General features: G+C 39.0%; 1 non-coding gene across 1 annotated transcript; it reads left to right on the plus strand.

Moving 5' to 3' along the window:
• Positions 1-36,512: 36,512 nt before the first annotated feature.
• Positions 36,513-36,619, plus strand: LOC131399346 (U6 spliceosomal RNA). Its single transcript, XR_009217112.1, has one exon. It is a non-coding gene; the product is annotated as a U6 spliceosomal RNA (small nuclear RNA).
• Positions 36,620-144,179: the final 107,560 nt, after the last annotated feature.

A 144,179-nucleotide genomic window follows, 5' to 3' on the forward strand; every position in this document is an offset into this window, starting at 1 on the left:
CCCATCTCTGAAAGAAGAGGAGATTGGCATGTTTACACTATTTTTCTGCCTCCTCCTTTCTTTATCTCTCAATTTTTTTAGGTGCAGTATTTCCACATTGTCATGGTTTATAGCATTTATCTTCTCTGTTGACAGTTAGCCTTAATTCTATATTTAAACTTATTCAATGCTCAGAATCAGTCTTTTCACTGTACTTTCTTCATTGATGTCTTATTTGGCTGGGTTTCATCTTCAAGTCATTGTTTTCCCCAAGCAGGTACTATATTACCTGAATTTTGGAATATATGAAGATGTATATCTTTGGCCATTCTAGTTTCACAATACTTTGGCCAAGTATAAAGTTGTTGGATCACACTTCCTTTCTCTCAGAACTTTGTAGACACTATCTTCTACCATTGAGTATGGTTGTACGAAAACTTGAGGTTGAACTGATAATTTTTTACTTTCATAGTTGATTTGATGTTCTTGACATAATACCCACAAGAGTCTGGTAACCAGGGCAAGTCTGCATTGATCGCTCAATATCATTCCTCCGTCGAATGTCATGTGGTCTTTTAATCTATAGATTTTGGTCCTGTTTCATTTCAGGAATATTTTCTTCTCTCGGATCTTTGAAAAAAATTATTCCGTTTCAGACTTTCTAATCTCTTCAAACACCAATTGTGTGTATGTTGGATCTTTGCCTATTTTCCAAATTTGTCACTTTCTAATTCTATTTTTTTAAAGCATTCTTTTTTTTTTTCCCTTTTTCTCCCCAAAGCCCCAGTAGATAGTTGTATGTCATAGTTGCACATCCTTCTAGTTGCTGTATGTGGGACGCCACCTCAGCATGGCCGGACAAGCGGTGCATCAGTGCGCACCCAGGATCCGAACCCAGGCCGCCAGTGGTGGAGCGCGTGCACTTAACTGCTAAGCCACGGGACCGGCCCCCTGTCTAATTCTGTTTTAATAATCTCCATTTCTTTCCATTTCATTTTCTTTCATTTTTCTTATTTCCTCATTGAGTGTCCTCTATGTACTTACCCTTTATCAGGATTCTTCGAAAATTTGAAGGAATTTGCTTGAAAAACTTGTTGAGCTCTATTTTGTTCTTAGTAGTCACTGCATTTTGGTGTCTATTTTTGATTACCATGTAAATCTATGAAAGGGAAATACACTTGAAATGTTTGGCTCTGCTGTTTCCTCCATTCAGAGCTTATTCTTTTACAAATACCTCTGCTTGTCATGTAGATATGGCATCTGTTAAATTTCAGCAAAAAGTCTTAAATATCTGTTTCATGAAAACCAGTCAAGTGAGGCCAGTGATTCCTTTCTCTGTACCCTAGAACATAGAAAAGTTCTGTTCATCTGATATTAATGAAAGGAGCGGTGCATTCTCTGTATCCTAAGTGATTAAGCATTGATTTAAAATGACCAATTCAACAGTGCATGTTCTCGTTTACTCTTCAATAGATAACGTGAGGGGAGGTAAGTCTTCTCTTACCATTGATCTTGTATGTCTTTAATAGAACTCATAAAGGCTCAATCTCTTTGAAAGAAGCTATAGTAAGTGTTTCTTGTCCTTGTGTATACTGTCAACCAAAAGAAAAGCTGCAAATTTTTCTTAGAAATGATTGGTTGTTTCTTTCTTTTTGGATTCTTAAAAATGAACATTCTCAAAGAATGTTTAAGTTCATTTAAGAGTCAAATTTCATATGTAGCTTTTGATTTAAAAATGATAATCAGGGGGCCGGCCCGGTGGCGCAAGCGGTTAAGTGCGCGCGCTCCGCTGCGGCGGCCCGGGGTTCGCTGGTTCGGATCCCGGGCGCGCACCGACGCACTGCTTGGTAAGCCATGCTGTGGCGGCGTCCCATATAAAGTGGAGGAAGATGGGCACAGATGTTAGCCCAGGGCCGTCTTCCTCAGCAAAAAAAGAGGAGAATTGGCGGATGTTAGCTCAGGGCTGATCTCCTCACAAAAAAAAAAAAAAAAAAAAAAAAAAAAAATGATAATCGGACTATTTATGAGCCTATTTTTTTTATTATTAAAGTAACAAAACCAATCAACAAATTATTACCGAATGACCACTTGGCAGAATATTTTGTATCGTGCAGCATGACTAAAACTGTTATTTTCCAGAACATATTATCTAGAGCCCTGAAAGTGGTCATCAGCTTATTTTTAAATAATTGAGTGGCTGTGTGGTCACCTGATTTAGTCAATAAGACAAGAGAAAAGTCAAGCAATGACATCTGAATGAATCTGACATACAAAGGCACACAAAACCTCCCCCAGACTGTAGCTAGGTTGTGCTTTTACTTGGATGGGTTACTTTTTGTTTGTATAATTTTAGAACAAGGCTTTTGTCTTTACTTCTTCTACTTCCGCCTTCCTTTATTCCTCCCTTGCTTTCATCTGGTTTGCTGTATAATTCTAGGTTGTGTTGTTATGATGCCTTTGGGTCAGTAAAATACGTAAATAAATACTAGTTCAGTAAGACAGATGAGTTAATCTTGCTAGCTGAAAAATAGTAAGGTAGGTGTGTTTTTTATTTAATGAGGTCGTGATCTTTATCTGGCCTTTCTCTGCTGAACTTCATGCCTGTCAGGTGTATTTTATCAAGTTATTTGCAATGGGGAGCCAGCACTCAGGTGGCCATATAACTCACTGAACTGTTGAATATATTCTGGCTTGTATAGTTGTATTTATCATCAGGAATGTCTTGGAATATGTAAAAACCTCCAAGAGTGGCTGCTGCCAATGGAAACACTCTTCCTAGGATTCAGGATGAGATGTGTCTTAATAAAATTAAAATTTTGGACATGACCAAATCGTGTATATAGGCTGCATATAGCCTCTCCAAATTGAGTCTACATTTACATTCCTTCTGAACCATTTTGAAGAAGGTGGTTATATAGATACAAATGAAATCTGAACCATAAATAGATATAGGAGTGGGATTGAAACCAAGCAATAGTATAAGGTGATAGAAGCTGGTCTTTACTCATCTGTCTTTCTCTTACTCTATCTTTTATTTATCTTTTTGTTCTCCTTCTTTCTTCCATCAAGTACCCTTTTTTAATGTCTATTTTCAATAAATTGATAGACGAATAAAAGTTATTTACAACAGACTATGAATTCAGACTGGTGTATTATTACTCTCCTTTTATACTATAAAAGAAATTTTCACATCAGCAAGTAACATTTACTTGTGTCATAGGAAAAGGGTCTCCCTCATACCTCTGGAAATCACTCGACTTTGGCAGGTCTGCCTCTGAGCACATGTGTGGTAGATTCTGTAGAGAAAGTATCCTCTCCCGTCACTAGATGTATAATACACATTGTATCAGCAAACATTTGTTGCATGTTCACTATGTAGAAGGTACCATAAGCAAGTGTTTTGTGTATGTTATTTCACTTAATCTTAGCAGCTGTATGAGATATAGGTATTATCGTTATCCCTGCTTAACAGATGAAGAAACAGACACAGAGAGCTTAGGTAACTTGACTAAAATCACACAGCTAGTAAGTTGTAGAAGTGAGTTTGAACCTGGGCAGTTTAATAGGAGAGCCCATGCTTTTAACTACCACCATTCCTCTCTCAACACAAAACCCACCACGTATTAACAATGGCCCCTAACCGCTTCCTAGGAAGGACCATGGACATTTCAGAAGAATGATAGAGTCTGAAGGTCAGAGTAGAAAGAACTCCATGATTATCTAATCTAGCCCTTTTATGTTATACGTGAGGCTAAAGAGGGTCAGGGATGCTCGTTTATCTGTTCAAGTCCACCCGGCCTTCATGGGTGACTAGAATCCATTTCTGCAAGTCTCTCTCTACTATAAGAGTTATAGGGATGAAGGCGCATTAAAGATTCATGTTTTATAGATAAATTCCCCTGCAGTCCTTTATTTAATTTGGCCTAGTGCATCTAGGGAATTGACTAATGTCACTGTAAACATAGAAGGCTCAGGACTCCAATTACGGGAAAGAAGGAAATCGGTATTGATGAGAACTTGGAAGAACTGAGCCCCAAATTGCACAGTAACACCCAAAAGACTCCAACTTCTATACTTCAGCCGAATTTGGGATATTCTTTAAAAGCAAAGGCATCCTTGATGAAGAGATAGATTTCCTGGGTTGAGTCATAGAAGCAGTTAATATCCTAGATGCCAGAATACAGCCACCAACGTGAATACTGCAGTTCAATGGAACCCGGGAGACCCACCTTTTCCCTGAGATCTCTTGTATTGCAGAGATGTGGGCATCCTTTTTTTCTTTCCTCCCCAAAGTCTCTTATAATGGGCATTTTTAATTAGGACACTTCCGATGCACAAATGAGATCTGCTTCTGACAGCTTCCTTCTCAACATGTTTCCCCTCTCATTCATCCATCTTACGTGTCAGCTTCCTTTTTCCTCTGTGACTATGTTTGAAATGCTGTCCCACACATCCTTCCATTATGGAAAGGAAATTTGACACCTGGGGAGGCAATATTTCCTCTTACTCTCTAACTGTGCGGAGGGCATGCTGGCTATTTTTCAAAATAGCACAGTCAGCAGTCTTGAGAACATTAGTGCTTTGTAGAGGAAACCAAGGAGTTTTTTTTTCTGATGAGATGCAAATTGTACGTTCTCTATCTCCCATCAGTGAGAACATCATTTTGCCTTGAATAGTTACGCAAGCACCTTCAAATCAATTAAGGGGCCGTGATGACACTGTTTTGACATCCCATTAGCCCTTGCCTTTAGTTATGTGTCTATTAGAAGCAGAAATAAAAGTGATTTTGCCAGTCAGAGGTGAAATTTCAAATATCCTGGTGTTCCAATTCAGATAAAGGATCGTGAATTTAGGTGCTCAGTTTGCTCCATGGCTGTTTGTCTTAACAGCTAATATTAGGGTAAATTTTGAGTTCCGTGAGGTCAGGAACCATATCATGACTGTGACACCATGGTGCCTAGGGCCATGTCTAGCTCATAGTAGAATCAATTGTTTATTCATGTTTACACCTTATATTTAATGAGCGGTTGTGACATGCAGGCCCTGTGCTAGATGAGAAGGACTTTGGGGTTTATCTAACATAATTCTTCACCATGGAGCCATTTATTCAACAAAAAATTATGAAGTGCTTACTCTGTGCGAGACATTGGCGGACATAGTTTCTGGTTGCAAGGAGATTCTAGTCTAGCAGAAGAAATTGAATTCCAGAAATGTCCAGTGTCATGCTTAAAGTTAGGCACATCATTACTATAGAGAAAGGTCCCAGAGTTGAGTCTCCTTCCTCAAATACTTACTGCTTCTCTGAAGCTTAGCATTATAGAAACATGAGACTAGAGGGTCATTTCACTCATCTGGGATTCAAACTCTTCAACAACTGCTGGAATACATATTTGTCAAATTGAATATTCATGGGGTATTGGACAAGGGCTAGAGTGGTTCAATTTATGCTTATAAACATTCATCAGATGAATTGCTCTTAACTTTCTGCTCACCAAAAAGAATTGGACCTATTTTAGTGTGGCTTGTGTATAGGAGAGATTTTAAATAATGGCAGAATCAGGTGGTTTATGTGGTGTAATTTGAGAGCTATGGAAAGGTCCTCTGAGTCTAAAAAAAAAATCTCCTTACCGTTATATCAGTGTGCCTAAAATTCTACCACTAATGGATTGCTTTGGTTGTCAGCTTGAGGAGGACAGGGCTGAAGGTAAATCTTAATGTAGGGGGAGTAAGTAGGGAAAAGATGGTTGAGAAAGAGTAGACACTGTCTATGTGTAGAACGTAATAAGCACTCAATAATTGTTGCCCAAGTGATTGAGTTTTTTAAGTGTAAGTCGAGGTACAAGCAAAGTGCTACAGAAGCACAAAAGAGGAGGGAATTCTTACTAGAGATGGAGGAAGGTCATAAAAAACTAACACTTTGAACATTGATCAATAGGTTGAGTTTTAATAGGAAGAAATTAATGGGGAAGAGCATTCTAAAGAGAAGAAATATCACAAGCTTGGGGAGAACTGGTATAAAAGCAAGATGTAATTTACCTAAAGCAGTGGTTCTCAAAGTGTGGTCCAGAGAAGCCTAGGGGTTCCCACAATCTTTTAGAGGGTCCATGAGATCAAAACTCTCTTCTTGATAATACTAAAAGTGAAAAAGTGTCTTTTTCACTTTCATTCTCTCATGAGCAGAGAGTTGAGTTTTCTGGAGGCTCCATGATGTGTGATATTTCAAGAGATTGGGTACAAAAGCAGATGTGAGATTCTGTCCTCTATTAAACCAAAAATCAGAAAGATTTGTAAAAATGTGAAACAATACAACTCTTTTAAATCATTATTTTTTTTATTTCAGAAAGTATAGTTTTTTAAATAATGTATGTTAGGGGCTGGCCCGGTGGCACAAGTGGTTAAGTGTGTGCGCTCCACTGCGGTGGCCCGGGGTTTGCCGGTTCGGATCCCGGGCGTGCACCGACGCACCGCTTGTTAAGCCATGCTGTGGTGGCATCCCATATAAGGTAAGGCAAGGTGGGCACGGACGTTAGCCCAGAGCCAGTCTTCCTCAGCAAAAAAGAGGAGGATTGGCATTGGGTGTTAGCTCAGGGCTGGTCCTCCTCACACACACACAAAAAAAAAATCTAAAAAAAAAAAAAATAAGTAATGTATGCTATTTATATTAGCATACAATGGATTTATTATTATTTTCAAATTAATTAGTTAATGCTTTAATATTTTAAAAATTTCTGTTTAATTTCTAATATCATAAATACTGAGAGATATAATGCAGTCAACCACTAACTCTGAGGAGGGTGTGCTAGCTATTTCTCAAAATAGCACAATCAAGAGTATGGAGAACCTTGTGCTTTGCAAAGAAAAGCAAGAATTTGGAGGATCTCAATAGTTTTTACATGTATAAAGGGGTCCTGAGACCAAAACGCTTGAGAATTTCTAATCTAGCCCGAGTATGGGGTAAGATGTGTAGTGTAGGGGGCCATAAACCTAGAAAGGTAGGTTAGCATCTTGAATGCTATTAACAGAGTGTTGATTTTATTTTATAAGCGAAAAGGAGCTATTGAAGGTTTGTGTGGAAGAGATCGGCATGATCAGAGTTGTGCAGAACTGGAGGACAATTCCGGCAAGAGTATGAAGGATGGATTTGAGGAGGGTAGGAAGTAAAGACCAAAAATACAGAATGAGAAGCTCTGGCAGTGTCCAGATGAGAAAGGATGAAGACCTGACCTGTATTAGTAGCAATGGGAATGTAAGAAGGTAAAAGAACTATTCAAGGTATTAGTGAACTTGGTGATTGCTTGAATATAAGGCCAAAGGTGGCATCAAAGATGACTCTAAATTTTCTTGCTCTATCAGCAAAATTACCAAACACATTATTTGAGATCTTAAGTGCAAAGCCCTGGGCTAGGTGCTTTTCTTTTTAGCCCTTATATTTCAACAGATGGATGGATAAAGAAGATGTGTACACACACACACACACACACACACACACACACACACATACACGCAATGGAATACTACTCAGCTATAAAAAAGATGCTATTTATGACAACATGGATGGACCTTGAAGATATTATGCTAGGTGCTATTGTTAAAATACCAGGCTGCCTGATTTAAAATCCTGGCTCCAATTGTCCCTAGCTGTGTTGGGCAAGTCATCTCTTCATGCTTCACTCTGCTCACCTGTAACATGGTGATAACACTGGTACCTACTTTATAAGGTTGATGTGAAGTGAGTTATCATAATCCAGTTCTTGGAAAGGTGTCTGGCTCAGGGTAAGCCCTTTATAAATGTTTGTTAAGGAAAAGATGGGATGGAAGAGAGAGGAGGATGCAGACACTGAGCATGAGAAGAGTCTTGCCTGAGTGTGGAAGTACAGGGAGGTAAATGACATTTACTGAGTTGTGTCATTAAAAATGGGTGTGGTCCCATAAACCCAATCTCCAGTTCCTATATTTATGTGTATCGGACAGAGGGTGGGGTTGGAGAGATTGGCTGTTAGAAAATTTAGGTAAGTTTTTCAGAAGAAGTTTGCTTTTGTTGATTTAAATCTTTGCTGGAAATTTAGCTAGGTGCTTTAATTAACCCAAGACTTCAAAGAGCAGAGAGGAGAGTGATCATCTGTGGGTTGGGGTTGTGTGGAGAGGCTGTGGGGAGTAGAAGGGAATACAGAGGGTACTGACTGGTGGCTTAAATAAAGTGGCCTTATGTTCTATCTTAAAATTTACATGAATTTTGCATTCTAGTCTGTGATATATGTGAGTTTATTTTGGTATATAAAGATGTTTTAAATTACCAACCATTGAGGAAAAACAATGCTTCAGAAAGAGGCTCCCTGTGTATTGAGTACCCCCAGCACACTGCCGCATACCCCCAGTAGTACACTGATTTGAACAGTATGGATTTAACCCAATTATACAGCCCCAGTAGGGGAAAAAAAAAATTCAGCTCTATGTATGCGTTAGTTCTTTGCAGGAGAAACAATGAATCATAAAGATTAATCATGTCTTTTCTTGTGAGTTTAATAAATAATATGAGTTTACAGGAAGGATGAAAAGTTGATATATGTAATTAATGCTGAGTGAAAAATGCTACAGTCAGAGATTTGTACAAAATTCTGTCTTTTAAAATATATGGAGACAGTGCCTTTATTTTAAAATTCATGAAGACTTGAGTTCAAGCTAAGCAGTATTTTCTGCAAAGGTAGTTGAAGACCCTCCTATGCAGTTATCTCTCCACAAAAGTAAAGGGATAAAGAAGTTCTACAAGCAATAAACCAGCTTTTTGAATAGTGTTAAGTCCCAGGAAAAGAAATTTAACTTGAATTTCAATTATAAATATATTTTCAAAAATTTGCTTGAATAAGTTCCTGCTCATACAAAGGGGAAAATGTTCTAATATATAACAGACCGGGCGGTCACCATCTTGATCATTTGGTTCATCTTGGCACTCCAAATGGTCTGTCTCCTGGTAGAAGCATCATCTGTCAATTATTCTCAGAAAATGTGTTTAATATGAACCTAATCAAGCTTTTAGGCCTAATTCCTAGTTTTCAGCACATACAGGAGCTGGAAGAACAGGTTAAATGACACCATAAGGAAACAAGCAGACAAATCCAGAACATAGGACATTCTGCAGGATAATTGAATTGGTTCTTAAAGATCTCAATGAAAAAAACAAAAATTTAAAGAGGGGTGTGTGTTTGTGTGTGTGTGTGTGTGTGTGTGTCGAGAAGTGTTTCCAGAATCTTGATTAGATACTGGTTAATAAAAATAAAAGAGCTTTAAATGTCAGTTGGGGAAACTTGAATATGATCTGGATATTGGAGGAAAGTAGGAAATTATTGCTAATTTTTTTAGGCTGGCTAATGGTATTGAGGTTATATATGCCATATACCTTATTTTTAGGAGATGTGTGCCAAAATATTTAAGTGATAAAGTGTCATGACATCAACCACTTACTTTCCAATGATTTAACAATAAAACTAGAGAGATAAAGAAATGAGAGAGAGAGAAAGAGAATAAGAAAGAGATCTTACAAAAAATGGCAAAAATATTAGAAATTCAATTTAGATAGTGCCTATATGGTTGTTTACAGTGCAATTTTCAATTTTTCTATGTTTGGATTTTTTCATAACTAAAAGTTGGTAAAACGTTCCTGTGGAGAAAACTTAGTGATATGTATGTTCATTTGTCCAAACATTCGCAGACTATAATTCGCACACCCATCGCGTGTTAAGCACTGTGTTAAATGTTGGAGAGCTAATGGTGACAACAGCAAGTAGGACCTCCTTGCTCTCATGGAATTTCAATTTGGGTGAGAACACTATTAAACAGTGAGACATACAATGTCTAATTAAATGAATAATCATATACTGCAATATGTTACAAAGAAAATCAAGTCATGAGAGAGAGTGTTAGAAGGGATGTAATTTGGATGAGGATGGGATGAGTGACTGGAAAGGCCTTTCTGGGGAAGGGGTTTCTTTCAAAAAGTCTGCTTGGAACTCTTTGGCCCACAGCAGCCTCTCTGACTCCCAGGTTCCTCTGTTTTCACACTGTTCCTTCAGCACTTGGATGGGCAGCCTGGCAGCATTTAACTCCCTATGCACTATTCTTGGCATCTCAATTAGATGGTAGGCAATTTGAGGGCTTTACTCATCTCCACATTCCTCAAAGCCTCATGTGACACAGGGGTTCGATGTTTATTAAAAAACTAACGTTTGTGCAGCTCTTCGTATCTCTGAAATTCCTTTCTTGTGTATGACCTCATTTGATGTGAACTTTATAGCCCTGTGATAGATAATTTTATGTGTCAACTTGGCTAGGTTATGGTGCCCAGTTGTTTGGTCAAACACTAGTCTAGATGTCGCTGTGAAGGTATTTGTGGATATGATTAATCTACAGTGTTGACTTCAAGTAAAGCAGATTATTCTCCAAAATCCGAGTGGGCCTCATCTACTCAGTTGAAGGCCTCCAGAGCAAGGTGGACTGAGGTTTCCCAAAGAAGAAGCAATTCTGCCTTAAGACGGCAACATAGAAATCCCGCTTGAGTTTCCAGCCTGTTGTCCTGAGGAATTTGAGATTAAGACTGAAACATCAACTCTTACCTGAATTTTCAGACTGCAGGCCTGTTTTGCAGATTTTGGACTAGCCGGTCCCCAGAATCGTATAAGCCAATTCCTTAAAATAAATCTCTCTCTCTCTCTCTCTCTTTCTCTCTCTTTCTCCTTATCCTACTACTCCTGTTTTTCTGGGGAACCCTGACAAATACAAGCCCTGAGAGATAAGAAAGACAGTTACTGTTCCCACTTCACACTATTCCCACAGAGAAGTTAGGCCATTGACCCAAGCCCCAATGTTGAGTTTTTAAAGCTAGAAGGAAACAAAGTGCCTGACCTTCTAATTCAGAACTTTAAAAATGGAAGCAGTTGCTTGATAAAATGTCCATCCAGTAGCTAAGAGCTGAAATGTCTGGAAGTGACATTTTAACAACATTTCCTCTCTCTGGCACTGTATTATGTCTGGACGGTAAGCCAAGTGACACTGAAGGGCTTCAGAGATCCACACACATATTTAACAACCGCTGTTTCGACGTGCTTGCTTCAGAGGATATATAAGCCTTCACCCGAACAAAACAGTCACTTCACTGTAAATGTGTACGGGACACCAAGCCATCAGCAAGCTGAAAGATTTTTATCCTTTGCAGTCAATAATGAAATCCTGGAAAGGATTTCTCTTGAGATATTCCATTGTTGATGGATTTTCTTTGTTTACAATGAGCCCAGGACTTAAATATTGCAGCCTATCCTTGCTCAACTGAAGTAACTGAACCACAATACCTGGAAGAATAACTTGGTTATTTGAAGTACGCTGGGCTGAACCTTGACTCTGCTCACACTAGGTGGAAAATTAAACGAGAAACAATTACAGCCTGGTGACTCCCTTTACGGAGGGTTTTGGAATCTCACAGGCACAGGATGGGGTTTGCCTCACCAAGCCCTTTGGTGGGAAAGCCCACTGTGGGTGGTTTGGGAAAAGACTTGACCTTCTACTTATCAAGATTAAGTTTCTCTTTGATGCCTGGGCCGAGCTGTCCCTTCCTGCCAAGGGTAAAGTTATACCCCACAACCCAAGGATAGATTTAGGCATAACTATATCAATTCTCTGTTCATATATCAACAAATCATGGGAGTCTGAAGTTCTCTATAGAGATCTGCTACCTTCAAGGGAGATCGGGGGCCGTGAATAACAAAGCTTATGAGGTCTTGGACAAGCTCCTTTACAATCTCTGCCTCATTTTACTCATCTGTGAAATGGAATAATACTTGCTTCACAGATTAGTTCAGAGGATTAAAGCACACTTAACATTAATTGGTGACATTTACTGAATACCAAGCCTGGGCCAGCACTGGGCCAATCATTTGACATTCAGTATCTTGCTTAAATGTCACAGCAATTCTACACAGGGAGGTGTGTTTTTTGGTCCTGTTTTAAGATGAGGAAATGGTACTTGGCAGGTTAAGCACCTTTCCTGTGGTCACTTAGTGAGTTCTCAGCAGACGGTGCCATGCAATCAATGGAGGACTCAGGAGAAGCCTGCCAGCCCCCAGGTGCTCAAGTCAAGTTGGTTTTGTCCTCCTTGGTGTTGCTGTTTACCCTCTTCGTCTACTGTTCCTCTTAGGGTCTCTTAAGTGGAATTCCAACCAGAAGTAGCAGAAGGGGTGCAGTCTTTCAGCTCCAGCTAATGGGCCTTCCCTGAGGTTGGGCTGAAAGCAGTGGATCCTTCCGTGCCAGAAGTGGGGGGAGGGTATGTCTAATTCAAAGAGAAATAAAGTCATTTTGTTCTGTAAGTTCCCCTCTTGTAATACGTTCCTAAAAAATTATAATCTGCTGGAGGTAAGGGAGCAAGTCTGTTAGCTTGCGGTAGACTCCTGGGGTTTATGTAAAACGAATGACTTTTAGTGAGGAAGTTAGAGTTTCCTCCAACGATACTCTGCCCTGTTCATTGCTTGCCTCATTGTCAATCTCGGCTTGGAGGGCTTTGTAAGTTCTCCCGAAAAGCTCTCTTTCCAGGCAGAGGGAAACTTTAAGGTCAGAAGAAGGACACAGTGCCCAGAATGCAATGCTCACGGGATCTGATGAGCATTGGGACCCTTTCTAGCTCATAGAGAAAAAGAAAGCCCTTTCTTGCTGTCAAACTTAAAATTTTTCTAGACAAGTGGAAAAACAAACATAGGAAAAATTATCCTGAAAGCATTGCACTTTCAGGCTTCCCATTCCATTGAAAAAACATTCTCCATCAGCAAGGGTAGGAGAAGATGAATTCTGCAGCCAATGGGATAGGAAGAAAAGAGCCACTCAGCACCTATAGGAGAAGATTGGACCAGAATGTAAACTGAAGGCAGGAGGCATTGAGTCGTCCTTGTTAAACCCACTGTGTGGAAGAGGTCGTGCTGAAGCTTCCAGCCAATGAACAGTGAGTGTCTACATAGCGAGCAGTAAGCCTTACTCTGTATCTAGATATCGCATATGCGGAGTAACAGTCTCCCAAGGGCATGGCTGGCTAGTTGTCTGGAGGCTGGTTGAAGAGAGAGAGGATTATGTTACATGCTCTGGCATATTCCATTAAGCTGAGTCCTGATTCAGGACCAATATTTTTGTTCAGTGATGCTTATTGCCTTAGACCTCTCCCTGGCAGAGTTTATCTCCCTGAGGAGACATGGTGATAACTGTAAAAAGCAGCCCATAGACTATTAATCAAAACCCTGGAGCAATGTTCTGTCTCAGGATAGAGATATCTTCTAGAAAAAGGAGCACTGGACTGAGAGTCATTTATGCTATACTCTAGGAGGACCTAGCACTGCCATTGGGCAGGTGTTTGACTGAGGGCAAATCGGTTGTACTCACAAAAACACCATTTTCTAATTTATAAATTGAGAGAAAATGAAGATTTTCTTCAAATGAAAACCAACCAGAAAACCCAATATGTATAATAGGTAAATTCAGAGCAGCTCTTGGTTGATGGGACCAAGGACCCATCACTTACCTTAACTCTGCTCCTTGCCACCATCACTTCAAATGGCTTCACCAAATGTTTAGGCATCCAGAGTCCCCAATAGAGTCTCCTATGCCCATCCTTCTAGAGATCACATAACAGAAATGCAAAGCTTTTATGACTGTGGTTTTAGACTTGTGTGCATTCTTCTAAATTTTCAGTAGAATGACCCTGAAGGTGATTTTTACAAAGAGGATGGAAACATACAAGAGAATGTCTCTGTTCTGCAATGTCCAGACTTTTAAAAAATTCAGTCGCTCTCTATTGTGTGGAAATCTGCATTGATTTTGTTCAAATTAAACTACATTGATACCATGTCATTGTGTGGGTCATTGTTGTATATTGTTGTTGGTTAAAAAAATTCACCTTGTTGGTCAGTTTCAAGGGACAGTGTGTGATAACAAAGACTTGTCTGGTAGATGTTTTGTCCTAAGAGAAGACCGACTAGGAGCAGTGGGAAAATAATAAAAAAGCAGAGGTTTGTGGAAGGAGTGTCTGGTTCTGGAGTTAAGGCTTTCTCTACACCAAACTGTCAGTTGAAAAAACAGGAAGCAGAGAGATGGACACATTTGAACTATTGGATTTTTGTTTAAAGAATGTTCTAGTTATGAATAGATTTTATAGAATCATAAAGTATTGAAATTTTAAAGCTGGATGGGATCAAAATGATTTTCTCCCAAGAGTGGCTTTAGAGTTTGAGAGAGCAGCTTTTCCTTTTCCTTTTAATGAATGTTCATATATAAGCAAAAGATTTTGATCTTTTGATAGCCACTTAGGGAATGTTCTTTTTTGCAATGTACACGAGGTTGTGGAATGACTGGCAAAGTCTTTCTGGGAAAAAGAGTATTATAGTCCATTGGGGTATGTTGAAAAAATCAAAATAATGACCTTAAATTTATCAAGATAATTTCATTAATACTGGTCATTATCAAAAATTGTTTTTATTTTTTGTGTGTTTGAGGAAGATCAGTCCTGTGCTAACATCTGTCATTCCTCCCCTTTTCTTGCTGAGGAAGACTGGCCCTGGGCTAACACCTGTGCCCATCTTCCTCCACTTTATATGGGACGCCGCCACAGCATGGCTTGCCCAGCAGTGCGTCGGTGCGCGCCTGGGATCCGAACCGGCGAACCCCGGGCCGCCGCAGCGGACACGTGCACTTAACCGCTTGGGCCACCAGGCCGGCCTCCAAAAATTGTTTTTCAGATTACTAGAAAGGTCCTCAGCTAAACTGGGGTTACTTATGTACTTTAGTGATGGTATTTTTATTATCTTTTTATTTGAAAAACAGAATACAATCAATTAAGCCACATGTCTGGGGAAAAAAGTTCACATTTTAGCAATTATTTTAACGTAAAGGAGTGTTACATATAGAGGCACTGTCAATTACTAGAAACAATTACATATTTTCTTGGGTAATTTCTTGGTAATTAAATTGTCATTGAAGCATAAGATGCTTTGTTAATTAAAAAATTAAAAAACACCCCACGAGTTTATCATATTTTGTTGAAATGTGGTTCAATGTTTATAATCATAATTTCTGATTGTTATTGAGTAAACTTGAATGCTATTAATGGGCAAATCATGAGTGTAAGCCAAATAATAGCTCACTAAGGAAAAAATATATCATGTGAGGGTACAATAGCAATCAAAATTATGATAATAAACATTACACCATGTTTCAACAAAGAAAGAACAAAAACACCTTAAAATAATTTTCTCTTGATTTTGAAAGAATCCATGACACTAATTACAAAAGAATTACTGAAGAGGAAAAAGAACCCTCAAATATTGTACTATTTATTTCCAAACATTGTATACTGGACAGCATAAACATATAAAACTGTAAATAGAATTTTTAGGAATAAAAAGATTTCCCAAATGAGGCTTTTTGAGTCAATTTTTCACATCTGGTTTATTATATAAAAGACAACATACTGTTTTCTATTTTGAATCTAGTAATATTAACCTACCCTTAGCTAGGCAAGGGTGTTTACTTGTTACTTGAGAAGAAGGCGATGGATTTTAATTGACTCATTATTTCATTTCCCATCCTTCTTGTGACCAGCAAAGATGAGGAAGGAGAGAGTGAATGGGTTAACATGCTCTTCTTGTTTCCAGATTTGTAGATGTTTCCTGGGAGGAGAGGGAGAAACGCAGGAAATCTCATAGCAACACAGACAAGTTAATTGAGATACTCAAGGAGTCTGAACCTAAGAAGATGGGATATAAAATAGACACATTTCAAAGATGGAAAAATTAGAAGCTTGTTCCATGGTGTGCTAGAGCTGGCTCTTAGAGTAGATTTTGCAAGAGTAGATTTTGTGCATTTCTTTCCAAGTCTACTTTCAGTGACCTCCCTCATATTGGAAGCTTGAAATCAGCCATGGTAGGAGTATTTACACCATGGAAATTGGCAAACACTACCAATCAGAGCATTTTTTTCAGAGAGTCAATTTTCCAGCATGCTACTGATGGGAAGAAAAATGGATCATGGATTTGAAAGTCACATCAATCAAAATAGTGACCACTATAGAGGTCGATTAGATGATGTCAAGTAGAGGCAAGGATTTACATTCATTCACCTTGTTAAAAATGACCCCTGGTCTGATCTAAAAGCCTGAATAAATTTGGAGAATCTAGTCCAGTGCTTTTGATTTGACCCTTTACCATTTACACAAAGCTCCAAATAATCAAAGGGTTTCAGTTCCCCCCTCTCCCAAACACTCCCATTAATTTTTTTCTTCAAAAAGCCAACAGAAATGGATGTTCTACTAAGGCACTTTAGTGGGACAGGACCTGTGCTCATTGCAACATGACAGTCCTTTGATTTTCCAAGGAGTCACCACCATTTAGTGAAATCTCGTGCACTGTGTGATGTATAAGACACCCCACAGTCTGGAGCCCCAGGGTCTCTGCATTCCTACTCCCAATTCTCCATCACACTAGTGCTCTGCTCTGATCAGACTCCTCTCGCACGCTCTTGTGCATGTTGGTTGTGTGCATATGTAAGTGCCTTTGCTAAGAATGTTCTCCCTCTTTCTCACTACGTATCTATTCCTCCAATGCTCAACTAAAATCACACATCCTCAGAAAAACCTTTCCCCACAATAGCTCATCTTATCCACAATACTCGTTGATTCACATGTCATACTACCAAGTACAGGGGCCTTTTATTTAGTGGCAGTTCAGTAAATATTTTTGAATAATTTGGAAAGTACAGTTCCAAGTGCATCCCACATCCTATAGCCAACGGTTCCCATCAACCTTGGAACAAGTCTGGGGAGTCACTGCTTTCATAAGTGAAGGGATGAGGGGAAAGTGAAGGAGAAAGGACATCTATTGAGGATGAGGTTGTACTTGAACTTCTTAGAACTCATTAATTTGGGATTAATATTTGTGCCTCGATGAGTTGACGTTATAGCTTTCTGCTATAGAGAGGCTCGTCTAAGACCATTAACAAATTTTCTGGTTTGTTGCCAAGAATCGAGTCTTGGAGAGCCAGATTTACTTTTTGTATAATCGTCAAGGGATGGAAGTCTATCTGGACCAGCTGGGAGAAAGTATTAAGAGCATCTTAGTGTTTTTGCAATCCTAATTCTTTATTTTCAAGCCTTCCTGTTTTTCATCTTCAAATGACCACATTATGATTTATTAATAAACATTTACATGTTCAAAGTGGGGATATTTAAATAAGACTTTCATTGAGATGTCGTTTTTATAAAATTGGCTTTTTAAGTTTTTTTCCTGGAGAAGTTAACTGACTCTTTTTTGTCATTGTTAATTCAACTTTTAAAATAAAAGATTTAATTCCACTTTTAAAATAAAAGATTTAATTCCAGACATAAGGTTTTAGAGAGATTTACTTAGAGTTTTGAAGTTGCTAGGCTCACTTCTGAACATCCAATCACATCCGTCTCATCTCCTTGTGCTGTCAAACTTCTCTGAAAGCCGATTTGTGTCCCTGGCTAAAAGTCTTGTTTTCATTTTGCTGGGTGACAGCATTGTTTTAAACATTTCTATCTCCTCACTTTGCTCAAATGTGTTTCTCTTGGCAGGAATCCTAACTCGCCTGGATTCACTTTGGTGTGGGCGTGACCTCGGTTTTCCTTCAGCCAATATTTTGCGTGGCCATGCCAGTCTGCAGAGCCAAACCCTCTCTCTTGACTAAAGATCATAAAACGGCAGAGACAAGTGCTCAAGGCGCTTTCCTGAGATGATGATTTAAATTATCATGTTCTCCTGGGGTCCTTGAGAAATAGGCCACTCTCTGATCATTTTTGAGCACTTGCCAGCATGCCTGAAATATGAGGAGAGGGAGAAGATGTGTCTGCTTTTCTAATTAGTTTTTTTCTCCAGTAAGTCATATTCCATTCCTTTTAAGTGACAGAAAACATTAGAGTTCTTAAGAGATGTCTATTTTCCACTGGGGTTTACATCATCGTTTTATCTAATTATTTCCCAATTACGAATAATAATTAAGCCAAATGATGATGCAAACTGGAGCAGTAACAATATATCTTTTTAGAAGAGCTCCCCAAAGGAGTTAAGGAACACCAGCGTTGAAAATTCTTTGTTCAGTCTCAGTGGTCAGTCTTGAAGGATGCAAAAGTTACACGGCTTGATTTTTAAACCACATCTGATGCCTCTTGGGCCTGGCCGGAGATAGAAGCCTGATGAGCTCAGTCTTCAACTGTTTTTGACACCTCAATTCTGTTTTAGTGGTCGCAATAAACATAGGCATGCCACAGAAGTGGACCTTTGTTAACTGAGTCCCTATTTATGGAAAATATCCAAGGATGATCCTTAACCTGGAGTCGAGAGGCCTGAATCTTTATGATTATATGTCTGAGTTTCCCAGAAACAGTCCTGCTTTATGCATCTTGTCTTGGCATTAATATGGACGGTGCCCATTTTCACTGTCAAATCATCCTCCTTCAAATTCTTTTACAACCTGCTAGGTGGGCAAACAAAATGAGATTAGACTGAGACATTCCCTGTTGATATCCAACTACAAGAGTCTAGTCTTAAATCAAGTTGTTCAAGTGACGTTTCTCAACCTCAAACATCTTATTTAAGATCAAATAAGAAATTAACAAATGAAAATATCCACTTTTCCTGATAGCCCTAAACATGAAAGCTAAATTGGCAAAGCTTCTAGAAGAAGGAAGAGAATATCTTTAAGAACTTGTATAGGCAAAGATTTTTTAAATGAGACATCTTAAAAATTAAAAACTTTCTGCTCTTCAAAGACACGATTAAAAAGGTGAAAAGCCACAGACAGGGAGAAAATATCCAAAATACATCTAACAAAAGACTCCTATTCGGAATATATAAAGAACTCTTACAAACCAATGATAAAAAGACAAATCACCCAATTAAAAAAAAAATGGGCAAAAACTTGAACAAGCACACACACAAAAAGATATTAGAATGGCAAATATGCATATGAAAAAGTGTTTAACATCAAGGAATTGCAAATTAAAACCACAATGAGATATTTTGAATCCATTAAAATTGTTAAAATTTAAAATACTGACACCACCAAACGCTAGTGAATAACTGAAACTCTCCTACTTAGCTGATGGGGATATAAAATGGTAGAACCACTTGGGAAAATTGATTGACAGTTCATTGTCAAGTTAAACATGCATTTACATTATAACCTAACAATTCTGTTCATAAGTATTTATTCAAGAGAATAGCTTCAAACTGGAAACAGCTCCATAGATTGTCAACATGTGAATGGGTAAACAAATTGTGATATATTCATACAATGGAAACCTATGCAGTAATGAAGAAAACTAACTTCAATTATATATAACGACATGGGTGAGTCTCATAGATATTATGTTGAGAGCAAGAAGCCAGACGCAAAAGAGTACATACTGTGTGATTCCATTTATATGAAGCCCTAGAATAGGCAAAAGGAATCTGTGGTGAAAGAAATCAGATCAGTGGTTGTCTGGGGCAGGTCCATGTGCATGGAAGAGGGGCTGTTGAAGGGAGAATGGAATGAAGGAACTTTCTGGGTGAAGGAAACGTTTACTGTCTTGATCTGGGTGGTATATATACGTGTGTATACATATGTAAAAAAGTCATTGAGTGTGCGCTTGAGATGTGTGCATTGCCTTTATGCAAATTATACCTCAATACAACACTGTCAGCCAACCCTGGTGGTCTAGTGGTTAATAGAGTCAGCGCTCTCACCACTGCAGCTCTGGTTCGTTTCCCGGTCAGGGAACCACACCACCCATCTGTTGGTTGTCATACTGTGGTGGCTGCATATTGCTGTGATTCTGAAAGCTATGCCACCAGGATTTCAAACACCAGCAGTGTCGTCCGTGATGGACAGTTTTCAGTGGAGCTTCCAGACTAGACAGACTAGGAAGAAGGACCTGGCGACCCACTTCCAAAAAAAAATGGCCATGAAAACCCTGTGGATAGCGGAGGAGCATTGTCTGATACAATGCCAGAAGGTGAGAGGATGGCACAAAAAGACCCGGCAGGGTTCCAATCTGCTGTACGCAGGGTCGCTAGGAGTCAGAATCGACTTGATGGCACTAACAGTAAACAGTACTGTAAAAATGAGTTACACTACTTCTCAGTTTATCAAGCACATTCTCACACAATAATGTTTTTCAAATATTTCTAAGCATTACAATTCTTTCTTTAAACAAAATTTTGCATGGAATTCCAACATATAAAACAGATAAAAGCAGGGTTGCTGGAACTGAAATGAGAAGGGGTTCTGCAGTCCCATGTGGCTGCTGTCCACTGCCCACCCCTCTGCTCTGGCACTTCGTCCCATTCTTTTAACAAAAAGAATGTGACGGAAGCTCTGTGATGGAAGCACTAATTTTTTTTTTTTTTATTATATCAACTATACAGGTGAAGAAACTGAGGCTCAGAGCAGTTGTGACTTTCCTAAGGTTACATGGTTGATAAGTCATATAATAAGAACCTGGAAGTCATGACTTGTGACCCACGATCTGTGCCTTGTCCCCATTGAATGTCTGTGAAGTCTAAAGCAGTGTTCCAAACATTGTGAGGGATATAAAGTAATCTAAACAATGTTCCCAGTTATCAAAGAGTTTACAGTCCATTTAGAGAGGTGAGATATACATGCACACTTTGAGTGAACAGAGAGGCCTAGGGACAGGCTCTCAGCATTCTGCTCAAACCTCACCTGGCTGGAGGCATCGTGGTTGATTGATGAGAAGTGCTACAGGTGAGGAGTTACCACTCATCAGAACAGGTGGCCCTTCCAGTCATTTCAGTGACTCCAACAACCAGATTGATGCTGTCTTTTGCTCTCCTGATGGTTGATTTTGGGGAATTCTTAGTAGGAGATGGAAATGGAAGAGAGTTGGTCAAGGTTATCCTAAATTTCTTTTCACTGTCTAGTTTTGGTGAATCATCTACATAAAGCTTTAAGTTTTCATTTTGATGTGGCTGTCACTCCCTATTGTTGAAAACCCCTTACTTCCCCATTTACATTAGGACCACGTCAAAAACACTAAGTTGGATGTTTTCAGATCAGTGGATGCTGAAGTTTCCTTTCTCATAAAAGTCCTACTCACACGTCTCTGCATTTCCCATCCCATAGCAGCTGGTTTTATTCATTTATTTATTTTAAAGTTCAATTTGTGATGCAGTTAGAAGAGACTGTCAGCAAGGGAGAGTCAAACAGAAAGTTTATTTTTTTTTCCCCAGCGGGTAAAAGCTGGTCGAGAAAGGAGACTGCTGGCAGGGGGCTTATTGGATTTATTTGGTTTATTTTTTTCTAAAAGTCCTTCCCTCTGAGAGGACAAAGTTCTTTTCTCTTTAAGTGCAAAGCCCAAAGAGGGAAAATTTAAAATTTGATTTACATTTTTTTTATGTGAAACAAACTAAAGAAAACAGTGATACTGACTATGAATTTTCTTTAATTTAAATGGGAGAGAGATTGGAATTCCCATGAGGGGACTGATTGTTTAGATTCATATTTATTTTTTTTATCTATCATGGGGGATATGTTGATTTTGATTGATAAAACAAAGAATTAGGAGCTCAATAAACTCGTGTGGGATTGAGCCATGGAAAAAATGAGAAGCTGAAACCAGTGTTAGCCCCACAAACAGAGTGAGGGTGAGTCACGAGTCATGAGCAAATCTCCTGCCTCAACTATCGCCCTTACTGGCCTTCTGTTGGGCTTTAAATTTCTTCCATTAGAAATATTTTGTGATTTGTGTATGAATTATGCAAAAACAAAAAGAGACAATAAAACCAAAAACCAAAAAACAATTTTAAAAAACCCTTCCGTGGTCAAAGAAGTTTGGGAAAACTGGAATAAACAAAGAAAACTGAAGTCTTTGTAGCAGGATTTCCAAGAACCTTTAATATTCTCATGTATATCATGAACCTCCAAGAAGAAGAGCTGTAGAGCGTAGCCACATAAGGAGGCCTAAACTTAGCTGAAAGGGGGATTTTACCCATTTATCCCCCACCAGCATCTCATGAGGCTGATCTTGACTGAAACATACTTGAGGAAATGCTCAAAATGAAAAAGCATTGATGGAAAGATTGAAAGATGCTGGTTAAAATGCAAATCAGAAGAGAGGTGATAATATTTGAAGCCATGATTAACCAACCTAACTCCTCAGCTCAAATTAGTTTATCAAATTAACTTGAAGCGCCTTGCAAAACTCCTGTGGGAAGGAGATTGGACGGAAGTAAAATACGACAGGGGCCAGTGGGTATCCACGAGCTAATTGGGAAGCCTGCAAGAGATGGTGGATTGATAAGAGAGAACGGTTCTGAATTTGAAATATTTACTCCACCAGCTTCAACCCGTGTAGCAAATAACAGCCTAGAACCAAATAAGAGAAAAGAGGTGTTTGATAGATACTTAAATACAACAGGGATCATATAAATCAAATTCTAATCTTTCTATATTAATTTAAAGCATAAAATCAAATAAATGGTTGCCAGCAACAGATGGAGATGTTAAAAGTTTTCCCAGCATGCAAATGTGTTTTTTGGTGTATGGAGAACTGACATCGAAACTCAAGGTTTAGCTGCTTTACGGTGACACTACTAGTGGCACCAAACCTATTTCGTCTTTTGTTTCCTTGCACACAGTTAAGTTGTATTTCCCAGTCTATCCTCCAGCTAAGTGAATGTATGTGATTGAATTCTGACCAGTGCAACGTGGGCGGAAGTGATGAACTCCACTTTCAGTTCTGGCGTATGCAAAAAGTCCTGCACGATCCTCCGTTTTCTCTACCCTCTCATCCGCCGGGTGTAAGCCACCAGGGCAACAAGACAGCAGAGCCCCAGGATTGAAGCCACCTGGGTTCCTGAGTCGCTATTGGGAGGAGAGTCACACAAGCATTCAAACTGGACTTAGTAGGTTAGAAATAAATGTTTATTTTGTTAAGCCCCTGAGATTTTGTTCTTGTGTTTGTCTGCTCAGTTCATGTTCATTACCCTGGCCAACACAAATTCAGAGAATAAGAGCATGTCTAATTGTGAAAGCTAAATCTAGAGTAAGTTACTGGTCGGAACTCATTCTTTTCATATTGACTGTAACAGGGTGAGCCTTGTCTTACTCCTGCCTTGTCCCTTGGAAACTGCTTTAAAATCAGATTATCTAAGATTAGCTCTAAAGTGTTGCAGCTTTCTAATACCTCCCACTGGTATTCTGCTCTGCTCTGTTCTTGCATCTACTGCATCGAAAGTGACCACCCTAGACTCCAGCGCTCACATTCCGCTGTGGTGTGTTTTGGGTCAGATAGAGCAGATGTGGCTGTGGGAGTCAGTTTCCCCAGTGATGAAGTGTAGAACCGCCCCTCGGAGGACACAGCCAGAGCAGAGCCCAGCCCAGAATCTGCTGACCTAGTGGCCTTCCATGTATTTACATACATTGGCCCTTAGCCCAGCTCTGCACAGCTGGCTGTAACAGTCCTCCATACTTTAGGAACTTCTCCCAAGAGAATTTCATGAAAGTAGGAGCTGGTAGAAAAACAAAGATGAGATTAATGTAAACCTTGCTTAGGAATTAAATGAATTCTCAGGAACAGGAACTTCACCAGGCACACCATGATTCAGTCTTCTAACAGTCAGAATGAAAGTTGCGGATTATTTGCCTGTGTGTTTATATCTGGTGAAAGTCTCATTTGATAAGAATAAATGTATTTATTTGATTCTAAGTGTGAATGGCTCCTTTTGGAGAGTAAATGCTGTCATTCCTACCCAGAGGAACTCATAAATCCACGTCTTTTTTTTTTTAGCCAATGACAAGTTTCAATTGACAAGTCAGCTATTTTGAATTGTGTCAGATGCAGCTCTATAAGGAGAGATAGATCCAGGTTTTGTGAGTCTGGAAGCCTATACAATTTTGAGGGCCTTCTTTACAAAATGAATACAAAATTAGATATGAAAGTAAATATTTGTTTAGAATGAGAAACAAAATCACAGAGAATTACGAATTTTAAACGTTGACTGCCATAAATATCACAAAATCCAGAAACATTATAGACCTATTAGCAGACTGCCTAACACATTTCTATAATGCTTTTTCCTACATTTTTGATTGCACACTCTGGTCATCTTGTTGCATGATAATGAGTTTGTAACATTTTCTGTGTAGAAAATAAAAAGATAATTCAATCTGTTCCTTAGCATGTTTAGTATTAATGGTTTGAAACTTCTTTGGTCTTCCATCTTGTTGTTGGTAATTTTTTGTAAATTGTTAAGATTGTTGTTAAATTTGGGAAAACTTCTATCATATTCCTTTCATACATGAGCTGTTACAATTGAAAAAATTTTTCTACAGACTAACATATGGCTCCCTGCTTTCAAACATTGCTCGTTGCCGCTACCCACTACCCACATTCTTCTGGTGCAAGTGTCGTAAGGTGACACGGCCTCTGGCCCTGCACCTTTGTGTCATGGTGCTGGATGAGTTGGCACAGTGGGCAGTAGGAGTATTCCTGGACGCCATTTCTGCATTGGGCTGGCTAGCGATAATTTAATTATACATGGAAATAATGGCAAACCAAACAAATATATTTCACAAAACCCTAACTAAATGTATCCTCTAAGTCAACATCACCTTAACTATATGTTAAAAATGCCTGTGGCCAGTATTGCCCCTAGACCCCAGTGAGCAAGTCCCCCACCCTGGACACTGTGCCTCAGGGGGCCATGCACTTTGGAGTGCCTTCCTCATAATTGTCTAAGTTTCTCTCTGATTCCTGAGATTGGCTGTGATTGGCAGTGCCATTGGGATGGAGCACCCCGACACTGAATCTTGGCTGGCATGGACTCTGGTCCTCATTTCAACCTTTGGGATTCTCTCTGACCTTCTACTTCATGTATGAGGTTGACCAGATGTCCCAAAGATCTATGGGCCTCAGATTTAGAGTGGCCTGGTGAGGGATTTGTACTCACTAGCCCGTGTGGCATTTCTTTCATGGCCTCTTGTGATTTTGGGTCATCAGAATAGTGCTAACAGACTGATTTGGAGTGACTCTCACTCACATCTGACACAGGATGGGCCATTGTTAACCCTTAGGCTTCAGCAGTGGATGTGAGCCTATGTATTGGCTCCCACCAGTGCTTGTTCTAACTGTTCTCACATATGACCATGGATTTTATAATATATTTTTAATGAAATTGCTTATATAGACATGTCCCACAAAAATATTTGCCTGGGGCCCTGCATATCCTATAGGTAGCCCTGTCTGTGGCCGCTCTAGCACAACCAGAGAAAAGAAAAATGTGAAAGAGGAGACCTTTGATGGAAAGAGATGCCAGTCTAAACTGACTGGGGTAATTATTTTTTTTGCCAATTTTACAAAAATGTGTGGCCATGGAATACCTTGTTGATTCCTTCCCAGACACTTGGATGGGGCCCATGTAAGTGAGGGGCCCTGAAGCTTCACTGTAAATCCACCGCTGCTGATTAACTTGATTCTGCAAAATAGTGGTATTCTTGTAGACTATTAATGATGTTTCATCAAGACGATGGGTTTAGAGTTTATTTAAAACTAAAATCATTTTAAGAACTTTTGTTTTTGCATAATCCTCTCTGCTGCATCCTCCTCCAAATCCTGCCGAGAGTGGATTTTTTTCCCACACAATTGACCCTAATAGCAAATACAACGGAATTTGATTAATTCATCTTATATGTCCATAATTAATGTAAACGGGCCAACAATCTCTCAACTCTCTTCTCAGAAAAGCTCTAATAACGAAGTTCTAGTGCAGTTTAATATGACCTAATTTTAGGAAATAGAATAGCTGGAGAATTACTTTGAAAAGTTAGAAGTTCTATGCAAATATAAAGTATCTTCACTGTTATTGCCATTATTAGTGGAGTATCTATAAGCTAACATTCAGATATTTGCTGCACTACAAAAAATAAAAAGTAGAGTAGTCTTTTGACATCTATCTCTCTGGACTCCTTGAGATATCATATTAGTCTTGTTAACTATAGTGTCTCTTGCACCTAGCCCCATGCTGGTACTTAGTGGACACTTATAAGTGTTTGTTGAGTGAATGAATGAATACTTTTCAATTGTATGTTTAGGTTATTTCCTTTTTTCAAATTTTATGATATAAATGAACAGTTCTTTAAATACTAAATTTTACTCAACTCTAAGTATTTTATAAGAATAAATTCCCAGAGGTTAAATTTCTAGGCCATAGGCTTTACACATTCCTGAAGCTTTTGATACAGATTGCCAACTGCCTTCCAGAATGATTGTTCATTTAACAAGTATTTATTAAGTGCTGATTAAGGACCAGGGACTGTTCTAAGTGTTGGGGATACAGTGATAAATAATCATGGAGCTTATATTTTAATCAGGAAGATAGACGATAAAAGATAACAAAATAAATAAACATATGATGTAATTGCAGGTAGGGGCGAGTGCTATGAAGAAAAAATGAAGAAGGCAAGAGAGTTTGGTAGGTTTGTATTATCGTTTTCAAATACTCGCTTAACTCTTCCATTTACCAGGGGGACTATGGGAAAGGGGATGAGAACAGGGAATGCTGGAGAAAGTGAAATACTCAGAAAATGGGGGATGAACAGACACTCTATTTGAATTGATGCTAATTCCTGGGGTCCTAAAACAATTTTATAGTCTGCCAGTCAACTGGAGGATTGTGGTCTCAAGACATAAATGAAGTTTTGGCCCAAGTCTTTCTCACAATTGGGCCAAGTGGGTCAATGATTCCCTCCTGTGGTTATTTCTCCAGTTGACAAAAATATAATTGGAATAGAGATCCGCAGTCATGTGGGCCCAGTCACCTGTGGATGTGGTCCATTATGGTAGGAAGGGAGATAGAGGAGATTAGCTCCACCATCAAATACCTACCACATACTCCACCACTCAGAAGCAACTGGCCTGCTGAATGGTAGCACGACCAACTGAAGACTTAGCTAATTTTCCATTGAGGAGACAACCCACTGGGGTTCTATCTTAGAGGGTATAATCAGTGATCAGTGTATGGTGCTGTTTCTCCCACAGGCAAAATACATGGGTCCCAGAATCAAGGATAGAGCAGAAATGGTTCTTCTCACTGCTATTCTTAATAATCCTCTTGCAGAATTTTTACTTGCTGTCCCCAGAATGTTGAGATCTACAGTTTTGATGGCTTTTGTTCTCAAGGGCATTATGCTTCTACATGGGGAAACAGCATTGGTTTCACTGCATTGGCGGTTGAGACTGGGCATTTTGGCAAAGAATGGGATATCCTACTGGCTGGGGTAATTGACCCCAATTACCAAGGGAAATGGGCTGCTGCTGTATGATGGAGGTAGGGAGGTAGAGAGCTCTTAGTCCTCTGTTAAAAGTCAAAGGAAAACTATAGCAATAAAAAGATGGGACCACTGAGAATCAGGTCCTCCAGGAATGAGGTTTTAGGTCACCCCACCAAGTAAAGAACCCCAAGCAGCTGAGGTGCTAGCTGAAAGCAAAGGAACACTGAAGGGTAATAAAAGAAGGCAGTGATAAATGCTAACTACAGTCCTATGACCAAATAAACAAATGTGGACAGTGGTACATCTCCCAAATTCCTGGGGTAACTCACCAGCTGGGCACTGCCCCATCTCTTCTGAGGGGTCCTCTCTTCCTCCAAGCTTCTAATTTCTTCTAACCAACTTCTTGTGTTTGTTCCCCAGCCCAGGGGTGGTAGCTGCTTATTGCAGCTCTTACTTCTTACCTCAGTGTTCTCTTTCTGCACTTTTAGTTTTCAAGAATAATTGTAACATAATTCATTATACTAAATTCTCTCTTTTGAAAAACCTCATGTGGTTTCTGTTTTCCAAATAGGATCCTGACTGTTACATGAATTATACATCCTCATCCATAGCCAGGTGGTTGGCTGGGCCTCCTTGTGGGCAGGAATATTTTGCTGTCTGTCCATATGACCTGTGTTGGCCAACAGAACATGAGGAGATGTGATTCATGCCACATTTGATAAGGCAGATGCTTTTTAAAAAACTAGACTTTCTATTTTGAAATAGGTGTAGGTTCACATGCAGTTGTAAGAAATAGTACAGAGAGATCCTACGGACCTTTTACCCAGTTTCACCCAATAGTAACATCTTGCAAAACTATACTGTAATATCACAACCAGGACATTGACATTGATACAATCCAGCACACATTCAGATTTCCCTAGTTTGGGGCAGAAACTTTTACAACAATCATGTAGTTTGGTTTAGACTCTTGCTCTCCCCCTCTGTCATAAGAACAAGCCTGTGGACCAAAGCCACAGCCTTGAGCAAAGCCACAGCCAACCTGCAGCCAACCAAGAGCCTACATATCATACAAGCATGAGAAATCCTTGGTTGTTGTAAGAACTGAGAATTTGAGGCTGCGAGTTACCTCAGCAGAACTGATTAATAGAGAGAGAGAGAGATGAAGGAGAGGGATTAATCTAGGTAGAGGGGTCAGAAACAACCTCATGAAAGAAGAGAAATTTGAGCACGGATCTGCCTGGAGTGAGGATGCCAGTCAGGGAAATGGCTAAGGATGATCATTCACATTGAGCTGGCAGCAGGTGCAGAACCCTGGAATGAGCTTGGTTCATGTGTCAGAGAAAGAGCAGTAGCTAGTATGACGGAAGATGAATGCAGCCAACAAAGAGGAGGATAGTCAGAGATGCAGAAGCCTGACATCATGTGGACCATGGTCAAAAGGATGGGTTTTATTCTCAGTGCAGTTCAGATGATCATTTTCAGGGTTGCATATTTAATACTGTGGATAGTTCTAACTATCAAAGATTTCTTCCTTGAATGCAACTGAAATCTGCTTCCTGGTCACATCTTTCTTTTTACACACTATTTCTGTCCTTTATCTTCTCTGAAGAGGTAATCCCTTCTCATAAGCCCAGGCTTAGATTTCTGAGAATGGCAGTGCTGTCTTTTTGAGTCTTTTTACTTCAGGTGCAATAGCTCCATTTAGTTAAATTAGTTAGATTGCCTTGTGTTTCACATAGTTTTTTAAGAGAAAATTTTAGACTTTAATTCTGGTAATTGGTTATTCATACAATAATATCAGTGATTCCTAAGGTAAGAATATCTAGAACCTTAGAGGTAACACTTGTACTTATGGGGATATATCATTTGTGTATGTCTGTCTCATTTACTACATTATTCTCAAGATATGGCTCTAGGGACAGGTATTTAAAGTGGGTGTGTGAATGACCCAACATGATTTTCCTATTTAATGAAGGAATAAGAAGGAGTAAATTGTTGGAAGTCAAAGGCGGCAGTCCTTTAATGCAATGTATCTACCCAAAATTTAATGTGAGTGGGAGTTAACTTGGGGATCTTGTTAAAATTCAGATTCTGAAACAGTAGGTCTGGGGTAGGACCCCAGATACTGAATTTCAGTGGATGCTGCTGGTCTGTGAACTACTCTTTTGAGTAGTTCTAAAGAATTCAGCTCAGAAGGGAATTACTCTGAATGCCAAGGCAGAAGTATTCTCATCAACCCATTGGACACTTAATATAAAGCGATCCCTTCAATCATTTCAAGGTGTTCCCTGATGCCAGCAGAACCATATAGGACACCTCAGACAAATTGCCTTTCAGCCTTTCTAGGTTCAATACATAGAAACTTGAGAGAAAATGATTGACTCTCAAACTGCTCTCGTTCAATTTCCTGTGTAACTGCTAGAGTGTCTCCATGGGACAGTGATGTGATTGATGGTGAAAGGCCAATAGCCACAGTTATAGAATATGATGTCTCTTTAATGGCAAAGGATATGGAAACTGAAGATTGTTACAAAAGCAGGAGACAATAAGGTGTGCTCCCACATGAAGGCTTCCCAGGTCCCTAGGTCTCCATAGGAACATACAGCAACTGCTGATACCATCAGTATGGAGTTAGAGTTCTTGCATTGGGGAGAAGTGCCCCTTTTCCATTTTTGGGGTGCAGTTTTCTCATGTCCTTTACCGATGATAGGGAGACTCAGCCTGCCTGTGTGCCAACTCACGGTACAAAAACAACCTGGGAACTTTCCTGAGTGTTCTCTGTAAGACCGACTGAATCAAAGATTGGTTTCTCAGGTGTAGCATTTTTTAGCAGGCCTAACGTCCATTTCTGCACTTATCGTGTGGACAGAAATGGATATATCATAGCCTATGATGGAAAGTATCTGCTCCTAAGATAGCAAAAGAGGGCAAAGTCAGTGCCTTGTGTTTCTTCTCGTTTCATCTCGTTTTCCCTTCTAAGTCACCAATGTGGCAAATGACGCAAGCTTAATTGTGCTTCATTAGAAATTTATGGTATATAAAAATGTTTCTTCGGGAATATTTTTCCTCTGAGAAATGTTAATAAAAATGGAATGAATTCATAAGATCATAGAATGCTAGAACTGGAGGTTAACCTAGAGATGTTCTAATTCATAAAGTTTATGATGAAGTCATTATGACTTGTGATTATTCTGAAGATAATATAAAAATTGGTCTCCCTGTAGGCTTCACCTATAGCCATTTCTACACAAAAATACTATAGTGTGTGATCTGGTTGACTCTTGAATATCATTCCATTCCAGATGATTCATTTGACTCTCGGTTTGTGTCACTTTCCTGGTGGCTGTTAAAAATTGGCCCAGGGTTCGGTATGTGTCCTAAGTTACCCCACTTAGACCAGAATGGAGGTTTGTATTCTAATGAATGTCAAGGGCCAAGTTTTCCCTCTCTTCTTCCAAATGCAAACTAGGACAACCTGTATCCGCAAAGGGAAACTGTGTTAGGATGAACCCAACAATACGTATGGCAGAACAGATAGATCTAAAGAACTTGGGTCCTTTTGAAGTAAAAATATTGATCACTGATTACACCACCCTTGAAACTTATTCTACCTCTGGACTTCCAATGCTTTCCTTTACTGTTTAAGCCAATTGGAGTTAGGTTTCCAGAAAATATAGTGGTTAAAGAATGGACTCTGGAACCAGACTGCCTGGGTCCCAATCCTGTCTCTACTACTTACTAGTTATATAGTCTCGGGCGAGTTACTTAAAATCTCTATGTCTCTGTTTTCTTATTTATAAAATGGAGATGAAAATAGCACCCAAGCTCCTACAGTTACTCTGAGATGAAATGAGTTAATCCAAGTAAAGTGCTTGGAACGATGCGTGGCTAATGCATGTACTAAAAATGGTTATTATTATTATTACTGCTACTACTGCTACTGATATTGCTGATAATAATCTGAAATTTTTCATCCATTTACTCATTCATTAGTTAAATATATACTGAGTGATCACTGTATACATGTTTGTTTGATTGAGTTGAAAGTTGAATACCTGTTTATGCCTACCGTTTATACTTAAACTCATACCTTTGCTTCCTCCTTCCCTCCCTCCCTCCCTCTCTCTCTCCTTCCCTCCCTCCCTCCCTCCCTTCCTTTCTTCCTTTCTTCCTTCCTTCCTTCTTCCCTCCCTCTCTCCTTCATTTTCTGTCTCTATTTTGGGATTATAATGTGGAAATGGAAGTTTTTTGGCAATCAAGATATGAAAACGTTGTAGGAATTTTAAGATTGAATTTTGCTGTTATTTATTAATTTTCCAGAAGCATAGTTTTTCTGGGCCAAATGGAAGGTTTTCTCTAGTTCAGATCAATAAAGACTTAGCTAATATGATTTGCTCCCAAACTGGTTATATGAAAATGCATTCTTCACCATCTAGAGCACTTTGGATATGAAATTATTAGGTAAAGTCTCAAGAATGAAAAAGCAGACAGCCTGGCTCTAGAGAATCTTAAAAGGAACAGCACAAGGAATTTTGGTTAATGAAATACCTTTTGTGCTGATGTAATGTCTTATAAACGAAGATAAGCTCACTGTCTTCGCTTCCTGGTCTGTTGGTAGGTGTTCTTACACCAAAATGTACTTCCCAGTAGAGAGTCCCACAAAACATGGGACTATGTTGATCTGTGGCATCATGAGTGTTTGCTCTTTAGTGATTGACCATCTTGGAAGAAGCGGGGAAACTCCACAAAGTCCAGCCCCTAGAATTATTAACATGAAACTCATTCTGCCAGGGAATTAAGGCATTTAACATATGTGGTGCTAGTTAGCTCACCTTCAACCCCTATCAGATGACACACCAAATTTCCCTGGATTTAGAGAAAATAATATGAGTTTTGTAAAGAAACTTCCTCTGGATTCCCATAGGAAATGCGGAAAACCATTCTTGGACTAGATCTCTTGACTATAGACGTGTTTCTTTCTCCAGGCTGTGATGAAGTCATCTGAGTCCAGCATACATGGTTTGCACATCCTCTGTCTTTGTGAATAAGCTATTTGGACTGGATTTTCTCATGCTGCAGCAGTAAGAGCATGTTATTTTGAGGCTGGCAAGGTCTTGAGTTGGAACCTGGAAATCATGATCTCCTAAGCCCTGAATCTGGCTTCAGTATTTCTCATTATTCCTAGATGCCTGCTCACAGGTACTAAAGTAATGAAGGTGAATGAGCAGTGTTGGAATTTCTCCTTTATTTCTGGTGGTGCTAAAGCAATGGGAACACTATCGAGAGCTAAATGAGATGCCATATGTCACAGTGGTCAGTACTGTGCAATTGAGACTCAATAATGAGAATCGAGAAATTCTCACTTTTTTTTTTTTTTTTTTTTTTTTTTTGTGAGGAGATCAGCCCTGAGCTAACATCCGCCAATCCTCCTCTTTTTTCGCTGAGGAAGACGGCCCTGGGCTAACATCGGTGCCCATCTTCCTCCACTTTATATGGGACGCCGCCACAGCATGGCTTACCAAGCAGTGCGTCGGTGCGCGCCCGGGACCCGAACCAGCGAACCCCGGGCCGCCGCGGCGGAGCGCGCGCACTTAACCGCTTGCGCCACCGGGCCGGCCCCGAGAAATTCTCACTTTTTAATTTCCACTTATCATGGAATTTTCTATCTTGGAGTATAAAAATCTTGCACGTGACATTCTCATATTGTAATAGAAATGCCAGAAAAATCATTTCTATGAAAATTCCTTTTTTTCTTTTTCCATGGGGGGAAAAACACAGACACAACTTTTCCATTTCCCACCTTCCATAAAAATGGTTGAAGCTTACCCCTAGGAAAACGTGCAACTATTGTGGTCCTTTCCCCCCTAATATTCCTTGGAAACACAGTGAATGTTTAATATTAATCATAATTTTCGTTGATGGTGTTTCTTTGCCTGTGAATAACTTGTTGGAAAGCTTTAAAAATAGCTTGGAGGAATCAAGGGACAATGCTGCAGCTGATTAAATAATTCAGTTGATAGGAGACCACGTTTAGTATCTTCTATTCACATTCTGGAGATAAAAAGCCTTAAACTAATATATTTGTGTGTGTGTGTGTATGTGTGTGAGGAAGATTAGCCCTGATCTAACATCTGTTCCCAATCCTCCTCTTTTTGCTGAGGAAGATTGGCCCTGGGCTAACACCCGTGCCTGCCTTCCTCTACTTTATATGTGGGACTCTGCCACAGCATGGCTTGATGAACGGTGTGTTGGTCCACACCCGGGATCCTAACCAGCGAACCCTGGGCCACCAAAGTGGAGCTCACGAACTTAACTGCTATGCCATCTGGCTGGCCCTGATAAAAAAACATTTCTGTGACTCTTTAGTGCTTACCATTTTTCCTTCATTGTGCTAAGCTTATATAATATTTCATTCATGCTTTGAATGATTATATGAGTTTTACCATTATTATAAACTATTATTATCAACGTTTTAGAGATGAGCAAACTGAGATCTTATAAGACCACGTGACTCTCCCAACTCCCATAGCTGATAAATGCTGGAGGCAGAATTTGCAAAGCCTATGATGTTCTTAACCAGTTTGATGCCTTGCTCCCCAGGACAGAAACAATTGGTAATTTCTCTACTCAATATAAAACACTAAAGAAATGAACATACAGCACTTTTCCTTTAGGTGGTTTCTTCTTCATTCTACTTGAGCCTTATTTCTTGATTTGAGTGCCTTGAACAAGGAAAGGAAATCATTAGCACATGTCTCCATATACAGATGCAACAAATTAATAACTTTGATATTACTGGGGCTATCTGCTTTGAAACTTTCAATCTGCCCAATGAATGTTTTGGAGATAAGCTTGGTCTCATTCTGTTAAAGTTAGCTCTAAGTCAGTCTGGTTGGGTATCAATCATACAATCAGCACATTTTATCCGCAGATAAAACACATGTTTCAAGCATAGCAGAGAACAGTTGAAATGGAGGTGAGGACAGCGGCTGACGTTTTGAATTTATTACAGGAGTGTGCGGGGGTATAAGAAAGCATTAAGCGATAATGGAAGAGCAAAGAACTGAAATCAGAACTAGGTTCCAATCACGACTACTACTGATTAGCTATGCATCTGGGCATGTCTCTCAGCCTCCTAAGTCTTAATGCCTTTATCTATAAAGGCAATGGTAGGAAGTACTTGATAGGATTATTGTCAGTGCTAAATGAGGTGCCATATGGTATGGTGGCTAGAACCGAGCAATTGGGGCTGAATAAATAATACTGGAATCTGTACTTTGGCACTTTTATAAACTTGTGGGGAAATAATTGATAACTTTTCTTCTTGAAAGGTCATTTCTATCCGTTGCATTAGATTTGCTTGTTTTCGTACTGAGATATAGATGAGACATGAAATGAGAGATAAAAGATGGTATTGGTAGTTAGTTCTATTAAACTCACATTCCAGAAAATAGTTCTTGGACAGGCACAATGCTTAACAACAACAACAATAATAATAATAAAGCCCAGAATGACAAGTTTTGGCAACCTGACAGTCTGTTCTTATGATTTGTGATCGAACACATTTTTCTCAGAGTAACGAACTGCTTGTACCAGTCACTAGCAGAATCCTCTGCAAATCTGTAGTCAAAGGGAGATAATTTTGCATAATTTGAGAAGGTGAGGAGGACAGGAAAATGTGTCTGTTGAATTCTCTTTGCATAACTCTCCATTCCATTAGATGCCTAATGGATGCTTGTTGATGACGGTAAACAAGTTTCCCTTTGCATGTGAGAAATCAAGTGGGGAGAGATCAGCCCCACCTGCCATTGCGAAGTGCACCATGTGTCATGGTTCATCGGGGCCAGTAAGTTTCCTTTTCAAAAAGGGAGAGCTACTGCTTTTTTTTGTTTTTGTTTTTGTTGAAGGAGATTGGCCATGAGCTAACATCTGTGCCAATATTCCTCTATTTTGTATGTGGGATGCCTGCCACAGCATGGCTTGATGAGCAGTGTGTAGTTCCGTGCCTAGGATCCGAACCCATGAACCCTGGGGTCACCAAAGCAGAGCATGTGAGCTTAACCACTACGCCATTGGGCTGGCCACAGAGCTACTGTTTTCTTAACTTGTTTCCTTGAAAATTAAACTATAAGGTTACACCTCAGGAAATTGAGTTTGACTCCTTGCAGAATAAAAAATTAAAAAACAAATCCTACTGGGCTGAAATATTTCATTAATTCAACAAGAGCTGAATTCCCTTAACTCAAGGCTTAAGTCTATATTTCAACACTGTCAGCCCAGTTTGTCGTCAGCACACTCTTAAGATCTTTCACTTACAACCCAGTGGATTACTTTCGAGTCCACAAATTGAAACTTCAAATTCCTTTAATTAAATGAGATGCATGTGAAAGCACTCAGCATGGTGTTGGGATCGAGCAGAGCAAATGAAGTGTTAGTCTCCTTCCTTATTTTCATCTTTCCTTCCTTCTTTCTTTGTCTCTAACCAGGAAGTGAAACCTTTATGATAATATGCAACTGGTTTCTAAGATGATTTTTTGAAACAGTACTTTGAACAAACATGAAAGCAACAACAACAGACAGTTTCTTTCACTCTATGAGCTATTTTTGTAAACCCACAAGATGCATTGGGTCATTTATGGCTTCCTGGTGAGTTCTTCTTAATTGGATCTCAATGAGATTCCATTTTGTTCAATCAACACCTTAGAGAGAAAATTATTTGTATCAATTTGTGGCCTATGTTTGCTGTTTGTTTTGATCATCATAAGCTATTTACAATTTGAAAATGTATCATTGATTGATGGAGAAGATTCATAAAAAGCTAAAATCAAATTATACAACATGACAAAACATATTTATTTTTATTTCTCTTCTCCTGGGAAGAATTTTATGAAACATTTTTTTTTTCTTTCATATCCAGATTGGCAGAATATTTTAGAGTGATACAATAAAAAATACTGCCTGAAAAGTGATAAATTTATTCAAATTTCCTTCTTTCTCTCATTCCTTCCTTCCTTCCTTCCTTCCTTCCTTCCTTCCTTCCTTCCTTCCTTCCTTCCTACCTTCCTTCCATCTTTCCTTCCTTCTTTCCCTCCACCTGGGTTACTGTGTGCTTAGAACCTGGTATAAAAAAGTAAAAAACAAACAACTGCATTGATTACCCACAATATACTGGCAAAGCTAGGGCAAATCCCACATAGCAATGACTAAAGAATGAATATGTTGTGCTCACTTTGGCAGCACATATACTAAAATTGGAACAATACAGACAAGATTAGTATGGTCCCTGCACAAGGATGACACGTAAATTCCCAAAGCATTCCATATTTAAAAAAAGAAAAAAAAACGAATGAATATTTTAAAGGCCATAGTGAAGGAAGAGAGGGATCTAATTGTTAAAGATTTAGGTGAGTGTCTATTAGGTACCAGAGACACTATCTTGGGCGTTAAATATATAAAAAAATGTAATTTAACCCTTTCAATAACCTCATGATGTTAAGTATCTTTCCCCACATTTTACAGATAACAAAACCGAGGTACAAAGAAGTTAAAAAAATCAAAAATGTGTCCAGCATCTCATTGTTAGCCAGTGGCAGATCTGGGATACAAATCCAGGTGTATTTATCCCAAAATTATACTCTTTCCACCACACTATCTTGCCTCCTGTATTAATTTCTTATTGCTGCTGTGACAAATGACCACACACTTAATGGCTTAAAACAACATAAATTTATTATTTTGCATTTCTGGAGGTCAGAAGTCCAAAATGGGTCTCACTGGGCTAAAATCAAGGTGTCAGCAAAGCTATATTTCTTTCTGGAGGCTTGAGGGGAGAATCTGTTTTCCTGTCTTTTCCAGCTTCCAGAAGCTGCCTGCAGTCCTTGGCTGGTGGACCCCTTCTAGCTTCAAAGCCAGCAATGGTCGATCAAGGTTTTCTCACATTGCATTGCTCTGACACTGACTTTTCTTCCTCTCTCTTCCACATTTAAGGACTTTTGTGATTACATTGGGCCCACCAGATAATCCAAGATAATCTCCTTATCTTAAAGTTAGCTGATTAGCAACCATAACTTTATCTGCAACCTTAATTCCCCCTTGCCATATAATATAACATACTCACAGTTTTTGTGGATTAGAATGTGGATGTCTTTGTAGGGAGATCATTATTCTGCCTACCACATCTCCCCAAACAAATGAGGGAATATGAGAATTTTGAGAAATGAGAGATGTTTTTGGCAAAGTGCCAGGGAAGAGTTCATGGAGAAAATGAGATTGAGCTGAATCTTGAAAAACAGAGAGAGAAAAGAGGATTCCAATGGGAGCCGTCTAAGCAAATATAGGCAGGTGGATACTGCCGAGCCTGGTAGGGGCAAGGTTTTCCTGAAGGGAGAGAGGGACCAGAGACCTAGAAAGGCAGCATGTGGACAGACTAAATGATGCTGAATGCCAGACTAAGAAGTCTGAGCTTTATTCCACAGAGAGTGTGGACCCTCTGGGGGATTTTTAGTGGAGAACAGCATGATCAGACTAATATGGTGCCAAGGTGGAGGAAGCTGAAAAAAGAAGAGATGGGATATGGAGAGATCTATTGGTCATTATTGCAATGGTATTAGCCAGAGAGAAGGGAGGCCATCCATTAGGTTGATGATAGTAGATATGGAAAGAAAAGCAGGACCAAAAGATATTTTGGAGGAAAAGTCACAGGATTTTGCAATATGTTCCATACAGAAAGTAGGAGAGTGGAAAGAGTAAATGACTAGGTGAATTTTAAGCGTATACTGCTGACGAGGTTGTTGGCACCAAGAGACAGGAAGTCAGAAGATGTTAAACTCAGTTTTGTGAAGCTTGGGTTTGAAATATCAGCCAAGTGGATGTTAATAACCAAAGAAATAACAGAATTTTTCATTATCATCTTGGAGTTTAAGTGAAGTCAGACAGGGCTTTGGGGAGAGAAAGGCCACACCTACAAACCAACATGTGAATTCTATACACTGCCAGTGGGACTATAAGACGATCCAGACTTTCTGGAGGGCGGTTCAGCAACACGTGTTAAGAGCTTTGAACTTTTGTAAGCTCCATAATCCTCTAATTCCACATCACTATTTATAACAATTGAAAAGTTATAGACAACCTAAATATCCTACACAGGGAATTGTTAAAGAACTTGTAATAAGTGCAAATAATGGATTATTATGCAGATATTTCAAAGTTATATTTTGGAATAACATTTATTAATGTGGACAGATGAGCATTATAAGTTAACCTTCCAAAAAAGGAAGGTACACACATCTATACACACAGAGCAGTGGCTCTCACTCAGAGTATTGTAATAATAGTAATAAATAATATAAAAAACAAGTGCCAACACACTTACTGAGCCCCTTCTGTGTGGCTGGCATTGTACTGGGCATGTTTTATGATATTTATTTAATGCTTACAACAAGCTGACTAGGTAGGAGATGTTATTGGCTATTCTAACGATGAGGAAACAGACTTAGAGATGAACGCTCTTGCTCCAGATCATAACAACGAGACAGGGTGGATTTGAACACAGGACGTCCAACCCTGGACTCATAACCACCGTGCCATATTTCCACCCACTGCTTTACATTATTGCCCTTCCACAAGCTTGAGAAGAAACACTTACTTCTGCAGTTACTGTGGGAATTGTGAATAAACCAAAGGTTCTTTTGTGAATGCTGCAGCCCAGTTGACTGAATCTGGGTAAGCCCATGGGATTGTTCTACATATGAAAATGTGTGTCACAACGGGAAGGCATAAATGCTGAAATCACAGACCAGATGAAATAAAAATGTGAACAGTGGTTATCTTTGAGCAATAAGGTTTGGGCAATTTTTATTTTCTTCTTTTGCTTACCTGAGTTTTCTAAATTTTCTAAATAAATTTTCTAAGCTCTTAGTAAATACATATTACCTTTCAAATTAGAAAACACTTACTAGATATAAAGGCTAGCAAAGGTTAGAAGAACATCTACAGAATAGAGTTGTGCCTATATAATGAGAAATATCTACAAAGTCTAAAATGTAATAGTTTTAATACTTCAATTTAGGGGCCACCTTCCCATATATCAATTAGAATTTTAGGATTGCATAGACGGTGGCTGAGATAAACTGTAATTCAATAAGGAGATAAATGCCTAAGAGTTGAACAAGTCCAAAAAATGTTTATTCTTGTCCAGGTGATGGGCTAGTTTCCAATTTGAGAATCTGAAAATCATCATTAAGTAGAGCTCTTATAGATAGAAACAACTAGAAGGGATATGGGACGCCATGAACTACATCCTTCGTTTAACAGAAGTCTTATCCAAAAGGGATTATTGCATTTCAAAGTTTTGCAAAGGAGATTCCCATATTGTCCACCTAAATTCTATTTTAACTTTGACTATCCCCAGCATTGTCTTTATTTATACTGTTGTGCAGTGTTTGGACCCATTTAAAAGAAGTTCCACTCTAAGTAAATGGAAATAGCGGGGTATCTTCATTAGACTACTATTGGATCCCTCTTAAGGCTGAAAAACACCAGGTACTTTGTCTTTCCAATTGAGGTCTCACATTTTAACTCTGTTCTGTGCCTCTTCCTCAACAGTCTTCCAGAATCTTCACCCTTCCTCCAAAGCTGAGAAGAAACTTCCTGGATTTTAGCTCCTAGTAAAATATATTCCATTATCAAAAATGATCTGCTGGAAAGACCGGATCATGGTGTCTATATTTAACTATCTCAGCATCACAGGGGCTGGCCCAGACCAGGTGCCTGATAAATATTATTGAATTAGTAAATGAATGGTTTCTTTTAAAAATTGGTCCAAGGTCATCATATCTTCAAATCTGATTCTTTATGCCTTTGGTGGCTGTGTTTTTCAAGACAGGTGGGTCCTCTTCCTTTGTGGTTTTTCCATTGGTTGCTCAAGTTGTTTCTGTCCAGTGTTTCTGTCCTTCACTTATCCTTTTCATGTTCAGTTCTCTTTATTTCTGAACACTCTTCAAATACACAAAGGCATTTAATCTTCCAATGCAAATGCCAGCCACTCTAGATTTGTGTCACCTGCAAAGCTTAACGTTGTACTAACTATTCCATCATGCGGATCACTGGCAGAAACATGGAATACCAATATTCTCACATCAAAGACAAGAAGAAATCCACTAGTGATGCTCCTCCTCTGCTCCTCAGCTTGACACCGATCTATTGATTATCCTTCTGAGTACAGCCTCTGTAATAACACAGTGGATCACTCCTGCTATCTATCAAGCATTGTGGTCTCCCAAGGAGCCACAGATGATGCATTAAAATAGTTTATTGGCATAGAACATCTTTAGTCTCAGGAGAACAAGACATTTTACACAATAAGTGAGTGGTAAATCACATTTTTGAAAACAGAATTATTTTTAAATGTCCTAGGTACTGTTTAGAGGAGACCTATAATAAAACCTATTGTCAAATGAAAAATCTGTAAGAAAAGTTAATAATTATCCCCTAATGTATTTCTTTGAGATTGGCTATTTTACAGCAGATTTTTTTTCAGAGGAGATTGCCTGTACTCATTTTCCCCTCATAAGCTTGATAAAGTCCGTAGGGCCTAATAGCTCTTGGAGCTGTATGTGGCTTATCTGAGGATTAATGACTCAACCTCAGCGCTTCTTTGCCGGTGTCCTGAGCTCCCCTTTTAGACCTCACAGCCTGGAATGCCTTGAAGAAATGGCTCGTCTACGCAAATCATCCATTACCAGAGCTGGAGCTTTCCAGTTTGCTTACTTTTCTCATGTTGAGATTTTGTTTAAATATAGCACAGCTTGAGAAGTTGTTGGTGGAATTAGTTCTAATTCTGCGCACCGCTACTAGAAAACTGAAGCTGACTGGACATGTTCCAATGAAGAAGGATGGAAGCAGGATGAATTTGTGATTACTCATTTAACACTAATCTAAGGCAGACACCTCTGTGGACATCATTTATCCCATAGGTATACTACAGAAGATGTATGAAATTGTATGCCACATTTTGTGTGTGTGTGTGCATCACTCAACAGTTTTCATCAGACCAAGACCCAAATAATGTTAAGAACTACTACATTACAAATATCTTTAGTTTTCAATCCCTTACTCCTAGACTTTCTGAAGGCTAAAGATATCTTTCTAAAGATAAAATATCTTTTAAAAGTTTAAACTTTATTAGTAATCAAAGAGATGTAAATATATGTATGAGATACTACATTTTAGTTATCATATTGGTGAAAATTGCAAGAAAGAAACTTCTTGATGTTGACAAAGATGTAGGACAACAGACATTCTCGTACTCTGCTGGGGGTGGTTTATATTCTGGGTGGCAATTTGATGAAAGTCTTGGAGTATACATATGATTGGATCAGCGATTGTGTTATGAGGAATTTATCCTAAGGGAAAGAATTGGACAAGTGTACAAAGATATTTATCTCAAGATGTTTATTATAGTCTTGTTTATAATAACAAGAAGTTCTTAATTGTACAGTAACAGAGGTTCATGTAAGTCAGTTATGGTGCACTCATAAAATAGATTTCCACAAAATATCAAAGTTGTACATTTATCAACATGGAAAGATACTTAAGTAAAAATGCCAGTTACAAAATAATATGTATAGTATTGAACAGAAGCTAAATTTGTTAGACAAAAGGAGAAAGGAGTCTGAATATACACTGAAAAGATAGTTGCTAAAATGATATTTGTGTTTTTAGGATTTTTTGCCTATTTTTAAAATATATATTTTGTCAACAGATAAATTATAAGCATATATGTGATAAAAATAATAAAAGTTTATAAAATCCTCAATGATGAAAGGATATGTTTTGAGAATAGGCAAGAATTTTTCTACAATGATCTAATGGGTAAAATTTCATTTTCTCTTTATAGACACTAATCATCCACTTATTTTAGCTATTGATTTATAGAAAGAAGAACATTTCTTTCTGAAGAGATCAGTTCATGGGTATACTTTGTGTTTGGGTGTAGAAATATCACCTGCTATGTGCTCTGTCTAGGATCCCAAATGTTTCACTCAAGGTGAGAAGGCTGGTGTGAGCTACTTATGGTTTATTGCCTTTTCTTCCTCACAACCCCCAGAACACGGGGGTTCACTGAATCAGTGTTTGATTGACCTGTGCAAATAATAAGAGCTGAAAATTTATTTATTTCTTCATCAAGACTTTTGTTACTTACTAGATTCCAGGCACTATTCTAAGAACTTTGTAAATGTAAACTTAATCCTTTAAGCCACCTAGGAGTGAAGGGTAATTATTATCTCTATTTTATAGATGAAGGAACAGACGACTTACAGATAGTTCAAGTAACTTGTCTGAAATCAAGCAGCTGATAAGTGTGTGCAAACATTTATCTTCAAGTTGGTGATTACAGTGATACATATGATATAAGAAACTAAAATAACCTGAGTGTCTTACAATAGGGAAAAGTTAAACAAATGGTGATGAATCTTCATATTGGAATATCATGCAGCCACCAAAATGATGTTGATAATTTTTAATAGAGTAGGAAATGTTTCCACTAAAATATACATCAAAGACATCAGATACATAATTGAAACATAGCAATATGACAAGTTTGTGCAAAAATAGCCAAAAATATAAAATAGGAAAAAAAGACCAGTAAGTTAACATAACCAGATGTTAATGGAAACTACATTAAGGAGGAGAGAGATTGTGGATGATTTTAATTTATTTTTAATCACTTTCTCATTTTCTAAAATGAGTAGAGTGAACAATATTACTTTAAGATGACTTGTGATTTTTTTCTTCAAGTTATTATCTAGCAAGAAAAGTGACACGTCTAAGTAGAAATGGCACTAAAATCTAAAATCTGGAAACATGATGTCTGATTCAATGGTGGTACCAATATGTGTGACTCTGAGGAGATATCTTAGTGTCAATGAATTTATGGATGGTTAATGGGTCCTGCCAAAACTCCAACCTCTGGGCAACATGGGTCATTTCTTTCCTCCAGTGCTGAACTTCTCTGTTAGGCTTCTCACTTAGCAGAAGTGCAAAAATTGAAAAGTGCAAAGCAATAATGAAAAGACCTGGAGTAAACAGCAGATAAGCAGCTAAATAGAAGCTTTGAGGTTTTCTGGGAAAATATCTATGAAAAAATAGAGTGTGCAATTGATTCTACCATTAAATATTAATTTGTTTGGTTGCTTTTTCTTACCTATCCAAAATTCTGATGCACAACAACTAAACCACAATAATGTTTTAGTGGAAAGGGTAACATGTTCAACATATTCCCAGTAAGGAATTAGATCTACTTTTCTCTAGCCAGAAGCACAGGCATCTGGAAACAGCAAGACTGAGAATGGGTCTTTTGCCTGAAAGAAAATCACTCATTCAGATGGGAATGGATGTTGATCTGGGCACTGAGATACAGAGGACTTGCTCTGCTCTAGGGCTGGGAAGAGGAGGTTGGGAGGGTTCTTTTAGGCATATAGCATAGCTGAAAGACCCAGCCAAGAGTGTGGGTGTATATGTGTGCACACATGATTAAAACATGTTAACACTGGGAATACTGGGCCTAAGGCAGGACTAGAAGCTTGACAGTGGAGTGTAACTCTGTAGGGAAGGGAGATGGTTTTTCTGCCCTGTGTGAAGAGCACGCCACTGCAGGACTGTGGAGGTGATCCTTGGACTATAAGCGCATCTCTTTTCTAGAGAGGGATGGACCAGCTTACTGGTTTAGCAGATTTCACTGACAATGCGTGAACACAGCCATAATTCATCAGCCTGTGGAGGCCAGTCTACCATGTTCAATGGCAACACTCTAAGATAACTATCTCCCTTGTCTGGTACTTGTCTCTTTTTAATCCCACTTACACCAATTTATTTTCTTCACTATCAGGCAAACTGAATTAATCTTCATACATGAACCCTTTAATTCTGTCCCTTCGAAGTTCAAAAGCAATTGGACTTCTTGGATGCCTAAGCAGCTTTTGTTATTCTTTTGGACTTTTCTTAAAGATTTTTTTTTTTAACATTCTCTTCTCAAAACACTAATACCCACACCTGGATTGAATAGGCATTTCTCAAAGTCTTGGAGTTGTCATGGAAGGGAGATGCTAGAGAAGAAGGAACAAGGACATTTCTAGACTTACTTGGCATTAGAACTTGAAAAGGCAGTGGCTTCATTTCATATTTCAGTTTCTTGAAGGGGTGCCAGCTGCCGTGACGGAGAAGTTGTAGCCCACCCCTCTTCTGCATTCCTCTGGACCCCTAATTTATACTTGATGCAGTGTAATGATTCTGCTGTTGTTTAAAAAAATCTGTTCTCTCTTTTCTCCTCCCTTTTCCTTGGAGAACTTACCTAAATTTATAGCCTCCGCTGGACTCGCCAACATTGACTTTGGTCTCAAGATTCAACACTAAATCCCAAAGCCCTGATAAATATTTACTCTTGGATATTCTGCCAACTTCAAATTACTTACACTCATTACGTAGTCTGACAATCTCATCCTACCTCCGTCAAATTTTCTCAACCTCATTCTGGAGTTCATTCTCCCAGGTACCTAGATATGAAAACTCAGAGCTGCCTTTGTCTCCTTTCTTCTCTTCTTCCTATAACTAGCCAGTTCCTAAGCCTCTTATGTTCTGCCTTTGATCTACTTCTTTCCTGAATTAATGTAACATTTTCTATCTAAACCAATAGTTATGGTACTTATATGAACCCTTGCTTTATTAATTTTCATTTAGAAACAGCAGAATTGGGATATTATGTGCCACTTAGATATGCCACATAATAGCATATCTAATAGCATAATAGCATATCATCAGTAGATATAGCAGAAGTTACATTAATAACCCCTATTTACTCAATTTCCTCGTCTGACATTTCTATTCCTTCTTGCAGACATATTCAGTGACACCTGTGGCCAGCTGAATGCTCCAAGTTTACTTCTACGTTTTCCAAGAGCCAGTTGTGTTTCTTCGAAAAACCTGTTTATGTCCCTTAAAACCTACTATTATAATTATGTGGAGTAACCAAGTATAAGCCTCCATCAAAAAAATGACTTGGATTTTGGAAAAATGAATTGAATGGTTTTGAAATACTTGAAAACAAGGAGTTGCTAAAAAAAATGCTGTCTTAACTTAAAATAAATGCATAGAATAAATGTAGCTATGTATTTCTCTTTTTGATGACTTCCTGCTTTAGCTAACTTTTTCAATTAATTAAACAACTACTGAACCTGACCATGTAGATCTGAGGGCTTTCAGTGTGTGCCTTTAGGGAGTATTTATAGCACAGTGATTCCAGCACGGGCTCTGACACCTGTCTCGGTTTGAATCCTGTCTCTATTTCTAACTAGTTGTGCTTGATTTTCCTCATCTGTAAAATGAGGATAATACTAATTTCTATCTCATATGAGGATCAAATGAGTTAATTCATGTAATACACTTTAAATAGTACCTGGCGTATACTGAGCTCTCAATAAATATCATTTATAGGTAAGAGTGGGAAATGAGGAATGTTAAGATGGAGAACGTTCTAGAAGGAAATCTATGCAATGCCCTCGTTACCATGTGATTCACAAAGTAAGGAGCCATTTCAGCCACTTTTCGGAGAAAAGACAATAGAGAAGATAATTCTAGCTGCTATAATTAATAAACTAATGGTGATAATATAAATAATAATAAGAGCAACATTTTCATGGTACATTAGTAACTCTTGAGTGCATAACTCTTCTCTTTGATCCCTTGGAATAAACAGAGGAATTGGAATCAAGTCCTTGGTTCTAATCCTAGTTTTGCCACAAACTACTTAAGTGACCTCTGGCCAGCCACATTCCCTTTCTGGACTGTAGGTTCCTCTTTGGGCAGTTGGAGGTAATAGTATCTGCCTGTTTACCTCACAAAGTATAGGGTAACAAGGGTACAGAGAGGTACATAGGACAGAGTGGATTAGGGAGAGGCTGGGGTCCCAGAGTAAGAATTAAGTCACTACATGACAGCTGTAAGAGAGTGTTGCACCTGGGGGCTTTTTGGGTGGCTGAAATTTAAGACGTATTCATTGTTTTTTGTAGGCGATATACCTGTTCATGACTTTTGTTCTGTGATTCACATTTATTGTATGAAAGGGAACAATTTGGGGCTTAAGTGACAGGATATGGAGCAGAAAAAAATATGGGAAGCAGTCAGCATGAGATCTGGACTCATTCTGCATCTCTCTTGGAAAAGTCTATGCAGAGAATAGCTCTTCTGCCATCTTGGGCAGGAATTGCTTCGGATTTAAAGGTGTTGAGAAGCTTGGCTGCCCGTTGGTCAAATAAGGTATATGTCAGTGATGTCAACACAATGTGTTGAGGAAATGTCACATCTGTCTGCAATTGGCTACCTCTCAATAGGAGAAACACCGCTGGAAGCCTGGAGACCAGATGTTGCTTTCAATCAAATAGAGGTCAAGCAGCTTTAGAGGAAGAATGTCTGTGCCTCCCTATCACTGGCCCTAAGAGAAACATGCAAGGCGATTTTAGTGGAATCATAGTTGTTTTAGCTCATGTTCACATTTTTCCTTATGTATGACAATGCAGCCACTAGAACAGAGAAAACAAAATGGCGGACCTTGGTCCAAGGACTATGACGAAGACATCAAGCAGTGAGATTCCTGTTCACAGGGTCACAGTGGCCTGGATTCCATCCTGAGTTTTGCCATTGCAGGTGTTGAGGGAGCCTGAAAATATCACTTGTTCTCTGTAGACTTCAGTTTTTGAAACTGAGCAATGACTGCATAATCCTAGACAGTTTGTGTTATCCATTCCAGTTTAACGTTCTGCAATTATGCAGATATGAAGGAAGCCTAGCCTTGGCTCAGCCTTGGGACAGCCACCTGGAAAATCAGTACGGTGATGTTTCCAGGGTGAAAGCCTCTTTTGGTATTTCCTACTAGTCCACGTGGGGAAAACGGGTTAAAACAGCTGGTCGGAAACAGGTCCTGAGCCAGAGTGAGAAATGAGTGATTGGGAATTTAATTTTAAAGGACTCTCTAATTAAACCTCTTAAAGTCAATAAAATATCTCATCCCTTTGCTAAGCCTGTGTGCTGGGGGGATCTAGGAATTAATGTACATTTCAGATGGGTTTGCTTCTTTCACATTTCTAAAGGTTTCCTGTTAGGGTGACAGTAAAACAGAAAAAAGAAAAATCCAGGATTCTTTCCAGTTCAGTTTCATGCCAATAACTACATATATATTGAGCATCCATTAGATGAGATATTCTTTGCTAGGTGCTGCTAGGGATGAAGAGGACATTGTGAAGGAAGAAATAGTTTGCCCTTATTCGTGGCCTTTTCTTCCATGTCCAAGTGTGTCTCCTGGCTTCTCTCTACCTTGTGATTCACTCCCCATCAATGAATGTAGGACACTTATTGATCAGTAAACTTGGGAAGGATAACTGGCTGGATTCTGCCCTTCTTCCTAGGAGCCTGCCTCCCTGCATAGAGCATTTGCACTGGGTTACATTGTCCTGCACGAGCCTTCTGCTGCTAAGTGGCAGACAGGAGGAGTGAGGCCGCAGATTTTAGGTAATAAATTTAAAATCCTCCAATATTTTTTGCATTGGCCAGTAGCACAAAGAAATTAAAAAAGAATGAAATTAGGGGAGCAAACTACACTGAGCAGCAAAGTCTTTGGTAGGTCAAGATGCATGACTTTTGGCCATAGTCTTAGTGTGGGGTACGGTCTTTTGATTTTGGTGATTTGAGGTTTATGTTAGCCCAGATGAGTTTTTATAGTTGTGTAGTTGGCATTTAACTATTGTGATGTGGATGAGAGTCTTTAAGACAGACACACGGTATTTTGACCTTGGTGAATGACAGTTTTTGGAGGTTTCATCCACAAGCAAGAGACTATTTTTGTCTCAAGCAAGAGAACCACGTATGGGGAACTTCTGCTGGTTCATGTGGGTGCCATAGAGTTCACACTTTGGGCTTTTGCATGGTCTGGCTGATGAGGACGAAGCTGAGACAAATATCCAAGTATAGAGAAAAGAGCCTCTCTACTGGCCTCTTAGGCATCAATGAGCAGAACATTACTAGCTGTATTTAAAGAACAAGGTAGCTGAGTTCCATGAATGCTCAAAGCTCTAGTGAGTTTCTAGCTTCAAATGGTTAATGCCAGGCCTGAGAAGCAATGCTAAATTGGCTATTCTGAATCCTCTTCTGCATTCAAGGGCAAGGAGGAAACTGTGGAGAGACTCACTCTGAATTCTTGTGAGTAGCCCACAGGTTCAAGAGTGGAAAATATTCAAAGAACTCCTGGATGAGTTGCAAGGTGATTCAGTTTCTATAGGTGGACATGCATCCTGAAAGGTCATGCCAGAGCATGTATAGATTTCAAGTTAGAGGAACCCAGTGTCTTGAGGAACACATGGGGCAAAGGGTCTGGGCTTCACTAGACCCCTGGGTACACACACATGAAAGTAGCAATAGAGCTTTAGGATTAAAGATAAAGATAGACATAATGTGTTGGGGGAGGGGTGGTGGTGAAAGAAAGGAATGATGAGAATGATCAGAGCCATTTAAAGTTGAATCATCAAGACACACTTCATGGAGCAATTGGTGTTTGAGATGGATCTTGACAAAATAGCAGAGATTTTTAGGTTTCCTGTTCCAGAAGGGCCTTGGCTAAGTCTAGTGCAGAAGGAAGTGACTTAGAGCCGTTAGCACCATCTCTTAACTCCTCCTGAACCTGTCTAGATTCAGATAAATGATGCATTTGTGGTGGGCTTTTAAAACAATCCCATTAAGGGTAAACAGCAGCCATAAAAGGTAACATGGTAGAACTCTTCCTTATACCTCTTCTTTCTGTATCCTCCCACAATACCCTTAGGAATTTGGAAATTTTCAGGTGTAAATGCCACTAAAAAAGAGACAGGATGCAATGGAATTGAGCTATTCTTGGCCAATTTGAGATTCTTGGCTTATTCTCCATCATTATTTGTCAAAAGAAGGGTTAGGTCTCAGCATACATTTTTGGGATCAACTGAGAACCCCCCCTTTTCAGTGGTCCAACCATTTGGTGTGGCACAAAATTTTTATATCCTCTATGTTCTGATTTTTGATGCCAGAGGTGGAACAGGTGTCAATCCTCTGATGTTTTTATCCCTGGATGTCTTTGTTCTTGTCTGGTTTATCTGAGAAATCCTCCTACTTCTATTCACCACTAATACAGACCCTTGGATTTTTGTTATGTCTGCTTATGACGGGACTTTGAACACCTCGCTTGATATGAAACACCTAGGGTATTTTGACATGTAATGTTCAATTTTCACACATGCCACCTAGGTTCTGCTTAAATATGAAATATCTTTGGTCTCATGAATAAAAAGATATGACTAGATACCTAACAATAGTAAGAGATAAAAGAGAAGGTCATTTTGCTCAATGACATAGAGATTTTTTTTTTAAATAAGGAAAGGAAAATGGGGCTCCACAAGCGAAGGAAAGGACATTTGGGAAAAAATGTGAAGTCACCTTTGGCTGAAGAGTTGGTTCTGCATGATGAAAAGTAGAGATAAAACTGCAAAGCTGGCAGGAATAGACTTTTTGAGCTGGAAGAATCTTTTGTGGTCATCTGGTCAGTTCTTCAAGTGGAATCAGGACACCTGTGTTCAAACGAAATCTATGCAATTAGTAGTTATGTAACTTTATTCAAGCCAACATCATTTGCCTTCAGTTTGCTCATTATTAAAGTGAAGTTTTAAATAAAATATATATTGTAATATGAGGAAATGCCTCGTGGAATTCAGATTCATATTAGGTGTTCAAAGAATAATTCTTAAATACGTTGAATCCAAATCTATTCCCTCTCCCAATTTAATACATGAGGTAACCGGGGCTCAGAGAAATTAACTTATTTGTTGAAGTTTCCAGAGTTAATAGTGGCAGAGATGAGATTCAAATCTACTTTTCTCTTTTCTCCTTGTCCAGGGGGCTTTCTACTGCATCACGTTTCAAGTGGCATGATTATTACAGTAATAGCCTTAGAGATAGCTGGTTAGATTGGGATCACACCAGGGCCCTTGAAAGATAAGGAGAAGAATTGTGCTGTCTTTGTCAAATCACTGATGATTTTGGAGCTGAGGGGCAGCATGAGTCTGGTGATCTGCAGGATGGATTAAGGAAAGGAAGCTTTCTGGAAGACATTGACTTCTGTTCCATTGTAGGCTCCAGGAATACAGGGGGCTAGGCTGCCCCATTGTCCATTATATGATCAGCTTCAAGAAGTGTCTGGTTCTTAGATGTACAATAAACATATGTTGAATGAATGAAAAATAGAAAAGAATTAATGAAACAAATCAAATGAATGAATAAAGAAATAAGTGAAATACATGCATCAGTGAGTGAAATGCTGTTTTGGTTACAAACTGGCCTCACTTCTTTTTTGTGGCAACAGTAGAACATTCAAGAAAAGGCTTAAAAACTCATAAAGACATAGTCAATATCTTCTGGATCATTACTGTTAGAAATACACTAATTTGACCAAGATCCATTCTTTCATGGAAGTAGATAATGAGAATCCAGTCTGGTTAAGAGTATCAGATTCAGAGTCAGACAAAATTGGATTTGAGTCTTGGCTTGGCTCTACCACTTACTAGCTGTGTGATTTTGAGCAAGAACTCAAAGGGAGGAAGCAGAGCAGGAGAGGGAAAAATGGCCAGCATTAGATGATTGACAGAGATTTTTTAAAAACATCCATTTGCTAACCCATGAGGATTCCCAGAAATGCTTATTGTCAGAATTCTTTGCTCTGGGCTAGGCTCTATTTTAGCTGATGAGACAAGAACAAGTAAAATCCAAATTGTTCATAGATACAGAGCTATTGTGATGTGAATGTGACAATACGCTTATTGGTTCACATACACTGGGAAGCAGGAATATAGTCAGTTCCACACTTTTCAAGTTGTGGGTTATTCACTTACTTTGCTTCACCTTTACACCTTCCATTTGTGGAGAGGAAGCAGAAGTGATATCCAAATAGCACTCACTTTTCTATTTATTACTAAGTTTTGAAAAAAAAATGTTCAAAAGGAGAGGTGCATTCTCTTTTGTCTGAATTCTCAGAGCATGTTGCAATGCCCTTGTCACACTGCACCTTCTACCTGGCAGTGCTTGTGTTTGCTTGTGTTTTATTCACCTTATTTTATCCACAGCCTCCTCTCCTTCATACTACCCAGGTCACAGTAGGCATTCACGTCAATTCCATCACTGACTTGAAGGAGATCCTTCAGAAGGTTCAATTTACTTAACTGAACATTGTTTCTATTTTCGTCCTTTTTATTCATTATTATAGCAATTAAGAGTCCATGGTATTTGCCTGGCATACTTAAATTTCTCCCTGTGCAGGAGGATTTGAGCATCTAAATACGTGACTTGGGGCAAAAGCCAATTGAAAGCCTTTTGTAAGTCAAAGTCAAGGCACACCAGGAAGATGAGGAGCCCCTTCTGCTCAGCAATTGGCTGCTGCATTGGAGAGTCCACCATGAATGGGGGGAAGGGCTGAGCTAGGCTTCTGGATATTGGATGGCTTATCTTCTTTTGGAAATGTCCCAAATGACCTTAGGTGAGGGAGTTCTCTAGAACCAGAACCACAACATAATCTCCATTCAACAGAACTTCTTTCTGAACAGGGTGTAGGGAGTGGGGAACTTCTCCTGTGGCTGAAGGCATCCTTGTGACCTTAATCCCTCCTCATTGTCAGAATTTTGTGCTATTTCAGCCATGGAAAACCTTGAGTTACCCAAGTAATAGCTATTGTAGCTGAAGTCAAGCACATCTACCTCAGAGAGAGAGGGCCTCTATGCTTCAGCCCTCACATCCTACAATGGTAGTTAATTAGCTGAGCAAAGAGGAAGCAGGAGATGATCTTGGAGGTGGGGGCATCTATCTCTTCTCTATGCCATAAACATTATGGGGAAAGAAAGGGAAAATTCTTCAAGCGTTCCATGCTGCCTAATGATTTATTTCGAACTTTAGATAAGGCTTTTTCAGCTATAGTCTTTGTCTCATTTTCTTGCCCTTTACCCACAGGATTTCTCCCTTATTGCATCCTAAGCACATTAAATTACTGATCATTTCTCAAATTCTTCCTGCTTTTCACACACAGTGCCTTGCATACATCTTTCCTCTGTATGACATCCCCTTTGGGCAAGTTATTAACCTTTCTGAGCCTGTTTTGTCATCTGTTAAATGAAAATAATAAAAATATCTACCTCATTGGGGCTATTGTGAGGATTAAATAAGATGATCCATGGAAAGGGCTCAGCACAATTTCTGGTACATACAAGCTTGATAATTGTTACTTGCCATTATTTTTATTTATCCTCTGCCATCCTGATGAGTTTCTATTCTTCCCCCAGTAACCATCTCAAATATACTTTTTGCTTTGAAACCTCCTCTGTCTTGTTCAGGTAAATCATTGCTTTTTGTTTTATGCTTCTATATGATTCTGTACATATTTACGTGCCACTCAGCTGGAATTTATTTAGATGTCTGTCTTCCTCAAAGGACTGTGACCTTTTGAAGATGGGCACTGTATCTTGGTCAATTTTTTTCAACATCTAACACAGTTCCTCTGCAAATAAAAACTTAATTAATATTTTTCAAATGAGTTATTGAGAGAGCATGTGAATGAGTGAATGAATCAAGGCAAGAAAGGTCCTTACAAAGATGTACAATGGCAGAATAAACCGAAGTTCCTAGAAGTATCATTTGGAGACAGGTGGTTTTGGCTAGCTAGTTGGTATTTCATTTTGCTGAGGAAACTTCAAGGTTACACAAGAATTTGTTTTATGAGAATGTAAACGGAGTAAGTTAGGAGAGTTAACTGAGCTAAGCTCAATTTTCTAGATAAGGAATGGAGGAGGTGCACTGGAGAATCTAAGCTTCTTTGACTGTGGGGAAGAGAAGAAGAGTAAAACTGGATAGACAAAGGGAGACAAAAGAGGGGAGCTGGAGGAGTTTTGGGAGAGAGATAATTGGGACATTTTTGGGAAATTTTAAGGCAGCTCTCTTTTACATCTATTCCAAGGAGCCGTCCGTAAAGCACACCCCAACTTCCCTGGCTCCCCAGATTAACCAACTCTCCCATCCATTCTGGACAACATAAATATTGCTGCTGGTGATTGAATATGTTTCTGTCATTTCCTCTACAAACTCCAGATCATAGGCTGGGAAGCCCAATCTTCTCTCATTTCTTTCCTGTCTGCCCTGGATTTGGTTTCTAGAAATCTGCAGCCCTTTGCATGGACTTTCCTGGCTAATGACCAGGTTTTCATCTGACCAAGCTAGATGCCTTTACCCACAACTACTGAGAATGTGTCCTTCTCAGATACCTTCAGAGAAGACCCCTTGCTCACTGATGAAGTGTGTGTTGAACTTCAGTGTAACCACAAGACCTCAGAACTGGTCCTTCCCAGAGAAGAGAACCCACCTCTTCTGCTCTGCATTCTCTATACTCCATATGATTGATCTCTTATCCCAGATCAGCGCTCGCTGAGCATGCTGGATAGTGGGGGACATGGTACATGTCATTTAGTCTCTACTTTCCTCGAAACATATCAGACATTAACATCAGTCAGCCTCTCACATAAGACAATAAGGGAAACATCTCTTTAATTCTAGTCTATTTTTTGCTTTATGTTAGGAAGTAAAAGACAGAAAAAGTTATTCTTTCCTTAGGTACCATTCTATTATGTTGAAAGTAGGTGAGCTTTGGAGGAAATAACTAAAATGTGGTGTACTTGGTTAGAAACCAATTCTGTAAATTGATCATATGGCAGTAAGCACAATAAAAAGGGTGATTTTCCCATAAACAGAGGGAAAATCACTGTAGAAATATCAAAGGGCAGACAAAGTCACAGGATTAAAAGCCATAAACTCTTTTGAATTTATCAGAGCATGAATTTTTGCAGGGAGCTGGGGTAGGATCATTGATTTAGTATATCACTTTACAAAAAGCATGAAAACAGACTTGTTTCATGCTGGTGTGTATACAAGCTGATGTTTATGGGCTAAAAGTAGAATTATAGCAGTGAGAATATGAAAATGAATTCCTCACATTGTTTTTGTATCATATTGTAGGATTTCCCAAACACTGTCTCACTATAGGATGTGCACTTTCACTAGCACTGTTTGCTAGAGAGGAAGAATTTGGTGTGCTGGTGGAACGGCCCAGTTCCTGGTAGTACAGTAAATAGAAGCTCCCTGTCCTACCTGGTAAGATTTCAGGGACAGTAGGACGATACTTCTTCTTGTGATACCTGACCCTGAAATACTAATGATTCATCCCTTTGGAGTTAACCTCTTTATGTGACTAGTTTGAAAACATCCTTTAAAAGGCATTAATTCCTTAGCCCTTTACTTAGTTTATTAAGGGATTTTTTTCTAATACTAAGGCTTAAAGACTTTATGTGTGTGGTAGTAAAGACAAAAAGGATAGATAATTGAATAAATAAATTCCAATTTTATCTTAGGATGAACTTATTTTGGACATTGATTTGTAAAAGTAACATTTGAACTGTCAACCCTAATCAGCTGGGATATATTTGATGAATTTGACTTCACGAAACTGCTGGAAGCAATATGAAATCAAAGATGACTTCCAGGTCAAATAAAAGAATGGCCCCACAATAAGATAGGATTGATGAGTGGGGTCCTTTGTGGGCTATTGAATACCTTTTTGCCATTGGGCAAGCCACTTCACTCTAAATGAAACCCTGAACTTTACCTGGAAATTAAAGTTGGATAGGAAAAGAAAGGAGGTTGGACTAGGAGATCTTGGGTCATGTATAATGAGAGCTTATTCCCACATGGCTGGCTCCAAGAGACCTGACTTTGACACTCAGTTGAAACATCTGCAGAAAATATGAGGAAAACACACCCACATACCACTCAAAAGAGGATCCTTCACATGTGGCTGTTGGAATCATTAACCAAAGAGTCAAGCAGTCATAGGCCAAAAGTTCACCATAAACATGCAATCTCAGATCCAACTGAGGCATGGTCTCATAACAATCCATGATTTGTTTCAGTGTTAAATAATCCCCATAAATAACAAGAATAACAACTTATTCTTTTTGGTATTTGATAAAGCATTCTTCCTTTTGGGAGAATAAGGCTATTGATTACCATCTTCATTTTGCAGATGGAGAAACTGAGACTTCATGAATCTCAGTCCTTTGTCAAAGACAGACAGGTGAGCCCAGGCTTCTATGCTAATGTTCTGATCACAAATCCTGGCTAATCATGCTAATTTTTAGAACCCAATTAAACATTGTCATGGTATGTTGCTTTTTTGAAAATTATTTCCTAGAGGTATCTTCTAAAGGTTCTTTTACAGGAGGTCGAAACTGATTTAACTAATCTAAGTACTATTGGGGTCAGTTTAAAAAATAAACCAGCCTTACTCTCTCCATTTGTCTGTTGGTATGAATGGGGCTGGGGTTTTAATGTCCATCTGGAAGATATCTACTTTACAACATTGCTGTACATCACCATATGGGTCAGAGAAGGAAGCTCATCATCTACATAAATATTGTTGTTAAATTATTTCCCATTGTGAGGGTTTGAGCCTCATTAGATCTAGAACAGAAAGAACACCATTAGCTCAGTGTTTACAGCTAACTACCGTTTTCCATTTTAGATTTAGTACAATAAATTTAGCAAATGACACTGAAGGCTGATCTTATTTGCTTGAAAGATGTAATTGAATTGTGTTATAGCATTGAAATATTACAACTGGATACAAACTTTGTCTAGTACCAATTCATTTTCATTTTAAAGCTTCTGGTTTGGAGGACCCAATGGGCACAGCTTGGAAAGTGGAAGAAATGAAATCATTAAGTGTGCTAATGACCGATCTTTCAGTTTTTGTTTGTGTTTTTTAAAAAAGAGTTGCAAAGGGTTGAAAAGTTTGAGAAAATTGCAAGTGAATTTGTGAAGTTAGCTTTAAAAGGACAGCCTCTGCCACTTGTAATATTTATGTTATCGCTGGGCACCAAATTTAATATGCTAGAGGTCTGCTGATTGCACAAGCAATGGGCCACTTGCCTTTGCAATTAACCACTCACACCCTTGTTTTTCCTCACAACCCAAGAGGTTGATTATGTGATTGTAGGTATAATAATTAGCACACATGAAAAGAAAAACCCAGCAGAAGCCTCCTAAGAGTGTTCTTTTATTGAAAGCCTCAAATGTGAACTAATTAGGTTAGAAGGCACAGGAGATGGTCCCTAACATATGCTATATCAAAACACTTTTCCTGTAGTCTAGTTGATCTTATTGTGTAATAGAAATTGTTCTCCCACCAGTCCTAAGTGGAGATGGCTCTCTGTTTCAGCACAGAGCGGGGAAGAGTGATATATATGGAATGGGAAGCCTCACTACTCTCAGGTACCTCCTCCTCACTATAGGCTGACACTGAAATTTTAAAAATACCTAGACAAAGCAGAACCCAGAGGAATATACAAAATCTATCCAACTTTCAGAATGTCTTCCTTCCTTCCTTCCTTCCTTCCTTCCTTCCTTCCTTCCTTCCTTCCTTCCTTCCTTCCCATTACATTCTGCTTCTGGAAGTACGGCAAATTAAAACAAACAAACAAAGAAACTTTGAAAAACCTTTTGGTACGAACACTTAGAAAAGTTAGATATACTATTAAAAATATAAATATATGGTTGAACTCACAAAAAAGAAAGGGCAATATTCATGTAATTGCCAGCAGTAATGAATTATTAAGTACATAAACCAATTTAGAGGCCTGAGGTTGGTATGTAGACCTAAAGTCAGCAGAATTACAAGTAGAATTTGACAAATGCCTCAACACATAAGATTTTAATACATTTAAAAAAATTCAAGACTGATATGTTTAGTAAGTACTATGTAGGAAAAATACAGAATTTTCAAACAATGCAATTAACAGGCTTGAGGTAATGGACAATATATATAGAACTTGATACTCTGCATTTAAGAATGTACATTCTTCAGAAGCACACGTGGAACTTTTATGAAAATTGACCACATAGCAGGCCAAAAATATCAAAACATCTTTTCATAGACCATTTACCTTGAACACATGAAATAAACATAAAACTGGAGAGAAAAAAATCAATCCTTTTTCCTATGTATTTGGAAATAGAGAAACAACACACTTCTAAATAATTTGTGGGTAAAAAGTAAAATTAGAAATTAGAAACTGTGACAATGTTGAGAACGGAATGGCAATAAAAACTGCACATAAAAGCTAGTGGGATGCAGCTAAAGCAGCACTCAGAGGCAAATGTGCAGTATTAAATGCTCATATTAGAGAAGATGAAGGACTGAAAACCAATGACCTCATCCTAAATAAAAGAGTTAGGGGATAAAACAAAGCCAGAATAAACACTAAGAAAGTAGAATGATGAGAACTTTAAATTAAGAACAGAAAATAATAAATTAGAGCAAAGGAATACAAAGGAATGTCAATAAAACTGAAAGTTGGTTCTTTGAAAGACTAACATTAGACAAAATAACAACAAACAAAACAAATATGAAAGATAGAACAAATATTACTTTATATTAAATTAATAATGATATTGATAATGAAAATGAAGACATAATTACAATTAGAGATTAAAGGAATCATAAGATGATAATATAGAATGACTTTGTGAATAAATTTGAAAATGTAGACCAAATGGACAATTTCTTAGGAAAATAAAATTTTTCATAGTTGAAAAAAGAAGAAAGAGAAAGCTTAAATAAGCATGTTAAGTGTTAAAGATATCAAATTGGTAGTGAAACATCTCAACCCCAAACCTATTCAGCCCAGATTGTTGTCAAGTGATTTTTACCAAAATGTCAAGAAAAGCAATAACTGCACAAACTTTTTTTAGAAAACAGAGGGAAAATTCCTCAACTTATTTAAGAAGACTTTTTACTTTATTACAAAACCAGTCAAGAATAATACAAGAAAAAATATAGACCAATCTTACTTGAGAATATAGATGCAAAAATAATAAATAAAATCTAATGAATTAAATTCAGGGGTGTATGTCAAGAATTAATCACCATGATGAAGACGATGTTATCCAATAAATACAAGGAGGTTTCAACCTGAACAAAATCTATCTTTATAATACAACACAGTAACACTTTAAAGGAGGAAAACTTTATGATCATTCCAATAAATGAATTTTAAAATGCATTTGATGAAATTCAACCTGTGTTTATCAGAAAATATTTAGTAAATTACTAGTAGGAGTGAAACTTCTTAACTTGAGTAAGGACAAGTATCAAAAATCTATTGCAAGGTGGCGGCGTAAGCAGACTCTGAACTCACCTCCTCCCGTGGACACAGCCAATTTACAACTACTCGTGGAAAAATTACCCCTGAGACAGAACTGAAAACTGCATAAGAGGAACTCCTGCAACAACGGACAATCCTAACTGAAGTAGAAGAGGCAGAGACTCCCTTCTGGAGAGGAAAAACGCCGCCTTCACAAGCCACCAGCTTCACGGCCGCCGCGAGCAGCTCACAGGTACGAAGCCCTCCCTGGAGGAGCGGGGCCTTGAGCTGGGGAGCGCCCCCGCTGTGGGCATTTTGTGGACCCAGCACAATCAAGACCAGTGGCATAATATCTGACTTTGCCTGCTACTAAAACATTGGGGAGTACCCCAGAAAACCTGGTTCACAAAGAAACTAAAACTGGCTCATAAAGGGCCCACGTGCAAACTCACCCGTTTCAGAAAGCATCCTAAAATCACCAGAAGGAAAGGTGCACAGTGCTGTGGTGAAAAGAGACTCACCTAATAGGCCCTGAGTGCATCTCGGTGAGAGGTGAGACCTCTCCAGGGACTGGGACGTTGGCAGCGGCCATTGTTGTGGCCTGGTGTGGGCGTGCTGACACAGACACCATTGGAGTTCTCCCTGGGGCCTGCTAGCCCAGGGTCTGCCCCACCCACTAGAGCACCGATTTAATCCAGCTCAGCCAGGGTGGGCAGCCCACCCTAGAGACTGGCCCCACCCAACAACAAGCCCTCAGGCAACTTGTGGGCCTGCATAGATTGGTGACTGGATTCTCTACAGCATGGCAACTGAGCAGAATTTAGGGGGGCAGGTGTGCATAAGGAGTGGGTGGGGAGTGTGGGGCAGGGGCGGAGTGTGTGGGGCTCCCACCATGCACAAGGAGTGGGTGGGGAGTGTGGGGCAGGGGTGGAGTGTGTGGGGCTCCCGCCATGGAGAGACTGGGTCCGCTTGGGGAGGTTGGGAGGCGCACGCCGGGCAGGACTGTGTTGACTGTGTGTGTGGACCTGTGGGTGGCAGGGCTTGTCAGCTGCAGAAGACTTGTGCTTCTCAAAGACCCACATAGGGGGTTTGCCCCACCTTCCAAAGCCTGAAACAATTGGGTGCTCCTGTGCCTGAGGCCAGCCCCACCCAGCCGCAATCCTCAGAGAGCTGACAAGAGACCTAATAGGCTAGAGGCTTACAGCAATTGTAAGGCCCTGAGCCTAACAACCTGCCATGCTGGGGGCCTACTCACTTAAAAGAAATACTGCAACACAAATGTGGTATTAGAACTTGCAGCCAACTGTGCTGGGGCTCCCCACAACTGACAAAGAGACTGAAGGGTCCACAACAAGTACAAGCAGCTGAACATTACAACAGCTGGCCAGGAGCATAACTCGGCTTCCCTGGGTGCCTACAGGGAGAGCAAACAGGCCACAACAGGACATACATAGCCCACATAAGGGTCACCCCTGGAACATTGAGAACTGAGGGAAGCACACTGGAAGCCTCCTAAGGCATCACTTACATAAGATCACCTATCCAAGAGCAGGAGACGTAGCTGACCTTACTAATACATAGACACAAGCACAGGGAAAGAGGCAAAATGAGGAGGCAAAAGAATACATTCCAAGTAAGGGAACAGGAGAAAACCCCAGAAAAGGAACTAAGTGAAACAGAAATGAACAGCCTACACGACAGAGAGTTCAAACTAAGAGTGTTAAGGATGCTCCCTGATCTGGGGAGAAGAATAGATGAACTCAGTGAGAATGTCAACAAAAAAATGGAAGATATAAAAAAGAACCAATCAGAAATGAAGAATACAATACTGGAAATGAAAAATTCATTAGAGGGACTCAAAAGCAGAGTAGAGGATACAGAAGAACGGATCTGTGAGCTGGATGAAAGACTAGAAGAAATTACCCAAGGTGAACAGGTAAAAGAGAAAAGAATTAAAAAGAGTGAGGACAGTCTAAGGGACCTCTGGGACAACATCAAGCACACTAACATCCATGTTATAGGTGAGCGAGTAGAGCGAGACAAGGGGGCAGAGAATCTATTTCAAGAAATAATAGATGAAAACTTCCCTAACCTAAGGAAGGAAACAGACATCCAGGTACAGGAAGCACAGAGAGCCCCAAACAAGATAAATCCAAAGAGGCCCACACCAAGACACATCATAATCAAAATGTCCAGAATTAAAGATAAAGAGAGAATCCTAAAAGCCACAAGAGAATGTCAAGTTACATACAAAGGAAACCTCATAAGGCTATTAGCTGACTTCTCAGCAGAAACCTTACAGGCTAGAAAAGAATGGCATGATATATTTAAAGTGCTAAAAGGAAAAAACTTACAGCCAAGAATACTCTACCCAGCAAGGTTATCATTCAAAATGGAAGGAGAGATCAAAATTTTCCCAGACAAGCAAAAACTAAAGGAGTTTGTCACCAAGAAACCAGTGCTACAAGAAATGTTAAAGGGACTGATTTAAGGGGAAAAGAGAAGACCACAAATAGGAAAAGTTATCTATTTCCATGATAAGAACGTAATGGATACAAATGCACAAAAAAGAGGTTAGATATGATATCAAAAACATAAAAGGAGGGAGGAGGGGAGTTAAAGAGTACAGCTTTCAGACAGAGGTCAAACTAAAGTGACCATCAATTCTGTATAGAAGAAGAAAGGAACAGAGAAGGACTACTAAAACACTGAGAACAAAAAAAAGTTAAAAAATGGCAGTAAGTACATACTTATCAATAGCTACTTTAAATGTCAATGGACTAAATGCTCCAATTAAAAGGCATAGGGTGGCTGACTTGATAAAAAAACAAGACCCATATATGTGCTGCATACAAGAGACACACTTCAGACCTAAAGACACTCACAAACTGAAAGTGAAGGGATGGAAAAAGATACTCCACGCAAATGGCAATGAAAAGAAAGCTGGGGTAGCAGTACTCATATCAGACAAAATAGACTTTAAAACAAAAACTGTAAAAAGAGACAAAGAAGGGCATTACATAATGATCAAGGGAACAATCCAACAAGAGGATATAACACTTGTAAATATCTATGCACCCAATGTAGATGCACCTAAATATATAAAGCAATTATTAACAGACATAAACACAGAAATAGACAGTAACACAATAATAGTAGGGGACTTTAACACTCCACTTACACCAATGGATAGATCATCCAAACAGAAGATCAATAAGGAAACATTGGCCTTAAATGACACACTAGAACAGATGGACCTAGTAGATATATACAGAGCATTCCATCCAGAAACCGAAGAATACACATTCTTTTCAAATGCACATGGAACATTCTCCAGGATTGATCACATATTAGGCCACAAAACAAGTCTCCATAAATTTAAGAAGATTGAAATAATACCAAGCATCTTTTCTGACCACAATGGTATGAAACTAGAAATCAACTATAGGAAGAAAAACAGAAAAGCCACAAATACGTGGAGATTAAACAAAATGCTACTGAACAACAACTGGGTTAACGAAGAAATCAAAGAAGAAATCAAAAAGAGAATACTATGAAAAGCTATATGCCAACTAATTCGACAATCTGGAAGAAATGTATAAATTCTTAGAATCATACAACCTTCCAAAACTGGATCAAGAAGAAGTAGAGAATTTGAATAGAACAATCACCAGGAAGGAGATCGAAACAGTAATCACAAACCTCCCCAAAAATAAAAATCCAGGACCAGACGGCTTCCCTGGTGAATTCTACCAAACATTCAAAGAAGACTTAATACCTATCCTTCTCAAACTCTTCCCAAAAATTGAGGAGTGGGGGAAGCTCCCTAACTCATTTCTACAAAGCCGACATTACCCTGATACCAAAACCAGACAAGGACAACACACAAAAAAAGAAAATTACAAGCCAATATCACTGATGAACATCGATGCAAAAATCCTCAACAAAATACTAGCAAATCGCATACAACAATACGTTATAAAGATTATACACCATGATCAAGTGGGATTTATTCCAGGTATGCAGGGATGGTTTAACATTCGCAAATCAATCAACGTAATACACATTAATAAAATGAAGAATAAAAATCACATGATCATCTCAATAGATGCAGAGAAAGCATTTGACAAGATACAGCATACAATTATGATAAAAACTCTGAATAAAATGGGTATAGAAGGAAAGTACCTCAGCATAATAAAGACCATATATGACAAACCCACAGCTAATACCATCCTCAATGGTGAAAAACTGAAAACTATCCCTCTAAGAACGGGAACCAGACAAGGATGCCCACTGTCACCACTCCTATTTAACATAGTACTGGAAGGCCTAGCCAGAGCAATCAGGCAAGAGAAAGAAATAAAAGGGATCCAAATTGGAAAGGAAGAAGTGAAACTGTCACTATTTGCAGATGACATGATTTTATATATAGAAAACCCTAAAGAATCCACCAGAAAACTTTTAGAAGTAATAAACGAATATGGTAAAGTTGCAGGATACAAAATCAACATACAAAAATCAGTTGCATTTCTATACACTAACAATGAAGTAGCAGAAAGAGAAATTAAGAATACCATCCCATTTACAATTGCAACAAAAAGAATAAAATACCTAGGAACAAGCTTAACCAAAGAGGTGAAAGATCTGTACACGGGAAACTATAAAACATTTCTGAAAGAAATTGAAGAAGACACAAAGAAATGGAAAGATATTCCGTGCTCTTGGATTGGAAGAATTAACATAGTTAAGATGTCCATACTTCCTAAAGCCATCTATAGATTCAATGCAATCCCTATCAAAGTTCCAACAACATTTTTTCACAGAAATAGAACAAAGAATCCTAAAATTTATATGGAACAACAAAAGACCCCGAATAGCTAAAGGAATCCTGAGAAAAAAGAACAAAGCTGGAGGTATCACACTCCCTGATTTCAAAATATACTACAAAGCTATAGTAACCAAAACAGCATGGTACTGGCACAAAAACAGACACACAGATCAATGGAATAGAATCGAAAGCCCAGAAATAAACCCACACATCTATGGACAGCTAATCTTTGAAAAAGGAGCCAAGAACATACAATGGGGAAAAGAAAGTCTCTTCAACAAATGGTGTTGGGAAAACTGGATAGTCACATGCAAAAAAATGAAAGTAGACCCTTACCTTACACCATACACAAAAATTAACTCCAAATGGATTAAAGACTTGAATGTAAGACCTGAAAATGTGAAACTTCTAGAAGAAAACATAGGCCTTATGCTCTTCCACATCGGTCTTAGCAACATCTTTTCAAACACCATGTCTGACCGGGCAAGAGAAACAATAGAAAAAATAAACAAATGGGACTACATCAAACTAAAAAGCTTCTGCACAGCAAAGGAAACCATCAACAAAACAAAAAGACAACCTAACAATTGGGAGAAGATATTTGCAAACAATACATCTGATAAGGGCTTAATCTCCAAAATATATAAAGAACTCATGCATCTCAACAACAAAAAAACTACCAACCCAATTAAAAATTGGGCAAAAGACCTGAACAGACATTTCTCCAAAGAAGATATACAGATGGCCAATAGACACATGAAAAGATGTTCAAAATCATTAACTATCAGGGAAATGCAAATCAAAACTGCAATGAGATATCACCTCACACCCGTCAGAATGGCTATAATTAACAAGACAGGAAGCAACATGTGTTGGAGAGGATGTGGAGAGAAGGGAACTCTCACACACTGCTGGTGGGAGTGCAAACTGGTGCAGCCACTATGGGAAACAGTATGGAGATTCCCCAAAAAATCAAGGATAGAGCTACCATATGATCAAGCTATTCCACTGTTGAGTATTTATCCAAAGAACTTGAAAACACCAGTTTGTAAAGGTACATGCACCCCTGTGTTCATTGCAGCGTTATTCACAATAGCCAAGACTTGGAAGCAACCTAAGTGCCCATCCAGGGACGAATGGATAAAGAAGACGTGGTATATTTACACAATGGAATACTACTCAGCCATAAGAAACGATGAAATCCAGCCATTTGTGGCAACATGGATGGACATTGAGGGTATAATGCAGAGTGAAATAAGTCAGAGGGAGAAGGTCAAATACTGTATGATTTTCTTCATTAAGTAGTAGATAATAACAACAATAAACAAACACATAGGGACAGATTGGCTTGGTTGTTACCAGAGGGGAAGGGGGGAGGGAGGAGGGTGAAAGGGATAATTCGGTACATGTGTGTGGTGATGGGTTGTAATTAGTATTTGGGCGGTGAACATGATGTAATCTATGCAGAAATAGATGTATAATGATGTACACCTGAAATTTTTACAATGTTATAAACCAATGTTACTGCAATAAACAAAAAATTAAAAAAAAATCTATTGCAAATATCATTGTTAGTGGTGAATTAGTAGTGGTATCCTATTAAAGTCAAGAAAATAAAATTATGCTTACTATCATTGTTTATAATCTACATTGACCAGTAGGTCCTAAGCAGTGTGGTAAGATAAGAAAAGTAAAACAGATAAATATTGGAAAGAAAGAAACAAAGTTATTATTCTTCACTTGTAATACCATAATATTATTGTTTGTATAGGAGATCAAAGAGGTTCTACAAATGACTAAAGCTGATAAAAGAGTTCGATAAGGTTGCTAGATACATGATCAATATACAAAAAAAATGGTATTCTGTGTATGAACAACAATTGAGCAGAAAATGTAAATTAAAAAGAAAATGCCATTGTCAGCAACAAAAAATGTGCCCTATGAATAAATCTAACAAAAGATGGAGGAAGTTATGAACCTGAAGTTTTATATTTGAAAAACATAAAAGAATATTTGAATAAATGGAAAAAATATACCTTATTTCTTTAGAGATAGAATCAATACTGTAAGGGTAGCAATTCTTTCCTTCATTAATCTATAATTACAATGAAACTCCAACTTAATTCACAATAGAACTTTACAAAGTCATCGTAAAATGTTTCTTTGGAAAAACAGAGAGCCAAAAAAGCCATCAGAATCTTAAGAAGAGTAAGGAAGAATTTGATTTATGTGATACAAACCTAACGTTAAAGTCTAGAAATATAAACAGTGTGGTAACGACACAGAAATAGACAAGCAGATCAGGAACAGAGACAGAGGGCCCAGTAATACATGGAATAAGATATATGACACAGGTGACATGATAAATCACTGAAGGAAGAATAGGCTACTGAAAAAAACAAACAAACAAACAAAAAAAAACAGGATACCACCACATAGAAAAAATAGTTAAGTCCCTTTCTAACATACAGAAATAAATTCCAGATGGATTAAACACCAAAATGTGAGAAGAAAAACTGTTAAACATTTAAAAGGAAATACGAGGAAGTATTTTTATAATATTATGATTATGATTATAATATTATGATAGGGAAGGATTGCTTAAGATTCAAAAAACCTAAGCCATAAAAAAAAGGTTGCATTTAAACCAATATTTCTAATTAATGACACCATGAACAAGGAAAAAAGATGCTGGTTTAATAGTCATGGTGAGTGCCTAGGTATGTCACTTAATTTTCTGTACTCTTTAAATATTTGAAATAATTAAAAATTAAAAACAATAAAGACTAAAAAATGTTTCAGAGACTGTAGAATAAAGAATAGGACAATAGAGATGAAGATGATAATCTTGTTTTTCAACCTTCTATTCCCTTCATCTCTCTCCTTCACCTTCCACCCATCTGCAGTATTATTTATGCTACTTACAGGCACTCGCCACCAGTCTCTTCCTAGTTCAGTTCAGGACACCATGCTTTAACCACGCAGAGAGCATTTGGAGCTGACTATAGACAGAATTATCACTAAGAGGCACCTCTGCTCCAAGCCCCTGGAGGCATTTTTTTCTCTGACATTCCATGAAGTGTTTATTGGGTCTATGATAAAATATCTCTTATGGGGTGGATGTAAACAAATTTCCATAAGATGGCACCCAATCACAGCATGCCAATTTACTTATGTATGTTGAAAATGCCCCTTCAGTGGTAACCCAGTTTGTGAATTTGCACAAACCATTCCCAGAATGGTTCGGTTGCAGCTTACTTTCTGTGGCCCTCCCACTTGGCCTCACCCTCTTTTGCAATTGCCGACAGTTGCCAGCCCACACATCCCCACGGATGGTAAGTGGGTGAGGACCTAATTCTATCAATTCATTTTTATTATCTGAGGTCCTTTCCCAAGAACATTGGATTGTACAGGGGGGGTTAATTCTTTACACAGATTGAGTTTGCATTTTACCAGGTCACTGGGCTCCTGATGCTATGAGAAAGCTAAGTTGATGGTAAATGCGAAGAATGTTGAAGCGAGCCTGACCTGAGTTGCCCTCTTGTCATGTGAGTGTCCACTGAGGCAGGGGAATAGGGAGGTTAGTTTACTGTTCTATCACTGGGAAATGGCCCCAAAGTACAAAGTCGAGTGTAACACCAAGGTTAGTTTAGGATGTAACTGGACAAATACTGGCTTGATAAATGAAATGAAATCGCATACAGTTACATGTAAGAAAGAGTCAAACAAAACAATTTTTAGCTAAACTATCTAGCTTATGGTGGTTTTCAGTCAAGGCTGGACTTATTCAGTGGTTGTTTAAAGTCTATTTTCATAGTCTGATTTAGGGGGCTTTTGGGAAGTACAGATATTAAAAGATCTTTTAACTGAAAATGCCGACTTCTGAAATTATAAAGTCATCCCATTAGCTCGAGGATTTGATCACTACTAAATGCAATGATCCATCAGCTCCACCAGGTGCTGTGTGGTGGACATGGCTGGTGCTCTGCGCTGACCTCCTCACGTCGTCTGTGCTTCCCTCCCCTAGCTTTGATGCCTCTGCTTCCAATGGCCCAAACCTGAACCCAAGGGACCACTGGGTCTCCTTGAGTGTACAGAGAGCTAGAACTGCCTGGGCCTTTAGGTCCCACTCCCACCCTTTTCCTAGGTGGCCCTTAGCCAATGATGGCCAAGGGTGTGACCTTGAAAGGCCAACTCTCAGCTTCAAATAGGAGGGGGATGATTCTGAGGAGTGACTTACTCTCCAGAATTCCTCCATAGGATCAGGCTTCTTCATCATCCATAGCCTGCTTCCCCCTCTCCTTTAGTGGTTTCTCATGGGAGTACTTCCTTAAAGGACCCTTGCACTGACATCTTTATCTCAGCATCTGCCTCAGGGGAACCCAGAGGAATATGTAGATTGTTTATTAGAGGTTTTCAGAGATGGGGAAGAGACGTGGAGGGGCCCCGGGCACTTGAGGTGGCAAAGACTGAATCCATGAGGGGAGGAGGGGACGGGGGGGGGGGGGGGAGAGGGCAGAAGGTCCTTAGAAAGTCTGGATGTTCAAAGAAAAGATTGAGCCACTTGACAGGTTTGCCTCTGGACAACATTTATCAAAGTTACTGGATGATTTCCTCAGTTCTCTGGATTTATTTTGCTTGTGAAGACAGTCGTGGTGTTCCTTGCTTGAAACTATGGCCCTCCACTCCTCTGCCCTCCCTCGGAATGATCTTTATATGTGAGTTTAAATCAATACAAGTTTGCTTGACAATCCCTGGCTTGGTAGGCTACTTGGTAACATGTCTCAGAAATCATCTGGTTTGGGGAAACATCCATGTTCTATAAGGATGTAAACTCCCTCCCAGTTAAGAATCCAATCATCTGAAGGGCACATTATGGGCTTCAGCCCACTTGGAGAATTCTTTGTTTATAGATACATATATAGAAAAAGTTAAAAGCATAACTGGAAATGATAAACACCAAGTCAAGATGGTGATTACTTCTTGGGGAAGAGGAAGAGTGAGAGGAATGTGACTGTAGAAATGTTCATAGAGATTCAGTTATACATACATATTTAATTTAAGCTTGCTGGTAGGAACATAAATGTTGAAAAAAAAAAAAAAGGAGTTTCCTCCAAATGTTTTCAAGTGAAGGGCTAGTGGGAGTAGAATGAAAGAGAATGGAGAAGGCCATTTCCTTAAAAAGCATAGTCAACTGACCAGGAGGTAAGAGCTGTTCCCCACATTCTGAATGTACGGAGCAGCACCGTCCAACGGAACTTTCTGCATTGATGGAAATGTTCTATATCTGTGCTGTCTGGTATGGTAGCCAATAGCATCAGTGACTATGTAATTTAAATTAAGTAAAATTAAAAAGATTAAAAGCTGAGTTCCTCAGCTGCACTAGCCACATTTCAAGTGTGAAAGAACTGTTTTGGGCAGTGTGGCTCTACAATGGAGTCTCAAAGGACAGATTTCACAGAACCACAGATGGTAACACTGAGGCCCAGATGTTTTTCTAGGGATGAGGGAGTTACATGATTAAGTTCACAGCTAGTGAGGATATCAAGGCCTGGTTATCTGATTCCCAGTTAATGTTTTAGCCTCTAGTCCCACCACCTTAGGTGGGGAGTGGGAAGGAAGGCAAATGGGGGTGTGCATGGAAATGGATGCTTTTCTGCTTCTGCATGAGGAAGATTCTAGGTGGAAGAGGTATCTCCCCTTTGTCCTCCATGCACTCTCTCTATCCTTCTCCATCAATAGGGCCCTGCTTTCTGACTTACAGTTGGGTTTATGGAGAACACAGACAGAATTTGGGTTGAAGAGAGGACCATGAGTCGGGCATGTGGTCTTCCAATTCCCTCTCTGAGGGCCTCTGTGGACCCAACCCCTATAGGTCAGAGCTCTCCATGTAGCTCTTCCTGAATCAGACAGGGCCCCAGCAGGAAATACATAGCCCTCTCCAATTGGGTAAATCGAGGTGAGTTAAATAAGTAGCTACTTACAAGTAACAGTGGGTAGCTGATACCACCCCTGGGCCCAAAAGGGAGAGGTAAGAGAGCGCTTTCAAAACAGAGATAGAGTCACTTTTTTTTCTCTTCTCTGCTTCTAAGATACATGTATGTTTTGTTGGTGACGAGAGAATTCTACCTGGGTTAGGGGTAGAGAAGAGGGTTTATATTTTCCCCCAGCCTCCAAATTTGTCTTTCTACAGTGTGTGGTTACTCAGAGTTAAATCACTTGTTACTGGGCATCTACAACTGATAAGGTACAATATTAGCCAACTTTGGGTGTACGGAATTGAAACTTGTTCCTGCTCTTGAGGTCCTTGTGATCTATTTAGATATGTGAGACACACGCATGAAATCATTGGACTATAAATAAATCTCAAATGAAATGCATAGCTAATGTATATAAAATATATTTACACATTATATATGCATATATAATATCTGCTACTTTCCGGCTGTATGGTCTTTGGACAGGTTGTTTTATTCCTCTGAGCTTTTGTTCACCTGAAAAATTAGGTTCTCTTTCAGGGTTACTGCGATTAAAATGATAATTTTGTAAGGTGTATCCACTTGCCTAGGGAACATCTCTACTTGGATGAACACCTCTGCCAGGCATCTCAACTCTTACATTTAACATATGCCAATGTAATTCCTGATTTACTCTGCAAATCTACCTCCCTTATAGTCTTCCCATTTGAGTGAATGGTGACTTCGTTAAGTCAAAAGCCTCTCCTCCCTACTTTCTCTTACATGCCACATTCCAGTCATTTTGAAATGCCCTTGGGTCTACCTTCCAGAATATCTCAAGTCCACTCACTTCTCACCTCGTGCGCTGTGATCACTGTGGTCTATGCGACCGTCTCTGGTCTGAATCATTGGAAAGCCTCCTAACTCGTCTGCCTCTTTCTGTCTAAATCTCTTAGCATGTGGCATGGTTGGCTCTCGCCTTTTCTTAATTTTGTTTAGATTGCTTAGAATTGTTGAAATTTAGATTCCTGAATTTAATGACATTTTTTTATGTGATCATTTCTTTTTGGAAACCATTTTGTGGCCATTTTTCCTAATTTGTGACTTTTATATCTTTTGGTAAGGAAAACATACACTAGACATTATCTTCCTTTATGGAGAACCCATAAAGAATCAGGCAGTGAGCTATAAATTTTTAAAATAACATTTAATGATGATGTTAATCTAGGCAGATAGGCATTCTTTCCTTATTTTACTGAGAAATCTCTAAGAAACTGTTGCCAACAAAATTCAGAAATTTTCTTAATGATCTTTGGCTTGAGGCATTCTTTTTCCTTCCAAATATGAAAGTCTTTTGTCACCAAGAGATTTTGAACCAAAACTCAGCTCTGGTACATCAATCAAACAAATTCTTATTCACCTTTGGACTATGCGTATATCATTTGATAAGCATTTATTGAGGACGATCTTTATTCAAGGTGCATTAATACATGCTGAGCTAATTCAGAGAAGAATAAGGTTGACCTTGTCCTCAAAAAACTTATGCTCTGGTGGCAGAGATAGAAATGTACACAACTTACTTTAATATATTGCATAAAGATATAATAGGTATGTTTAGGGTCATATCAGAAGACTAAGCAGCTATTAATGTCCAGAGTATGGAAAAATAATTAGCAAAATAATTCTAAATTAGAGTTCATTTACACTTTCATTGTGAAAGAGAACCATTTGCCAGTCTAACTAAAATGTTATGCTTTGATAATAGGTGTTAAAAAATAAAACTATTAATAGAATCTGGGTCCCTGCCATAAAATGTAGAGGTTATGGAAATTCAAACACAGTTTACGTTTTCCCCATGGCACTAAAACATTTTTGAAGGCAAGAAAATCCTTTCCCTTAAAACAGCTAGTGATTTGCCTAAGCAAGTGACTTGCACACAAAATCTTTATTCTAAACTCATCTTCCCTGTGTAGATATGAGTGTGGACATTCGTATTTAAGCTGTAATATATGTATTTCTGTCTTACGGGTTGACATCTTCTTCCCTCTCTTTATTCTTTCTGTTTAAATATAAACTCCCTCATTAATCCCATATTTTGTTTTTTTTTCTACTTAATGAACAATTTTGATCCCAAGCTAATACCTTGAGTTATACTGGTCTATTTCCCATGTCACTTCTGTAGTCACATTTCAGTCAATCGCATGCCTTTCCCTTTTACCTCATTTCAGCCTAGAATTTCTCAGGCTTCCCTGGAGCTCAGGTCTGTCCTGAGATCAACGTGTAGTAAACTTGCCTTTGGGATTCATTGATCCATTCCCACCAAGCCCACTGATAAACACTGGTTTAAAACTTGCTTTCAACTCTATATAAGAGAACGAGTTCAATTAGTTATTTCCAAAGTGAGAGTTGATATCAATGCATATATTATTTCATGTTATGAAGATGGCTCATAATAAGTTCTGTGCCTTTGGAGGCCATTCATAGGAATCGTCAATGCTTTCACTAATTTTATGGTTTTTCTCTCTGCACCAAGAAGCTCACTAGATATATATTTAAAAGAAATTTGAAAAAAAAAAAAAAAGAAACGCACAAAATCCAAGAGAGATAGCCATTAGAAAAATAATTCATTTTTGTGAATGATATGTAAATTCATATCAGGGTTTTATAGCAAATTAAAGACTGGATTTACTAAGATACACAGTCTTTGGTGATGTGTAAAGAGACAGCATTGACTCCCAACACAACACGTCTTGTTGAAGGAGGCAATGGATTTGGGCTTTTCAGCCCTCTAATCACAGATGGAAAAGGCACTCTGGCAGTGACCATAATGTTCACCAAGTATTCAATTGCTCCCCTCCATTTCCCAGCCTCCCTTGTATTTGATGTGAGGCAAGATGACCAGTTCTGGCCCATGTCCTGCCAGTGAGAGTGATCCTTATCACTGCAGATTTAAGGGACTGAGGGGGGCGAGAGTTCTCCATGTTCTCTTTGCTGGATGTGGCAATCCTGAACGTCATGTATGGACATGGTGACGTTAAAAACGGTTGAGTGCTGTCAAACCTGGGGGTCTTGGTGAATCAGGCTGCTAACAGATACCATATACTGGGCAGCTTAAACAACATTTATTTCTCATAGTTCTAGAAGCTGGTAAGCTCAAGATCAAGGTGCTGGTAGATCGGGTGTCTGATGAGAGCCCTCTTCCTGGTTTGCAGATGGCCATCTTCTCTCTGTATCCTCACCTGGCCACAAGAGGTGTCTCTTTTTATAAGGGCACTAATCCCATTCCTGAGAGCTCTACCCTCATGACTTAATTACCTCCCAAAGGCCCCTCGTCACATTTGTGATTAGGGCTTCAACATATGGTTTTGGGGGGCATAGGGCAGCAACATATAAACCTTTACAATGTGGAATCACTGAGATTTAGGATTGATTTGTAACCCAGCATTACCTTGTCTGATACAAGTACCTTCTACAGAGGCATAATGCTTGTTGCCTGGCTTCTTTTAACGTTCTGCCTAAAGTTCAATGTAGATATTTACCATAGACCGGGGTGTATGTCCAAGGAAAGGAAAGGGGGCCATGCCATCTAAACTTATAAATAATGTCATTACCAAAAACCTGTCTTGATCTGCACAGCTTATAATGATAATGAAATTAATACTGAAAAACCTAATAAAAGGAATACTATGAATACAACATATTTTGCATCTGATTTTTTTCTTCCTTTCTAAATATACTGCACAGATGCAAAGGCACCTGGATGTACTGGGACTCACAATGGTGACCGTCTAATCTGGAAATGCAGCATATTAACATGTAAAAATGCAATGGAATCCGTTTCCCTGCAGCTGTTTCTCATGCACACCTCATTGTCTATCTCAATTAGAAACTCATCTTTCGCAATACCATTTCCTCCTCTGTGGTTGATTTGATCAAACATCCTATTGTTTAAGTCAAAAACACAGCTTTACCAAATCAGCCGTAGTATTGTGCAAAACTCATCATTCATTACATTATTCTTCATCAATGCTTATGAGACTAATATCTGCAAAGAGGAACTGAATCTTAAATGAAGCTTTTCAAATCCACTTAACTAGAAGTAGCCTGTGAACAGAGAGTTTTCTTCCCTTTTTGTTTTGTAAAGGAAAGCAAAATGATTCAGCCTTGTGTGGATCATGACAATACCAAACAGATGCAAATAAATATTAAAGTAATATATTTTAGTGTTGGATAACAGCCCAAATTCCTTGCCCCGGAAAATTACATAAACGCTCTAGTGCTCATGTGGTTTATATTTAAGGTGTAATGAGCTGTTCAAATAGAGAAGGGCAGGCAACCGTATTAAAAATAAACATCAAATCTTAACAAAGACACATCTACTTAGTTTGCAAATAGCCCTAATGGTTTCAGTTTATTGCAGCTACTCCAGCATAGAGCGTCTTTGGTTTAAACCCAATTTCCAATTTCAAAGTCTCCCAGTGAATCTGAAAAGGTGGTTGTGTATAATTCTTTTATGGAATAATTGCTCAACTGTGATCAGACAGTGAGCAGTCTGTGATGAGAGGGCAGAGATAAGAGTAAAATAGGTAGAAATGGTGTATGAATACTTAAGATGGTCCAATCAAGGCCACTGAATCAGAAGTCAGTCACAATCTATTTGTGATGTGCAGCATAATGACACTTTACTGGCTAGTGCTGTGACACCCCTCTGGGATCTGATGCCAGCAGGTGACACAGAACTATTTGGAAAGCTTGAGGAGGAACAGTAGTTAAAACTCTGCCCTGATGATTTTAGGTGTAAAGACATCTGCAAGACATATTTCGAATGCTTATAGCACACACACACACACACCCTTAGCATTTGCCATCTTCTCTGCTGATAATGACAAAAGTACTCTGCTTTTTGCCCCAGGAAATTGTCCTGATTCTCAGCTCAAACAAATGCTGGGGTGTTGCCTTTGCAAAAGATCAAGAAGTGAGACCTATGCTTCCAATAAATCCCTATGTTCTAGTTTATAGTTTATAAACTGTAAAATGTAAACTTGCCTTGGGGTCTTCCAAGTTTCAACTAATAAAATGCCAACCAATCTTGAAATAAAACTGCTAATCTCAGATTTTTACATTGTTGAAGTTTCAGTTGTTGACAACATCATCTCCCTTTTTGCTTGCTAGAGACTGGGGGAGCAACTGTGTCACCCACGTGGACTGACCTTTGACTAGATAGCCGAAGACTATTTTGAGTGGTGGATTTCCAAGTTTGTGGAAATAACATGACCAACCTAAACAAAAAACTAGTTGGAATTATACTCTCTGGGTCATGTAACACCAGTCAATGCATTAACTATATCTTCAAATTAGTTGCTGACCTCAATATTTCTTTCTGTTGGTATGGTCATTAAGGTAAGCTGGATTTTCTTTACTATCAAGATGATTTCAAATCCATTCATAAGTTCTTACATTCCTTACAGATTTTTTTTTCGGTGAGGAAGATTGTCCCTGAGCTAACACCTGTGCCAACCCTCCTCCACTTTTGTATGTGGGACACTACCACAGCATGGCTTGATGAGCAGTGTGTATGTCTGCGCTCGGGATCCGAACCCGCAAACTCTGGGCCACTGATGCGGAATGTGCGAACCCAACCACTACGCTACTGGGCCAGGCCCTCTTGTAGATTTTTCTTTCTAAAAATCACATGCTGCTTTTCACCTGCTCATCAAGTGAGACTTTTCCCAACTAGCTGAAACTTCTCTGGTTTCCAAAAACTACAATGAAAAGCTCATAAAAACAGATTTACAAAAAAAAAAATAGATAACATGAATAAAGTTTAGTCAGTTATCTAAGATGAATTTAACATCTGGGATTTGCTCAGACCCACTCCCTGCAGGCTGAGTCGCTGCAGGGTTTTGCAGAGAAATGGAGTTGACCATCTTGGGATTATTTCATGGCATACCTGACTCTCAGATGTCCTGTAATAGTTACATTGTCTAGGGCAGGAAATTCCATTATCCATCCCCAACAGGAAGGAGCCCATGACCTGAGATTTTTGCATTTTACAAAGAGAAGGAAGCTGTGGGGGCTTTACAATGCACTGGTTGAATGAAGGGTGGTTGGAAAAAAATTTGAAAGAGATCAGTTTTAAGTAGAGGCGGGAAAAGAGAAAAACAAGAATTTCTCTAGAAATTTTATAGTAATATTGGAAAAGTCATTTACATTGGAGTGAATGGGAGAAACCCACCTGGTTATTACGGAGAAGAGGAAAAAATATTTTCATCCACTTGCTAATTATTAAAATCGTCTCATTGCTTGTGTTGAATTTCTATTTTTTAAATTACTAAATTATATATTAATGTGCATTAAAACACATTCCAACAATACATAAACGTAGGAAGTTAAAAAATATTGTTTTCCTTCACTCTACTACTGTTTGCTTTTCATCTTCACCCCTCTTCCTCTCTTCAACTATCAAAATACAAGAAAGTACGTATTCTATAAACTTGCTACTCAAAGTGTAGTCCATGAACCAGCAGCATTGGCATCCCGAGAACTTGGTAGAAAGGTAGAATTTCAGGCCACATCCTGGACCTACTGAATCAGGATTTGCATTTTAACAAGACCCCTATAAGACTGAAATCTTGTTTGCTGGGATTTTTCTACAGAAATACTAGCACATATGCATAAATATAAAGTAAACATATATATTTTTAATGAATATTTTTATATTTATATTTAAAATATATAAAATATATAAAAAATTATGTGTGTGTGTGTGTGTGTATATATTTGTAATAGCAAAAATTTAGAAACAGCAAAAATGCCCATTGGTAGGGAACAAATAAATAAATCATAATGCAGTCATGAGATGGAGCACAATGCAGAGTGGCTTCCTTCTTTTAGTCTCAGGCATTTATCATTCAGCTGATGCTTTGGAGCTTTTCTTTTCATAAACAAAAGGCCCAACAATATGTTTTGCTAAATGAAAGATCTACAAAGATATTATTTGTATCCTTTAGAGATAGAAGCATCTAGAGTCAAGTTTTTCAGTAACTTTTTTTCAGATTGTGTACTATACAGCTATACATAATAATTTTCAGATTATGTAATATATAATAATATATTATGTAATGAATGTCAAAAATGCTCAATTAGCAGGAAACCCGGTATCGCTCTTGAGTCTCCCATTTCCTCTCCTCATCCCAGTCCCAGCCCCTTAGTTGGCTAAGCACCATGGGGTTTGCTTGGTTCAAAGGAATTAGATCCACTCCCAAATGCTAGGTTGAGAAAGAACCAGAGTATATGATCAGAGTATAGGGAACCCTGTTTTCTCCCATCCTTGCTTCAGTAGGTGATGTGGAGACATTGTTGAATCAGGTGGTTCTGTGCAGTCTATTCTAGCTTGTTCATAATTGGAAGGCTGCCCCTACTGGAACTGAGTCTTGTCTGAGTCACAGGGATATTTAGAGGGCATGTGACCCACTCCCAGTGCTATCCACTTATACGTGGATTCTGCAGACCCTTCACAGACTCAGCCGTTGTTTCCAGAGTGCATTTCCTAGCACGTCTGGGTGACTGAGTCAGGAAGAGCTTCTTGCATAAGCGCATGATGTGCTGTGGCTGTGTATTTGTAGCTCAGACTTCTACAAGAGAGAACAACAGCAAGAGAGATACTTGAACTCACTGGTCCTCAACCATGGATCGCCTGGGATGCTTTATATAATGCTGTTATCCAGGCTCTGCCTCCTGAGATCCAAATCTAATTGGGCTATGTGTGAAAACATCTCAAGGTCAATTCATTTAATCATCACAATAACTGGAAAGGGAGGGGGATGAAGAAATTAAAAGTCCCAGAACGAAAACTCAGAGCCCCTGCCTAAAGACCCCTTACTATCGTACCACCCACTTTTTTTTTTTTCTACTTAGGCTTGAAGTTCAAGCACTAGAATGCTGCTGAGTTCCACCTCTCCCTGAACGTGTCTGTTGTGGAGTGTGGCTCTGAAGTGTGAGTGACAGACAACATACCTTACAAGCTGGAAGCATCTGGATTCTCCATTCAGAGCACCATCTGAGACCATCAGATGCTCCTGTGGGGAAGGAGGAAAAGGACTGTAGCGTTCGATATTTTTTCTTAAAATATAAAGTTAATGGAGCAGCCTGGCTAATATAATGTATTTATTTTGATCTATAACATCCTGTTTGATATGTCAGAATGAATTTTAAATAAGCTACAGTAAACAACAAAGAAATGGAGCAAGATCATTCTAGGAAAGGCCTTTTTTTTTTTTTTATAACCAGAATAATTTTTCCTTTTGATATGGAATACAGATACCAGTAGAAGGAGCTATTGTTGGATGGTTCGGATGTATGAATAGATGCTTTTTTGGAAAGGCTTTCTGAGTACTGGAGGTGGATTACTAAGCCATTTACAATTCTTTACTGCATGGTATGTATTCATATCCCTTCCATTTTTATCACATCTTGAGGCCAAGAATTTTTTATAAAGGTCATTTAGCTTTCAGAAAACTATGAATTATGGTGAAAGCATTGTTCTTTCTCTGACTTTAATGTGCTCATTTAGAGGAAAGTTACAGGAAAATACTTTTGCTTAAGCTCTGGATCTGACCCTCTTGCAATCCCTCACATAAAATAACTTGTCACTAATGACTTCTTGTATTCTCTGTGCTCATTGCTGATTACATAAATATTTTCTTAATCCACGACAGCACCCAGAGTAAAAGGATGTTTGTCATTTTTAGAATATAACCAAATTGTAAAAACTCAGGTACTGACTCACCAGAACAATTTAAGATTGCTTTGGAATTCCTGAGTCAAAGAGGGCAGGGAGAATGTCCCCTGTAAGTGTCAAGTATAGAAAATGAAGCCATTTGGTGTATATTCTAACAAGAGAAATAAAATGTTGACCTGTTGTCTTATTGGGTGACTTTTGAAGGATACCTAAGGTGTGGACTAACTAATGATCCATATAATTTAATAGCAATACAAGGAAAAACTTGCTTTAAAAAATGTAAAGGATTTAAGCACAACACTTCTCTAACTAGCTGCTAAGTATTTATTTCCCTTTTCATTGCCATTCTTAAGAAGTGACAGCAGGGACAAAGATTTGACCTGGGAGGGGTTTGAGGATGGATTGACTTGATCACCGTTCAACTTTATTTCAACATCTTGGTACAGCCTCATTCTTAGCAGTCATTACAGAATTATTTGGTTGCCATTATTTGTAATTCCAGAATTTGATCGTATGAATATCATAATCATAATCACAGTAAAGAGAACATTAATAAAGACAGGTTGACAGCATAATATTTATTGGAAATTGAGTCCAAACTAGTATCTTCTGGTTAAATGATTACTTAGGCAGGAGCTGTGATCTGTGGTCATCTTGGCTTAATACTATTAAATTTCATAAAATGAGTAGCTAAGAACAGTTTGCTTATGACGAACACACACTGGAATATATATTATGGAAAACATTTTTTTGCATCACAAATTGAATCTATAATGAAATTGCTTAATTCCCATTGATCTGTGGCTAAATGGAAAGTGGACCAGAGCTGGAGACATGCACATAGAAGAACCTTGAAACCTTCCATGATCCATGGACAAGCCACTCACACAGAATGGTTTCTGTGCACCAGCTTTCTTCCTTTTCTGGGTTCCTATATCCCTGGAAGTGTGCGATGAGCTCAAAGAAAGCATATACTTTTATAATTTTTGAAGATCGAAGGTGCATAAAGTCATTAGACTCTCTTGAAGGAGGAGATTAAATTTTAATTGAGTTTCTAGGTGTCAGGTTTGAAAATATTTTAAAATCACATTTATGTTTTCAGAACATTTTATGATGAGTAAGAGACAGTGGTTCCTTTAAATAATTTACTAATGACATGAAAGCAAGCTAAAAATCATCAAAGAAAGGTAACAGTGATGATGATATTTCAGTAGAATTCTGTTAAGAAGCATTACATGTGTTTGTTTATCTTCCACGTATGAGTGAAATCATATGGTATTTGTCTTTCTCTGTCTGACTGACTTCGCTCAACGTAATACCCTCAAGGTCCATCCATGTTGTTGCAAATGGCATGATTTTGTCTTTTTTGTGACTGAGTAGTATTCTGTTATATATATATACCACATCTTCTTTATCTACTCATCCCTTGATGAGCACTTGTGTTGCTTCCATGTCTTGGCTATTGTGAACAAAAAGCATGTGTATTCTTTTTTTTAATTGTGGTCACCTTGGATTATAACATGGTGTAAATTTCAGTGTATATTATTATATTTCAGTTTCTGTGTAGACTGCATTGTGTTCACCACCAGTAGTCTAGTTTTTATCCATCAGCATTCATATGTGCCCCTTACCCCTTTCACCCTCTCCCCACCCCCTTTCCCTCTGGTAACCACCAATCTGTTTTCCTTATCTATGTGTTTGTTTGTTTATCTTCCACATATGAATGAAATCATACAATTTTTTTGCTTCTCTGCCTGACATTTTGCTCAGCATGATACCCTCAAGGTCCATCCACGTTGTTGCAAACAGTGTGATTTTTTTTTTACTGCTGAGTAGTATTCCATTGTATAATATACCACTTCTTCTTTATCCATTCAAAAAAAAAAAAAGAAAAACTACGAGCTAAACATGTTATGAGATCAGAGAACGATTAAACGATTAAAAAAACCCGTAGAAAACACAATCCCCAAATCTGCAGCCCCTGAAGATTTGCTCTCCAAAAGCCACTTTGCAGGACTACAGCCAGCCTGTAGGGGGCAGAGTATAAGCCTTGGCCCCAGGCAGAGCTGCAGAGGTTTAAATCCTGTCTCTCACATGTATCCCATGTGCCTTAACATGTATTAAGTCTTAGTTTCCACTCTTGGAAAGCGAGGATGATAGTGAAATTAAAATAATGTACAGTCGATCCTCATTATTTGTGGCTTCCGTGTTTGTGAATTCACCCACTTGCTAAAATTTACTGGTAATCCCCAAATCAATACTCAATGGCACAGTAGTGGCCATTTGTGGACATGACATGCACAGTGCAGCAAAAAATTTCAGTCGCCAGAAATTTGATATTGAACAAGGCACAGAGATGCTCTGACTTCTTGTTTCAGCTCTCATACTATAAACAAGGATACTCGTTTTTGAGCTTTTTGTTGATGATTTCGCTGTTTAAAATGGCCCCCAAGCATAGTGCAGAAGTGCTGTCTAAGCGTTCCTAAGTACGAGAAGGCTGCAGTGTATCTTATGGAGAAAATATGTGTGTTACATAAGCTTTCTTCAGGCATGAGGTGTAGTGCTCTTGGCGGCGACTTCAAGGTTAATGAATCACCAATATATATTAAACACGATTTCCTTAAACAGGAACACACTTACAACAAGGTTATGTATTGACTGGTTGATGAAAACGTTGTCACCACAGGTTCACAGGTACCTAACCTTGTATTTTTCCCAGGAGCAAAATTTCAGTACTGTTTTATGCGTTTTTAATATGGGTGTTTATTTCACATTAAAAAAATTTTTTTTCAAACCTGCCTAAAAGTCTCTATTATATTCTATTGGATACCTGGTGCTCACAGTATGGCCCCAGCTTCTCTTGCTAGGAACAATGGTTCAGTATTCCCAGTGACTTTACAGAACATAAGTGGTGCAAACAATGAGAATCAACTATATATGAAGTGTCTGACATGTTGGATTTAAGCCTATTTTCAGAACTGCAATTCCTTACATCCGACTTGATGGACCTAGAATATGAACCTGGCTTCTCTTCATTTTCTCAACCTCATCTGCCCCAACCCCATCCTCTAGCCTTTCTCAAACAGTAGGATGGATTGTGCTTTAAAAATATATATATTTATTAAGTATAGAACGTATGCCAAGCACTTTGCTAGGAAATAGGTGCCCCAAAGTTGCTTAGAGATTTGCTGAGAAGATAGAGACATAAATGTCAATTCCCAATAGAACATGGCCAGCGCTATGGTGGATTGTGAGCAAAATGCAGTGGCAGTGCAGGGATGGACCAGCTGAATCTCTTTGGAAGGGAGGAGGACCGAGGAGTCAGGGAGGGCTTAACACGGGATGTGGCGTTTGGCCTGGACTTGAATAAATGTGATAATGTTCACCAGGCAAAAATGGTAAAAGCAGACCAAGCAGAGAGAATTTCATGTGAAAAGACACAAAGGTGTAAACACGCATCCTATGGTCAGTGAGGCTGGAAGGTGGAAAGTGAGGTGGGGGAGGGGAGGAGGCTGGGGGGAGGTGCGGGGAGAGCCTAGGGATGGGGCTGGCAAGAGAAACTGGGACATATTGTGAGGACCAGGCATCCAGAATAATGTACACTTTTAGGCAGGTTTTTAAAATCGTTTTTTTAAAATGTGAAATATACACCTACATTAAAAATGCATAAAATGTAAATGTATGGCTTAAAACATTCTTTTAAAGTGAATGCTCACGTAATCACCACCTGGTTCAGGAAAGAGAAAGTTTCCAGCCCCCTTGAAGCCTGCTTCTGCATGCTTCTTTCTAACCACAGCCCCTTTCTCCCCAGTAGAGGTGAACTCTGTTTTGACTTCCATGGTTATCACTTCCTTGGACTTCTTTATGATCTTACCACATGGTGGGCAGAATAATGCCCCACCCCTGCCCCTGACAGTTTGCATGTCCATATCTTAATCCCCAGAACCTGTGAACAGGTTACCTTACATGGCTAAAGGGACTTTGCAGATGTGATTAAGGTAAGGATTTTGAGATGGAGAGATTATCCTGGATTATCTAGGTGGGTCCAATATAATCACAGATGTCCTCATAAGTGAAAAAGGGAGGCAGAAGAGTCAGAGAATGAGATGTGATGACAGAAGCAGAGGTGGAGTGATCTCATTGTTGGGAGGGGACCACAATCAAAGGAAAACAGGAGTTCTCTGAAAGCTGGAGAAGGCAAAGAATGAATTCTTCCCTAGAGCCTCCGGAAGAAACGCAGCTCTGCTGACACCTTAATTTTAGCCCCGAGAGGTCCATTTCAGACTTCTGACCTCCAGAACTGTAGGATAATAAACCTGTGTTGTTTTAAGCCACTAAGTTTTCGGTAACTTGTTACAACAGCAAGAGGGTGCTAATACACCACCCAGGTGTACTTCCCTAAATACTACATATTTTTTAACTTTCTGTAAGTGGATTCCTTGAGAATGTTCTTTTTGGTCTGGCGTCTTCTTCTGAACTCTCTGTTGAACTTCGGCCATTTTTAAGGCAGGAAAGTGACATGGTTAGATCTACATTTTAGAAGTTTACCTTGACATCAGCGTTCTGCCAGTAGCCTGGGGAGCCAAAAGGCTGAGGGTGGCAAGACCTGGCAAGAGGCATATACAACAGGTTTGGCAAGAAATGGCCAGAACCTAAAATAAGACAGTAGACACAGAGAGTGGGGAAGAGGGCTCAGAACTAGCAGGAGTTTAGAAGATAGAATTGTTAAGAATTGACATCCAATGAGATGTAAGGGATGAGAGTATAGCTAAGAATAATTCCAAGTATTCTAGCTTGGGCAACTGTCGAGATGGAGGTGGTGAATACAGAAAGAATAGCCAGGACAAGGAGAAAGGCAACCTCTTGTGGTTGAGATATTTGGAGCTCATGCTAGCGTGTATTTCCAGATGTCAGGAAGTTTCACCTGTGGATAACATTCTCACGGCTGGGTTGACCTTCTTTTTAGGTCGTGTAGATGTAGAGGAACGACAGAAACATTGATGAATGAATCCAGCCTTCAAATACAATGGAGATGTCCTACCTTATCTTCAATAATGGATAATTACTTTGTTGTTCAATGGAAGTTAATTTCTACTCCCCCTTTCCTGCTCCTATCACATAATAGGTGCAATTATATCTCATATTCAGGGTAATATAATTAAATATCAGCCTTTGTAGAGATGCATTTCCAGAGTCTTCTTAGGCAGCTGATTTAGGAACTCGTCAGGTTTATCACACAATAGATAAATGTTTTCTTCATGTAGCTTAATATACCAGGGTATCTGCCTCTGAATGGGAATGTTTCCAGATAGTCCAGGCAAACAGTCTGTTTATTGCATCTGACAGCTTTATTGCTTTATCAGTTATTTGCTTAGAGAGGATTATATGTAAAATACTGACATAAATTAGGAGGAGGAGAACTGATTTTTTTATATAGGTTTGATTCATTTTTCATTGTTTTTATGTGCCAAGTTTGATATTGTACATTTTCTCCTCATGTATTTATTTAGTTTACAAGTTATTTTTCTGGTTCTACAAATACTGGTATTTAGTTCTCAATTATTTTATTCCTGTGACTGCTCATGTTCTCAAAGTAAGCCACATATATAGTTAATAAGTGAAGTATCGTTATATACACATATATAAATAAAATATATAACTAATAAAAATATGTAAATTGACTCTAAGAGGCGTTCTGGATAATTCTAAGAATTTTGCACTTCAAAATTAAGAGAGGTGTGATGCTAGTGTCCCTTCTATCGGTTGCGAGGCAAGCAGGAATAGAACTAGGCAGCGGTAAGCCATGTAGATTATCAAGGCTAGGTAAATCTGGGGATTTTCAAAATAGAAAGCAGCCTGGGAGCTATTCTCATGGGGCCTGGCATGTAGAGGTCCGGGTCTGGAAGACATATCTGGGTCTCAACCCAAACAAGGCTAGAAATAAGCAAAATGTAGTCAGTTGGTAGAGAGGTTCAAATAAGCAGATACTGAGCACGGAAAGTCGGAAACAGATTGCACAAATTCAGTCACAGGATGTTGTAGCAGGCACTGTTGTCAGCCAGCCCAAAGTCCCTCAGACTTGCTTTACCAGTTTTCTGGACACATGCTTTTCTGCTAAAAACTTCAGAAAATTGCCTTTAGGCTCCTGGAGTTGCTTCATCCCAATGGAGAGCCTAAAGTTCTCAGAAGTTATACATCCTCGGAGCAGTTACAAATCCCCTCCTGTCCCTTAGCCAATGACAGATAGGTGCAGAGGTACAAAAAGCCCAGCGACTTGGCCTTGAGATGGGACAAACTCTGAGGTCCACTTTACACTCCACAGCTCCTCCTGAGATCAGGCTGTGGCTGGACTTCACTTGAAATCACACCATTCCTTGACTTCTTTCCCTGTCTCATTCTGCTACCCTAACTCCTGGGCTGGTTTCTCCCAGGAATATTACTTTAATAAGTCACTTGCATTCAAATCCTTAGCTCAGAGGCTGCTTCTGGGAGAACCTGCCCTATGACAGCCAATAAACCAATAGCCAAGACAATAGGATTATAAGAGCAAGGATAATAATTATCGTGATAATAATAGCTAACCTTGACTGAGTCTCACTCTTTTCCAGCCATAGTTCTAATTGTTTTATAGACAGTTTTTCATTGAATTCTTTCCAGAGTTAAATGGGATAGATGTTATTATCATTCCCATTTTACAGCTGAAAAAAATTGAGGCTTAAATATATTAAGAAACTTGTTCAAGATTTTATGGCTAAAAAATAGGACATAAGGCTTTAGAGAGAGGTCAGTAGAATCATTATGACATATTAAGTGTTGAATGTTAGATTTGAAGACTACTCATTTTTATCTTTTTCACCTCCCCACTCCAGGCAGGACATGTCTGGCTCTGAGCCTATACGTGAAGTGATGTAAATTTATCTGTTGAATAAATGAACTCTTGAGACTGGAAGCAAGGCTGATCATTTCAGTGATTCCAGTCATCAGTCTTGCAAATTAATAATCTTGTGGTTATTAGGAAGCTTAACGAGACACTGGCTGGTTCAGGGCAAATTCAATGCTATTGTTAGAACACAACAACGGAAATATTGCTTGGTACCTAATAGGTAGATGTTAATTGTATTGAATGACCATATTGAACATGCGATTATGTTCAGGTGATTGATATAGGTAATGTGGATAGTAAATGGAGAATGAGGAAGAAATATGTGTGAGGAGCAGTGTCCTGATGGAAACCTTGGATTTTTCAACCAGGATTGACCACTTGTCTCTGTAGGCAGCCTAGATACCTGGGGCACTGGAATGTTCACAGTCTGGAAGTGTCATGACCAAGAGCTTTTCCATTATGCAAAAATTTTTGAATTTTTATATGCCTAGTGGAAGAATAATAAATTGAGTTACCGAGCTTAAACTATTTTATAGAGAACTTCCAGATGTTTTCTCACCTAAAGAAATGTTGTGTGGTCAAAGAATTCCAGACCAAGTCATGGTGTCCACTCTAACTCTACCCCCAAATAGATTGTTAACCTTAAGAAAGCCATTTGTTATTCTTTCCAGGATCTAGATTACAGGGTTCCCTTTTGTAAAACCAAATAGGTGACATTTGGAAAAGGTACCTCATCTCCTGTGACCTTCAACCTTCTTTCCTTGATGAGAATTATATATATTTTGATATCAATATATCTGATATAGTGCCATCAATAAAAGTTTATGTAAACACATCACTAATTTGTATAAATTCTTTCAAGTAATTCATTAAACTATAAAATAAGAGTGAAAAGTGAACAAATTGTAAGAATGCAGCTCTACGAATATTCACAAAATAAACACACTTTTGTAACCAGCACTCAGAACAAGAAATAGAACTTAACCATCATCCTGGAAGTGCTCCTGTGCCCTTTCTAGTCACTAGCAAATCTCTCTCCTCAAGAGTGACCACTATCCTGACTTCTAACATCATGGCTGAGGAGTTCCTGTTTATACACATGATAAAATGGAATCAAACTACATGTACTCTTTTATGTCAGACTTCTTTCATTCAATATTGTTTGTGAGATTTATCCATGTTGTGGGTAATTTTAGTTTGTTCATTCTCTGTGCTATATCATAATTCCATTGTATAAACATACCTCAATTTATCCATTCTATTGTAGAGGCACATCTGGTTTCTTTCCTGGTTTTTTCTGGATATTATCAAGAGTGTAACTATGAACACTCTTTCTTATCTCTTTTGCTGAACATGTGTGAGCATTTCTGATAGGTATATACCTAGGAATTGAAAGGCTGGGTCCTAATGCATGCATATATTTAGCTTTGTGTATACTGGCAAATAGTTTTCCAAAGTGATTGTACAGGAATAACACACTTTAACACATAAAAGAAGGAACAGAAAATCCCTAGACATATTTGAACATTCCTCGCTTGGTGACCTGGTGGGTGTGACTAGGGGTGATTAGTACCTATTAAGCTAGAGGTGAGTGCCAGACAACAGAAACGAAAAAACCATGCTTATTAGTAAAAGAATAAGTTGCTGTGAGAAGGCATCGTGGTCTGCCAGGCTAAGAACAGGAAAGAAGGCCAGTCTTCTATAAGTAACTGACAATGAAGCTACACACAAAGGCTGCCATTATCTGGTTTGCATGGGCACCCAGGAATCTGAACCCGTGTGTTAGCACTGAATACCTGACTAGGTGCTCTGCCGTCCCCTGGGAAGGAGAATTGGCCAGAACTGGCTAACGAGCATGATAAAAGCCAGCCCAGGCATGGGGACACAGTTGATTCAGGCCAAGGATTGCACGTTAAGAGTCTTGGGTTGGCCGTAATCCATTTGGCCCCAGAATCAGAGATGTGGTTAAGAAACTATTTGTAATAAGGCATAAATAAAACCACTGTGGTTGTAATTGTTCGAGAATGTTCCTTATATTTCACTCTCCCCATAATTGCCCTTCCTTAATGTGTTTAAACACATTGATAGCTTTTTGTGTGACTTCTGCAGCATAGACTGCAGAGTCATTTGCAGACAAAGGCAGGACAATCACTGGCGAGACATTGATCACAAAGAGTCTTGGTGCACCTTCTGTCAATCCTGCAGATGTAGGACTGTGAGGATGAGAAGAAAAGGGGTGGAGAATTGAGTAACTTTTAGAGAGAAAACATTAGCAAATAGCAGGAATTAGGCAGAGAGAAGAGTGGGACCCAAGATAACGTTTTGTGGGCTCTCTCCTGCCCTTACTCTATGCAAATTTATAAGTCCCAGAGTGTATTATTATGTATTTGTAATGGACTTGTTTCATTTTGACCTTCTAGTAAATCCAATAATATCAATGTGTTCTCCCTGATTGGCAACAGACATTACAGTTGACGACTGCTGTGTGTTTATATAACCTATAAAAATAGGACAATTTCAGAGAGGAGAGCTGCTGTGGGGCAAGTGTAATAAGATGGGAAACTGAGTTGTTTCAAGGTGGTATTACTGAGAAAGGGGCAGAAGCAGCTGTTTGGTTTATTCCTTGGTCCTAGACCTCCCTCCAGCCTGGGCAGAGGGATTCTCCTCTCAGTATTGAGTCCCAGAATTGAGTTCAGAGCTCAAATAAGAATCCGAAGTCATCAAGAGTACATATTTCCCTAACCTTGTCTTCTTTGCATATAGATCTCTTTGGGCTGTTACATGGGAAAAGGTTACCGAAGGACAATGCGATGGTAAGCTTCACGTGTCAGTCTCACTGGAGTGATTTCCATGGGGTGCCCAGACATTTGACCAAACGTTATTCTGAGTGTGTCTGTGAGGGTGTTTCTAGATGAGATTAACATTTGAATCAGTAGACTGAGTAAAACAGATTGCTCTCCCTAGTGAGGGTGGGTCTCATTCAATCAATGGAAAACCTAAATAGAACAAAAAGGCTGAACAAGAGGGAACTCCTCTTGCCTTGTTTGGTTGAACTGGAGCATTGGTCTTTTCCAGCGTCCAGATTTGGACTGAGATATCGGCTTTTCTTGGGCCTGGAGACTGCCAGATTTTGGACTGGAACTTATACCATTGGCTTTCCTGCTTCTGAAGTCTTCAGACTTGGTCTGGAAATATACATCGGCTCTCCTGGGTCTCCAGCTTGCTGACTGCAGATATTGGGAGCTCTCAGATTCCATAATTGCATAAACCAATTCCTTAAAATAAATCATACATATATGTGTGTGTGTATACACACATCCTCCTATCGGGTCTGTTTCTCTGGAGAATCCTTATTGATATAGATAGGATTCTTCATTCTGACTTCCTGCCATCTCCCATTCTCTTGAAGCAAATGTACCTCCCTCTTAAAACATTTTTAAAAGTATATAGAAGAAATTCTGTTGCTTCACATTCTCACCAGTGTTTGGTGTTGTCAGTGTTGTAGATTTTGGCCATTCTAATAGGTGTGGAGTGGTATCTCATTGTTGTTTTAATTTACATTTCCCTGATAACATATAAGGTGGAGCATCTTTTTATATGCTTATATGACATCTGTATATTTTCTTTACTAAAGTGACGATTCAAACTTTTTGCCTGTTTTATTTTTTCTTTTGCCGATGTGTTTGTTTTATTATTATTGAGTTTTAAAGATTCTTTTTTTGTTGTTGGATATGAGTCCTTTATCAGGTGTATGATTTTCAAGTGTTTCTCTCCTTCCATGGCTTGTATATTCATTTTCTTAATAGTGTCTTTTGAAGCGCAGAAGCTTTTCATTTTGATGAAGTTCAATTTATCAGTTTCTTTCTTTCATCGGTCATGCTTTTGGTGTTGAATCTAAGAAATCTTTGCCTAACCCAAGATTATAAAGATTTTCTATTCCATTTTTTTCTGGAAGGTTTACAGTGTTAGGCTTTACATCTAGTCTGGGATCCATTTTGAATTTAATTTTTTATATATGGTATGAAGTATTGATTAAGGTTTATTTTTTTGCATGTACTTATCCAATTGTTTCAGCACCATTTGTTGAAAAGTACCCTTTCTCCACTGAATTGCCCTTGAGCTTTTGTTGAAAATTAGTTGTCCATTTACAGTGGATCTATTTTTGAACTCTTGTTTCTCTATTTTCTATTATTTCTCTATATTTATGCCAATGCCACATCATCTTGATTACTGTAGCATTAAAATAAGTCTTGAAATCAGGAAGCGTTAGCTCTTTAACATTTATCATCTCTTTCAGGTTTGTTTTTGTTAATTATAAGTTCTTAGCGCTTCCATTTGGATTTTAGAATCAAATTGTCGAGATCTTCAGAAAGCCTGCTGAGATGTTGATTGAGATTGAATTTATAGATCAAATTGAGCAGAATCAATATCTTAACAATATTGACTCTTCTGGCTCATGAACATGGAATATTTTCCCATTTCTTTAGATTTTCTTTCTTTTACTTAGCAATGTTTTGTAGTTTTCAGTATACAGCTCTCACACATATTTTGTCCTATTAGTCCCTAAGTATTTCATATTTTTGAAGGCATTGTAAATGGCTTCTTTGTTGTTTATTTCAATTTCTGATTTTTCATTGCTAGCACAAAGGAATGCTGTTGATTTTCTATATTTTGATTGAATATCTTGTAATCTTGTCAAACTCAATTAGTTCTAATAGTTTTTATTAGTTTTTTATTGTTCTAGTAGCTTTTTTGTGTTTGTGTGGATTCCACCAGATTTTTAATATAGATAACCATGTCATCTATGAATAAAGATTATTAGACTTATCCCTTTCCAATCTGGTTGGTGTTCATTTCTTTTTCTTGCTTGATTGCACTGGCTAAAGCCTCTAGAACAATGTTGATTCAAAATGACAACAGCAGATATGCTTGCTTTGTTCTTGATCTTAAGGAGGAAACATTTAGTATTTCACTATTAAGTATGAATATTGGATTTTTAAATGCTTTTTCTGCATCTATAGAGATGATTACATGTTTTAATTTGTTTGTTTTTTGTTTGTTAATATAGTGAATTACATGAACTGAGTTTTAAATGTTAAACCAACTTTTCATTTCTGGGATAAATCTCACTTGGTCATAATATATTATCCTTTTAATGTATTTTTGGTGCAATTTTGCTACACTTTTGCTTAGAATTTTTGCATCTATGTTTATTAGGGATATCAGTCCACAGTTTTCTTTAACACGTATGTCTAGTTTTGGTATCAGGGTAATGTTGTTTGTAGAATGAATTGGGAAGCATTACTTTATCTATAATTGTATTGAAGGGTTTGCATAGAATTGGTATTATTTCTTCATTAAAGGTTTAGTAGACTTCACCATTGAAGTCATGTAAGCCTGAGATTTTTTGCATGGAAAATTTTTAACTACATGCTCAATTTTTAAAACAGAAACAAGGCTGATCATGCTATTTATTTCTCTTTATTTAAGCTTTGGTAATGTGTCTTTCAAGGAATGTGTCCATTTTATCTGTCAAACTTATTGTCATAGAGTTGCTCATAATATTCCCTTATTATACTTTGACTATCAATAGAATCTATAATGATTGTTATTTCTTAGTCTTGATCGTTTTTTTCATGATTAGTTTGGCCAGAGGTTTATCAATTTTATGGATCTTAAAACACCAGCTTTAGGTTTTGTTGATTTTCTCTATTGTGTTTTTCTGTTTTCTATTTCAATGATTACCTTTCTGATCTTTTTTTTTTTCTTCTGTTTACTTTGGCTTTAATTTGCTCTTTTTTTTTTTCTGTGTCTTATAGTGGAAGCTGATGTTTTTATTTATTTGAAATCTTTCTTTTTTTCTAAAATAGGTGTTTGGTGCTGTAAAGTTTCTTCCATGTACTACTTTAGCATAATCCTACAAACTTTAATATGTTATATTTTCCTTTCATTCAGTTCAAAATATTTTCTAAATTTCATTTTGATTTCTTGACTCATTGGTTATTAGAAGTGCATTATTTTGTTTCCAAATATTTGGGAGATTTCTAGATATCTTTGTTATTTATTTCTGGTTTAACAAAATTATCATGGTCAGGAAACACATTTTGTATACTTGAATCCTTTTAAATTTATTAAGCCTTTCTTTCTGGCCCAGAATACGGTCTATCTTGGTAAATGCCCCATATGCACTTAAAAAGAATACATTCTACTGTTGTTGAGTATTGGGGTTTTAAGTGTTCTATGAATGTCAATTAGGTCAAGTTGGCTGATAGTGTTGTCCTAATCTTTTATATCCTTTCAGATTTCTATGTACTAATTATGGGAAGAATGGTATTGAAATCTTCTATTATACCTATGGATTTTTATATTTCTAATTTTAGGTATCTCAGTTTTTGCTTCATGTATTTTGAAGCTCCATTATTAGCTGCATAAACTTTTGTAGTTATGTCCTCTGGATGAATTGATATCTTTATCATTATCAAATGAACTTCTTTATCCTTGGTCATATACTTTGTTCTGAAATCTCCTTCGTCTGATATTAATATAGATACTCTAGTTTTCTTTTGATTCTTATAAACATGGTATATCTGTTTCTTTTACTTTTGACTTATTTATCTCTTTATATGTTATGTGTGTTTTTTATGTTTAGTAGAGTCTTGTTTAGTAGGCAATGTTTAGTAGGGTCTTGCTTTTCTATCCAAAATGACAATCTCTTCCTTTTAATTGGTGCATTTAGATAATCTATACTTAATGTAATTTTTGATATGGAAAGAGTTAAGTCTATTATCTTTGTTTTTCCATTTGTATTACCTATTCTTCATTCCTCTTTTCCTCTTTTGCTGCCTTCTTTTGCATTATTGGGATGTTTATGATTTTATTTCATCTTCTTAGCTATAAGTACTAGGTATAATACTTGTTCTGTTATTTTAGCAGTTTTTTTAGAGTTTATAGTATACATCTTATCACAGGTCTACCTTGAAGTGATATTATAGTGTTTCATGTATAGTATACGAACCTTACATTAATATACATTCATTCTTCTCTTCTTGGTCTTTTTGCTTTTGTTATCATATATTTTATTTATGTATGCTACACTACATTTTTATAATTTTTGGTTAAAGAGTCAATTATCTTTAAAGAGATTTAAAGTATAAGAAAATAACTCTAACGTATTTACTCATGTGGTTAACATTTCCATTGCTCTTTCTTTGTGTAGATCCATATTTGAACTGGTATACTTTTCTTCTGACTGGAGGACTTCCTTTAATATTTCTTGTATTGTGGCTCTGCTAGAGATGAATTATTTCAGCTTCTGTATGTCTGGAAATGTTTTTATTTCATTTTTATTTTTAAAAGATGTTATTGCTGGATACAGAATTCTAGATTGACAATTTTTCTCTTTCAGTACTTTAAAGATGTTACTCCATGGTCTTCTCACATTATACCTGATGATAAATCTACTCTCATCCTTGTCTTTGTTCCCCTGCATGTAATGTGTCTTTTTTTCCCTAGCTGTTTTTAAGATTTTGTCTTTATCACTTATTTTGAGTAATTTAAACACTGTGTGCCTTGGCATAGTTTTCTTCATATTTTTTGTACTTAGAGTTCATTGAGCTTCTTAGATCTGTGGGTTTATAGTTTTCATACTTAGAGAAATTTTGGCCGTTATTCATCCAAATATGTTTTTTTGTCCCGACGTCTCTCTCTTCTTCAGTGAATCCAGTTGTACATATATTAGATGGCTTGAAATTGTCCCAAGTTCACAGAGTCTCTGTTTATTTTTAAAATTTCCTCTCTTTGTTTTAAATTTTTAAGATTTTTAAAATTTAAATTCCATTGCTATGTCTTCAAATTCACTAATCTCTTCTTCTTCTTTTTTTTTTTTTGTGAGGAAGATCAGCCCTGAGCTAAGATCCATGCTAATCCTCCTCTTTTTGCTGAGGAAGACCAGCTCTGAGCTAATATCCAGTGCCAATCCTCCTCCTTTTTATCCCCAAAGCCCCAGTAGATAGTTGTATGTCATAGTTGCACATCCTTCTAGTTGCTGTACGTGGGACGCGGCCTCAGCATGGCTGGAGAAGCGGTGCGTTGGAGTGTGCTCAGGATCCGAACCCGGGCTGCCAGCAGCAGTGCGTGTGCACTTAACCGCTAAGCCACGGGGCCGGCCCACACCAATCTCTACTTTTGCAATGTCTAATCTGCCATTAATCTTATTTGGTATATTTTTCATCTTAGATATTTTAATTTTCACCTCTAGAAGTACAATTTGAGTCTTTTAAAAATATTTTCCTTTTTCTACTCACAGTTTGAACATGAGACATACTGTTATAATAGCTGTTTTAACGTTCTTGTTTGCTAATTCTAAGATCCACATTAACTTTGGGTTTGTTGTGGTGATTTATTTTTTTCTATCATATGTCATTTTTCCTGCTTCTTTTCATGCCTAGTCTTTTTTTTTAAATTAAATTATGATATTGTGAATTTTACCTTGTTGAGTTCTGGATATTTTTATATATTTATAATTATTTTGAACTTCGTTATGGGGCACAGATAAGTTCCTTGGTAAGAGTTTGATTCTTTCAAATCTTACTTTTTACACTTGTTAGGTCGTTCCAGTGTATTATTTAGTCTAGGGCAAATTGTTCTCCACTACAGAGGCAGGAAAATTCTGGTGCTCTACCCAATGGTCTACGAATTGTGAGGTTTCCAATCTGGCTGGCAGGACCAGACCCTGTTCCTAGCCCTTTAAGAGCACCAGGCATTTTACCTCTAATCATTTCAAGTGGTTCTTTTCCTGGCTTTGGGTAGTTTTTCACGCGCATGTACTGATCATTACTTTTCTGAATATTTAAGGGGAACCCTCTTCAGATCTCCAGAGTTCTCTTTCTGCAACTCTCTCCTCCCCAGGACTCCACATATGAATTCTGGCTGCCTTGATCTCCCCAGACTCTCAGCTCTGTTTCCTCAACTTAGAGAGTCTGCTGGGCTCCACCTGGGTTCTCTTTCTCTATACCACAGCCTGGAAACTCTCAAGGCAGTAAGCTGGGGCAACCACAGGGCTCATCTTGTTTGTATCCTGTTTCTCAGGGATCACTATCCTTTGTTGACTAATACTCAATGCCTTGAAAAATGCTGTTTCATTTATTTTGCCCAGTTTTCTTGGTTGTTTCAGGTGAGAAGATAAATTCAGTCCACATTATTCCATTTTGTCCAGAAGCAAAAGTTCTCTACAGACCTTTATTTGACTGCAACCACTATGAACTCTAAGTTTTTGACTCTTGGAATGAGTTTGCCAATTGCCTGATACTAACTTCAAAGATCCTGGTTAATGGGTCTTTCTAGCTTGTTATCCCATCCTGGTCTCACTTGGCTTTGTGAGTTAAACAAGTCCTATATTGGAGTGAAATATGGCAGAGGGTTTTATATTCCAGCCATAGGAGAGGAAAGAGAACACTTCTTAAGGAAGATAAGAACAATTACCCCTTTGTTCCATCCAACAGGGTTTTCCATCTAAGGCAATGTCCTTACGGTGTGTCCTCCATATGTCTTTGAGGAATGTCAGTGTTTCCCCTTGAATTAGAGCTGAGAGGGGCTAGGATAGGAAGAAAAATGTGTGGAAGAAAATTGAGGAGATTCTGACAAGATTCCTCTGGCTTTATGTTCATCTCTGTGGGAAGAAAGATGTTAGAAATGCTGGCTTCTCCACATAAAAGATTGTCTCAAAAGCCAGAGGAAAATGGGCATGAATAGATTATCCAGATATACTTATGTAATAGGGTACATAAAATGATTCCTTGATATTCTGAGCATGTTTTAGAAAAGGATTTTTGCAGCCAAATAGTGATAAAATAGATGTCCTAAATATGTCATGAGCATAACATTGAAAAAGTATTTTTTTCCGCAGAACACAGTTCTTATCTCTATAGTCAATATTTGATGCACACTCATTGCTATTTCCTCATATTCAGTCAAGGAGGGAAAAGGTGGATTCATCTCTAAGTGATTGATCATCACAGCTTTACTCTGCAACATTAGGAGAAAGATAAATTATGAGAGAATGTACACTTAAACAGCCATTCTGATTAGTAAGAGGCCTCTCGACGAAGTCAGAACGATCAGAGTTGAGTTTTCAGAAGCACCATTCTTCCTTCAGGACTGTGGAGGGTATTTGACATACCTTGCAAAAAATAAAAATACTGGTAGTCACTCTAAAAAACTAAATAAACAGTAAAAAGTAGCCTATTATTTGTCTTTTTAAAGGAATCCCAATTAAAAAGCTTGATGGGGGGTTTGTTTATTGACTGAATTGGATATTTCATAAATTATAGTATCTAATAAGTGGAGAGATTAGAATGAAAATGTAGAGGCTGTAACTAATGGCTAGTTACAAGTGCTTTGGCAGAAACAAAACTTGTAAGAGGTTTTTACCAAAGCCACAGCAGTTTCCCCAAGAAGTATTCGCCCAGGTCCATATTGACATACACTTGCTACATGTGGTATGCTGAGCTGGAAGGTATCTAAGGAAACTCAAGATATTCTTGCTGTCAAGAGACCCCAATCTAATTGGGGATACTGGACACAACCTTAAAAAAGATAAATGGTCTCAAATGTGATCCCGAGGCATTGTGGGACGGTATAAAGAGCTGATTCTAGAAGAAAGAATAGTGTTTGTCTTCCTACTATTGCTCACAATGTTGAGTACTAACTGGATCTACTGACAACTATTTATTGAGCTACCGCCATGTGTTAAGTAACGTTCTAATAGCTGACAAAACAGCAATTAGGAAAATAATGACCTGCTCTCATAAAATTTAATTCTAGTGGAATTAATTGAACAGCTTATACTCATACACTACAGGCAGAATTGAGCAGAATAAATTTTGAAAACAGAGTGGGACAAAATATACCTCTTCCAAAAAATACACTTTCTCCCATATAAAGGACTAATACAGCACCTTGAACATAGTTGGCATCTATATACAAGATATTTTATGTACATAATGTTCTTTCCTCCTGAAATACGTCCCTTCCTGACACTTGCAAATGAGAAAATACAGATTCAGTCAAATTATGTTGTTTAGCTAAGACGAGAAAGATTGGAATCAAGTCCAAATCTATTTGATGCGATGCCTGTGTTCTTCTTAGAACATTGTACTGGAATCCTGGCTTTATTGGGTCATTTTCCATGGGAGTTTCAGCCAATGCATCTTCAGTTCGGTTCACGGTGTCCGTGAGAGTCCTCTTACTCAGGCTCCTTTGAAAAGGCACCACAGATCTCAAAAGTTGCAGTCTCCTTGCACTATGGGCCAAAGACTATATAACAAGAGACCAAGGAAAAAGAGGAGAAAGAGAACTGAAGCACATCCTCAAATCATCTACAGAACAAGGACATCACTTCCTCTTCCACAAGGTGACTGATTACAGGCCTCGAGTGCCGAGAGATCTTGGTCTTGGCTCATCTGGCCTGGGGAGCCCTCCAGGGTTGGCTGGGATGATTCATCAGGAAATGAAGCTCCCTCCTTCCTGCCAGCGGTTTGTGAGGAGCGGGGAATGATTGGAACCTTGCCGATCGCTTCCAGAGTGGGAGAAGTTCTCGTGCTCATATTAAAAACTCAAATGCAGGGCACAGGCCAGGGAATATTTTAAGCTTGCTGACTATCCAGAGTGCTGCATGATACAGACTTGATTTAATTGCCCTCGTGCCTGCCTAGCGTGTATTTAAGCACGCATAAGACTTTCACGAGGGTTGACATTTTCCCGAAAGCTGGTGAAAACTGGTCAGTGGCAGCCCTGCTTTCTGAGGAAGGTAGAAGGGACTCCACGGTGGAACGCTGGGATCCGTTCAATTCCGAACAATCCATCACTCTACATTCTAGCTCCTTTCCAGTGGGCTGCAGGGCAGCGTTCAGGAAGCCATACTTCAAAGCACCCAAGGGGCTCCTCAAACTGAAAGGAGTCCCACGACCAGTAGGAAGCTCTTTAAGAAACTGTAAATGCGTGACCTTGAGGGAGAAGTGCACTTGCGTGAAGAGAAAAAAGCCCCCATGATAGCTGGCAGGATATTGAAGACAGAAGAGTCTGACACTGGCATCAAGCTGCGATGTAAATCCTGGACATTCACCAGCCCCGGGCTGTAGAATCGCTCCCAAGTTTTACTTTGTTTCCCATCAATGGTGTTAACAGCTCTGCCAATGTTCAGCAATTGTGCGAGGAGGACAATACTCAGAGGGAAAAATCAGTACAGTATTGTTTTATTTTTATGCCATATCCAGACAGAAAGATCTCATCTATTCATTGTAGTACATTTGTCATTTCAGTCTGAATAAATGCAAGGCTCTGAGAAATGCTGATACCAGTTGTCAGAGAAAACTATTTACAATTGTCTCTCCCTTCTTTCTTTCGGCATTTTCATTATAATCTTTTCAGCTTCACAGAGAGATGAACAAAATTCGTGCACTGAGCATAAAGCGGATGGCAGAAATGCGTTGATTATGACATTCACTTTTAAGGTGAACAGTGGGGGAAAAAATAAACTGTTGACTTCAGTAGTTTGACTACTATTTTCTGGGAGAAGAGGTACTTTTTTCTTTCCTTTTACTACATTTTGCTGGATTGGGTCATACATGAAGACCTTCAATTCATTCATTCATTCATTCACTCATTTGGTACTTATGAGTGCTGGCTATGGGCAAGACATGCATTGGTCCCTGGAAACATAGCAGTGAACATGACCTCTGAGGTCTTAATGGCTGAGAGCCTAGTAAGGGAGATACTTCCATAAGGGAAGAGGAAATCCTATTACTAAAATCAGAATCTTTCAAAGGAAAAGGACAGAAACCTATCCGGTGATAGGCCTCTCTATCAGATAGTTTTATACATCCCTACACCAAGTTTCCAGGGAGCTTAAAATACATCTCTGATTTTTGACCTTCCATTTCCAGTCAAAAATACACTTATTTTTGTAAGTTTCAGCATGAGTCACTTTGAATGGAATGTGTGAGAAACAAGGAATCAAATATGGTTAACGCTTTTTTACTTAATTTTGCTGAACATCTTTCTTTTTTTTAGGATAAAGGAAACTGATGTGTTTAATTAATAACAGAAATTCAAAGACACCCTAAAAATAGCTGTTGAAGTATCAAGCGATTTTTCCTTGTGGGCCTAATACTGATTTTATTTCAATCTCTCTCTCTCTCTCTTTTTTTTTTTTTCTGATATATTTATCACCACAGTAAGGACTTATTTCAGTCTTTTGTGTGGTTTTTGACACAAATCCCTGCTAAACCAGCATTTCCCAACTTCAGTCACTTGTGTAAAACCTTAACAATTTTTTCCATGCACTCATACTACAACTTTTTTTCTTCAATTATTTTGTCCTATCTGGGTATCATGTCTACTGCTACCTACATATGTTTTATTTAAATTGACTTTTAATTTCTTTTTTACTTAAACTAGTTTATTTTAAAAGGAAAGCTCACATGACTACCATAAATGGAATGTGAGTTTTGCTTACAATAAACAGAAGGTGGTTGCATAAACAAATAAAACGTAAACCGATATTCCTAAACTCTAGTCAGGCTCAGTATTCTCTCTCTTTGTTAAAAAGGAAAATGAGCCCATGATGGGTGATATGAAAGAAACAATAAAACAACCTGAGACTTACTCTTAGATATAGGAAGAAAGACTCAAAATAACGCTTTCTTCACTGTATGATTCGGGGTATTTAACGCTAAGCCTGGGTATCTCCTAAGGTCGTCTCGTCAACTGTTGGAGTATTTCAAAAGGCCACAGTATGGCCACACTCCAGGCTCTGGTGGGAAACTCTTCCGCATGTTTGTGAAGAGACTGCCTTCCCCATCGCCAAGGGAGTTCTGTAGTAAGGAGGGCAGTGCTTATTTCAAACAACTGTTTCTTTACCCCAAGCTCTATAATAATTGACTTCACTCAGAGATATGGGAGAATTTAAGGGAATCCATGAATTTCCTCAATAAACTGTAGCACCTGCCGCCTGTGATATCTGTCACCACTTTTCTATGCTTCCTTCCTGCCTTCATTATTCTTCTCTTTAATTAACAGTTTAATTCTTAAAAATAAACTTTACAGTGTGTGGTTATGAGTGATCGTTCCCAGTCAGCATAACAGAAGGCAATAACACTAGATCACGGCCGAACTCCCTCCAATAATATACTACCCGGCAGTAATGACAACAGGAAGTCATTTATCAGGCCTAGGTTTCTCCCATTTCATCTAGAAATATAAATATCTTATTTTTAATAGAGAGAAAGATGAGCTGAGAAGATGATGATGGATCAAGTGGATGACACTGTGGGCCAGCAAAAGCTTTTAAACATGACATTTTTCAAATCATGGGAGAAGAGAAGAGCAGAGGGAGGAAGAGAAGAGAATATCGAACTACATTCTACAAAAGCAGTCCAGGCTGCAGAGACAGTACATCACGTTCTTCCCTGAGTCCAAGAGCAAATCTGAAGTTTCTTCAGGTCCATCCATCCCACGATATTGTCACATTGCAGAGAAACTGACTTAGGATCAGAAATGATACTTTGTTGACAGTGAAAGGAAATAGTCCATTCAGTACTATAAATTCATCATATTGTATCTTTACAAAAGGGCTTTTTGTTTCAGGAAAATAATAAGTGCAGAGAAAGAGATTGCTAAGGATGACCCAGGTCAAGAAAGAGAAAGACTATCCAGGTATGTGCTAGTGAAATATGAGGACAGGTTCTGAACAGAATTTTCCAAGCTTGGATAGATGACGGAGTGCAGATGATTCTCGGTAAATGTACGCATGACACTAAGCTGGGGATTTGAATCACTGCTTAAAAAGATAGAATCACCCGGGGCCGGCCCGGTGGTGTAGTGGTTAAGTTCGCTCACTCCACTTCGGCAGCCGGGGGTTCTCAGGTTTGGATCCCGGGCACAGACATATGCACTGCTTGTCAGGCCATGCTGTGGTGGAGTCCCATATAAAGCAGAAGAAGATGGGCATGGATGTTAGCCCAGGGCCAGTCTTCCTCAGCAAAAAGAGGAGGCTTGGCAGCGGATGTTAGCTCAGGGCTACTCTTCCTGGCAAAAAAATAAAAAAAAATTAAAAAAAAACATAGAATCACTTAATAAAAAGTATTTTCCTAAAGAAAGAATATTTTGAGAAATGGGAATGGGGGGGAAAAAAGTGTGGAGCTGGGCTAATGTTTATAACAATCTTTTTTCCATTGTAGAAAATATTCTTGTGGCTAGAGTAATACCTTTCTAAGTGTTTGAGCTGTCTTTTTTCCTTTTCCAAGATTCTTGTACTTAAAACACAAAAACAAACAAGCAAACAAAAGATGAAAAATTACTTTGGGAGCTCCTGAGAGTTCTCCTAAAAGGAGAACATTTTAGGAATTGATCTCATGTAACCATTTGCCATATTGTATGCGTTCCTAGTTTGCAAATAACGAAACTGCTGTAGAAGCTGATCCTTCACAGTTCTGTATGGTAGACTAACCAAGCTGTAGAGGATAAAGAAAGATGGAAAATCAGTTACAGAAAACCTTCATCTGTAGAAAGAGGTGGGGGCTGCTGCTATATTGTCTACTGATTTTTTAAAAGATGCTATGCAAAGCTTTTGGTCAGAAAAACAGCTTTTAGCAAGCAATGAGTTTTACATAAAAGAAACCTTCCTAGGAAGGATGGCTATGAATTTAATTATAAGCTCGTCTCTTGGCATAAATTTGGTGCAGTCTAAATAAGACTTGAAACATGGAACAATGTCCATGGAGTACAATTCACCAATTGTTACTTTTAATTATGTTCACATACGTAATTCATAAATACACTGCATGGACAAGAGGAAAGAAAAGATAAGAAGGAACAAAAGAGATGAATTTTCCACCAAACAATTACTATATAAATAGACAACATATTTAATACATTAGTTAGCAAAGTGATTCTTTGTTCTTGCCAGTCTGGGGCTTAAAAATGTTAAAAGAATCCTGAAACATAACGTTGTTACATGTCGCTAATGTCTCTCTCAAATGAAAGAAATAGGGATTATCATTCTTTATAAAAATAAAACAATTAAAAAAAATTTCCCCCAAAATGTGGGGATATAGGTATGGTTGACACAGCATAATATTATAATACATAATATTGTAATAGATTCTAGCGTCACTTCTTAATATGGAAACATTTAAGAATAGCATTATTTCCTCATTAGGGCAGAAAGAGTCTTTCTTTTTTGGTGCTAGCTTTGTCATTTCATTTTCCTACAAAGTGTTTTCTTTGTATAATCTTCTTAGCAGTATATACATCTTCACTGGAAAAGAAAGAAATGGTACAAACAGATGTAGATGCATTGCCAGAGAGTTCAAACTATTTCTTCAGCAATATAATTTTTATGAAAGCATTTGATATATTAGATTAAATGATAGTCTCATTCCTGGGATGCAAAGATAAAAAAAAATATTGCTTATCAAAATTGCATGTTAAACACAGAATTAAAGCTTTATATTAAAGTATAAATTTACATTCTTATTGCAAATTCTCTTTCATGTAGAAACATCTTTTGGTTCACGGTGCGGTTTTTAGAGAGCCAATGAGTAGCACCAGTCTTCTGTGACTGATTTCAGAACTACTGAGGGCTAGACAAGGAAGCAGACACATTGAGGCAAAAATGTCTGTTTCACTTCTAGTTGAGCTGTTGAAATCTTGACTCAGGTATGTGGCAACAGTGTGCTACTTAAACTGAACTTCAAAATTAGACGGGTTTCCCCACCCAGTCATGAGCAGCGCTCCAACTGCGGGTTCTCCCCCAGCTCATCAGCTGGTCCATTCTGCTAAACTTAGGTGCTGACAGAGTTGAGCAAAATGTGTCATCTGCAGGCACTAGGTTATGAAAAGGAAGAGGAAGATGCCAAGTCACACATGCTCAAATCCTTCTCCTAAACGTTCCTGTTAGATACATCACTCTCTCCACCTGGGAGCAGGGGTGGGTGGTGAGGGGTGAGACAGAGTGATAATCTAATAGAACGTCCCTCTACATAGAGCTGATAGTCAAGTATCTATAATTTAAAGCTGATATCTCTGCCTTACAGGTTGCTAAAATTTTTAAGCATCCTGCCTGCTGTCTCATGGAAAGAAAGGGTGTAAGTATGGAATAATTGTTTAAATAAGAAAAGGAATATTTAACCCCAAATATCTTATGAAAATCTGAATTTATTTAAAATACAAATCAGTCTATATGCTACAGCTATGAAAGGAAACTTTCTGCATAGAAATTTTTTTGACTTTTTATGATTAGTATTTTATGATTTTATGATTAGTTACCAAATTTTCTTCTGTTGTAAAATGGTGATGATAATGGTGTGTATCTCATAAAACTGTGTCAAGTATTAAATGGAGTAACATATTAGTGCTTTGAAAAGTGGCATATTGAAAATACTCAAGAAATATTAGCTGCTATTGTCATTAATATTATTAATGTCATCACCACCATCACCATCATCATCATCACCAACACCACCATTGCCACTATGACCATCATCTTCCTCCTCTTCCTCATCATCACCAAAATATCATTTTGCAGTTCAAATGAAGACCTGTGGATAAGTGACGAGGGCGTAATGACAGCTGCACAGTCCATTGAAAGAATGGCTTCCATTGATTACTTGGCCACTAAGCAATTATTAAGGGCCCATGACATGTCCAGTATTGTTGTGAGCATGCAGGTATAATATCTATCTGTTCAAAGCTTACAATCTACATGATTGCATGAGTATTTTAGCCAGTACTCAATAGAGTTCAGAAAACAGAGCTTTACATGGGTCCAAGCATTGCGGACATTCTAAAGGAAACAAGCTTCCCATATGACCTTGAACATAGGATGTGTTCTGGAAAGATCTGCATGAGTAAAGGCAAGGATTTGGGAAGGAACATGTGTATTTAGAGGCTAATGAGTGGACTAGACTGATTGGATGATGTTGGCCTTAATCCTTGGAGAAAATTCCAAAACCAAAAGTAGTTCGAGGGGATGTGAAAGGGAAAATGCTGCATCTTTCAACTCCTACTGCCTTTACATGAGGTTCCTTCAGCTCAGCCCCCCTAGTCTCCGCTACATCCCAAGCATGATTCTGTCTCCCATCCAAGCCTAAGCTCATGCTCTTCCCCCAGCACTATCCCTTCCTTTCTGGCATTTGAAATTTTGCCTGGTTTTTGTTATTATTGTTTACTTGCTTGCTTTTTTTTTTTTTAAACTTACTCATTTGGTAAAACTTCTTGAACCTACTGTATTACACAGTCATTTCTCTTTATCCTGAACTCATAAACTTATCTTTTACATTATTATTTGGCAATATATCCTGTAATTGGCAAAACATCCTGCAGTGTGGTATACTGGTAAGAACATAAAATCTGAGTTCAGAGCCAGACTATCTGGTCATCATTGTGGCCACAGGCAAACTCTCTGGGCCTCAGTTTAATCTCTCGGGGCCTCAGTTTCCTCAATTACAAAATGAAGGGTTCGGTTTGGATGATCTCTATCGCTCACCCAACTTTGCTGATTTTTGTCCTACGATTTTTCTATTGCCTTGCCCATGTTATTTTTTACTCAGTTTTATGATAAATCTGTATTAATTTCCCCCTGGGGTTTTAAACCCATTGAAAGCAGAGACTTTGATACCAGTCCGTTACCTAACCCAGTGTCTTGCGACTGTAATCATTAACTAAATACCTGGTGAAATGCACTGCTACATATTCCTATCTATCTGCTAGTGTGAACCTCATCTCTTTGTCTCTCCCACTGCTCCCCAAAATGTCCTCAATCTTTGGTCTCTGCACTACCCAAGCAAGTATTTCATATTGGCTTTTAGTGAGCATTGGTATTTGTATTTCATAAACAATGAGAATTAATTAGCTATAACAAAGGCAGCCATCAAATGAGGGGCTACCAAGGTGAGTCTATCATTTGTCCTCATTCAGCAAGTATAAGACAGCTCCATAAAACACAGTGTAGGAGAAGTAAAGCTTCTCAAATCTAAATAAGACCTCAGAAGGCTACCTTCTATTGCAGCTGATGTGTTTATTTCCACAGCATTTCTGCATTGGGAACTGCGTTACCCTTTGGGCACCAAACACTGTCAGAGTTTCAGAGAGTTTTGTTTTTAATGCCATATCCTTTTTATGCCAATTAGAGATAATCTCCTCGGGCTCTTAAGCAATTTGTCTGTGTAATCTCAGGCACACTGAAAAGTCGCAGATCCTTTGCTGTTCGGAAGACAGAGTGGAAACTCCTCTGGCACAGTTAGAAATTCGTCAAAACTTTTCAGTCAATGTGATGTCTTTCTTCCCCTTCTTTTATCAAATAAAGAAAAATTCCTACACAGATTAATGCACAAATTAATTTGAAATAGGTTCATGGGGACTTTTCTTTGAGCTTGTAAAACACATGCACATACGGACATACACACACATTGCCCACATTTGGATTGTCTTAGTGAACCTAACGATTAGGAATTTTTCCCAAGGAAACAAAATGCTTTGGTTGAATTTCGAGAGGTTTTCAATTTCTCATGGTCCTTTACTCTCCTAGGTATTTAGAAGGATTAATGGCTGAGTGTTTATTAGGAACTCTCTTTATTGCATTGGGCTGCAAACTTCTGTAGAAGGAGCAGAGCCGAGTGGCTTAATTAATTCCTGATTGATTATAATAATTACATCTATTCACCCCACTTTTATTTATTATTTTACAGCACTTGAAAATGATCCCATCGTCATTTAAGTAGTAACCCTCACATAGAGGAATATAATTTTATGTTAACGAATTACCAGTTTTAACTGTCTTAGAAAGGCCAATTTGATTAGCTTTATGCATAAGAGAAGGACGGTGGACTATGATGTAAATGACGCTCACTACTTGTCCCACTGCTGTTGTGGCCATGTCAGAGGGCTTTACCCTACTTCCTAGTAACCACCAGTCCCAGAACACACTTTTTTGGCAGATTTGTTTGAGTTGAACTTCTTGACTCAAAATATGAATTTATCTTGCCCTTGAGTCCTGAACTGATGGATATCACCACGTAAAATCCCAATTATGTCAACTGCACCAGACAGAATTCATGGATTAACGCCCCAGTTTGATCAATTCAACATTCCCTTGACTTTTATGGAGGTATATTCCCCTTCATCACTTTTTTGTATAAATATAAAGCTAGTCTTGTCATGCATACAATATGGATATTATTTCTCATTTATTCAAATTCTGCTTTGGAATTTACATTTATTCCTTTAACAAACAGTAATTGAGAACTTATGATGTGACATATACTGATATAAATAGACATCCAGAGACATGTAGAAACAAAGGGTCAAAAATATTATTCTACTTTTTCTTTTCTCCATCTGTATATACACACTGACCAAGGAAGCTCTCTATCCATCTCCAACGTTATTTTTTCTTTCTTTCTGTCTTCTCCCACATTCTTTTTTTGTGTGTCCATAAGAGATCCTTGTTCTTATCTTGCAAAAATGTAGGTTTGACTAAAGAACTATTAGGACTAATTAGAATTTACTAAGAAATTAATATATAAAACATAGTAGCCTTCCAATACACCAGCCATGACTAGTTTAGAAAATATGAAGATCAGATTCTATTCATAAGAAAAAAATTATAAAAATGCTTAGAAAAACATTTTTAAAAGAAGGGTATGGGAACTTTTCAATTTTATTAAGAAAACTATAGAACTTCATTGAAGGATTTAAATCAAACAAATAAACATGGAGACATATTTCTAGGTGGAAAGACTGAATTTTTTTTGGTGAGGAAGATTAACCCTGAGCTAACATCTGTTGCCAGTCTTCCTGTTTTTGCTGAGGAAGACTGGCCCTGGGCTAACATCCATGCCCGTCTTCCTCATAGGATGCCTGCCACAGCATGGCTTGATAAGCAGTGTGTAGGTCCATGCCCAGGATCTGAACCTGCGAACCCTGGGCCACAGAAGTAGAGTGTGCAAACCCAACCACTATGCCACCAGGCTGGCCCTGAGACTGAATATTTTAAGTATACAAAATTCTTCCAAATGTAACTGTAGAATTGTTATAATTCCTATTCATTGCATGGGGATATATTTGATTGGTATAGGAAATTGACAAAGTGATCTATCTATCTCTTTAAGAAAAACAGACTGGAAGGAAATATACCAGCATCTTTACAGTTATACTCTCTTAATACTTTTAAATTTCAAATTTCCTGAAGTAAACATGTTTCCCTACTATTTGTTGTTTTCTGATTAGAAAAGCATTTTTTGGAAGGAATTAAATGTAATAATCTACATACCTTTCCAGATTTTAAATTTCTGCAACAGTGGCATGATATAATGAAGGGTAGATGTACCTTGATTGACATCATAGGTGGGATACTAAACATGTGGCCTTCTGAAGAGTGTGCAGAGTGATTTGGAGACAATGAATCCAGAAAACAAATATTTTCAGATCAACATTTGAAGGAATGCAAATCAGCAGAAGACAAGCGAAGTCAATAAGGGCAGAGGAGAGACATAAATCATGAGAAACTTCTCTAGGAGATAGTGACATTAACAGAGAGGTGGAGTTTGTTGCTCTGTTTCTAAACTAATTTGCATAGGTTATTATTCTCTGAACAACTCTTGAAATAGGAGCCGAGAGCAGAAGGTCGTCTTCCACACACGCTACTATTTCTTGTAAAAGGAAGATATACATGCAGAGGGTGAGATGAGGTATGTAGGAACTTGGTATGTGGACTTCCTCATTTTGGCTGAGGAAGATTGTCCCTGAGCTAACGTCTGTGCCAATCTTCCTCTATTTTGTATGTGGGACGCCACCACAGCGTGGCTTGAAGTGCAGCGTATAGGTCCACGCCTGAGATCTGAACCCGTGAACCTGGAGCCACTGAGGTGGAGCACGCGAACTTAACCACTATACCACTGGGCCAGCCCCAATCTGGAGGACTTTTAACCATAAGAGGATATTCAGGCATGCAACAGTTTGTTCCATGCACAGACAGTGCTTTGATTATTTTTGATCTCAAATGTCATTAAAAAAAAGAACTTATCAAAGTAATAAAATATTCAGCAGCCATTAATTAAAGGGATAAAAATGTTCTGTTCTGAGATGTTCCACTCAAGAGAGCATATCACTAATATTATTTTGAAAGACAAAAAGTGAATCAATTTTTCTTTCCAAACAAACTAAACAAACTCAATTTCACTCATGAGCTGAGATGCTAACTGCCAGCTCCCCATGTAAAGGTAAGTTATACTAGCAATGATGCCACTTCTGAGAACTGAGGCTCAAAATAGGAACACTCCCAGAACTTCAAATGTCTCCAGCCCATGTGATCTCCTCTAATATTTCACGTGCGAATTTGCAGGCCATCTGAAAGAATAAGAAATTGTGTTCATTTCTTTCTCTGTAGATTCCCAGAAGACCATTCAGTTTTATGTAATGCAAGAACATTACAGTTTGGGGTGGGAAGTCTTCACAGCTCAAACAGCCTGCCTCTTTGGGATTTGTAGCACTGTTTTAGATTTCGGCTTCCTGCTTCGCATTTCTGCATTGGTTTCCTGCCGTTTCACCATCACACCCAATGGCTTTTCAGAACAGAGTTCTGTTTAAGCACTTTCTTTTATTAAATGTGGTGCATTTAGTATGGCTGGATTACGTTACATAAAACTATGTTGGCAAATTAATTACTAAGCATCCTCTTGTCATGGCAAACTTATATGTGTACACATACAAATGCAATAAATCATTGGTCTGGAGTAAATGAGTTGCTATAAAACATGGATTTCTACAGTCATAGGAGTTGTAATTACTTTGTCATCACAGACCTCTTAGGTCTACTCAATAGCACCACAGCTGTCTGGACAGCCAAGAAAGCAGACAACCAAACAGTTGTCTTGATAAACACAAAACAAAAAGATCAAGTTGAATTATTTTCCACCCACCATCTCAAACCTATCAGGTCCCTTGTTACCATATAAAAATAACAGAGGGCTGAGGTCAGATTCTCTTTGCTTTAAGCTTTTCTGGGAGTCATGTATCATTTTTTGTTTTTAGATAATAATTTTTTATCTAAAAGGTGAATTTATAATCACCTCTCAAATAGGGTCATGGTTTTATTGCTTATTTTATAATGCTTCATTTTTCATTTTATAATGCTTTCATTTTATAGTGCTTCATTTCATGATTTCTAGAAACTAAAGATAATAATACATATTTTGCAAATTACACATTAATAATAATTACTTGGTAATATGTTTATAATAGCATTTAAACTGTACACATTTCTAAGTAACACAGATTAGCTAAAGTCACTTAACAAAGTAAATAAGGCAGTGTTAATTCTTATGCATGTTTACCCTGTCCAATACTTCCAACAATAGAATTGTTGGAATTCCAGCTGTCAAACAATTTTTCAGATGAGAGAACTGAGGTAAAGTGAGATTAAGTAAATTACCTGGGCCACATAGCTAGTGAGTGATGGGGCCAGAATTCAGTCCTAGAGAGTCTAACTGCAGAGCCTTGCTCTTAGCCACTGTGCTGTGCTCTCACATGTCTCTGGTCCTCCCTGATCCCAACAGTCTTCACACTGCCTTCATCGTTTACTTGAGTTCCCTCCAGGTTACAAGCTCAGGAGGCAAGGGCTTAACTGCACCACTGTAAATCCAGCCCATGGGACTGGGCCAAGCAGATAGTAAACTCTTAATAAGTCTCAAAGGAACAAATGAACGAATGACTAAAGCATTGTGTTTCTAGTTTAAATTGTCTTCAGGTTGCTCCTTGCCATGAAATTGTGCTTGAGCTCTTCAAAGAGAGATATGTTGGAAAAGCAGAAGGGACTTGAGATCTGGGGAGCCAGAGGAAGTGCTGCTTAGAGTCCCTTGATGAACCATGGGTGATACCAAGGTGAGGAAAGAAGTTAGAGGGCAAAGCCAGCCTCTCGAATAGTATGGTTACTATGGTCTCTGTGATACCAGTGGCTTTGGCACCAGAGGGACTCAGGACCTCAGTGCTGGTACCAGAAGCAAGGGCAACAATGTCACCCTCTCAGGAGTGTTCCCAGCCTATCGGATTGAATCCCAGTGTTACTGCACAAGACTGGTGCAGGTGACATGGTACTCAGGCATGTCTTTGGCACTGTGGTCTTTCCCAGTATTCCTGGAGTGGGGAGGAAGCTCTCTGATTGTACTTTATGGGCCTGGAGACTTTGTTGGTGCACTTTAATGCAGGAAGATGGAACTAGAGGAGGAAAAGGGTAGATTCCAGGTTCTAGTAGAGTGGGCTGTGTTTGGTATTATGCATATCTTCCAAGGACTCCCAGAAAAGTTTGGAGGAATGAAGAGACTGAAGGACCTGTTTTAATAGGTCAAGTCAGAGTTAGATAAACACTAACTTCATTTTTATATGCTGGCTGGTGTGGACTGAGGATATAAAGATTCCACTTGATTACATTCAGAGACAAATGTCTTGGGGACAATAAATCAACCTGCCAATTTTCACGGTTGTGTAGGATGTGTGTGTGGAGGTGGAAAGGCCACAAAATAAAAGCAAAATGATCCTCATCATGAAGCCCAAAGAGCTTTGGGTCTTGGGAACATGTGCTTGTGTTACATATCCATGTGTGCTGTGTTGAAAACATGGTGGCCGTGAAAGGGATCCCTAGATTATGTGACTTATTGGCTACACAAATAAGTAGCCTGCGATAAATGAGAATTTAATTGACACAACTATAGTTCTGGGAAATACATCAAGTGTATCTTTTAATAAAAGTTGAGAAATTGCTTTCCCTTAATTAAAGTGAGTGAGGAGAGAGTTCATAGGAAATTAAACAAAAGTGTTGGGTCGTGGGGTCGGGGGTGTGAATTCTAGAGCCTGTGAGGGTTGCACTTTCCCTGGGGTTCCAACTTGCGGCTCTTTAAAAAACAAACACACCTTGCATGGTAGACAGAGGCCGTTTGGACACCCCTCCTCTTGGCAAAAGTTTTCATCAGACTTGAGTCAAGAACTTTATTTCGCTCTGCAACTATGTTTGTGGAAGGCAATGGTGTTTTTGTTCCAAGCACAGGAGAATAGAGTCAGGCAAAAAGATAAAGATTTCAAAGGTCTCATACTTCATGGGGAAAAAGAAATATTAACAAAGATATTCTTAACCTCAAGTGAAGAAGCAGGAAGCCACTCTCCCAACTTTCTTGCTCTAGCAAGTTGGACTAGCGCCTGGGGAAAGCCTCCTTCATTAGGGAGTTGCACAAATCCCCTTTCTTCTTCACTGCTGCTGTTTTGGCTGTTCTCTGTTTCTAATCTCTTCTGTTGACATCCTGGAGGGCTGCCTACAACCCTGCTCTTGTCCTCATTCCCCACTTCTTCCCCATGCGCGTCCGCAAGGATCGGGGGAAGTGTCTGGGGTGGTAGTACTGGTTGGAGGTGAGGAGTGAGTGAGCCCCTTCTCTCCCTTGCTGTCACTACCCCACTCCCAAGCTTAGTATCCTCAGCAGCTTTCCCAGTCCCAACTTATCAATTAAACCCCTTGCTCATATTGTAGGACCCCTATGCATGCCCATCCTAGCACCTGGCCTTGCCTTTTATGATTATATACCTGGAATGACTAGATCCCAGTCTGCATTTTTTTTTCATAAAATGGGAAAAAACCTTACTTTTCTCTTTAATATACCCTACCCGGGACCTCTGTGCATTGGAAAGAACCTTTTCCTTCCAATCCCTTTCTTTTGCAAGCTCTAGCACTGCTGCCTTTGAAAATTGCAAAGACTGCTATTATGCTGGGAATGGGAGGAAACGAGAGAGGCTGGGACAATATGTCTTATCCGCCACTGGCCATAGAAGTTGTGGACCCCAGGCTGGAAGTAGGAGAAAGAGATAGACTACATTCTGGGACCTTCTTAAGGAAGAGAAGGACGCCTGGGGTGTTGGACTGAGGCTATTCTGAGGGAGGTGCAAGATGTCCTCACCCCTTTACTCTTAACCCCTTTTTCTTCTCTGCCTTAGTCTGGGATTGCTGCTGCCATAGACTTGGGGCTGGAGGGGTTGTAATCCCCTCTTTGCAGTGAACGTGAGGGCCTGGGAGGTCACTGGGGAACTGGAAGCCCCTTATCCTATTGGAAACATACCAGACACCCCAGAGCAGGGGAATCTATACATTGTGCTATCAGAAAATTGTTACCATAGATTTTACATTCTATATTGTTATAGAATACATGTTGTGGAATACCAGACTTTTTTGGGCTTCCCTGAGAAACAAGTGTGCTGTTCTGAGTCCTAAACAGCTGGTTTTTGAGGGAAGAACCATTTCGAAATCAAAGGCTGCCTGTGAAAGGCAAAATAATACTTTTCAAAAAGATAATAATGTGGCCAGCCCAGTGTCTTAGTGCTTGGGTTCATGTGCTCTGCTTTGGCAGCCCAGGGTTCGCAGGTTCGAATCCCTGGCGCGGACAGACATGCTGCGATTCAAGCCATATTGTGGTGGCATCCCACATAAAAAATAGAGGAAGATGGGCACAGATGTTAGCTCAGGGCCAATCTTCCTCACCAAAAAAAAAAAAAAAGATAGTACAAATGATTATATTTTTTGATATATTTTCTTTGTATTTCTGTGTATATTTTTTGGAATAATAGCTTTATTCTTTTTTAATTTCTTAAATATTTTAGATTTATGATTATACTACCAATTTGCCTATCTTGAAAAAATATTAATAGACATACTCTAGTTAATCAGGAGTTGAATTAAAATTAGAGACAAATTCACTGTGAAGCTATTAAAGCTTTAGCTTCAGGGCCCCGTCCGAAGCCCTGTCTCCATTCGCTCTGCCGTCCCCTCTGCGACATGTCTCCTCATCGTCAATGACTCTGGGGTGGTCCTGAGCGTTTTTTCTAAATAAATATTCACTTTCATACCTAATTTTGTATTCACAACTTGATATTCTTTTTCTTAAAGAGTTCTCCTCCAAATTTTATGATTCACATTCCTTGAACTCTGGGTCTGCCCTAATGAAAATCAAGAACTAGGATTTTTGATATTAAAGGACTGAGGGTAAAGGTTCATATGAGCAAACACAGAATCAAGGCTAAATAATTCTTTGAAATATACTGACAAACTGAACATAAATGTATACGTATTTCTTGAAGAATGTTTTATATTATATAAAAATATTTTATGTGATGGAGTGGAGCAGAATATATTCCTCTTTGTGATAAGTCACCAATTAAGACCTACTTTCAGGGGCCAGCCCTGTGGCATGGCGGTTAGGTTTGCACGCTCCGCTTTGGTGGCCCAGGGTTCGCAGGTTTGGATCCCAGGCACAGACCTACACACTTCTTATCAGGCTGTGCTGTGGCGGTGTCCCATAGAAAACAGAGGAACATGGGCGCAGATGTTAGCCCAGGGCCAATCTTGCTCAGCAAAAAACAAAAGGAGGATTGGCAACAGATGTGAGCTCAGAGCTAATCTTCCTCAAAAAACAAACAAACGAAAGACCTACTTTCAAAATTCCTCTCTCCTTTCTAATCCATTCTGTAGTCATTCAAGTCTGCAAGCTGGACCACAACTGCACCTTTATCATGAACAGGCTGTGCATTTAGTATATACTTAAGGTTTTTCTTTAAATCCTTTCTACTCAAAGTGTGGTCCACAAATCAGCAGCATCCGCGAATCAGCATGTTAGAAATTCAGTATCTCCCAACTCCAGATCTATTGAGTCAGAATCTGCCTTGTAACAAGATTTCCATGTGTTTCTTAAACACATGAAGCACAGCTCTAAATGCCCACTGCACTTTTGAGTGACAAATAGTATTTGGAAATTGATTACTTCTTTGAATTTAGATAAATGTAGTAATCTCACTATTGGAACACAGCATAAAATTTATCCCAGAAGTCTGAACCTGTTTTGGTTATTACATCAAATTGAAAACTTGGTGAACTCGGGCTAATTTTCTTTCCCCTTGAAATTCTGGTCTCTTCTCCTTTCCCCCCAGTTTTTAACATGAAAAAGGAGGTCTTCTGGTGTCAGTTTCTCAACGAATCTTCTTTACAGAAGAATAACAAACAAATCCAGTGGAAGGAGTGTACTCTGTCTGGCCCTTCTCCCTGTCGTTTCAGCAATTGCCTGCCAGTGGTTTTCATGGCTTCTCCAGTTCTTCCTTCTTTGTTCTCTAAGTTGACAACAGAACTTTTAAAAGTTGACATTTTCAGATCACAGGGAAGGTTGTGGTTATATAAGGATTGGGAGTAAGTTTGACATCTGACTCGTTCTGAAATACCCATCCCTGCTTCCTCTGTGACCCCACACCATATTGCTTGTTCCTCTATTAGTAGTGCTTATTTTGTTCTGACTTTTATTATATTTGCCTGCCTCTCCAACTGGATTATAAACTCCTTGGGGGTAGAAAGAATTCATATTCATTTTTATTCCCCCCATCACATTCACATTTACTACAAGTGCCAGTATCACTTAGTAAATTCATGTGTCAGAAATGTACTACATATATATCTGTACATGGAGTGCCAATATCCCTCTTTTTAAAATTAGATTTGTTGTCACAGAGACATCAATGGTTATGACTTGTAGGTTAGAGACAGGAATCACACAATAAGTCTTGGTTATTGACTAGCAGAATGAGAGAGTTATGTTTCCACAGCCCCAGTTATAACAGATGGACTATGGCACTCTGAAATTTGATCTAGTAGCATTCATTAAAATATGTGAATGAACCAGATGGTAAAGGGCTGTACTGGGGACAGTGGGCTTTAGATATGATAGAACAATAATTTTTGATAACTTTTTTTTCTTTTCAAATTTGATGACATTTCAGAGAATTTCTTTCATCTTTCACTTCACTATTTCACACCATCCATAAATAAAGTGGAGGCGGGGTGGCCTCCCTGGTTTGAACCCTCACTCTGTCACTCACTAGCCCTGAAACTACTCTGTGCTTCCATCCAATTTTGTAAAATGGGGGTGATGAAAATGTTGTTTTTAAACAATGATTATTGGGGCCATAGAACAGTGTCTCTGGCACATAATAGATGATACATATAGATATCAATAGATGATACTTGATGTTATTGTTATACTTTAACGAAAAGAACAAAAATGATAAGCCTGAGGTTTGGCTTGGAAGTGCAAACACCTGCATATTTTGCATATCCATTCTGTTTCAGTAAAACCTGAGGGTACACTGACAGATAATCCCATCTATTCAGTCAAAACTTTAGCCAATGGGCTGAATGCTCTTTTTCATAGGTCTGAAGTTTCTCTGCAAGGCTTTGAGTGCTAGTGAGTTTTGTTTTCGGTTGCTTTCTTGTTCTTGCTGTCTTCCAGTTGGCACATGTGGCAGACAGACACTACGGGACTTCCAGTGAGCTCCCACCTCTTGGTATCTACACTTTTTTGCATCCCCTTTCCTGAGCGTGTGTGGAACCCGTGACTCATGTCTAACTGACAGAATATGACAAAGGTGATGGACTATCACTCTTATTATTACATTGTGCTACATGACTCCTTCTTAGCAGACTGCAGAGAGATTCTGCCAGCTGGCTTGATGGAGTTAGCAGCCATGTTGAGGAAGCCAGGTGGCAAGGAACTATGGGGCTCCTTCCAGGACCTGAGGGCAGCCTCCAGCCAACAGCCAGTGAAAAAGCAGGGCCCTCAGTCATACGCCACAAGGAAATAAATTCCACCAACAACATGAATGGGCTTGGAAGCAGATTCTTCCCCTGTCAAGACTTCAGATGAAATGTAGCCCAGTTGACATCTTGATTGTGGCCTGTGAGATTCTGAGCAGAGGACCCACTTATGCCATGCCAGGATTCCTGACTCTCAAAAGCTGTAACACAATAAATGTGTGTAGTTTTCGGTCACTAGGTTTGTGGTGATTTGTTACACAGTCATGGAAAACTTGTATAGTACAGTTACCAACACATCAGAGGGACTCACATTGGGCAATGGGTCTAATGGTCTAAGACCTTTTTGGCTGTGTTCTCTCGGTTATTTTGTGGTGGCTGGGGGCCTTTAAGGTGGGCTTGCATGAGCTGGTTCAAACTATTTTAAGGCCAAATTCCACTTTCCAGTAGGGAGTCGGCTTGGAGTTGCATTGGAGCTAAAAATAATTTTTCCTTAATCAAATCATTCTTTCAGTTCCCCTTGCCTTTAAAAAAAATTAGTAAACTTTATTTTTTAAAACAATTTCAGATTTACAGAAGAATTGAGCAGAGAGTATGGAGAACTCCCATAAACACCCTCCAACCCCACAGTTTCCTCTATTATTAACATCTTGCATTAATGTGGTACATGTTACAATTGATGAGTCAATATTGATATATAATTATTAGCTATTTATTAACTAAAGCATAACATCGTGTATCCACCATTACAGTATCACACAGAGTAGTTTCACTACCTTAAAAATACCTGTGCTCCACCTGTTCACCCTTCCCCTCTCCAAAACCCATGACAACCACCTTTTATTTTTTTTACTGTCTCTATAGTTTGCCTTTTCCAGAATGTCATACGGTGGAATCGTACAGTATATAGCCTTTTCAGACTGGTTTCATTCACTCAGCAATATGCATTTATGGTTCTTCTGTGCCTTTTTATGGCTTGATAGCTCTTTTTTTTATTGTTGAATAATATTCCATTATAAGGATGTACCATAGTTTGTTCATCCATTCATTTACTGAAGGATATTTTGGTTGCTTCTAGTTTTGGGTGCTTTGAATAAAGCTGCTATTATCATTCATATGCAGGTTTTTGTGTAGACATGTTTTCAACTCAGTTGGGTGAATATCTGGGAATTTGATGGCTGGATCGTATGATAAAACTATTTTAGCTTTGTAAGAAATCACAAAACTTTCTTTCAAAATGGCTATACCACTTTGCATTCCCATCAGCAATTGATGCGAGTTCCTGATGCTCCACATCCTCCTCAGCATTTGGTGTTGTCAGTGTTCTGGATTTTGGCCATCTTAATAGGTGTGTAGTGGTATCTCATTGTTACTTTAATTTCCAGTTCCCTAGTGACATATAATGTTGAACATCTTTTCATATGTTTATTTGTCATCTGTGGGGTGTCTGTTCAGATCTTTAACCCAATTTTAAATCAGATTTTTCATTTTCTTACTGTTGAGTTTTAGGAGTTCTTTGTATATGTTGGATAATAGTCCTTTATTAGAAAAGTCTTTGGCAAATTTTTTCTCACGATCTGTTGCTTGTCTTTTAGTTATCTTAACAGTGCCTTTTGCAGAGCAGAAATTTTAAAATTTGATTGGAAGTGAATATCTTCCAGGGTCCATGATTGGATTGGAGTAACCTTTCAATACAGGAAGCTCCTGGTTTCGAGGGCTCTGGGAAAAAATGGCAATGTGTTGCTACCCACACTTGTTCCTGCTGGTCTGCTTCAGAAACTTACATTACATTTTTAAGTACATGAAAGAACAGGAGGTTCAACTTACAATTGAAGCTTAGCATGAGAAACACATAAGTCCTCAAATGGCAAATATTTGTGACAATATTTATGCCCTCTCAAGGGAGTTTTTTAAAAAATAATTCAACCATAATATGATCATATGAAGTAAAACCACAGGTAATTTCATTGGCTTTCTCAAAATTTAAATTGCTTTGGCTTTTAAATTCGTTATTAGAGAGTAATTTACTCTCTAATTTACTCAACTAAGTAACTTACTATAGAATCTTTTAGAACAACTATAAAGAAATAGTAACATTAGAATGTAGTAATTGTTTGGGTGTTGGTCTTTAAGGTATTTTTTTTTTCTAAGTAAAGAAGATTGCTATAGGTTCACCTAAGCACACATTACATAAGTCCCAAATTTCCTTTTATGGAAAAGAAGCTCTTCACTATTTGGCTATAACTTTCCTTCCCAGCATTATTGACTCCATTTCCACTCTCCTCACAGATATTTGGTAACACCCAAAATTCTCAGTTAAACTTTGGACTTTTGCTTGTGGTGGTTTTGGTGCCTGAAATCTCCTTTCCACCCCAACTTCTTCTTCTCCTGAGAAGTCCTACTTACCCTTCAAGGCCCATTTCAATGACCATTTCAGGCCAGAGTAGATGTTTCCACACAGAACTTAACCCTACATCTATTATGTCTCTGATAATCTTCCATGGTAATTGCTTATCTGTCAATATTTTCTCCTGGGAAGATTTTTTTTTTTTTCATTTTTTGTCTCTCTGGCATCTAGTAGGATATTTGACTCATTATAGGTGTTCAACAAATGCTTATTGGAATATTACAGATGGTAGAAATATCTCTCACAGTCCCTACCTGTTGTTAGGGAAACATCTGGTTGTACTGTTGGCTCACAAAGCCTTCATGAGTACCAATCATAGCAGAAACAAAATTCTTTCCAATGATAACTTACTGCTTTTATATAATTGAAGAAAAGAGGATGGATTATTTTTCTCTTTCCACCAGTTGTTCAACAGATGTTAGTCAGGTTGCATATGGATGTCAAGTTACATGTGAGATTCACCAGTTGTTTATTGCTGGATAACCTTAAAAGGCAAAAGAAGAAACTTCAAATGATGACCTTTCTCTAGGGATCTTTATATTTCTTGGTGACATGATATTATGTGATAAAATAAATAAATAAATATATTTTCTTTGGGGAAAAGTAAGTAGGAGAGAAAATTCCTTCTGGATGAATCCTTTTATTGTTAATAGATGTCCTTCTAAGTAAAACATTAACCACATGCTTTATTGTAATATTGTGAAAGCACACGACTCCAGTCCTGGCTAGCTCATAGTATAGCGCTTGACATATTATAGATGTCATAGATACTCAATAGATATTTGTTGAGGCAACAAAGAGACAAATGAATGAATTAAGGAATTTAAGGGAGTTCTTCACATCCTACATCCTTTCTAAATAAGTGTGGCAGAATTATTTTTAGATCCTCTCTCTGTTCAAGGTTTTCTTGTGAGGTCAGAAGGGTTTAGATTAGAAGAGAATCGTGAATAGCCTTATCTCTCTTGCATATTCAACCATGTGTTGTGGATTAACTTTCATGCCCTCAGTAATGAGGGTGTATCTCCAAGGGCTACTGCATTGGCTGTACTCATCATGGAGTATGTGTTGAGTTCTATGTCTGGTCTCTGTCCAGACTTATGATAAGTGCTCTGAGGGATTCAGAAGGTTGACACATGGTCATTACTCCCCGGAATTAATCATTTAGCCACAAGGAACATAACATGGCTTGGAAAAAATAGAAAACCACTGCAGGAGAGAGCTGGAGGTGGGAAGTATGGAAAGTAGTCTGATTGGTACTCTTCCAACCTACATACTGTCCATCTCACCCAAGTTCATTGCTGACTATTTATCTTCTTGTTTATTTATTCATTCATCTGTTCACTCATTAAATAAATATGAATTGACCACTACTATATTTTAAGTACCTTGCTAGATACAGAGGATCTAACAGTGGGTAAAAACAGATGCCTTTCCTAGCAATAAACAAAGAGCTATGTCAATAAATGTAAAATTACAGTTGTGGTAAGAGTTTCAGAGGGAGAGGCAGCAATAAGACCAAAGACTATGGCATATTTATCTTTGACCCTCAGTGTCTTACATGTTACCTGGTGCCTGGTAGGTACGTAAAAGGCTTTAGGGATGAATTAGAACCAGCTTTTGAGATAGTGACAAAAATACCATATACTTTGCCCTGCACCTGCCCATCCATGTTCTTTGAATAATTGTTCCATGTCCTGATTGCAAATTAATATCTCCTTAATTTTTCTTTAAAAGTTTTTAATTAATTATGAGACTGTAACATTCGAGTCTAGTCAAAGTCATTTAGGTTTGCCTGACATTAAAAATCTTTGACTCAAATCCTCATCCCTGGGCTCCTTGACCATTTCCATTTCCCATAAAACCATGATATCTTAGAGGCAGTTCATTGTAGGGGGAAGAGAGTGAGACTTACAATTTGGCCTGGTATTTACTACCTCTGAGACCTTGGAATAATAATAGCTGCCTTATCATTTCATGTCATGAGAACCATTTGACATTGCGTGCGTAATGCAAACATAGGTATATTATAGTTACATTAAACATAGTAGTCATTTCCTGAACCCACAGTGATACAGAGGGAAGTGAAAGCTGAACTAGTAGTTTTTAAAAATAACAGAATCGGGCGGGCCCCGTGGCTTAGTGGTTAAGTGCGCGTGCTCTACTACTGGCAGCCCAGGTTCCATCCTGGGCGCGCATCGACGCACCGCTTCCCCTGCCATGCTGAGGCCACGTCCCACATACAGCAACTAGAAGGATGTGCAACTATGACATACAACTATATACCGGGGCTTTGGGGAAAAAAAAAGGAGGAGGATTGGCAATAGATGTTAGCTCAGAGCCGGTCTTCCTCAGCAAAAAGAGGAGGATTAGCACGCATGTTAGCTCAGGGCTGATCTTCCTCACAAAAAATAAATAAATAAAATAACAGAATCACAGCTAAAAGAAAGTGTGTTGATTTGTATTCATTTTATTATTTTAACTTATATAAGCAAATAGTTTACAGTCAAATAGTTCTACAAAATTTGTTATGGAAAACAGCACAATCCTATCTACCTCTTCACATTTTTCCCACCTTAGAGACAATCACTTTCAACTCTTCTAGATAATTATTTTGGTATTTACCTTCATGTTTCTAATAATTTTCTTGAGTTGATATTTTTAAAGTTTTTTTCAATTTTAGTCATTTTATATTTACTTCCCACTCTGGAAAATTAATTCATTTAAAAAACTCTTTCACTGTCTCTTTCATTTATATATATACTTCTTATTCTACCATTTCTCTAAAATAGCTGTGTTTTCTTAGATCAATATGCAGCGTTTATATATTTATGACTAAGTAAATGCTATTTATAGTAGAACCCCATGGCAAATTATAATAACTTTTCCCTTACTATAAAACTACTTGCTTGTAGTTAAGAATCACTTGCTTTAATATCTGTGAGTTTTCTCTGTATTGATTAGGAATTTAACCTCAAAATCTTTGCTGATTGTCTAATTCTCTTCTCAAGAATTCACACTCACTAGATATTCTGTCAATTTCTTCTTCCTGAAGATGTTTTTTCCTGGAGGCTCCTGACTTTCTCCCATGTGAACAGGGTGCCCTTTATGCATGTCACTTAACTATCATCCCAAGATATCCTTGACTATTACCCTGGGAATTGAAGTCATCTCTTTCCTATGGCAGATTTTCTTTTTTCCTGTGTCTCATTTCAGTCTAGTACCAAAATATGAGTAGCTTCCTGTGTCAAAAGATGTTTATCTCTTGCACAAAGTTCTCCGCAGGTCTGGATGACTCTGGCTGACTTTCTAGAACAGCTCTCCTCTTTGTTGGATCAGCATCTCAGATGGCTTTGTGGTGCCACCACAATGACATGTATTTTCAGGACTGTGGAGGCAGGGGATGAAAGCATGGAGAATTGTGCACCAACTCCTAAGTGCTCCAGACTAGAAGTGTACTAGTGTCTTATGCTCATACTCCATTGGCCACATGACCAAATCACACGGCCATGCTAACTGCAAGGGTGTGGAGAAATGTGTGCTTGGAAGGAGAGGATAACTGGAAATATTAATGCAAAGCCTAACGTTCCCACATCTCTTTTGCACCACTTCTCTCCACCTCATCTCTTTCTTAATCCAGCCACACTGTGACAATCAGTTCTGCGAGTACTCCAGCCAACATTAGGAAGGAGTAGCCTTGGGGCAGCTCAGTTTAGACCTGCACTGATGCTTCTCGCTTCTGGTCCTGAGCTTCTCCGACACGTGTGGCCACTTGGTGCTCATGCAGGTGCCCCTGAAAGGGCAGAAGAGTTGGCACCCTCGGGAGAGACTTCGACCAACATTAGACAGGAACTAAATGACAAATGATTCACCATTTCTTCTCAAGATGGATATCCTGAAAAATACATCTTCCTCTTTCCCTAATTTGCTTCCCACATCCTTCACTCCTTCTCCTAGGATCACACTTCCTAACAAAACACTACTTGCCTCAGGCTCTGCTTTCTGGCCAAACCAGCAGACGATACCATGTCTTCTACTTTCTTGGTTGTTTATCTTGTTTGGTTGAAGGACAGGTGCTTCCTAAGAGAGGATTCATGGGAGGTAAGTTTTTTGTGACCTTGATGTATGAAAATATTTTAATAACAACTGATGAGAATTTTCCTTCATATGGATCACAAGGTTGGTAACAATTTTGCTTTAGGATTCGAAGGCAGGGCTCTACCTTCTAGCTTCTAGCCGTTGAGAAACCCAAAATCCACTTCTGACCTTCTTATGTACCTTGATTTTTATGTTTACCTTTTCTCTAGGCTTTTTGGATCATCTCTTTATCCCAATCTGAAATGTATAACTCTGTACTTTGCTTGGCCTATCATCCGTTGTCCTGGGAATTCAATACTCCTGGATTATTTTACTGCTGATTTTTTTCATCCCTGTTTTCTTTGTGTTCTCTCACTGGAAATCTTACTAATCACATATTGAATCTTCTAAACTTGTCTTCTAATTTGCTTATGACTTGTATGTCTTTTTCCTTTGCTCTATTCAACTTCATCTTTCAAATCTGCTAGTGAAATTTTCATTTCTGCTCTAAAATTTTAAATTTCTCAGAAAGTCTTTTTTCTTGAATTTTTAAAAGTATGTCTCTCTTCTTGTTTAATGTTTGTAATATTTATTCCTATTTCTACCAGCATGTGAGAGTTGAGTGGGATTGAGGTATGGAGTTCTGGGTGAGGTCTCAGCATCCTGTATGCGTTTGTTCCCTTAACGCCTCTGTTCTCAGTTCAAAATTTCCCACCTGCTCATGGTCTAGGGTGTGTCACTCCAAAGAACCTCTGCTTTCACCCTTTTGCAGGGTGGGAGAGAAACAACGACCCATTTGCACAAAATGAGGGCGAGGATCTGAGCCTTTGATTGTTCCTTTAACAGACTTTAAACCAAACCTCTGTACTTTCAGCATTCGCTTCAGCCCTCTTTCCAAAGGAACTTGTTTTGCCAATTCCCCAGGCTTTGGAGAATTCTTTAGTGAAAGTCTGTTTGGTGGTGGTGTTTATTAAATGTTTGACAAAGGAGCAAATAACCCAGGGCATTCTACTGCATTCAATGCAGTTTTATTTCGTATTTATATTTGTACTGTTGCTTAAGAAGAAACACATTTTCAATAAGACTTTAAAAAAAAACTCTGCTTCCAACACTAGTTGACATGGTAAAATATTTTGCCTGGTAATTTGTAGATCAAATGGTTTCACAAATACTTGTAGGAAACATTTTATACTTTGCCACAGTCTCCAAAAGAGCTGGAATGAAGCATTTTTCTATTAACTGTATGCTATTAGGAGCACAAAAACATAATGATGTAATTTTTGCGATATTAGAATCAATTATCTTTTGGCATATTAAAACAAAATTATGTACTTCTTATTGTTCCTACCTAGATTACAAAAACTGACCCAGCTTTTAGGGTCTAACAATCTACTGCAAGTATTTGTGGTACTTTTTTGCCTGCTTGAAATATATACAATAAGTTCTAGTTCTTCCAAAGAATTGAGATATTGAGACAGACTTAACATTCTGCTTACCATAGGTAAACTGAATGAGTGAAAAATAATGGAACTGAGTTAAGGGCTAGAAGATTTGGGGGTTCCAGGACCATGACTGGATTTTAATTTTTATATATTCCTTTATGTTCAATGAAGGTGTGGAATATGAAGAATTTAAGATATTGTCAAGCTTTGGAAGAAATGAGTGAGTTTACCCTGAAACAATTTTGGATAACAATTTGCGGGGAAGTATGCTAATTCTAGGAAGTATTAAGGGAGCTACGTGCTGTCTTGGGAACAAATGAAAAATGTTGGGTGCCTCGAAGAAACTCTGACACTTCTAAATTCCTAAAAGTGGAAACAAGTTTTGATATTGTTTACTTCTACTCGTTGCTTTCTTGAGGTATATGGAAAAGGAAAAAGAGTAAAAAACACCAAGTATGAGAAATGTAAGATATCAGAAGCCAAGCTTATAGCAGAACAATCATCCACCGTGTGGGAGGATCCAGATCCAGGTTGCGGACGGGTAAGCCAGACAGATGCTCCAGGCACCAGTCTTCTAGGCACACTACAATATTGTTGGAAGAAATCAGAAATGTGGTGCCCTATTTCCTCATGATAATCTATACAGAGATAGTGGTGTGACCTACTGAAAATCTAAGCTGTCTCCTCCTCCTCCTCTTTCTTCTCCTCCCCCCACCCCAACCCCTTCTTTCTTTCTTCTGCAGCAAGATTCCCATGACCATCTTTGGGGACTGGAGTTGGCAGTGTAACTCCGCAGGTGGGAGTAGAATTCATTTCCTTTCCTTGCCTAGAAGAATGCATAGCACTTCATGATCCTATTGCCCAGGACTACCAAGTGTTTCCTATGAGACATAAGGTTCTATTACAGGAAAGAACAGTGGAATGGATACTTTTTGTTTGGAAATAGGGTAAGAAAAGTGGCTTGGCCCATGAGATAGACCAATAGATCCAGTGATGCACCACTAAGGCGCCTAGGGCAACTCTTCAGTTCTAGAAGCTCCTACTGTAACTGCGTCACACACCAACGTTGTCCTCTGCCCCATCATCTTTCCTCATTCCTCACAGGTGTGGTTCCTAAGAACACTTCTGAATAAACCTCCTGTATGCAAATCTCAGGTGTTTATAATCTTTTTCCTGTTGAACTTGACTCATGGCAGTTGACAACTAAAATGGTCTTAGGAAGACTCTAAAATGGGATTTTGGAGCTTGTTACTCACCAGCAGAAGCAATTGCATTTGCAAGATTTAAAAGAAATGGTAATTATAGGGACCATGGTGTTGCATGACTATTGCTGGGGGCCACTGTTGCATTGGAGAAGGATGGTAAAAGACTAAGAATGGTTCATCACAAATGATGAAAAAAGTAGGTGAAGCGTGAAGACCAGAGGCCCTCTGCATTCATTTGCTGGGGCTGCTATAACAAGGTATCACAGACTAGGTGGCTTAAACAGCAGAAATTTATTTTCTCACAGTTCCAGAGACTAGAAGTCCAAAATCAAGGTGTCAACAGGATGGGTTCCTTCTGTGGACTGTGAGGGAAGGATCTGTTCCAGGCTCTCTCCTTGACATGTAGATGACCTTCTTCATACTCACATGATGTTCTCCCTCTACACATGGCTGTGTCCAAATTTCCTCTTCTTAAAAGGGCATCAGTCATATTAGGTTAGGGCCCACCCTAATGATCTCATTTTAACTTAATTACCTCTTTAAAAATTCTGTCTCCAAATACAGTCATATTCAGAGGTACTGAGTGTTAAGACTTCAACACATGAATTTTGATGGGATACAATTCAGCCTGTAACCATCTTCTTGGGAGCATATAAAGTGATTCTAATCTTCTATAGCCAAGGCATGAAAAACTAAAGATTAGGCTCAGGACTTAATTGTTAGAGTAGCAGAGCTCCACAGAAGGTTGGGTTCTCAGCCATGGGTGACCTTCTATGCCTGCATCAGGGCTCTGATTTGAAGGAGTGAGGCCCTGTGATGTGGAATGAATACATCTAAGTTGATGCACTCAAAAATCCCTGGTTTCCCATGAGTACTGTGGGCCTGTAGGAGCGGGCCACTCCTTCCTGGTAAAGGCTAGTTCTTACTACTTGCTTGAAGATGATACAGAAGAGTCTGCCTGCAAGGCAACAAGCAACTCTTCATTCTATTTTCTCATCCTCTCCTGGCTATCAGACCAATAACTTCATAAGCCAGCTGGGAACGTGCTTAGCCTACCAAAGGAGGAAAGTGTCTATACCCCAAGGAGCTGTAAAAATTAGTCAGCATATCCTGGCAGCACCAGGAGAGAATGCACAGCACTGATTGCAGGAGAAGGCAGGGTTAAGGGAAACTCCATCTTTCTCCTCTCAATACTTCTGACACCAGATGTTTGGGAGATTTTCCCATGCCAAGCAATTCTCCAGTTCTCAGTGGACACCGACTGAGTGTCCTACAAATTTAAGTCAATTCAGACAGTAACTATCCAGAGTTAGCATCGACTCCATAGGTTAAGGGCTCAGTTCCATAAGACTGTCCCCATTTCAGATGCCAATCACAAATCCTGGTTGTCACTCCTACTTCCGGCTGACGAGCTATAAATCCAGGGTTCCAAGAACTCCCTCCTCGAGTTTGATAATTTGCTAGAATGGCTTATAGAACTCAAAGGAACATTTACTTACATTTACCAATTTATTATAAAAGGACACAACTCGGGAACAGAAACAGCCTGATGGAAGAGACACATAGGTTAAGGTATGGGGTTGGAGTGGGTAAGTGGACCTTCCATGCCCTTTCTGGGCACACTACCCTCCAAGCATCTCAATGTGTTCACCAACCTGGAAGCTTATGAAATCTTGCTGTTGGAGAGTTTTTATAGAGCTTAACTGTGAGCCCCCCCACTCCCTTCCTCTTCCTGGAGGTCAGTGGGTGGGGCTGAAAGTTCCAAATCTTTAATCACTTGGTCTTTCTGGTGAATAGCCCTGTCTTGATGCTATCTGGGGGCTCCACCCTAAGTCACCTTCTTAGCATAAATTCAGATGTACTTAAAAAGGGATCCTATGAATAATAAAAGATATCCCTATTACTCAGGAAATTATAAGGGTTTTAGGAGGTCTGTGCCAGGAACCAGGGATAAAGACCAAATATAGTTCCTATTATATTACAGCAGGGCAGAATATAAATTTGGATAACAGTTATTGATATGGTAGCACTTTCCCAAGTACAGTATTTGATCCTCAGACAAGAACCCAGTGTTATGGACTGAATGTTTGTGTCCCCCTAAAATCCATAAGTGGAAGCCCTAACCGCCAATGTGACTATATTTGGAGATAGGGCCTGTGAGGAGGTGATAAATGTTAAATGAGGTTGTAAGGGTGGGGCCTGACTCTGATAGGATTGGTGTCCTTATAAGAGGAAAAGACCCCAGAGCTCTATCTCCACCACATGAGGGCACAGCAAGAAGGTAGCCATCTGCCAGCCAGGAAGAGAATTCTCACCTGGACCTGAATTGGCTGGCAACTGATGTTGGACATTCTAGCCTCTAGAACTGTGAGAAAATAAATTTCTGTTGTTTAAACCACCCAGTATTTTGTTATGGCAGGCTGAGCTGAGATATCCAAGGAGGGTGTGAGCACAGTGTTTGGAAGAACATACATAGGACTGGTTCCTGAGGGTGTTGGATCAAGGAAGAAAAATTGTAAGTTGGATAAGTAGAGTTTATTGTTACGGGAACACCCTCCTGTGATACAGAATTTACCACTGGCAAGGTCTCAGGAGATGTTATTTTAACCTCAGGTTGGCCCTTGAAAATACAGAAGTGTTGGCCCACAGTAAGTGAAGTAGAAACGCCAGAACTTTTGTGTAGAGGAAGAGATCAAAATATCAGGGAACTGGGCTTGCTATAGTGGATTTACACATATGGTCAGGAGACCCACTAATTGACTATATTCAATGGGAGACCCTCAGAACACTTTATTTACTAAAACAGTAAGCAATGTCCTAATGAGAGAGGCAATAGGATTCTTAAGAAGGACAAAGGGGGCTGTCCTTTGTAGGTCAGCACTGATTTAGGGAGATGGGGTTATAGCATTGGACTCCCTGATAACAGTGTAGATGATGTAATTCTGTAAAAAGAGATGTCAGCTGTTGGTGCTTCACTGGCAGAAGCAAAGTGGGTGCATTTATTATAATGATGGGCAAGGTCCAAGTGGAACCAGCGGGCCTGACCTAAAAAGGGTTATGGAGATGGTGGGTAGAACTTGGTATTCGCTTGTACAGGATAAATTGTCAGCCAACAAGGGTAGTGCTCAGTCTGTACAACAAAAGAAAGAAAGGGTGGATGATCCATAGGTAGAAGGCAACCGCTCCAATCAAAAGTCATCATCTGTTGACCAGTTTCCATAATGGAGCCAGTTCCCAGATCCAGGACCCATTGAAAAGAGGGAGATCTTGAGTTCTCACAAGGAAGGACCCTGTGACATCATGGCAAGCATATTCAGTAATGATTATTCCAAGGCTTCCTCAAAGACAACTATAGTCACCTATGTAGTGAGGATAGAAGAATATCAAGACATTTTAAGGACTTTGGGACATAGGATCTGAATTAACAGGATAGGGTGAGACTTATGAGGACCAAGCAATATAGGGAATTTTGGCTCAGGTCTTCTGGCTCACAGGTCTTCTGGGTCCATGAGAGGGAGTCATTTACCTTTGGTCCCTGAATGATAATTGGCATGGATATACTTGGTAGTCTGAAGAACTGCCCCATTGGTTCCTTAGCTTGTTCTCTGATTGATTCACAAGCAACACGAAAAGCTACCATTTTTTTTGTGTGTGTGTGAGGAAGATCAGCCCTGAGCTAACATCCGTGCTAATCCTCCTCTTTTTGCTGAGGAAGACGGGCTCTGAGCTAACATCCATTGCCTAATCCTCCTCCTTTTTTTCCCCCAAAGCCCCAGTAGATAGTTGTATGTCATAGTTGCACATCCTTCTCGGATGTATGTGGGACAGGGCCTCAGCATGGCGGGAGAAGCGGTGCGTCGGTGTGCGCCCGGATCCGAACCCGGGCCTCCAGTAGCGGAACGCACGCACTTAACCGCCAAGCCACGGGGCCGGCCCCCAAAGCTACCATTTTTGACTGTGACACAGAGCAGTCAGAACAGGGCTCTGCAGCAGGTCCAGCCTTTAATCCAAGTATATGATCCAGCAGATCTCATGGTATTAGAGGTATATATAGTAGGAAAGGCACTTGGTTGGTTGGTCAAGGGACAGAAAGGGAAGGACTGAGGACAAGGAATCTGTGGAGGAAGCATCATTCTTTGAGGAAACCAATTAGCCATTTGGTAGGAATTTGATTAGATTTGACCCCTTCTGCATTCGAAATTGCAGATATTTATTTTGACGAAAATAAACTGATATTTTTGGGTATGACTTTGCCTTTCCTGCCCACAGGGTTTCAGCCAGCATCATTAAGGTCTCAGACGCCTTGATCCAGTGGCATAGAATCTTGCATAACATTGCATCAGACCAAGGGACCTGCTGTACAGGAAAGGAGATGTGGCAGTAGGCACATGGCCATGGAATCCACTAGTCCTATTATAAACCATATCATCCAAAACCTGATGGCCTGATAGAGTGATAGAATGATCCTTTGAAGGCCGAGATGAGGTATCAGATTAAAGATGATTCTCTGCAAGGAAGGGGGAGCCTCTAAATATACACTCTAAATCAACGATTATTATATGGCACTGTGTCCCAAAGAGGAGGCACACTTAGTCCAGGAACCAAAGAGTGGAAGTAAGAGTGGCCCTACTATCATCACACTCAGTGATTCCTTGGCGAATTTCTTGCTCCCACAACTCTAGGCTCTATAGGTTTTGAAATTCCTGAGTCACAGAGGTGGAGCACTTCCACCAGGTGACAGAGAGTGTGTCCCATTAAACTTTACACTATGGCTGCCAATCAATCACTTTAAGATCCTCGTGCCAAAAGGCCAGCAGGCAAGGAACAGAGTCACCAGCCTGGTGGGGATAACCAACCCTGACTATCCAAAAAAGGTAAGACTATTGTTACAAATGAGAGCAGGGAAGAATTTGTTTGGCACTGGATGACCCATTGGGGAGTGACTTGGCACACCCTTACCCATTTTCACGGTACTTGGACAAATGTCCAGGCATGAGAAGGGCATGTTAACAGGAGCTCGGAACCCTCAAGGATGAGAGTCTGGTTTACTCCACCAGGTAAGTTACCAAGACCAAAAGAGGTACCAATCAAGGATGAGAGGCATCTAGAATGGGTGGTAAGGAGGGAGAAGAGGAGTATTGGTTGCAGTTCAAAAACCAGCTGCAGTTGTGGGGCTGTAGTTTGTCCCATTAACCTGCCAATTCTAAGTTTCTCTATGAAAAGAGACCATTCCTATTTGGGAACAGCCATTTTTAGATAGGATGAGCTCTCTCTAAGAGGCAAATGCATGCAAAGAATAGAATGTAGTAAATGCTGTGCTACGCCACCCAATTCCTCTTCAGAACCAAGGACTCATTCTCCAGTTGGCAGGAAGGTTAGCCACTGATGGCCCACTCGGAGTCCCTCTTCAGGAATCGTTCTCCACTTGAGGGAAGTTGCTTTGTCCATGGACGCAAACCACATCCATAGACTGGTTGATGTGGGGGCTACAGAACCCAGGACATTTGCCTTAGGTGGAACGACTCGGAAGGGCGATTCCACCCCCAGAGCTCCTCATAGGATGGCCTGAGTTCTCTCCTGCAACTGGATCACAGTTCAACCTCTCCCTCTGCCGGGTCCTGCTTCCTTCACCCCTCGTCAGTGCTATTCATGAGTGCACTCCCCAATAAACCTTCTCCATGCAAATATCTTAGTCTGTTTCCCAGGGAACCCAGCCTATGATGGCTAGTAAAAGGAACTTTAAAATGCGTTTGGAAGAAACCTTTGGAGGTATACCGGTGTTAGTTATCTCTGTTCTAAGTGAGTGTGAGTGATGAATCCCCTCCAGTTAAAGGAAAAACTGGATGACGTGAAGGAAAAACTGTGACATGAAATGCAATTCCAATTAAAGTTAAAATGATATGTTACTTTCAGGATAATACCTTCATTTGATCATAAAGAGAGAAGAATATAATTTTTAAGAATGGAAAACCAGCTCTCCCCCTCAAAAGTAAAAGTTGAATAGCCATTAAAGAACCTCACCCACCAAAAGTGAACTCTAGAGGATGGAGATTGAGGGGCTCTGATGGTAAATGTGTGGTCCCAAGGGACCCAGAGCTTTGCCAGCATCTGTCCCTTCCCCCCAAACACCTAGATTTCTCTATGGGTAATTACTCCTCTGCCACCGGGTGTTTGTTTAGGAAGAAGAGAGATTCTCAAAACCTGCCTCTCAACACCCCCAACATCAGGTGGCAGATCCTTCTGTAGATGAGGAGAAAACTTAGCCCTTAGACATTTGGTTGATGGTGTAATCTATGATAGACAACAACATATACGTTATCAGAAGGTTATAGTTATCTGTGCTTACCTATGTGGACTTCTAAATTTCAAAGACTTAAAAAAATAAACAACTAAAATTGTTCTGCATATATTGAATCTGAGGTCTAGAAGGACCTGGGGTCCAGCACTCTGAACACAGACTCATCCCAGACTAATAAGGAACCTGGATGATGCAGAAGATGGAACCCAACCACCCTAGAGCCTGAGGCAATCTCTGGGCATTGAATACATCCCTAATGACAGCTTGTTTGCCTGTCATTTGTCTCTTTCTCAAAAAAGAATGAAAAATGTGCAAAACTGCTTTTGGTTTCTGTTTTTGTAATTGTTTGCAAGCCAGCTAAATGGTAATTTACTGTATTTTAATTTCTCTTTGGAGATGCTAGAGCTTCTTTAAAACATTTTCTACATTTTTCGTCATGAGTTGTCTAATACTAAGAAATAATGCACATACCCAAGCCTGCATTTTCATCACATTAGGGACCACTAGAAGAGTCTATTTCCTAAAGAAAGGGGCAAAGATGGGGAGTAGGCAGAATGTGCTAAGAAACATGTTCCAGAGTATGTTTCACCCACACAAGTGGGAGTGGAATAAATGTTTTCTACCACAGAAGCAGCTAGCACAGTTTTATCTTGATCCACTCCACCTCCGGGCTTCCAAGTTCCACAACTGAGAAAATAGGATTTACAGTCTTTTTAATATGGATTTTAGATAGAGTTGGGTTATTTTTAAGTTTAATGATGACATCTGGCCCAGGGACCTTAGACACCAATATTGTCAAATGACTTCCTTCCTTCTTTGGTTTCTATATTCAGCACCCATCATAGGTAAGCTGCGGATGAATATAGTAAATGACAATCTAGGTAATTCCACATAGACTCTACTTCACGTGAGCATCAAAGATACAGAGATATGGTATGGAAGCTGCTTTCACCTTTATGGGTGTCATGGGAGCAAAAATAATCTCATAGGATCTCTACCGGGATGGTTTTTAAAAATTGATTTTAAAATAATATTTCTGCCTTCTTGAGGTTAGCTTATATCCTGTGATGATCAGAATCATTTCACATCTATCATGATTAAATTTTAACGTTAGATGCTGTAATAAGTCTGTGCGTCTGATTTTTCTATCCCTGGCTCTAGTTATGTATACCTATAGCTGGAACCACAGTCCCTGCAGCTTTCCAGAAAGAAACAGGAATGTTTTGCATATAAAGAGTTTCCAAAACGCTGCCCCTCTTAGCTTTGAGAAAGAAGACTGTCTCTCTAGTATCAGACCACTTCTAGAACCAGTACAAAATGGATACTATCAGAGGAACTGTACTGACCAGGGAGAGAGAGAGGAATTAGGTTTTCCTCTTATTTTTTATGAATTTCATAAGTCTATCTAAGTAGGGTAATCCAGGTGGTTTATCAGGATACTTCTTTACAAATAATTTGTGACTAAATCCCAATTTATAAATAAGGTAGAAGTTGACCCTCAAGATTGATGCTAGGGTGGGATGCTCACAGCTCCACACTGCAACTCCCTGTCTTCTTCCTCTTTCCAGGTTGTTTCTGATGCTGTTACTCAATATTTTCAGGCACTGCAGAACTCTGGAAAACTGTTTAGAAAAGTCTTCTCTAATTAAATAATAATATCATACGTTTGTAGTCCTAATTGCTGTATTCTGTGAAAAGTTTAGACAGAGGGAGCCTCCTGGGAGGTGTGACTTGAGAAGTGCCAATGATTTTCTGCTTCCTGGGACTCTGCTAGGTACCCTTCCTCTTTTTCTTTGGGTTAAGGCGCTATTTATGTTATGGATCCCTGATGGGGGAAAAAAAACTTTATCTGAAAGGATCACCATATTCCTTCAGAATCCATCATTACATGCTGAGTGGGGATTTTTCCATGATGACACAGAGCTGGGATAAACCAGTTCCACCAGCACAGCTGGGTGTAGATGAGAGGTCCTTTTTAGGTCACGACTTTGTAAGGTCAGACACTGGACAGAGAGATGTTGATGTGGAGAGAGGCATGAGGAAATAGCTTAGACAGGAGATACTGTCCAGTGCAGCAGATTACGCAGCTGTGATGGGCCAGCCCATGCAACCACACGGCAAAGGAACAATTGGACATTTCTACTAGTGAAGAAATGGAAAACAATGGCCATACAGAAAAGAAAGATGGTGGCGCATAGACCAGCCCTGACTGTGTTATGATTTTGCTGAGGACTAGCTGGCTGTCATTTCCAAGTCCCGAATGGAATTAATGGACATTAGTGAGATAATTTGTTACTGGCCCCTGAATAGTATGGTACTGTGTGGTACTGTGGGCAAGTATGAATGAGAAGAAGCTCTCCTAGATATGCAGAAGGAGGTTGGATGACATCACAGATAGTTAATCAAACATTTCAAGCTACAGATTTATTAGATTTGGGGTAAGGGCACTTCTTTTGAATCCTGTTTCAATATTCTATCTTTAGTCCTTAAAAATAGTTATCAAATTTGTTTCCTTGTGTCTGCCTTTATTGATTACAAATGTTCCCAAATGTCAAGGCCATGGAAAATGGTAACAAACTATCAATTCCTCATGTTAACAAGCACCACATTTGCTCCAAAAGATGGTGAAGAATAGGAAAAAAAAGAATCAGCACACAGATGATTTAAATCATGTCGTTTATAAAGATGTAGAGAAACAGGCTTCGGTTAGGGTGCAAGCTGCTTGGATTTGAGTGTAATTTAAAGATGGACACTTTTTCTACAGGGTTGGCATTTTGTCTTCCTGAAGCCAGAATAGATTCCATCCAGATGCTTCATGGTTTTGCCCTGAGAGCAAACATTTACATGGGAACCGAGCTGGAGGAGCTGAACAAAGCAATCTTATACATTCTAAATTTGGGTGATTGCATCATTGAAGTCCTAACCATACTAAGAGTCAAACCCAGCTTTTATTTTTATTGAGCATTTGCAACTAATTCCCACTGATCAAAGACAACTTAGTCTCTCTTTTTTTCAATGTTCTCTTTGGCAAATAAATCGTACTCTGTAAGGATGGCATGGGAACCATTCCCTTTTCCAGCAGCCGCACAATTCCACTGTTGCGAGGGGAAAGAGGAATGGGGAAAGGCAGTGCATTTGGGGAATTCATTAAGCGGCTGAATTCATTAAATGCTGGAAGGAGATAATTTAGACCTTTTTTGTTAACACAATAATTTGCAACTGTATAATTATCAGGGTTGGCTTTAGTCTGGGACCAAATTTCATATTTATTCTTAAATGAAAATTATCAACCACTTATACTGAGAAAATATGAGCTTCTAGGTTGAGGTTATTGGTAAGATGTGGGGTTTCAGAATCCCCGCTTTGCTTCTTTCTAATTAGGTTTTACAGTCCGGGGGGGTGGGCAAAGGAGGGAGGTGTGACCCAAGGTGGAGACGGTGCCTGTGTAAGGCAGGAAACTGAAGTAGAAGCTTTGAGCTTGAGGCTGCAGCTAAGAAGCTCAGGTCTTATTCCTGACCATCTCAGGTCTTTCATTTCTTTAGCTGTAAGATAATGAAGCCACTAACATTATGGTGAGTCCAGGAGCAGATCCATATTTTTAAGGGTCCAGAACTTATACAATTTGGGAAGCTCTCTTTAAGAAAAAGAATATATATATTATAAATTCTACGTTGGGTCTAAGGCATTGGAATGGGCCATTGCAATTAAAGGGCCCTGAAGCTTAAGCTTTGTTAACTTCATGATAAATCCACCTCTAGGTGTGTTAATGTAACTGGGAGAAGGAACAGTGACTCTCCCAGGTTGCCCTGATAATCCATAAAAGAGCTGCCATTTGCGTTGGTGGGGTTGCCTTTCAGAGGGAGGTAGTAAGGTCTTCTCTAGGACTTGAGAGGATAGAAGCAGGAGATTGCTATCTGCTGAAAACTGAAGGTTATTGACAGGAGTTTTAAGGTGTTGTCCCATCATGAACCTCCGCTGATAAAGCACCCTCTGTTTTATAAACATGGTTACTCCTAGGTGCAAATTCCCTGGGTGGGGACGATATGTTTGAACTCCTATGTTTCAGACAGTCATAAGCTATAGCATGCAATTCTCACAGCTGCCTTGGGAATATTTTCAACTCCATTTTGTAGATGCTGACTTGATCAACATCACCGAGTCAGCAAGGAAATGAGGAGTTAAGCTTGGGTGTACCTAGCCCTGAAGTCCACGCTGTGCTCACCCACTCCTCGCTGAAGAGCGCTTAGGGGCTGCAGCCTGTGGAGTTTCCATAGGTGATTTGCACTTTTTGTGTGGTCTCACTGGTAAGCTGTCCAGCCAGCCAAAGTGCCACCCCACCTCTTGAGAAGATGACCCAGACACACTTCCACCACGGAGGGCTGTGCCCTCCCTTCTGGTTTGACAGCTGGTCAGTGGAATAAAAATATTTACTCTGCTTTGGGCTTAGTGAAGTCCTGACCTGGAAAGATGTCAACTTAAAACGAAATAATTTTCATTCCTTGGGTAAATATAACCAGAAAGTGGTTATATTTACTTTCTTGTAGGGATATATTCTAGAATATACCCTCATTCTGATGCTGTTTAGAAAGAGTCCATTTCATGGACTTCCAAACAGGTGAGATTCTCTGGATAATAATTATTAGTCTTGGGCCTCATCAGACATGGATCTTGCATGAGGAGAAGGAGAAATATTACTAAGAAGAGAGACAAAAGATTCTAAATCAATATAGGGCCCTTTTCTTTTCTTTTTGGTGAGAAAGATTGGCCTTGAGCTAACATCTGTGCCAATCTTCTTCTATTTTGTATATGAGATGCCGCCACAGCATGGCTTGATGAGCAGTGTGTAGGTCCATGCCCGGGATCCAAACCCGTGAACCCTGGGCCGTTGAAGCGGAGCATGTGAACTTAATGACTATGCCACCAGGGCATAGTCATTATAGGGCTCTTTTATAAAGAAATCCTCTTTTTCCACAGTCTCTGTGTCTTTTCTTCTCTGCTATGCCCCACCCTCTTCAACTATCACACACACATCCTTCTCATAGGTAGTAATAAAAAAGTCAACCAGGATCCAACAGCATTTGGATGCTTACGTTTCTTAAAAACCTCCTCAAACCCTTGGGCAGGAATAGAGTTCTCTTTCTCACAGGTTAGTCTCTACCAATTTCGTATTTAGAAATGTGATCTTTTGAGACCAGTGTGTGTCTGTTATGCTCTGGATCCACAGTGATTGAATACCTATTTCTTTTTTGAAACTGTTAAGACTGGTGGTTACTTCCCCCAAAGGTGGGACATGTCTGAAGGCAATTAAGGGGAGGCTGTTGTTGTGAAGCCTTCTGGAAAAGGAGCAGCTGTGGCTCCATCAAAGCTTTCCACCCTGGTAATGAAACCAAACTCACTCCCCTTCTTGTGACTGCTCTTAGAAGCTTGGAAACAATAACTGTGCTGGTGCAGGCTCGGAATACATTGAAATAGGCCTGTCAAGTGTCAGTTTATACAGGAGGTGATGGAGTATGCGCTGACATCATGTAATCAAAAGGAAAAAATTACACCGTGTGTCTTGCCTGGGAAAAATAGACTGCAACTTAGCAAGTTGTATTTCATGCTCCCTGCCCAGAGCCACAATTCCTTCCTTTATTTACTCATAGAGCGCCTATTTAACTACATGGTGGTGGTTTACAAATAATCAAAGTGTGGGGCTGTTTCACGTGTTTTTAAAGACATCAGCTCTGGTGGATCAGATAAAATCCAACCCACCTCAGCAGGAACTAACTTGTTTAAGAAAACCAGCTGTCAACAGGAAAGAGAAACTCAGAGGGCTCACCAAGTTAATCATGCTTTTGGCAGGCCCTGAGAAATTCGCTGCTTGAATTTTTAGTGACATGTTGGGCAAATGCAGAAAGGCAGCGCCTTCCATCAACTGGGAATCAATTATGAAGTTGATTGGGGTGATTGTTTTTCAAATTACTCAAACAGATCGAGGTTCAGGGAAAGGCAGAAAATTTAAGGTCTTCCCAGAGGAGCACGTGGTGTAGAGAAAAGGGAAAGGGAGTTTAGAGCAGGCACGAAGGGCTGGGAAAACCTAGATTCTCTCCCTCTGACTGCGGGCTGAACAGCGTCCCCACCTCACCTGTCTCTCTGAAGACGTTCATCTTCTGGTGACTGCCATTGAGTTTTCTCCTTGGGGGTTACCTGGCAGGATCACAGGCAAAACTCTTAGAGAAATTCCCTCTCTTCCTTTGCCCTACCCTGGGACTTCCAGCCTCTCCTGGAAAAACCTTTTCTGAATTATTATTAATTTCAGAAGTGCAATGCAAATGCCAAATACATACAACACGTGATGGTGCTGATATTGTTTCTAATCATTTTTCACCCGTCTTGAAATTTACAAGGTCTTTGTTTTGTAAGTCCCCAATATTATCAGCTTGGTGTTAGATTGCCTAAGAGTCAGCATTGTCCTGGAAGGAATTTTGAAAGCAAACCCCCTTGGTCAGCACCAAGGGGTGTTTTTATATCATAGATATATTTTATTAATAGTTTAATTGTGAAATATAACATACCTACCAAAAATGGGTAAGATAATGCCATAGACATTTTCTTAGGTAATTCAGAAAGCTCTCTGGCAAGAAGGTTCAATAGAGTCGTAACACATGTACCAACGAAGAGCTATTTTGCATTTTGTTTTATTCAGTGGAGGGGAAGGTTGGTAGAAAGAGTCCACGGAAAGATATAATTTTGACTCTTATGATCTGCTCTGTGAGTGAATATCAAGCATGATATTTCCCAAATTTGTTAGATGTTGCTCAGTAAATCAGGATTGGCTGGATTTTCATCTAGGAAGGGAACTAGACCAAAGTCACAGCCAAACACAGCAACAGGACAGGATATCTCTCACTGCACAGTCCTCATGTGGAAAACCAACTTGAACAGAAGGTTTATTAAGTCAAAGAGAAGTTTCAGAAAACGATGAGAAACAAGGTGAATATGTTATGGTTCAAAGGTTTGCATTAAAAAATGTTAAATAGGAACATTTAGTGGGATGCAATAATAGTGTGCCATTTAAGGTCATATATTTGGGGTCAGAATGCTTGATTTAGAATCCATGTCCTACCACTTTCTAGCTGCATGACGTTGGGTGACCAGTTTATTATCCAAGCCTTAGTTTCCTTAGCTGTCAAATGTGGGTAGTAATACACATATTAAGAAATGTTAGGGCCGGCCCTGTGGCTTAGCGGTTGGGTGCTCGCGCTCTGCTGCTGGCTGCCCGGGTTTGGATCCTGGGCAAGCACCGATGCATCGCTTCTCCGGCCATGCTGAGGCCACGTCCCACATACAGCAACTAGAAGGCTGTGCAACTATGACATACACCTATCTACTGGGGCTTTGGGGAAAAAAAAAAAAAAAGAAGGAGGATTGGCAACAGATGTTAGCTCAGAGCCAGTCTTCCTCAGCAAAAAGAGAAGGATTAGCATGGATGTTAGCTCAGGACTGATCTTCCTCACAAAAAAAATAAATAAATAAAAGAAATGTTACATGTAGGGAGTCCCTACATGTTACATGTGTAAAGTCTTAACACAGTGGCTGACACATAGTAAAAACTCAATAAATGTAAGTTGCTTCTGCTGCTACTACTGGGGGGGTTTTGGAGCCTGCAGTATGCTAATGAGCACTATGAGTTTGTAGAAGAGGCTTGTATAGTTCAGCCTGTCCAAAATACTTAACCACCAATCCTTTTTCCATAGAACATCTGGCTGGATTCGTGTTTTTTGGCATATCACTTAGAAAATATTGTGACGGACATATCCCCGCGAGATCCTGGCTTATATTCTTTAACATTTGACAGAGAAATTCCTCTCACTTCTCTCTACTTACTCAAATCTATGCGTTCTGTTCAGCTCATCTCCAGTCCTTTCTCCAAGAGTCAACCCTCACCTCCCCCACCAGCGCTCAGCTCCTTTCTCTTAATTCAGGTGGCCCAGGTCACTTGCATGGTATTGTTGCTTGGACTTTTGGTCTTGGTATCTTTGTCACAGTTTTGATAGATTTCTTATCACACTCAACTTGTCTTCTTTGATTTTATTTTACATAGTAAGTCCTCAACTTAGCAACCTGTCATTCACCATTAGATCTCCTGTGCTCACTCAAGACCTAACAGCGTGGGTTCGGTAAACAGTTGAAGCCTCGAACTGGAGCTTGATTCCCCCTGCAGGTAAGTGTGGAGCCTCACTCATCACCCTCCCCAACTTGTTCCGGAGCCAGTGTTGTTAGTCCAGCTGTGTTAAGTTATCCACTCCTTCTGATGTCTTTTCCTGCCTCACAGGACAATATCTACTGGTTTTGCTGAGACTGTTATTACCGTTTTTATTACATTTCTTTTCTCTGAAGTCAATATTTCATTCTTTGTCTTGGTAATGTATTTTTCTCTCTTTAAACAATTTTATTTTATTTTTTTTATATTACCTAGTGAGAGTTTTGTTTAACCACATCTTATTGACCATTATTTGATCTACTGTGCTTAAAAATTACACATGTTGGTGGAGAGCTAGTTACAAGAATAGATGTAGTATAGTTCACTGAAGATGTTCAGAGCACAGGCTCTTGAATTAAGATAATCTGGCTTTAGCTCCATCGTTTACTAGCTGTGTGACCTTGGGCAAATTAATTAAATTCTCTCTACTGCAGTTTCTCCCTGTATAAAATGGGCTACCTCATAGGGTTGCTGTCAATATTAAATAAGACAATGAAATTTATCTCTCAGCACAGTGCTTTGCACCAAATAAGGCTCATAAACGTTGTCCAGAGTTAAGACACATTCTCTGCTTTCTTGAGTCTCGCCACCTAGAGCAGAAGCAGAGGGGCTTTTGAAGGAAGAAGACTTTGAGCAGGAATTGCTGATGTATAAGGGATAATTGGAAAGACTGGCTCTACTGGGGGTAGAGTGAGAGATGAGGTTGGCATAATAGATTGCAGACAAATAGTGGAGGATTTCAAATCCCAAAGTGTGGAATTTTGTTGGCAATGGGAAGTCATTGAACATTTTTAAACAAAATTGTAATGCTTTCAGCCCTGTGTTTCAGGAAGTTAACTTTGGGAATAGTAAGAAGGAGAAAATGGAACAGAGAGACAGTCAAAGCAAAGAGACCAATTAAGAGATTAAATTCTGCTATTCATTCTTTTTTTCTTCTGTTTCTATTTCCTCTGGCTCAGTTTCTTTTTACATAGGAGTAAGTTTTTCATGCCACTTCCGTTGATAATCCTTGATGAGACTCTCCTTGGGACTTTTTAATCTTGTCTATGTGACTAGGCCTATTTGGTTCACCTGAGCTCCAGGAATGTATTCAGAAACAAAATAGATCATATATTTTATGTTTTATTTGTAAGCCCTAACTCCCATAGCTGTCAACCACTACTGTGATATTGCTTCAGAGAATCACTGTCTCTCCTTTCCTCCAATTGGTGCTACGTGGTCTCAGTTTAAAAGAACCTCACCCAGTTCCAAGGGCGAGTGCTATATTTATACTCAAAAAAGAAAAAATATAATAAGAGAGATTTAGATAACTATCAGCCTCTTGATTACAATAGATGCATAACCTCAGGGAAGCAGAGCTTTAGTTCTGTTCTGGAATCCTCTGAAACAATAACCCTATTTACACCAGATGCAACTGCATGGTGCAAACTTTCATTTCAGTTAGATGCTCAGTACTGTCTACTGATGACCTTTCAGCTGTTTGCCAGTACCTTCCTATTAAACTCTCAGTCCGCTTAAAATAGAGCACCAATACCTCTGGGCACCTCACTTTTGAAAAACAAACTAAACCATCAGATAAGACCATGGGGACTTGGGCTTTATCTAATGCTGCACACTCTTTTTAAAATTGATTCACTTTTCTGCCAACCCAATATGTCCATGAAATAGCCTCGCTACTGCTACAAGAACAATTATTATTCCGCCTGAGGTGACTCATATGGTCTCAAGGCCGCGCAAACATCCATTTATACTGAGATGGATTGGAGATAAAGCAGACATGAGTTGGCACTTGAGACAGACAATGATTGTCAGACATGCCACATTGTGACAGCTGGAGAACTGCCCCGTGGCCTGATGGGAAAACACGCTTCAGTATTTCCCACAGACCAGCATGCATGGAAATGTGCTAAATTTTGTCCAAAGACAAATATCATCAGGGTCCAAAAGGCCTTCAAATCTGAATTGTCTGAATTTTCAAACTGACAGACCTGAAGTCTGTAAGCAAACATGGAATTGCCTATGGAAACTTCCATTTACTTCTGCTGTGTCTCTCCTTATAATCTCATGCCAAGTTGCAGTTAAATATAATTCAAGATAAACGTAATTGCAGCTCGTCCAGAAAAGATTATTTTTTGAGAGCTTCAAAATGAGAAAATGTGCATATTCCTTTATAGGTTTCATTGAAACAAAGTTGATTTAAATAAATCCACACCCATATATACTACAGTGATTGGTTTATCCAAAACAAAATGTACTATTGATGTCTGTAGAAATGTACATACTAATAGATTTCTCAAATCAGTATTAATCTCATTAGTAATGTCATTAACTGAAGGTGGAAATACAATTTCAGTAGCCATTTTACAATTTCTATGTGAAATTCCACTTCACATTTGGCCTTATAAGGCAAAAAGAAGTCTTTTTAAGTCTGAACTAGATGTGTTTGTATGGTATGGTTACAAATTAGTTTCCAATGATTCATGATGTCATCTCAGGCAAATGTGAGAGATCCCTTAGGGGCAGCATAATACATTTCCTAACAGGGAAATAAGTATTAACATCTGAAGCCATAAGAACAGGAACATCTATATTTTCAAGGAAAAACTGACACAGGAAATTTCAATCCTATTACAAAAATGAGTTGCAACAAAATTACACTCCCTTCCTTTCCAGAGTCACTGAAATATATCTACATGAGCTAACTGGATTAGCTACTCAAACCTTAAAGACAAAAGTGGATCCCTGTTCAATCAAAATGTTTATTTTGTTTATTAGTCAAACTGAACACTTCAGTGAAATAATTAATAGTGTAAATGTTTGAACTGAATTTCAATTCAATCCAAATTATCAATATTATTAGGCTTGTATTTTCACACACAAACCATAAAAATGCAGAATTGTGCTTTGTATGTAGGAGTTCAGGTACAATATCTAAGAACAAAATGACATCAAGCTAAGGCTTTGACTTTGATTTCAGAGAGTCGTACACGTCTCCCTTTGTCACAAAATGGAGAATCACAAGTGAGCTCATCACAGGTCAATACTTTCAGAGCAGCAAACACTCGTTCTGCCTGAACCATTCAGTGCCCAAATTATTTGGAGCCTTAACGTTGCCACTGAGGGTCTACTTGGGTCTTGAGAGAGGGGGCAGGCCTACCACTAGAGTGGAAATAAACCAAGTCAATTGATTCAGATTCAAGTCTTGTAAAATTTGAAAGTCTTCTGTGGTGCCTGGGAAATCTCCAGTCTGTTCTGGATTTGAGCCTTTCTAGTGTCCAAGGGACATCTGGTGACTGGGTGAGAGCCATGGGAACCTACAGCACAATGTTACTGGGAGGTACCCCAGAAAAGGCACAGTGTTTGCTTTTCATTAATCCAAACCTCAGCGACCTGCCCTCTACATTTAGCATTGAAAGCAGACCAAATTAGAATGTTCTTATGAGCAACAAGAACAGTTTTTTTTACTGCAACTTGGATTTTGGCTTCTGCCAATAATTAGATACCGAATTGGAATTAACCTCTCCCTTGTTCATAATCCAGGTGTATTTTGTTTCTGCAACTTGTGAACTACTCATTAGAGTGTGCATTCATTAGTTTAGAAATACAGATCTGACCATATAATTCTTGTTCAAACCTTCAATATTTCTCTTAATACACTTCTTTCAACAGTTCTTGGCTGCTTATTTAATATGCTTCCTAATCTGGCCTAGTCCTGCACCTTTACTATCTCCTTTCACTTTTCCCAACACACTTGATTTCTTAGCCATATCAAGTTATTTGCTGCTTCCAATCTTGACATCTTTTATGCCTTCACTGTGCTGTTCCTCTTCTTGATATGCTTTTCTGCCATTGTCCATCTTGTCACCGATGTTCATGTTTCAAAGTCTATCACAAATGTTAGCCACTTCCATACACACTTTCTCGACTCCTTGAGACAGAATTAATGAAATTCGTAGCTTTGTTTCTTTAGTACTTTATATTTCTTCTATTGTGGTCCTTATCATACTATAACTAATGAGATAGGAGAGCTTATTGTTTCCTATGATTAAGCTTGTATGCCTTGAGGACTGAGAACATATTTCTGGATAGGAGGAGATCTCCCTCTGAGAGGCCAGAGTGTTTGATGATTCCTTCATGTTCATGATGAGTTACGAAAATGATAGTAATGAGGTGTAGAGGAAGGCTAGAGCTGGGGATAAAGTCTTCTACAAATGAGGAGAGTGACTAGGAGGTTGATAGATGACGACAACAATTAGAGAGCAATGGTGATATATTTGCGTGATGTGAACGTCAAGAAAGCAGCGCTTTTGTCAGGAAGTTGAGGGTAGTGCTGGACAAGAAGTGGCAACAAAAATCCGGGAGGATGCTCTGACACATGAGTGAGAAAAGTAAAAGCCTCCTCCATGTGAACAGTCTTCAAAGCAGTCTCAGATGATAACTGGGGTTTAGTTAAGACAAGAGGTGAGGAGAACATTCTGAGAAAGGTTGGAGGATAGAGAGGAGTCTGAATTGACCAAGGGACAATGGAAGAGTTTGAAAGGGAGGGAAAAGGAGAGGCAGTGGGTCAGAGCAGGATGCAGATGGAACCTGGAGGGGATGGATTTTGAATGGTAGACAAGAGAATGAGAGTGTGAGGCATAGTGTGTTGGTCTTGATGGTCATTGCTGTGTGCCCGAACTACTGGACCAATTACCATGGTCTCAATGCTTCTGTCTGTGATGTGGTGGCTTGCAGAACTGGGACTTTCTGAGAATTCTTGGAGTGTTGATGATTCATGTGGGCTAGGACTTAATCCTGGCTCTGTTTTGGGGTGTATACAAATGCAGCAAATAAGTTCATTTCACTAGACTTCTATCTCCTTGTATACAATACAAGAAGATTAGATTCAGTAATCCTGGAGATTGATTCTAGCTATTATTCTATGAAAAGTTTTCTTTATCTTTTCAGTGAGTTTAGGCAATTCATATTTCTTGAGTTATTTTGCCAATCTAAGGAGGGCTACTTCCTACAGACTAAAAGAAGAATCTATTATTTTATACCTTCACGCAAGAAGAATTTATTGAGCACCTACTCCACATTTCACATTAATGAGTTGTAAAAGAAATGGATAAATTCTACGTTCTCTAGATCTTTCAAACTATTGGGAGAGTTGACGTATGCTTAGGAATAAATGGTGTCTGTTGATGTTATGTGCTTTCACACAAACTTAAGATGGGACTCTCCCCCCACCCAATGTATCCTGGACCACTCCCTGGTTGGACCAATGCCTTAACATTTACCATTTTTATTTGCCCCCCCCCCCATATCTCATAGGGGCTAATTGGGCAGTTCATGTCCTTATGTCTCAAGTTCTTGAAGATTCTAGTGCTAGGGTCAGATTTAAAGTATCTTGGCCTCAAGATAATACAATTTTAATATCAGAGATGGAGCTGGCAAAATATGTATATGGTTCTCTTCTCTCCTTTACTTTGACTAGTTTATTTTCCCCTAAGAAAGTTCAGAAGTAAGAAGTGAGAAGATATGTCTTGGACCCTGTTCATAGGAAGAGGAAAATGTCCATGTAGCTTGGGGCTGACTGATGCTGAGAGTTGTTTCTCAGGTGATTGGGCATCTTCCCACTAGGAAATCGTAGCAGGGAAGCCTTAGACAGGGGTCAGGAAACCTTTAAGTTTTGCTCAGATATTAATTCATTACATGCCCTATGAAAAGTCACTTTTTGTCACTGGGCCTTCCTCTTTGGGAAAATGAGAGGTTTAGATTAGAGAGTCTAAATTCTCTTCCACCTTGAACATCTATGGTTCCAAAGGTCCACCTTTGAAGTGCTGTGGTCAGTAGGAAATTGGCTA

The sequence above is a fragment of the Diceros bicornis genome, chromosome 37, assembly GCF_020826845.1.
Source record: "Diceros bicornis minor isolate mBicDic1 chromosome 37, mDicBic1.mat.cur, whole genome shotgun sequence".
In the NCBI taxonomy this organism is placed as follows: Eukaryota; Metazoa; Chordata; class Mammalia; order Perissodactyla; family Rhinocerotidae; genus Diceros; species Diceros bicornis.